The sequence below is a fragment of the Phyllobates terribilis genome, unplaced genomic scaffold (genome assembly GCF_046119375.1).
Source record: "Phyllobates terribilis strain yellow unplaced genomic scaffold, ASM4611937v1 Scaffold_11__3_contigs__length_659146591, whole genome shotgun sequence".
Classification (NCBI taxonomy): Eukaryota; Metazoa; Chordata; class Amphibia; order Anura; family Dendrobatidae; genus Phyllobates; species Phyllobates terribilis.
This window is the reverse complement of record NW_027362771.1, coordinates 293,732,750-293,833,808: the sequence shown is the minus strand read 5'-3', so window position 1 is coordinate 293,833,808 and position 101,059 is coordinate 293,732,750. Positions and strand designations below refer to the sequence as shown.

Below are 101,059 nucleotides of genomic sequence, written 5' to 3'. Positions count from 1 at the left end.
TGGATCTCTTCATACTTAACAGACAGGACATTCAGTGTCTCCCACTCACACACTCATCCTCATCTCGCCCCCTATCTGTTGGTGTCCCCCAAGGTTCAGTCCTAGGACCAGTGCTCTTCTCCATCTACACTTTTGGCCTGGGACAGCTCATAGAGTCCCATGGCTTTTCAGTATCACCTTTATGCTAATGACACACAGATCTACCTCTCTGGACCTGATATCACCTCCTTACTAACCAGAATCCCACAATGTCTGTCCGCTATTTCATCCTTCTTCTCTGACAGATTTCTAAAACTTAACATGGATAAAACTGAAGTCATCATCTTTTCACCGTCTCACTCCACGCCCCCCATCTGACCTATCCATCATTGTCAATGGCTGCTCACTCTCCCCAGTCCCGCAAGATCGCTGCCTCAAGGTAACCCTGGACTCTAATCTCTCCTTCAAAACACATATCCAAGCCCTTTCTACTTCCTGTCGACTCCAACTCAAAATATCTCCCGGATCCACACATTACTCAACCACGAATCTGCAAAAACACTAGTGCATGCTCTCATCTTCTTCCGCCTCGACTACTGCAACCTCCTGCTCTGTGGCCTCCCCTGTAACATTCTTGCACCCCTCCAATCTATCCTAAACTCTGCTGCTCGACTAATCCACCTGTCTCCCTGCTACTCCTCGGCCTCTCCCCTCTGTCAATCCCTTCAGTGGCTCCCCATTACCCCGAGACTCCAGTTCAAAACCCTAACCATAGCATACAAAGCCATCCACAACCTGTCTCCTCCATACATCTGTGACCTAGTCCCCCGATACTTACTTGCACGCAACCTCCGTTCCTAACAAGATCTCCTTCTCTACTCCCCTCTTATCTTCTCATCCCACAATCGCATACAAGATTTCTCGCGTGCATCCCCCCTACTCGGGAACTCTCTACCCAAACACATCAAACTCTCGCCTACCGTGGATACCTTCAAATGGAACCTGAAGACCCACCTCTCCTGACAAGCCTACAACCTGCAGTAACCACCGCTGCACGACCAGCTCTACCCTCACCTACTGTATCCTCACCCATTCCTTGTAGATTGTGAGCCTTTGCGGGCAGGCTCCTCTCTCCTCCTGTACCAGTCGCTGACTTGTATTGTTCAAAATTATTGTAATTGTTTGTTCTATGTATACCCATTTCACCAGTAAAGCGCCGTGCAATAAATGGCGCTATAATAATAAATAATAATAATAATTATAATATGCATGTTTCTCTCAATATCTGACATGAAATCAGAATAAACCTTTCCCCTTTTAGGTCAATTAGGATTACCATAATTTTTAATATTTGCCAAATGCCAGAATAATGAGAGAGAGAATGTTTTAAGGCATTTTTATTACTTTAGACTTTCCCTTGATGCTACACTAAGAAGCAGTGTGTTTCAGGTGTGCATTAAAATACATCCACATGTGTGTCTCTAATGACCTCAGGTGTTGACAATAAAAACTATCAGAAGCTTCAAACACATGACATTATCATATGGGCAGTCCAGAATTGTTTAAAAGCATAGTAATCTTAGTGTATGTAAACTTTTGACTTTGCAGTAAGTAATACAAAAGCCTTAAAACATTCTCTCTCTCACTCTCATTATTCTGGCATTTGGCAAATATTAAAAATTATGGTAATCCTAACCGACCTAAAACGAGAAAGATTTATTCTGATTTCATGTCAAATATTGAGAAAAACATGAATATGTGTCGTTTTATATAGTATATGTAAACTTCTGGTTTCAACTGTAAGTGCATCTCTGCCATTGTGTAACTGAATGCCACAGGACAGGGAGAGGTTAAACTTGAAAGTATTTAATCTCCAATGTAAATAAAGAATCTTCACCTTTATTGATAGCAAAGAGAACAGGTTATCTCTATACATAAGCCAACTGCACGCATTGAGTATTTGGTGAATTTTTTAGCCCAGTGTTTGTAAGCCAAAACCAGGAGTGGGTGTAAAATCCAGAAGTGGTGACTTGTTTCTATTATACTTTTCCTCTGATTGTTCCTCACCTGGTTTTGACTTACTTGAGGTAAAAAAAACTCACCAAATACTCAACGTGTGCACATGGCATAACACAGGGGTAGACACTGACAGTTTAGGGCCCCTGTGCAAGAAATGTGTCTGGGCCCCCCTCCTTTTGTTGCACAAAGCTACAGATCTATATATATATCCACACACATACAGTACAGACCAAAAGTTTGGACACACCTTCTCATTTAAAGATTTTTCTGTATTTTCATGACTATGAAAATTGTACATTCACACTGAAGGCATCAAAACTATGAATTAACACATGTGGAATTATATACTTAACAAAAAAGTGTGAAGCAACTGAAAATACGTCTTATATTCTAGGTTCTTCAAAGTAGCCACCTTTTGCTTTGATGACTGCTTTGCACACTCTTGGCATTCTCTTGATGAGCTTCAAGAGGTAGTCACTGTATTGTAGTACACACACTGCAGCAAAGATTTTGGCCCACTCCTCCATACAGCCTGTCGCTGGGCAACATTGAGTTTCAGATCCCTCCAAAGATTTTCTATTGGGTTTAGGTCTGGAGATTGGCTAGGCCACTCCAGGACCTTGAAATGCTTCTTATGGAGCCACTCCTTAGTTGCCCTGGCTGTGTGTTTCCAGTCATTGTCATGCTGGAAGACCCAGCCGCGACCCATCTTCAATGCTCTTACTGAGGGAAGGAGGTTGTTGGCCAAAATATCACGATATATGACCCCATCCATCATCCCTTCAATACGGTGCAGTCATCCTGTCCCCTTTGCAGAAAAACACCCCCAAAGTATGATGTTTCCCCCACAATGCTTCATGGTTGGGACGGTGTTCTTGGGGTTGTACTCATCTTTCTTCTTCCTCCAAATACGGCAAGTACAGTTGATACCAAAAAGTTCTATTTTGGTCTCATCTGACCACATGACCTTCTCCCATGCCTCCTCTGAATCATCCAGATGGTCATTGGTAAACAGGCCTGGACATGTGCTGGCATGAGCAGGGGGACCTTGCGTGCCCTGCAGGATTTTAATCCATGACGGCGTAGTGTGTTACTAATGGTAATGTTTAAGACTGTAGTCCCAGCTCTCTTCAGGTCATTGACCAGGTCCTCTGATGTAGTTCTGGGCTGATTCCTGACCTTTCTCAGAATCATCCTTACCCCCACGAGGCGAGATCTTGCATGGAGCCCCAGACCGAAGAAGATTGACAGCCATCTTGTGTTTCTTCCATTTTCTAATAATTGTGCAAACAGTTGTTGCCTTCTCACCAAGCTGCTTGCCTATTGTCATATAGCCCATTCCAGGCTTGTGTAGGTCTACAATTTTGCTCCTGGTGTCCTTAGACAGCTGTTTGGTCTTGACCATGGTGTAGAGGTTGGAGTGTGATTGATTGAGTGTGTGGACAGATGTCTTTTATACAGGTAACGAGTTCAAACAAGTGCAATTAATACAGGTAAAGAAAAACTAACAGGTCTGTGAGAGCCAGAATTCTTGCTGGTTGGTAGGTGATCAAATACTTATTTTTCCCATTGTACATAATTCAATGACTGCTGATGGAGCATGGGAAAGCTTCTTTCTGATGGAGGAGCTCATGGACTGGTCTTCTGCTCACCGGTTGCTCCATTAGCAGTCATTTTATATCTAACAAGAGAGGACTATGTAATAAAAGAGGGTGCTGTGAATAACAAAAATAACAAGAATACATTATGTAAGGTACAGCACTGTACAGAACAGCAGAGGAAGATTTATAATATGGGACGGCACCATATATAATTAGAGAGGATCATACGTAATAAGGGATGGTGTTATGCATAATAAAAGAGGAAACTATGCAACTAAGGACGCGCTATACATAATATGTGACTACGCTACATAACCAGGCTACATTCCGGTATCTGTATGCAATGTCGGTGAGCTGCCCGCTTTTACAGACGCATTGAGCATGTCCTATTCTGATCCTCAAAATCGGATCAGAACAGGACATTCTCTGACCCTCATGGATCTCATTCTAAAACTCTATGAGTCCTTGTGCCGTCTGATAAAAAAATCTGGCAGCACAAGGACAAATGACACAAATGTGAGAATACAGCACCAAGGGATTTTACAAAGAAAATGATCACTCCAAGTCATACAGTACAGATACAGAATAATATTTACATCCAGTGACCGCTGACGTTTCGTCTGATTAGAGCCATTTTCTGCTGTTTCTTCTTCATCTGGTCAGACCTTCATGTCGACATCTTCTAGCTACGACTCGTCTTTTCACACTGATCACCGCAGCCCTGAAAATAACAAGGTCATATATATTGGATAGATACATGTCTCCCTCACACTGCGCCCCTGACTACAGTTAGGTACCCCACCATTAATATACTATTAGCCACACACCAATCAAAATATAAAGTGATAAGCAGCACTTGCCCCCCAATTAACTATAATCTCCGCCGCCCAATAAATATAAATTATTCAGTCTCTGTGACTCTCCCCAATTAACTTTAAGGCTATGTGCACACAGAAAATATCCAAAATTTTACAGTACAAGCAAAGTGAATGAGATCCCTGAAGTCTCATGCACACGTTGCTTATTTTTTCCTTGCCGATTTGCAGCAGATTAAAATCTGCAGAATGTCAATTCTTACAGTGTATTTCATCAATATTAATAAGTGGGGGAAATACGTAACAAAAGCATGTCAAAAACGTGGCAAAAAATCTATTTTACACAGTGTTCTTCCTGCCTACACACTTGGACATGCAGCAGAGTTTTCTCCTGCAAATCCTGAAGATGTGCAAAAAGCCTTATACCCTGTCCTGTGCCCCCCATTCATTATAAGTCCTTGATAGCACCATAATGAATTTGGAGGTAAGAGAAGACATTATCAGGTACTGAGCATCCTCCGCCACCTCCCAATTCATTACAAGTCCCTGATAGCATTTTCTCCCACCTTTCAATTCATTAAAAAGTGTCCTATGTACCTTACCCAATCTCTCCCACACCCTAATAAATGTTAAGAACCTGATAGTGTCATAATGAATTGTGAGATGGGGAAGGACGCTATCAGGGACTTAGCATCCTCCTCTACCTTCCAATTCATTTTACACCCATGTCTAACATCCTCCTCCCCCTCCCTTTGTTCATAAGTCCATTATAAGTCCCCCTTACTCCCATCACACACACCCCTCATTGTCCTCTCCTCCACATGCCTCATTGTCATCTCCTCCACCCCCTCATTGTCCTCTCCCCCACATCCCTCATTGTCCTCTCCCCACCCTCCATTCTCATGTCCCCCACCCCATCATTGTTCTTTCCCCTACATCCCATCATTGTTCTGCCCCACCACCAACATCATTGTTCTCCCCCACCTCCATCATTGTCCTCTCCCCCACCTCTATCATTGTTTTCCACCACCTCCATCATTGTTCTTCCCCACCACCTCCATCATTATTCTACCCCACCTCCATCATTTTCCTCTCCACCACCTCTATCATTGTTCTCCACCACCCCATCATTGTTCTCCACCACCACCCCATCATTGTTCTCCCCCACCTCCATCATTGTCCTCTCCCCCACCTCAATCATTGTTTTCCACCACCATCATTTTCCTCTCCACCACCTCCATCATTGCTCTCCCCCACCACTCCCATCATTGTTCTCCCCCACCACCCCCATTATTGTTCACCCCCCACCTCCATCATTGTCCTCTCCACCATCCTCATCATTGTTCTCCCCAACCCCCTTCATTGTCCTTTCCCCAGTATATTGGTTAAAAAAAAAACACACCACAACACTCACCTCTCCATCGGTTAGTCATCGCCGGCAGCTTTCTCTCTGACACAGACACGCGCTGACTGCTAACATTATCAAGCTGCTCGCCTGTGTCAAAGAGAAAGCGTCAGGCAGGAAGCAGTAGAGATCGGGATGCTGCAGTTCCGCTGCCATTTTCTCCGGTAGGCAGCGGAGTTGCAGGGATCGCTCCTTGCCCGCCGCACATGATGAGGGCAATCTGGCCATGGGCTCCGAGAAACAGGCCAGATTGCCCTCATTATTAGCTGCCCTGCAGGGGCCCCCGTCTACCTCCGTGCCCCCCGTGTGTGTGATGCCAGGGGCAGACATACCGCTGATGCAGCTGGTGCAGCTACATCGGCGGTATGTCCGCCCCTGGCCTAACACAAACCACTATACCAAACCACTGAACAAAATTCACTATACCAAGACCAATATGCCACATAACATGCACAAATACAGCCAAACCATGACCAGACCACATATTACCACCAAGATAGTGACAGCATAATACCACCATATTGATTATTTATGAAAACCACAGTGCTAACACAAATATTACCCGTAGTGATAGCTATACACAACTGTGTAGATAGTATACACTGTATAGTGTAAGTGTACAGGTAAATCAAATGATCACCAACAGAAAATTTATGAAGGAACTAAAGCTCAGAGTTCATAGAAGGAGCCCATGGAACCTTCAGGATTTGAAGAGTGTTTGTGTGGAAGAATGGACCAAAATCACACCTGAGCAATGCATGTGACTAGTTTCTCCATAGAGGAGGCATCTTGAAGCTGTCATCACCAACAAAGGCTATTGCATGAAGTATTAAATACATTTCAATAAGTGTGTTCAATACTTTTTCCTGTATCATTTCTCATTATTACACATTAATTAATTTATGGACATCTATGGTTTAATCACTTTGCTTGTGCAGATTGGATTGGTTGTTACTGACATCTGGTTAGAATTTCATGTCAATAGCACCTTTAAAAATATACTGTATTTACTTATTTCACCTGCTGTGCATATATATTTTAGGGATGGTACTCACTCAGGTGCGATGAGAGGCAAACAGGAGGCATGTTCCTTTAGATGTCCATAACGGTTTATTAGCTTCATAAACCAGTCAAAAGCAAAATGCAAACAAACAGCCTTTAGTGCAGGCAAAAACAAAGAAATCAGTCCTTTTAGAAAAGTCTCTGGTTAGCCAGCGCTGTGGTCACACAGGCTGGTAGGCATCCAGTACATGGCCCAGTCTGGAGACAACCAAACACAGGAGGCCTTCTCCCTCCAGACACACAGACCATGTGCCAAACAACAGCCTCCATTATATAAGCTGTTAACTACACCCAGAGGTGAGGTATGTGGGTAGCTAGACCCGTCCATCTCTCTAAACTACTCGTAACCCGGTCCCAGGTGCACCAAACGATCCTCTTAGTGCTTACATGCACTATAGAAACACTCCGGGTTAAATCACAGAGACCAGCCATCTTTGTGACACATACCTCCCATGGACTATGTGACCATTAGCCACCTTACATACCTCCCCGCTATGCCTACAGCTGTGGGGCTTGGCACTTTCTACTACCAGACAGGAGATTCTCAATAGGGCATCGGCATTACCATGTAGCTTCCCTGCTTTATGCTCTACATGGAAGCTGTAATCTTGTAGGGAAAGAACCAGCGGATGACCCTAGCATTTTTACCCTTTGTTTCCCTCAACCATCTGAATGGGGCATGGTCGGATGCCAATCTAAACTTACTGTTATGTTCTGCAACTTAGAACTAAGGAATAGGAGGGAAAAGCTGTCCCTGCACTGAGACTCAGCTTTACCCTATGCTGGGGTGGGTGCCCTATTGCTTGTGAATAGCCCCACCGAAACTCCTGCACTGAACTCAAACGAAGACCTGTAGGAAAGGGAAAGGGGTCCCTAAAAGATCTAAGGACTGGGAGCAAAAGCAGGAGACCTCCTAACAGAAAAGTTAGTTGCAGAAACAAAAATTAAAGGAAACAAAACTGGTGGAACAAGAAGTCCCAAGATAACAATAGTCCAAAGCAAGAACTAAACCAGGCTACTTAGCCAGAACACGAGCTTTACAACACTGATGTCCAACAGGGAATGGGGGCCAGGTGCTGGGTAATAAAGAGTGCAGAGATCACGTGACCAAGAAACCCACTGTGCCCTTATAGTCATTATCACCCCCAAGCGTGTGAAAATCTAAGTTTTTAGCTTGCCATATTCTTTGGCGTCCTGCAAAGCTAAATCATAATACACCTTCTGGAGCTCTCCTGTTAAGTACGGCGCCAGTACCTCTGCCCACTGCTCTGGCAGAAGTTTCTCCCTCTCGGCGACCCTTTCAAACACCATCAGGAAGGCCTCAACATCATCCCCCGGGGTCATTTTCTGCAAGGCCCATCTTACCACCTTCCGGACGTCGGCGTCATCAGCCGGACTTGGGGTTGGAGCGCTCGTCCTGCCCTGGATGGTGGTTGCCAGTAGCTGCATATGCTGCTGTTGTTCCTGCTACTGCTGTGACTGGACCAGGTGTTTCAGCAGGTCCTCCATTTTGTCTGGCGATGCTTGCTGGCTTGCGACAGACTTAACCCAGGACATGCAGTTCTTCCTGTAGCAGTCACACGTCTCTGCTGGGAATGCTGCCCGCATTCTCCACCAATTGTAGTCATCCAGTACACGGCCCAGTCTGGAGACAACCAAACACAGGAGGCCTTCTCCCTCCAGACACACAGACCATGTGCCAAACAACAGCCTCCATTATATAGGCTGTTAACTACACCCAGAGGTGAGATATGTGGGTAGCTAGACCCATCCATATCTCTAAACTACTCATAACCCGGTCCCAGGTGCACCAAACGATCCTCTTAGTGCTTGCATGCACAAGAGAAACACTCCGGATCACATCACAGAGACCAGCCATCTCTGTGACACATACCTCCCATCGACTATGCGACCATTAGTCACCTTACAATATATATATATGTATATAAACTGCTCAAAAAAATAAAGGGAACACTCAAATAACACATCCTAGATCTGAATGAATGAAATATTCTCATTGAATACTTTGTTCTGTACAAAGTTGAATGTGCTGACAACAAAATCACACAAAAATCTTCAATGAAAATCACATTTATTAACCAATGGAGGCCAGGATTTGGAGTCACCCCCAAAATTAAAGTGGAAAAACACACTACAGGCTGATTCAACTTTGATGTAATGTCCTTAAAACAAGTCAAAATGAGGCTCAGTATTGTGTGTGGCCTCCACATGCCTGTATGGCCTCCCTACAATGCCTGGGCATGTTCCTGATGAGGTTGCGGATGGTCTCCTGTGGGATCTCCTCCCAGATCTGGACTAAAGCATCCGCCAACTCCTGGACAGCTCTTGAACTTGTTCTCCATGTCTCCCACAGATTCAGGTCTGGGGAACGGGCGGACCAGTCCATAGTTTCAATGCCTTCATCTTGCAGGAACTACTGACCCACATGAGGTCTGGCATTGTCCTGCATTAGGAGGAACCCAGGGCCAACCGCACCAGCATATGGTCTCACAAGGGGTCTGAGGATCTCATCTCGGTAGCTAATGGCAGTCAGGCTACCTCTGGCGAGCACATGGAGGACTGTGTGGCCCTCCAAAGAAATGCCACCCCACACCATTACTGACCCATTGCCAAACCGGTCATGCTGAAGAATGTTGCAGGCAGCAGATCGCTTTCCACGGCGTCTCCAAACTCTGTCACGTCTGTCACATGTGCTCAATGTGAACATGCTTTCATCTGTGAAGAGCACAGGGCTAAAGTGGCGACTTTGCCAATCCTGGTGTTCTGTGGCAAATGCCAAGCGTCCTGCACAGTGTTGGGCTGAGAGCACAACCCCCATCTGTGTACGTTGGGCCCTCATACCACCCTTATGGAGTCAGTTTCTAACCGTTTGTGCAGACACATGCACATTTGTGGCCAGCTGGAGGTCATTTTGCAGGGCTCTGGCAGTGCTCCTCCTGTTCCTCCTTGCACAAAGGCGGAGGTAGCGGTCCTGCTGCTGGGTTGTTGCCCTCCTACGGTCCCCTCCATGTCTCTTGGTGTACTGGCCTGTCTCCTGGTAGTGCCTCCAGCCCCTGGACACTACGCTGACAGACACAGCAAACCTTCTTGCCACAGCTCGCATTGATGTGCCATCCTGGATGAGCTGCACTACCTGAGCAACTTCTGTGGGTTGTAGAGTCCGCCTCATGCTATCACGAGTGTAAAAGCACAACCAACATTCAAAAGTGACCAAAACATCAGCCAGAAAGCATTGGTACTGAGATGTGGTCTGTGGTCCCCACCTGCAGAACCACTCCTTAGTTGGGTGTGTCTTGATAATTGCCAATAATTTCCATTTATTGTCTATTCCATTTGCACAACAGCATGTGAAATTGATTGTCAATCAGTGTTGCTTCCTAAGTGGACAGTTTGATTTCACAGAAGTTTGATTTGATTTACTTGGAGTTATATTCTGTTGTTTAAGTGTTCCCTTTATTTTTTTGAGCAGTATATATATATATATATATATATGTATATATATATATATATATATATACATAGTGGTGAACACAGACATAAAAAACAGTATATGGGCCATTTTCAATCTAATAACTCTGCCTATGACACAATATGCTTGCTGCTTTAGAGATGGAAGTTGGGCCCTTACCTCTTGGGCCCCTGTTTGGCTGCACAGGTTGCATCAATGGTATGCCTGCCCCTATAAATGTACAATATATACCTGGCTCAACATAAATGAGTACACCCCCTTTGAAAAGTAAGATTTTAATCAGTAGCTCTCTGAACACAAGAATAATTTTACAAATTTTGACACGAATGACTTTAATAGAACATTTTTTAACCCATAACATGAAAGTAAGATTAATAATATAGTCCACCAGAAGAAAAAAGGGCTGGCACTACCATGTCAGATATAAAAGGCAATATCCACAGGTTGCTGCATTAAAAATGGGTGATGCTCTGTGTAAATCAGGCGACAAAAGACTTCATGAGGAGAAGTGTATTCACGGCTCTCACCACATAAATCTTCATCCAAGATTTTCATTTATATACATAAGGTGCATACATTAACCCCTTTACCCTCCAAAGCCGGTTTTCACCTTCATGACCAGGCCAAATTTTCCAATTCTGACCATTGTCACTTTATGAGATAATAACTCTGGTACACTTCAACGGATACCACTGATTCTGAGAATACGTTTTCATGATATATTGTAATTCATGATAGTGGTAACATTTCTTTGATATGACTTTATTTGTCAAAAAAATGGAAATTTGGAGGAAATTTTGAAAATGTTGCAATTTTCAAACTTTGAATTCTTGTGCCCTTAAATCAGAGATATGTCACACAAAATAGTTAATAAATAACATTTCCCACATGTCTACTTTACAGCTCAATATTTTAAACAAAATTAATTTTTGTTAGTAAGTTAGAAGAGTTAAAAGTTGACCAACGATTTGAAGTGACTTTGAGGGGTCTATACGACAAAAAATATCCAAAAGTGGCATCATTCTAAAAACTTCACCCCTCAAGATGTTCAAAACCACATTCAAGAAGTTAATTCACCCTTCAGTTGCTTCACAGGAACTGAAGCAATGTGTAAGGAAAAAATTTACTTTTAACTTTTTTTTTTCACAAAAATTTTACCTTAGAATTTAAAATTTACCTTAAAATTTTATTTTCATAAGGGTAGCAGGAAAACATGGACCACAAAAGTGGTTGTGCAATTTCTTCTGAGTAAGCTGATATCCCATATGTGGGGGAAAACCACTGTTTGGGCGTCCGGCAGGGCTCCAAAGGAAAGGAGCACCATTTGACTTTTTGAATGCAAAATTGTCTGGAATTGAGAGCGGACGCCATGTCGGGTTTGGAGAGCCCCCGATGTGCCTAAACAGTGGAAACTCCCCACAAGCGACACCATTTCGGAAACTAGATCCTCAAGGAATTTATCTAAATGTGTGATGAGCACTTTGAACCCCCAGGTGCTTTGCAGAAATTTATAACATTGAGTTGTGAGAATAAAAAAATTACATTTTTTCCACAAAAATGGTCTTTTAGCCCCAATTTTTTTTATTTTCACAAGGGTAACATGAGGAAATGGACCCAAAAATCTGTTGTGCAATTTCTCATGAGTATGCTGATACCCCATATGTGGAAAACCACTGTTTGGGAGCATGGCAGAGCTCGGAAGGGAAGGAGTGCCATTTTGGAATGCAGACTTTGATGGAATGGTCTGGGGGCATCATGTCGCGTTTGGAGAGCCCCTGATGTGCCTAAACAGTGGAAATGCCCCACAAGTGACCATATTTTGGAACTGATCTACTGTTTCCTGGTATATGAATTTTATAATTTTGTGTCATATGTAAGTGGTGTAGAGTGCATCAGGTTGGTATACGTGAGTAGTGTAGAGTGCATCAGGTTGGCATATGTGAGTTGTGTAGTGTTTGTCAGGTTGGCATACGTTGATTGTGTAGTGTACGTCAGGTTGTGTAAGTCAGAAATGAATTTAGAAGTTCATGGATGTGTGGTATCTTTTGAAGCATTTTTTTATACACAGGCCAGGTTTGTCGGGGCAGGTGTCTCATTGTCATTGATGAGTGGTGTCCTTGCATATCCCCCTTCTGTAACACACTCGGCACCTCTTTTGCGACCTTCCTTTTGAGGGACCTCTCCATGGAAATGTTGGCCTGGTAAGATAAGAACACATTCAGGTAGGGAAGTACTGGGGCCCCCTCCTTCCTGATCTGCATAAATTAGGGCCTTGATTACTACGTCCTGGAACTGAAGGTATGACGTTCCGGTCTGGCATGCACATCGTGATAGCACGAAAGCGATGTGCATTGCCATCTGTACAATGTTCACGGACAGTTTCTTGTACGGTACCACACCTTGGCTTTTCTCATGGCACTGTATGGCTGGAGGACTTGATCAGAGAGATAAACTTCCCCCATGTTCTTGTTGTACCCCAGTACACAGTAGGGTTTGTGGACCTGTATAGAGGTACCTCATACAGTGCAGGGGGTGCTGCCATCACCATGTATGGTGGTCAAGAAAAGGACATCCCTCTTGTCCTTACTTGACCACCAGCATGTTGTCGCTGCATTGGGCTCTGCTCTCACCCTTTCTGAGCAGCTGCCCAATTAGAGTCTTAGGGAGGCCTCTCTGATTTTTGCGAACAGTACCGCAGGCTGTGGTCGCTTGCGCAGAGAGGGACTTGAAGAGTGGAATGCTGGTATAAAAGTTATCTATGTAGAGGTGATAACCTTGATCCAGCAGTGGCTGCACTAAATCCCACACAATTTTCCTACTCTATACTCAGGACAAGGGGGCATTCAGGGGGTTCAATTCGGGTGTCCTTCCCTTCATAAACCCTAAACTTGTGGGTGTACCCTGATATACTCTCACACAGTTTGTAGAGTTTAATTCCGTACCTGGCCCTCTTACTGGGCAGGTATTGCCGGAATTTGAGCCTCCCCTTGTAAAGGATTAGGGACTCATCCATGCAGATGTCCCTTTGAGGCACGTATACCTCAGCAAACTTGTTGCTGAAGAGATCAATGACCGACCGAACTTTGAGAAGTCGGTAAAGGTTGGGGTAATCTCGGGGAGGACACTGTGCATTATCGTTGTAATGCAAACATTTTTGGATGGCCTCAAAATGTTTACGGGTCATGGCCATGCAGAACACTGGAGTGTTGTATAAAACATCAACACTCCAATATTGCCGATGTTCTGGCTTCTTCACTATCCCCATATGAAGGACCAGGCCCTGAAACATCATAATTTGTACTGCGTCTATAGGAGTCCAGTTAGAAAATGATGAAGGGCAGTTTTGTGCCAAAAATTGCTGGGCGTACAAATTTGTTCAGGCCACCATAAGGTTTACAAATTTCTCAGAGAAAAAGACTCTGAAAAAGACAATTGCTGTGAAGCCGGTGGTGTCAAATTTGATTTCTGATTAATCTTAGGGGGGTGAAATCCATATGGGGTCAGTAATGGTGGAGGCTGGTTCAGTTTCTGTCCTGGGGCGTCTGCATGGCAGTTCAGCATCACTTGAGGAATAGGAGGAGGAAGAAAAATAAAGGCAGGTTGGATCTTCTCCCTCACTATCAGTGTCGAATGCAAGGAAGGCGTATGCCTTCTCCGCTGAACACAGTGATTGGGACGAGCGGGACATTTTTTTTTACGTATACAGTGTTTGTGTGAGTACCAAATTTTATTCAGGTGTGTGTGTGTTAGTGGTTGGTGTAAACTTTTTTCTATTTAGAAAAGGAAAAAAAAGGAAGAAAAGAATCTAGAAAGCAAAAGATTTAAAAAAAAGCAACAACAGGAGGTTGATCACTTATGTGCGTCAGTGATCAGTGCTCGACGGCTGTAGGACGGATGCACAGATGTGATTCTTTTTTTCCGAGCGCTCTGACACTAACCCTAACTCAATTCAGTAAAAAATACTTTAGTAAACAACGATCAATATTTTTACTGTCCCTGAAATTATTTTTTCTTTTTCCACAAAAAAAACAACAATAACCGGAGGTTGATCACTGATGTGTGTTAGTGATCAGAGCTCGACGTCTGCAGAATGCACGCACGGCTGTTATTCTTTTTTCGGGCTCTGACACTAACTCAGTTCAGTAAAAAATACTGTAGTAGTTAATGATTACTACGGTATATTTTTACTGTCCCTAATCTAAATTATATTTTTATTCTCTTTTCACAAAATCAAAAAAAACAATCGGAGGTTGGTAACTGATGTGCGTTCGACGGCTGTAGGACGGACACACGGTTGATTCTTTTTTCCACGCTGACACTAATCCTAACTCAATTCAGTAAAAAATACTGAAGTAGACGACGATTACTATGGTATATTTTTACTGTCCCTAATCTAGTCCTATCAACTAATCTAAATGATTTTTTACTCTATTCTTTTTTCACAGAAAAAACAAAAAACCTCCCGTCAGTGATGTTCATCAGCAAGTGCTCGATGGCTGTAGGACAGTGGTCCCCAACCTTTTTTGCACCAGGGACCGGCTTGAAGCAAGATCATTTTTCCATGGCCCAGCAAGGAGGGGGTGGGGTGGGCGGGGCTTTGGTCATATGGGGGCGGGGTAATGGAGGGATTTGGAGTTTAGTGCATACTTATCATATAGTGTAGACCAGGTCCCCACCAGGAGCTATGCCAGGAGCCCCACATAATGTGCTGTGCCAGGAGCCGCATCACTGAGGCCCCATCACGCCCTGCAGCAGGACAGGGCAGCTGTCCTGACAGCTGCTGTTCAGCTGCATTTACTTCATCCCAGGGGCGGACACAGACTGTAGTGGGCCCCTGTGCAAGAAATTTTTGGGGGCCCCCCCCCGCCCTTCATAAGGCAACAAAGTTATGTAAACATAACCCCCCCATGTGCATCTCTCACCCCCCCATGTGCAGCTCACCCCCGTGCATCTCTCATCCCCCTCCGTTCATCTCTCATCCCCCTCCGTGCATCTCTCATCCCCCTCCGTGCATCTCTCATCCCCCTCCGTGCATCTCTCATCCCCCCCCGTGCATCTCTCACCCCCCCGTGCATCTCTCATCTCTCCCCTCCCTCCCATGTGCATCTCTCATCTCTCCCCTCCCCCCATGTGCATCTCTCATCTCTCCCCTCCCCCCCATGTGCATCTCTCATCTCTCCCCTCCCCCCATGTGCATCTCTCATCTCTCCCCTCCCCCCCATGTGGATCTCTCATCTCTCCCCTCCCCCATGTGCATCTCTCATCTCTCCCCTCCCCCCCATGTGGATCTCTCATCTCTCCCCTCCCCCATGTGCATCTCTCATCTCTCCCCTCCCCCCCATGTGGATCTCTCATCTCTCCCCTCCCCCATGTGCATCTCTCATCTCTCCCCTCCCCCCATGTGCATCTCCCATTCCCCCCACTCCTAGTTAATTGTATTTAAAAAAAAATAAAACTTGTTATACTTACCCCCATGCGATCCCTGCAGAATCCTGGCGCTCGTCCAAATCGCTGACACCAGGTTCTCCTGACTTCCGGCCATGTGACGGCGCCGTCACATGACCGGAAGTCAGGGGAATCATGAAGGTGCTGCCGCAGCAGCGCAGCGCTAAGATGTTCCGGACCCGGCGCTTAGCATGCGGCCGGGGGCCCCATGAGGAGAGAGACGCACAAGAGGGGGGCTCCGTGGGGGCCCCTACCGGCCGGGCCCCATACTGGAGTCAGGGCAGTCATGCCCTGATGGCGGCCCTGCTGGAGGCTGGAGGGGCCCCCTCTCCCCGCGGACCGGCTGAAAAACCCCAACGGCCCGGTCCTGGTCCGCGGACCGGCGGTTGGGGACCTCTGCTGTAGGACACATGCATTGATGTGGTGCAAGAAGGGGATAAAAAATATAGACAGGAAAAAAAAGTCTCCTTGCCAAAAGCGAGCACGGGTACTAATCAGAGGTGTGCGTCTGATCAGCAATTCAGTGGCTGTAGGACGCACACAAGGAGTGGTGCAAAGGGGGGGGTGGATGGAGAAAAAATAGTTAGTGCAAATTTTTTTTGTTAAAAACAGCGAGCAAGAGTGCGGATCACTGATTTGTGTCAATGATCAACACTCGGCGGCTATAGGACGCATGCACGGAGGTGGTGGACGGGGGGGGTGGAATGAACAGGGACAAAAGAAAGTCCTGGAAAACAGCGAGAACAGACGTTGATCAGTGATTTACGTCACTGATCAAAGCTCGGCGGCTGTAGGAAGCACGAAAATGAAAAAACTACCAAAAATCGATCGATTATGTAGCAACCAAGTACTGATCAGCGCTCGACGGCAGAACAGGGGGTGAGGTTGGGGTAGGAAGGGGAAAATTGTGGTGTAAGGGGGGAAGGGGGTAGAGGGGGATTAGGGTGGATTAGGAAAGATCAGTCAAGGAACAGGGACTAATCAGGAACTTTTCTTTCTTCTTCTTCAGCAGCAACAGCAGGAGAAGGAGCATGAACACCAGCAGTGATGCACAGGCTTCAAAGGGTATGTGGCAAAACAAGGCCCAGCGTGGCATACAGAACAACAGTGTGTAAATCCGCAGCTAGAATGCGGAAGTACACGGCGGTCACTGCGAGGTCAGATGGCATCTGTGCGCTCTGATTGGTGCGATCAACGTCATCGTCGATCCCACCAAACAGAGCTAGCTCTGGTGACACCATGGTTGCTAGGTTCCAGCCTATAATCGGTGCTTACAGCACCGATCATAAGCTGGACATCAGTGTTTCAGGCTATTTGATTGCCTGAAACATTGAGAAAAGTTGCGATTGGCTGTTCAGAATTGAACAGTCAATCACAGCGATCGTGGTTGCGGGGGTGCGTCGCCACCCCTCGGGGGACGACTCCATTTGCCCTGCTGCAAGATGGCGCTGGCACCTTAATGTGATCACCTCGACAGCAGTTAAAAATATGATGTATCCAAACGTCCCAGTCGGTAAGTAACTGCCAACCTGGACGTTTGAATTAAATAAAGGGGTTAAATATACAGGAGATAAATGTGCAATAGCAGCTAACTTTCATTACAAAATCTCCAGTTTTACTCAAACTAGATGATGCAAAAATGAATACACCCCGTCATAGAATGGTACTATAGTACTATATTTTTGGGAATATCACATCCTCTAAGTGCATAATCAAATTAGGAGCTATACAAATTTAACATGGAAGCAGCATCTCTAAAATTTATGATAATAATTATTAACAACTTCAAAATCTAAACTGAACAAAAAAAGCAAAAGATGTTTTGGCTAAAAAATTTTTTTTTTACTTTCTTGACCAGAGGAGAAAGCATGGTTTGTGGGACTCTGCATGGTGCACCTTATTATAGGTAAGAGTATTATTGTTGTATGCATTGGGTACATACAGTTGTGCGGAAAAGTTTACATACCCCGGCAGAATTTTTCCTTTCTTGGCCATGTTTCAAAGAATATAAATGATAACAAAAAAACTTTTTCTCCACTCATGGTTATTGGTTGAGTGAAGCCATTTATTGTCAAATTACTGTGTTTTCTCTTTTTAATCTTAATGACAACCAAAAACATCCAAATGACCCTGATCAAAAGTTCACATATCCTGGTGATTTTGGCCTGATAACATGCACAGAATTTGACACAAATGGGTTTGAATGGCTACTAAAGGTAACAACCTCACCTGTGACTTGTTTGCTTGTAATCAGTGTGTGTGCATAAAAGCTGAGTGAGTTTCTGGGATCCAGACAAACTGTTGCATCTTTCATCCAGCCACTGACGTTTCTGGATTGTGAGCCATGGAGAAAGCAAAAGAATTGTCAACGAATCTATGGGAAAAGGTAGTTGAACTGTATATCACAGGAAAGGGATACAAAAAAAATATCCAAGGAATTGATAATGCCAGTTAGCAGCGTTCAAACTGTGATTAACAAATGGAAAATCAGGGGCTCTGTAAAAAACAAACCACGGTCAGATAGACCAACAAAAATTTCGGACACAACTGCCAGGAAAATTGTTCGAGATGCAAAGAAAAACCCACAAATAACATCAGCTGAAATTCAGGACTCTGAAAACTAGCATTGTGGCTGTTTCAAGATGCACAATAAGGAAGCAGCTGAAGAAAAATGGGCTGCATGGTCGAGTTGCCAGAAGAAAGCTATTACTGCGCAAATGTCACAAAGTGGCCAACAATACGCCAAACAGCACAGAGACAAGCCTCAAAACTTCTGGAACAAGGTAATTTGGAGTGATGAGACCAAAATTTAACTTTTTAACCACAACCATAAACGTTACATTTGGAGAGAGGTCAACAAGGCCTATGATGAAAGGAACACCATACTTTCTAGTAAAGCACGGAGATGGATCGGAGATGTTTTGGGGATGTGTGAGCTACAAAGGCACAGGAAACTTGGTAAAAGTTGAAGGAAAGATGAATGCAGCACGTTATCAGCAAATACTGGAGGCAAATTTGCACTCATCATCCCGGAAGCTGCACATGGGACGTACTTGGACATTGCAACATGACAACGATCCAAAACACAAGGCCAGGTCGACCTGTTATTGGCTACAGCAGAACAAAGTGAAGGTTCTGGAGTGGCCATCTCAGTCTCCTGACCTCAATATCATTGAGCCACTCTGGGGAGATCTCAAGCGCGCAGTTCATGCTAGACAGCCCAGGAATTTACAGGAACTGGAGGCTTTTTGCCAAGAAGAATGAGCAGCTTTACCATCTGAGAAAATAAAGAACCTCATCCACAACTACCACAAAAGACTTCAAGCTGTCATTGATGTTAGAGGAGGCAATACACTGTATTAAGAACTGGGGTATGTGAACTTTTGATCAGGGTCATTGGAATGTTTTTGGTTGTCATTAAGATTTAAACAGAGAAAACAAAGTAGTTTGACAGTAAATGGCTTCACCTAACCAATAACCATGAGTGTAGAAAAAGTTTTTTTGTTATCATTCATATTCTCTGAAACAAGGCCAAGAAAGGAAAAATTCTGCTGGGGTATGTAAACTTTTGAGCACAACTGTATACTATTAATACACACTTTGTGGATGTTATGATCATTGTGTCTTATATTTATACCTATGTTACAGTGTCATATGCCTCTACATTGTTGCCTATGATCTAATTTTGTCATCTTGTAATTTTGGGCATGAAAGCCGTTTTTATATATTATATATACAATAAAATACACATTTTTTTTAGCCAAAAACTTTTGGCTTTTTTGTTCAGTTTACATCTAGTAATTATATTACCGCCATGATTTTCAAGGACATCACCAAGTCTACCAAGCATGCAATGAACAAGCTGTCGGCATATTGCAATATCTAGCTTTTTCCAAAAGTCAAGAACAACCTATTTTAGAACCTGGATGCTGGATGGAGGATGATGCTCTATTTGTGTTCAAAATTCCCCATAGATGTTTAATTGGGTTCAGATCGGGTGCCATACTTGCTTTCACCCTGTTCTTCTTCAGAAATATAACAGTGACCTTAGATGTGTATTCTGGATCATTGTCATGTTGGAAAAGTGCACAGGCATCAAGGGCACAGAGTGAGAGAAGCATCTTCTCTTTAAATATAGAGCAGTATATCTGTGAATCAATCAATAAATGTAGCTCCCCAACACCAGCATCACTCATGCAGCCCCACATAAAGACACTGCCACTACCTGGGCCGATGAATGTCAGTGTGTATGACTGTGTATATACTTATGTCTGTTTATATGTGTTTTTTGTGAATTTGTCTTCAAATATGTATATGTTCGTATGCCTGTATGTGCACGTATCTGTGTATATGTTTGTTTATGTGTGTGTCTGTGTATTATATGTGTGAATGTCTGCGTACCGTGTGTGCATGTCTGCGTATTGTGTGTATGTGCATGTCTGCATACTGACTGTGTATGCATGTCTGCGTACCGTGTGTGCATGTCTGCGTATTGTGTGTATGTGCATGTCTGCATACTGACTGTGTATGCATGTCTGCGTACCGTGTGTGCATGTCTGCGTATTGTGTGTATGTGCATGTCTGCATACTGACTGTGTATGCATGTCTGCGTACCGTGTGTGCATGTCTGCGTATTGTGTGTATGTGCATGTCTGCGTACTGTGTGTGTGTGCATGTCTGCGTACTGTATGTGTGTGCATGTCTGCGTACTGTATGTGTGTGCGTCCGAAAATTGTATGTATGTATGTCTTCGTACTGTATGTGTGTGCATGCCTGCATATGTGAAGGATGAGGGGGCAGGGTGGGCACTGTGTTGTATACTTGTATTTCTCCGCCGTATCTGTGCATCATGAATCGTGTTATGTGTTAAAGGGGCTCACTGAGACTCTTTCGCCCGGGACAATGAAAACCTGGAGCCGGCTCTGGCCACTACCATGTTTCACTGTAGCCACCATGCATTTTTTCTTTGTTCTTACCTTTGCGATGCTATACAGTTTTGAAGAAATCAGTTCCAAAAACATTTATCTTGGTCTCATCACTCTAGAGCAGAGGTCCCCAACCGCCGGTCCGCGGACCAGGACCGGGCCGTTGGGGTTTTTCAGCCGGTCCGCGGCGCCGCTGACAGCTAGCTCCGCGGCCCTGCGCCTGGTCAGAGCTCACTCTGTGTGGATTTATAATGTTTTCTGCCATAGCCGTGACAGCTCGCAGCTCCCGGCAGAGAACATTATGCAGGACGGGGTGGGGCGTCGGGCGGGTCTTAGTGACGCAGCCCTCCACAGCACAGCATGGTACCTGTTGTACGTCACGGGGTGGGTCTTAGTGACGCGGCCCTCCTGCACAGCATGGCGTGTTCCTGACGGGGTGGGGCGGCAGGCTCTCCTCACTGACACGCCCCCGGCAGAACATGTTATGTGGGGCGTGCTGGGGCAGCAGACTGGCTTCAGTGACGCGGCTCCCGGTACCGGTGTTCAGTGTGTAGCGCTGCTAAGCAGCAGCGCTGTATACACTGACGCTCAATGTACAATGCTGCTACTTAGCAGCGCTGTACACCGAGGTCCCGCCAGCATCCTCCCCATACAGCTCCACCCCTCCATAACCCCACCCCCATATGACCAAAGCCCCGCCCCCACCCCCACCGGGCCATGGAAAACTGGTCTTGCTTAAAGCCGGTCCCTGGTGCAAAAAAGGTTGGGGACCTCTGCTCTAGAGTATAGAGTCCCAGTAGTCTTCAGTAGTAGGCTTTAGGAAAGGCTTCCTTCCTGGACTACACCTATGCATGCTATTGTATTGTGTTACTGGAAACACTCACCCCAGTTTGACTTTCTTCTTCTTTAGCTAATTGCAGTGAACTTGCATGTCAATCTTCTTAAACCATTCTCATCAGAACACGCTCCTGTTTAGGTGTTAACTTCTGTGGTCAGCCTGAACATCTCTGTGAGATAGTTGCAGTTGCACCTTCGTTAAATTTTTGAATCACTTTTGCTACAGTATTCTAACTGATAAGTAAAACCTTGCTGGTCTTCTTGTAGATTTCTTGTGTAAAGAAATTATTTTCTTCCTCAGGTCTTGTGCCATTGCTGACAGCATGAAATGTGAAGGGGTTTTATTTGTTAAAGGGAACCTGACAGCTGATATAGTCCCGCTCAACGTTATTGGCACCCAAGAAGTTTAAGTACTTAATGTGGAATATCTCCTGAAAAAAATGAATCAAGTGAAACAGTTTTTTGTATAGAGCACTCGTGTTAAATACAAAAGAGCAAATGATAAACAATAATTTAAAACAAAAATCAATGGGAGGGAAAAATAGAAAAAACTAAAGCTTTCTGTGTCACTGGTATTGGCACCCTATACATTTATTTAGTATGGAAACACATTTTGACTCACCCGTGGTAAATTACAAAAGAGATTCACCAGTGATTAATTGTCGGTGCCCATGTGACTTGAATTAGCCAATGAATGATGACTTCAGTGTTTTAAAAAGCCACGTTAGGTTCCTTTGTCACAATGGTGTAGACACAGGAGCTGTCTGAGGACATCAGAACTGCTATTGTTAGCAAACACAAGACTTCCAAAGGGTATAAGGCCATCTCCACAGACCTTGGTATCCCAACAGTGCGCAATGCTATTAAGAAGTTTGCCAAGCATGGAACCGTCAAGAACCTCCCTGGACGTGGGGGAAAGAGGAGAATTGACAAGAGATGTCTTCGAAGGTTTGTGTGAATGGTGGAAAAAACACCATGTCAAACATCCAAAGACCTGAAGACCAACCTGGAACAGTCTGGGGTCATGGTTTCAACAAGTACCATATGCCGCACACTAAACCAAGCAGAGATTTTTGGGCAAAGGCCAAGGAAGAAACCATTGCTGAAAAAAGACATGAAAAGGAATGACTGATATTTGCCAAAGAGTAACTTGACAAACCACAATCCTTCTGGGAAAATGTTCTGTGGAGAGATGAAACAAAAATAGAGCTTTTTGGCAATGCAAAGCAACAGTTTGCTTACAGATGGCGCAATGAAGCTTATAAGGAAAAGAACACCTTACCAACAGTTAAGCATGGTGGAGGATCCATAATGGTGTGGGATTGCTTCGCTGCGCCTGGCACTGGAGGCCTTGACCGTATCACAGGAATCATGAAATCAGAGAATTATCAAGAGATTTTAGAGCGAAATGTCCTACCCAGTGTAAGAAAACTTGGTTTGAGTCAAAGATCATGGGTCCTCTAGCAAGACAATGACCCAAAGTACACATCCAAAAGTACACAGGAATTGTTGAAAAAAAATTGACTGTTTTAAAATTTCCGACAATGAGTCCTGACTAGTGTTGATAGAGTATGTATCACTGACCCTTTCCAGCGAGCACGCTCGGGTGCTCGCCGAGTATTTTGGCATGCTCGGCGTTTCATTCACTGTTGCCGCGTCTGAAAGTGTCACAGCTGTTAGACAGCTGTGACACATGCAGAGATAGCCTGTCTGACTGAATCTTTGGGTTGAGCTGAAATCTGCCATTGGGAAAAAGAACCCTCCAAACATTCAAGAGCTTGAACAAACTGCAAAGGAAGAGTGGGAGAAAATTCCAGCTGAGAAGTGCAAGAAGCTTATAGAAGGCTACAAGATAGGAGGCTGTCAGCAATGCCAAAGGGTGAGCAACCAAGTATTAATTATGGGTGCCTTTATTGCTGCACATGCTGTTTATTCTGTTTCTTCTTTGAAATTGCAACATGGAAGATGAAAAACAATGTTTTATTGTTGTACTGTATTACTTTGAACCACTAATTAAATAATCCTGAGGATATCACTTTGGTACATTTCCATTTATTTCTGAAGATATTGTACAGTATATGAAAAAATGAAGGGGTGCCAATAACGGTGAGCAGCACTATACATGTTGCCAGATCTACGGGCAGCATGTATCAGACATTGGCTGTATGATCTTAGCCAGGTATGTTTGACTCTAAAACACTATGGCATTTCAGATAAAAGCACATTTTAAAAGTCGCCAGGGAACAATCCGCACTGGAGACTATTCAGACCAGAGTAATCGGTCTCTCCCTGTGTGTGTGTATAATGCAGGTAAACAGTATGCAACAGCGGAGACACAGGCTGAATAATAGTATATTTCTTTTATTTAACAACTAATATTAATTATAAAACATGCATTTTATGGTAACAATTTCTTTACAATGTTTGACAGTAAAATAAGCATAACAGAATAAATTATCAGAATACACTAGAATTCACTGATTTTACTATATCGTGTACTGGAAAACTGGAAAAAAATTCCAAGTGCGGTGAAATTGCAAAAAAAATGCAATTCCACAGTTGTTTTTTAGTTTTTTTTTAACCATGTTCACTGAAGGCTAAAACTGACCTTCCATTATTATTCTACATGTCATTCTGAGTTTGTAGACACCAAACATGTATAGGTTCTTTTTTATTTAAGTGGTGAAAAAAAATCCAAAGCTTGCTAAAAAATAAAAAATGGCGCCATTTTCCGAGACCCGTAGTGTCTTCATTTTTCGGGATCTGGGGCTGGGTGAGGGCTTATTTTTTGCGCATCGAGTGGATGTTTTAATTGATACTATTTTGGGGTAGATCCTATGTTTCGATCGCCCGTTATTGCATTTTATTGCAATGTTGCGACGACCAAAAAAACGTAATTCTGGCGTTTAGAATTTTTCCAGTTACACTGTTTACCGATTGGATTAATTATTTTTTTATTTTGATAGATCGGGCGACTCTGAACACGGCGATACCAAATATGTGTATGTGTTTTTTTTTTTAATTATTTTATTTTGAATGGTGGGAAAGGGGGGTGATTTAAACTTTTATATATATTTTTTTTAATTAATATTTTTAAAAACTTTTTTTACACTTTTTGCTTGCTTCAATAGCCTCCATAGGAGACTAGAAGCCGCCCTTGTCTGATTGCCTCTGCTGCATACAGGCGATGAGCAGGTCGCCTGTATGCAGCAGAAATGCTCCTGTGCTATGAGCGCCGACCACCGGATGGCGCTCATAGCAACCAGGACATGACAACCACAGGGGTATGCTGCAGACCCCGGATTGTCATGCCAACCCATCGGTGACACCCGATCATGTGACGGGGTCACCGATGGGCGGGGCTAATGTCGCCATTCCGGCGTGGCGATGTTAAATGCCGCTGTCAGAGATTGACAGGAGCATTTAACTAGTTAACAACTGCGGGTGGATCGCGATTCCACCCGCGGCTGTTGCGGGCACAGGTCAGCTGTATAAATCAGCAGACATGTGCCGGGGCCCACGCTGAACCAGGGGTGATGACCTGGGGCATACTAGTACGATTGACTAAAAATGATCTACATCAAATAAAATGATCTACATAAAATGATCTACTGGAGGGGAGGGGAACTATATTACCTATAGTGGGCAAGGGGCAGTCTTTTAAAGCTTTGGCAATACTCTATTCCTATCACAACTCGCTGTCCATTTCCCCCGTAATTCTCTATCCACTTTCGAGATGCCGCTTTGGCGTCTGCTGGTCCCCATCTGACTACTGTGTTTCCCTCTATCTGTGCCCGGTACCATATGTCCCTGTCAGATGTAACGGCCTGTCTCACACATCCTTTTTGGTCACCAACCCTGAATCTCCAATATGACACCTCCGGAGCTTCTGCGATGTCCTGTCTCTGGCGCACACGTCTGAGAACCGTGCTGCTGACGCGCCCCCTGGGGCCGTGGAGTACTCGGTAGCTGGGCTGGTCGGTGCTGGGGATGTCACGGTGGCAGTGACCCAGTCCGTGGCCCAGGGCGGTCAATTAAAGGGAAAGTAAAAGGGGAATAAAGTTTTTAGAGATAATGTTCGTGACGCCACCTGTGGTATGCGGCTATATGAGGCCGCCGCTGCGGTGCAGATCCACTGGATATGATGGTGACGCAGCAGAGTTGGTTCAGCTCTCCACAGGCAGAGCTAATCTCCAGGGCAGTATATGAAGAATTTTGGAGGTAGATGTTGTTGGTGCGGTGTAATGCAGGTGATGGCGCAGATAATGACCAGTCAACAGATTAATGGTGGTTTCCTCTATCTTTACTTGCGGTTTATCAAAGCAGACCGGGGCACGGGTACTAGCTGGTAGTAGAGGTCCTGGCAGCATGGAAGCAAGTTGGGGATCCACCTCGCCAGGTGGAGTTGTAGGCCTTCCCTCTGCGCTATTCTCTTTAGCACTGCTGCTTGAAGCTATGCTGCGGCCCTCGTCCCTGAGTAAAACGTCTGTTCCTCAACCGTATGGCAGGCAGCTCGGGCCTTCCTCAAGTGTCGCTCCCTCGTGGCGGTGCTGGGCCCTATGATGCTGCTGAGCCGCCTGCAGTCTCCAGACCTCCGAATTTTGCTGCTGGGCCTTCAGTGCCCCACAACCACGGACTCCGGTGTTCGGTTCCTTTCGCTTCTCTCTGGGGTGAGCTTATACACAGCTCTCTTCCCCAGGTCCTTCCTCGTCGTTCTCCTGTCTCCAACTCCTCTCAACTCACTCTTACTAACCCCGCCTCCAGATTTCAGTTTGAAGGGGAGGAGCTCCCCTTTCTGGTCTCGACCCAGGAAAGTGTTGTATGCTAGTAAACCTGATTAGGGGACCCCTTCTTGCTTCCAGGCATGGCATCACCCCTTGTGAGGGAGGCAATGCCACTGTGGCAACCGGACCCCTGGGGTGTCACACTGCCGCAACCTGCTCTCGTCCTGTCGACCGACCTCACCCGAGTGAAGAACCTTGATTGGCATCGTTCGGGTCTTCGGGGCTTGACCATCGACTTCTGGGCTGGGCGGATACCTGGCACCTTTCTTCCTGACAGGAGCTCCGGACGCTGCTGTCGCTCCTCCCGTCTCTCTCTCCGGCGTCAGAATCACCTCAGAACTTGCGTACGTGCTGTTTTCTCCTGAGCTCGTTTCCCTGACAACACTGTACCCGAAGTCCTGATCAAACTCTTCCCGTCCAACATGCCTCCTCGCTGTCCTGGTTCCACAGTGTCTGGTCTCCTTACATGTGTATAGTGGACATGGAGGAGCAAATATACTATTGTAATAACGGTTGCAGCTGCACAGGGGCCCAAGAAATAAGGGGACCCATTTCTTCCTTCAAGGCAGCAAGAAGCTTCTATCACAGACACATAAAGGGATGGGTTATGATAAACTATATGACTGCAAAGGGCCCATATGCACCTCTTCGACAAGGGCCCAATTCTGTCTGTGTCCACTCCTGATACATAGAAAACTCACAGAATATGCACAGCCAGCTCTGATACACACAAGTATACAGCTCCAATGTCTACATACAGTTCTGCTATAATCTTACTACACACACACTAACCTCCATGACAACAAAACTATGAGCATGTTTTATACGGTATGCTGAAGATGATTGACATATCTCCCGTTATACTTTGGGGTCGGAGGAAAGGACATTGTGATCTATGTGTTTGAGGAGAGACCAATCAGTCTATCTGAGGTGTGGAGAAGCAGATACTGTTATACCTCCATGACTAGTTACTTTCTCCCGGGCCCCATTCTCAAATATGTTTTTCTCTGAAAAGCTACGTTGTTTCAAAGTAAAACATACAGTACAGACCAAAAGTTTGGACACACCTTCTCATTTAAAGATTTTTCTGTATTTTCATGACTATGAAAATTGTACATTCACACTGAAGACATCAAAACTATGAATTAACACATGTGGAATTATATACTTAACAAAAAAGTGTGAAACAACTGAAAATATGTCTTATATTCTAGGTTCTTCAAAGTAGCCACCTTTTGCTTTGATGACTGCTTTGCACACTCTTGGCATTCTCTTGATGAGCTTCAAGAGGTAGTCACCGGAAATTGTCTTCCAACAATCTTGAAGGAGTTCCCAGAGATGCTTAGCACTTGTTGGCCCTTTTGCCTTCACTCTGCGGTCCAGCTCACCCCAAACCATCTCGATTGGGTTCAGGTCTGTTGACTGTGAGATTGGGTTCAGGTCTGGTGACTGTGGAGGCCAGGTCATCTGGCGTAGCACCCCATCATTCTCCTTCTTGGTCAAATAGCCCTTACACAGCCTGGAGGTGTGTTTGGGGTCATTGTCCTGTTGAAAAATAAATGATGGTCCAACTAAACGCAAACCGAATGGAATAGCATGCCGCTGCAAGACACTGTGGTAGCCATGCTGGTTCAGTATGCCTTCAATTTAGAATAAATCCCCAACAGTGTCACCAGCAAAGCACCCCCACACCATCACACCTCCTCCTCCTTGCTTCACGGTGGGAACCAGGCATGTAGAGTCCATCCGTTCACCTTTTCTGCATCGCACAAAGACACGGTGGTTGGAACCAAAGATCTCAAATTTGGACTCATCAGACCAAAGCACAGATTTCCACTGGTATAATGTCCATTCCTTGTGTTCTTTAGCCCAAACAAGTCTCTTCTGCTTGTTGCCTGTCCTTAGCAGTGGATTCCTAGCAGCTATTTTACCATGAAGGCCTGCCACACAAAGTCTTCTCTTAACAGTTGTTGAAGAGATGTGTCTGCTGCTAGAACTCTGTGTGACATTGACCTCGTCTCTAATCTGAGCTGCTGTTAACCTGTGATTTCTGAGGCTGGTGACTCGGATAAACTTATCCTCAGAAGCAGAGGTGACTCTTGGTCTTCCTTTCCTGGGGCGGTGCTCATGTGAACCAGTTTCTTTGTAGTGCTTGATGGTTTTTGCAACTGCACTTGGGGACACTTTCAAAGTTTTCCCAATTTTTCGGACTGACTGACCTTCATTTCTTAATGTAATGATGGCCACTCATTTTTCTTTACTTAGAATTTGTATTATGGCAAGAAAAAAGCAGCTAACAGTCTATTCAGTAGGACTATCAGCTGTGTATCCACCAGACTTCTGCACAACACAACTGATGGTCCCAACCCCATTTATAAGGCAAGAAACCCCACTTATTAAACCTGACAGGGCACACCTGTGAAGTGAAAACCATTTCCGGTGACTACCTCTTGAAGCTCATCAAGAGAATGCCAAGAGTGTGCAAAGCAGTCATCAAAGCTACTTTGAAGAACCTAGAATATAAGGCATATTTTCAGTTGTTTCACACGTTTTTGCTAAGTATATAATTCCACATGTGTTAATTCATAGTTTTGATGCCTTCAGTGTGAATGTACAATTTTCATAGTCATGAAAATACAGAAAAATCTTTAAATGAGAAGGTGTGTCCAAACTTTGGATCTGTACTGTACATGTTTGTAATAAGGGAGCATGGTCACCGATTCATGCCGCCCATGGTTTCGGTAACATAAATCACATGACAGGCTCCCTCTAATTTGGAAACGGGACCTTTGGGCCTCCTCAGGAAATGGGAACTGGATGTGACAGCTACCTCTGCACTCCATAAAGCTTCAACCCTGATACATTCCACAAGAAAAGCAAACAAAATGATAAAAAATCTGTGTATAATATAAAAGTGGTTTAGATAACATTCAAACAATCTGGTAAATTATGTATATTTATAGTTTTACTACAATCCAAGTAATTATCATTTTTAATGCAAGGTTTGACATATCTCTTCAGGTGTATTCAGGGTCTGGTTCTTTATATTTTTGACCTTCAATCTCAATATTAAGAAGAGAAATCAACTTCAAAGTAAGAGTGAAATTTAGAAAGACAACATCCATCAACCGATGATAACATGAAAACTGTATGTTTGCACAACCTCTCAGTCCCTGTCCTACCTGTGACTTGTACTACCTGGCAAATATTTGCATTGGGCCAGAACAAAGTTTATTATTTTAGATTTTCCAAAAAGAGAAGTTATAAACTCCACAGTGAAGTGGGTTCCACCTCATTGAAGACCAACCAGAGGCCAGAGGATTTCTCTGGCTGCAAATTTGAAATCATGAAGCGTATATTATATTTCCTGTTATTAGTTTTTACTGCTGAAATAAAAGGATTTGATCTATTCATAGAAGAGTTACCTGATTCTGCGGTGAGTATTTTACATGCTTCATAATACAGTTACTATAATTTAATCAGCATAAATCAGATTGACCAGCTTCTCAGTAAAAAAAAAATTTATGCATAACTGTATGATTCCCATGTCCCTCTAAAATAAAAAATGACCTATTACTTGGCATTAAATAATTTTATTTAGTTGGTTATGATTTGTTGTGTCTTTTAAATGTGGAAGAAATACTAGATGGAAAGCAATAATCGCTAATTATAACAGGGATTCATCCAACTTTTTGCACATCCTGAATATGGCACTGCATCGTGGAGGATGGTACCTGCAGCTAAGGCTACATTCACACATCCGTTGTGTACTTCCATGTGCTATGCACTTTTTATGCTGACAGCATACTGATCCTACAGTTTCGTTGCTCGATAAACACATCCATTTTAAAAAATATATGCATGTTTCTAATCTATGAGACTCAGAGAAGGTCCTATTCTCATCCGTTTTGTGGATCAAATTCAGCCATTAAAGTCTATGAGGATCCATTAAAAATGGATGAAAACCTGAAGCTATCCACATTGAATCCATTTTTCACTGATCCATTATTAAGAGTCAATGGATGAATTAAAGCAGAGACGGTGTACCTTCTTCAGTTTTTAAAAATGGATGCGATACAAAATGGATGCAAAATGGAGGCAATAAGGACGACACATGAGAGAAAAACTGTTTGTTTTACACAATTTTAAAAATAGACATGGATGTGTGAATGTAGCCTTACAGTGGGTCTGAAATGTAGTTGACCAATTAATGGATACAATTGTGCTTCTTTATTCACCATAAATGTTGCTCTATAAATGCAAATTTTTAAGCTTGCTAAATTTTTTCACCTGTCAATTAAAGGAATAATGTAGTGCGCACATTAGTAGGTTCCACTCCCGACTCTATCCCTCTGGGCTCCTGTATTTGGCTAGTTTGTCACAATGTATTATGATTTTCATTAATGTACAGTACTTATTTATACTGATTTATCTTAAAGACTAAACATGGCCACAGACATGGAATAGCTGATGGTTGCATAATGATCCGGCTATTATCACTGGTCCCCGATTAGCACAAAAACCCGTTACCTAGACCCAGCATGCATGTTATATCACTAGATTAGAAGAGATCAATGATTGCTGGCACCTTTTAATGCAGCCTTTCAGTACATGCACCCTGCATCCAGCTGTACAATGATGGGCTTTGAGTGGGATTAGGCCCCAACCAAAGTTAAAAATGGCTATATTTTGTAAGTGACTTATGGGAGACAGTTTTGGTAAGTTTTTACAACATTTAAACTTTTATTCTTTGAAATGGGATTTATTAGCATGTATATAAAAAGGTAAAGAAATATTGCAGAAATGCTACTTTATATACTGCCGTAATAAGTAATCCCACCGTAAAAAAAGAACATAGTCTATTAAATATTTTTCTCTAAAGTTGTAATAACAATTCTATTTAGCCTTTATATGTGATTTCTCTAACATTATTTCCTCCTTTAACCGATGTCTGTAAGGTACAACTTGGACATATTTTCCCTTAGTAATGTAACATTCATTTATCGTACAACCCTTTTAAAGGTGACCTGTCACTAGATTCAGGCTGCCAGAACCACGGGCAGCATGAACCCAAGCCGGGCTGTGTGATTGCAGCCAAGTATGACTTTCTCTGAAACCCTGCGGCATTTCAGAGAAAACATAGTTTGAAGAGTTGACCGCAGACTACAGGGAGAGATCTGACTAGCCTGGCACAGCCACCGATGGCTTCTCCGCGCCCCACTCCAGGTGATTGATAGGTCTCTCCCATGTGTGCATATAAGAAGAGACCTGTCAATCACCTGGGATGGGGAGAAGCTGGCTGGGGGCAGAAGATGGACGAGTCACATCTCTTATTATGGATTTTTAAACTATGCTTTCTTGAAAGATAGAACAGCTGGGCTCGTAATAATGCTGCCCGTCATACAGGCAGAATGAATCTAGTGACATGTTCTCTTTATGAAGGTCTTCTTATATGTCTAAACAAATGATTTCCTTGAACACATTTTCAATATACAATTACATGTGAAAGCATACAAACCATAACTAGTGGCCCCTAAGTACTATTGTACAGAGATACTTTCAATTCTGACATGTAGTGTTGAGACACATTAGATGAAGGGCAAAAAGTCTATTAATAGTCAGATGGTGGTAATTTTAGTGCTATTTGTCATATTTATATTAGTTGTATGATATGCCTGGTACCAATGGTACACAGCATTACTTAGAACTGCCACCAGTTAGGGAGTCACATAGAGAAGGTCTCAGAGCCACATTTGGTTCTTCAGCTACTGGTTATGGAATATTTATTTGGAAGGTAATTTATTAAATAATGTAATCAGGTATTTGTCTTTTTAAAGTGTAGCTGCATTGTCACAAAACTTTTGACATAACATAGAGATGTTTAGAAGTATTGATTGGTTGGTTGAAAGATATTAATCTATCCAGGCTATCTGTTATGCCTCATTCAGATGTCCGATGTTCTTCTATGAATGCAATCCATGATTTTCACGGATGGCACTCATACCTGTGATAGTTTATAGGGCCATTCGTATGCCCATGATTTCCATGGTCCACATAAAAAATGGCAGAGACATGTCCAATTTTGATCCGAGCATCGGATCAAAATCAGAAATGCAAGTCTATGGGTCTGTGAAAAAAACAACCACGTACAGTCCGATTTTCATGGACTGCAGGAAGGGGAGGGTGGAGAAACTTTTTTTTCTCCATGTATGAGAAAAATTGATGACACTCTGGTCAAAGTCTCATCAGAGTCTGATCAAAATAATCAGTCCGTTTTTCTCGTACGTGTGAAAATGGGACGTCTGAATGAGGCCTTATGATTTACAAGTGATGCTGATGTTATGCCATTGTTTATATGTACCTTTTACAAAATAAGTAAAAAGTTTTGCATAGAAAAGGGTTTTCTAGCCTTGCGGATGGCTTTTTGCTGACAAGGACATCAAATCCAAACACAACATAGTTAAAAAGAAGCCATACTTATCAACTCCTGGTTATAATACCAATATGCTGCAGGATACAGACAGGCCCTGATGATTTAGAGTGGAGGTACACATATTTTACACTTGTGCCATGTCCAAAGGGCCAATCTGTATCCTGCAGTATATTGGTATTGTAGCCAGGAATGATAAGTATGGCCTCTTTCTCTGTGATGTTAAGGTATTGATGATTTCTTCTTGTGATAGTTCACAATGTCAGATCGGTGTGTCTCAGATACCCGGCTCCCCCACTATCAGCATTTTTCAGCGGTGGCCGGATGTAGACAATGTATGGAGCCAGAACAGCGTATCTTAGTTTACTATTCAGTGGAGATTATCAGGTGCTGCAGCTCAGCTCCAATATAACTGAATAGGAACTTACTTGCCCAATCTGATAATGATGACCTATCCTATATATTGATTCTATCCATTCAGTCATGGTACTCTGTAGGCCAGCTCTATATTGATTCTGATTCATAGAGTTACATGGTGAAGGTTTTTTTGGGCTAGGTCACCAACCTATAGCACTTAGCCACATGACCCCCACAGTAGGTATGTCATGTGTTGCCATCATTCCTGCAGTCTGAGCTGGCAATATGAAACCGGCAATAGGAAGCTGGCTATATATCCTGTCAATAGATCATCAATATTGTAAGTCTGGAAAAAACCCTTTAAGTATGCCTAAATGCCTCCAATAATCTATACTAAAGATTTTGTAAGTGGAAAGCCAGTACTCTTCATATGGCAAGAATCACCTGCTATAAGGCCTGGGGGACCATAGTCCATCCTCATACATAAAATGTGACACCATAAGTAGCCAGTACAGAGTTGTGAAGTCCTGATAACTATAGAGTGTCATTTCATATGATGGCGTGAATCCATTATACAAAGCGATCAATTCATTTTACAGTGTATATAAATCATATCGAGCGATAACTGTGGTATGTGTGTAGTACATGTGAAGTAGGCTATGTGAAGGCCATGTACATAGCAACTTTAAGTTACACTTCTGATTGTGAATTTACTTTTTAGGATCTTGGTGATCTTATTCCAGAGTTTGAAAGTAATCATGGTGAAAGATTTAAGGTATGGACATATTTCCCAAGATACATTGAAAACTTATCGTAACCTTCATAAAAAAAGACACACTGCAAATTGTTCACCTGTCCGTGTATTAAAAGTAACTAATTAAAAATCGCCACAACTCATTCAGTACTGTAACCATACTCAGACCATATGTTATAGCTATAGACATACATGTACTACAAGGGCAGAAAGATTAATTGTAACTTCAGCTTATATATAACATAATGTTCTGATATCTGCATGTCTGTATGTTTGCTGAGTAGATAAAGCAACCTACACAAGGTCATGTAATGCACGACTGTCAGGGTGCACAGTCCAAGGTGTCACTAGGGTCACTCACATGCTGGGTAATGGGTCACAGCAGGGAGAAAGGAGAGAGCTACCATTCACATTGGAAATGGGTGAACTCTACATTATTTAGGCTGATCAATAATTCAATAAAATCAATTGATCATCATCTACCATGTTATCTGCCCTTTTATCACACTGTTATCTTCAAAAACCTTACTAGTAATATAGTCCAAATGCAATGGACTAAGATAGATACATAACAATAAGTTAGGTAAAGATGGTCACTATACATTTCATATATATATATATATATATATATATATATATATATATATATATATATATATATATATACAGTACAGACCAAAAGTTTGGACACACCTTCTCATTTAAAGATTTTTCTGTATTTTCATGACTTTGAAAATTGTACATTCACACTGAAGGCATCAAAACCATGAATTAACACATGTGGAATTATATACTTAACAAAAAAATGTGAAAAACTGAAAATATGTCTTATATTCTAGGTTCTTCAAAGTAGCCACCTTTTGCTTTGATGACTGCTTTGCACACTCTTGGCATTCTCTTGATGAGCTTCAAGATGTAGTCACCGGAAATGGTCTTCCAACAATCTTGAAGGAGTTCCCAGAGATGCTTAGCACTTGTTGGCCCTTTTGCCTTCACTCTGCGGTCCAGCTCACCCCAAACCATCTCGATATGGTTCAGGTCTGGTGACTGTGGAGGCCAGGTCATCTGGCGTAGCACCCCATCACTCTCCTTCTTGGTCAAATAGCCCTTACACAGCCTGGAGGTGTGTTTGGGGTCATTGTCCTGTTGAAAAATAAATGATGGTCCAACTAAACGCAAACCAGATGGAATAGCATGCCGCTGCAAGATGCTGTGGTAGCCATGCTGGTTCAGTATGCCTTCAATTTTGAATAAATCCCCAACAGTGTCACCAGCAAAGCACCCCCACACCATCACACCTCCTCCTCCATGCTTCACGGTGGGAACCAGTCATGTAGAGTCAATCCGTTCACCTTTTCTGCATCGCACAAAGACACGGTGGTTGGAACCAAAGATCTCAAATTTGAACTCATCAGACCAAAGCACAGATTTCCACTGTTCTAATGTCCATTTCTTGTGTTCTTTAGCCCAAACAAGTCTCTTCTGCTTGTTGCCTGTCCTTAGCAGTGGTTTCCTAGCAGCTATTTTACCATGAAGGCCTGCTGCACAAAGTCTCCTCTTAACAGTTGTTGTAGAGATGTGTCTGCTGCTAGAACTCTGTGTGGCATTGACCTGGTCTCTAATCTGAGCTGCTGTTAACCTGCGATTCCTGAGGCTGGTGACTCGGATAAACTTATCCTCAGAAGCAGAGGTGACTCTTGGTCTTCCTTTCCTGGGGCGGTCCTCATGTGAGACAGTTTCTTTGTAGCGCTTGATGGTTTTGGCAACTGCACTTGGGGACACATTCAAAGTTTGCCCAATTTTTCGGACTGACTGACCTTCATTTCTTAAAGTAATGATGACCACTTGTTTTTCTTTACTTAGCTGCTTTTTTCTTGCCATAATACAAATTCTAACAGTCTATTCAGTAGGACTATCAGCTGTGTATCCACCTGACTTCTGCACAACACAACTGATGGTCCCAACCCCATTTATAAGGGAAGAAATCCCACTTATTAAACCTGACAGGGCACACCTGCGAAGTAAAAACTATTTCCGGTGACTACCTCTTGAAGCTCATCAAGAGAATGCCAAGAGTGTGCAAAGCAGTCATCAAAGCAAAAGGTGGCTACTTTGAAGAACCTATAATATAAGACATATTTTCAGTTGTTTCACACTTTTTTGTTAAGTATATAATTCCACATGTGTTAATTCATAGTTTTGATGCCTTCAGTGTGAATTTACAATTTTCAAAGTCATGAAAATACAGAAAAATCTTTAAATGAGAAGGTGTGTCCAAACTTTTGGTCTGTACTATATATATATATATATATATATATGTATATATATATGTATATATATATATATATATATATATATACAGTACAGACCAAAAGTTTGGACACACCTTCTCATTTAAAGATTTCTGTATTTCCCCGGAAATGGTTTTCACTTCACAGGTGTGCCCTGTCAGATTTAATAAGAAGGATTTCTTGCCTTATAAATGGGGTTGGGACCATCAGTTGTGTTGTGCAGAAGTCTGGTGGATACACAGCTGATAGTCATACTGAATAGAGTGTTAGCTGCTTTTTTCTTGCCATAATACAAATTCTAAGTAAAGAAAAACAAGTGACCATCATTACTTTAAGAAATGAAGGTCAGTCAGTGCGAAAAATTGGGCAAACTTTGAAAGTGTCCCCAAGTGCAGTTGCAAAAATCATCAAGCGCTACAAAGAAGAAACTGGCTCACATGAGGACCGCCCCAGGAAAGGAAGACCAAGAGTCACCTCTGCTTCTGAGGATAAGTTTATCCGAGTCACCAGCCTCAGAAATCGCAGGTTAACAGCAGCTCAGATTAGAGACCAGGTCAATGCCACACAGAGTTCTAGCAGCAGACACATCTCTACAACAACTGTTAAGAGGAGACTTTGTGCAGCAGGCCTTCATGGTAAAATAGCTGCTAGGAAACCACTGCTAAGGACAGGCAACAAGCAGAAGAGACTTGTTTGGGCTAAAGAACACAAGAAATGGATATTAGACCAGTGGAAATCTGTGCTTTGGTCTGATGAGTCCAAATTTGAGATCTTTGGTTCCAACCACCGTGTCTTTGTGCGACGCAGAAAAGGTGAACGGATGGACTCTACATGCCTGGTTCCCACCGTGAAGCATGGAGGGGGAGGTGTGATGGTGTGGGGGTGCTTTGCTGGTGACACTGTTGGGGATTTATTCTAAATTGAAGGCATACTGAACCAGCATGGCTACCACAGCATCTTGCAGCGGCATGCTATTCCATCCGGTTTGCGTTTAGTTGGACCATCATTTATTTTTCAACAGGACAATGACCCCAAACACACCTCCAGGCTGTGTAAGGGCTATTTGACCAAGAAGGAGAGTGATGGGGTGCTACGCCAGATGACCTGGCTTCCACAGTCACCAGACCTGAACCCAATCGAGATGGTTTGGAGTGAGCTGGACCGCAGAGTGAAGGCAAAAGGGCCAACAAGTGCTGAGCATCTCTGGGAACTCCTTCAAGTTTGTTGGAAGACCATTTCCGGTGACTACCTCTTGAAGCTCATCAAGAGAATGCCAAGAGTGTGCAAAGCAGTCATCAAAGCAAAAGGTGGCTACTTTGAAGAACCTAGAATATAAGACGTATTTTCAGTTGCTTCACACTTTTTTGCTAAGTATATAATTCCACATGTGTTAATTCATAGTTTTGATGCCTTCAGTGTGAATGTACAATTTTCATAGTCAAATACAGAAAAATCTTTAAATGAGAAGGTGTGTCCAAACTTTTGGTCTGTACTGTATATGTACATATATATATATATATATATATATATATATATATATATACACACTGCTCAAAAAAATAAAGGGAACACTCAAATAACACATCCTAGATCTGAATGAATGAAATATTCTCATTGAATACTTTGTTCTGTACTAAGTTGAATGTGCTGGCAACAAAATCACACAAAAATCATCAATGGAAATCAAATTTATTAACCAATGGAGGCCTGGATTTGGAGTCACCCCCAAAATTGAAGTGGAAAAACACACTACAGGCTGATCCAACTTTGATGGCTCAGTATTGTGGGTGGCCTCCACGTGCCTGTATGACCTCCCTACAACGCCTGGGCATGGTCCTGATCAGGTTGCGGATGGTCTCCTGTGGAATCTCCTCCCAGACCTGGACTAAAGCATCCGTCAACTCCTGGACAGTCTGTGGTGCAACGTGACGTTGGTGGATGGAGCGAGACATGATGTCCGAGATGTGCTCAATCGGATTCAGGTCTGGGGAACGGGCGGGCCATAGCTTCAATACCTTCATCTTGCAGGAAATGCTGACACACTCCAGCCACATGAGGTCTGGCATTGTCCTGCATTAGGAGGAACCCAGGGCCAACCGCACCAGCATATGGTCTCACAAAGGGTCTGAGGATCTCATCTCGGTACCTAATGGCAGTCAGGCTACCTCTGGCGAGCATATGGAGGGCTGTGTGGCCCTCCAAAGAAATGCCACCCCACACCATTACTGACCCACTGCCAAACCGGTCATGCTGAAGAATGTTGCAGGCAGCAGATCGCTCTCCACGGCGTCTCCAGACTCTGTCACGTCTGTCACATGTGCTTAGTGTGAAACTGCTTTCATCTGTGAAGAGCGCAGGGTGCCAGTGGCGACTTTGCCAATCCTGGTGTTCTGTGGCAAATGCCAAGCGTCCTGCACGGTGTTGGGCTGTGAGCACAACCCCTATCTGTGGACGTTGGGCCCTCATACCACCCTCATGGAGTCGGCTTCTAACTGTTTGTGCATAGACATGCACATTTGTGGCCTGCTGGAGGTCATTTTGCAGGGCTCTGGCAGTGCTCCTCCTGTTCGTCCTTGCCACAGCTCGCATTGATGTGCCATCCTGGAGGAGATCCCACAGTAGACCATCCGCAACCTCATCAGGAGCATGCCCAGGTGTTGTAGGGAGGTCATACAGGCACGTGGAGGCCACACAAATTACTGAGCCTCATTTTGACTTGTTTTAAGGACATTACATCAAAGTTGGATCAGCCTGTAGTGTGTTTTTCCACTTTAATTTTGGGGGTGACTCCAAATCCAGGCCTCCATTGGTTAATAAATTTGATTTTCATTGATGATTTTTGTGTGATTTTGTTGTCAGCACATTCAACTTTGTACAGAACAAAGTATTCAATGAGAATATTTCATTCATTCAGGTCTAGGATGTGTTATTTGAGTGTTCCCTTTATTTTTTTGAGCATTGTGTGTATATATATATATATATATATATATATATATATATATATATATTTATATTTATATATACATATATGTAATGGTAAAGGCCACATATCTGAATTGTTTTTACATTCATACTTTGCATGGTAGTGGTAGCCGGCATAGTGTTTTCACAGACAACCTAATACATTCTGTTCTGTGATATTGCGCAGTATTTTTAGATCAAATAAAATACATGGACATTGCCAAAATCAGGCTGAGTAAATAAATAGTGGCTCATTTCCTCATGTGATCTCTGTTACTTATTGAATATGATTATTTCTTCATATAGACAGATGTGACATTGACAAGTTAGAATCCGAAAATATAAAAGGACCTTTTACAAAAGTCATTTCAGAATAATGGCAAACTTTATTCAACACGTAATTTACATAAAATCATTAAAAATGGAGATTATGTCAATACATAGGACAAAAAAAAGAAAACTGAGGAGAGTGTGCCTGGAATTGTAGTATTTCAATAGGGTATCTGTGAAGCACCTAATATAAAAGGAACACTTAATGCCTACAGAACCTACTTTATACCGAAGGGTGTTAAGGTACGTTCATATAGTATGGAATGAGGTAGATACTACAGGGTTAATATGTACTGTAAAGTGCGCAGTGCAAAATTAATTGGTCCCTACAATAAGTAACTACCTCAGTTCACATCAGCATGAGTGCATAACCATGGGTCAGAAAGCAAACAGCAGGGGTACAAGAAAGAAGACACATAGTGTATACAGAATTGCTATATATATAGATAATATGACTACACAATAGGGTGAATAACCAATGACAAAGATAAAATTATATTAAAAAGGTATACATTTTATTGGTACATACAATTTAAAATATGTAAAATTGTGGGGCTCAATGCACAGAAGAAATATAAGAAAGTTTGCGACAAATGTATACATTAAATGTATAAGTAAGAGGGGCTAAAAGCTATATTCTCATTGCATCAGATATATATGAAATGAAAGACAGCCTGTATCTATTAAATCAATCAATAATTGTGTAAATACAAAAAATAGATGAATACGTACACTGCATATACATATTACAAGAACGACATACCATATAGGAGAGAAATAGCATAAAATATAGGACCCCAAGACTCTGACGTACGTTTCGCCCTTGGCTTTCTCAAGGAGTAATTGATGCAGTGAGAATATAGCTTTTAGCCCCTCTTACTTATACATTTAATGTATACATTTGTCGTGAACTTTCTTATATTCCTTCTGTGTATTGCTCCCCACAATTTTACATATATTAAATTGTATGTACCAATAAAATTTATACCTTTCTAATAAAATGTTATCTTTGTCTTTGGTTATTCACCCTATTGTGTAGTCATATATATTTTTTGTGAATATCAATTCATATCAAATAAGACAAATTTTCTTCTATTTGGGTGTGTTTATATATAAATAATAGCTAAATTATGCATATAAGAGCATCGAGAAATGTAAAAACTTAGGTAGAAAATTATGAAAAAATTTTTTGTTTCTTAGTAGGATGCTAAGTGCAAAAAGGGGAAAGGGGCTTACCCAATAGTTATGTTTAGTAAAGTGCTCAGTGCTGATTAATTAGACGTCTAATTGAAAAAAAGCCACCTCAAATCGTATCAGCATTGCTCAATAACCATACGGTGGATGTAAAGACATATGGAGAGGCAAACAAATCATAGCCAGAACATTACTCCAAGCCAGATCAGCGTCAGAAGACCTTTTGAAACGCGTTTCGTCACAGCTTCCTCAAAAGGGGTTGTATAGAAAAGTTAGAGTTACAGTAGATATAAGGTTAGCTCTCTATAGTAGTGGCTGCAGACAATTTCATTTGAATAATCTATTGAATTGTAAGAAAAATGGATTTTAAAAAGATGCTATGAAATTAATAAGCACTTAAAAACATTGATTTGGTAAAACTCTAAGTGATGAGTGCAGCCCTATGTAAATTTTGAGCCGGAGCCCAATAATTTCTGTGTACACCAATGTTATGCAAGTCAAAACTCAATATAAGTTGTAAGCAGATCAATGTAATAGCTTTTAAATATGATGTACAAGCAAAATATATTATTGTAAAAAAGAACAATCATGGGAGAAATTTACCAAGATGTCAGTCTTAAAGAAGCAATGCCAATTAATTTTTTTTAATTAAATCTGTGTATATATGCATGTAATGTAGTGTGAGTGTATTAATATACTCACCTACCACAGCTCTCTGGTGTTCAGTGCTGTTCTGCTCTTCTTCTCAGTGACATCACGCTCTGCAGACTCTCCGGGTCATGCTGCGCTCTGCGTGACTCAGAAGTGGCTTTCGCAATGTAAGTCTGTGGAGCTCAGAACCAGGCTCCATAGGCTTACAATAGAAAAGAGACTTCCGGCTCACACATAGGACATAGAGTGAGCCGGTTGGTCGCAGTTGTGATGACATCACTGAGAAAAGGAGAAGAACGGTGCTGGACACCAGAGAGAGCAGTGGTAGGTGAGTTTATTAATACATTCACACTACATTACATGCATATATACACACATTAAATGAAAAAATATAGATGGGATTGGTTCTTTAATCAATGTACATTCCAAATTTATTTGGGGGCGTATGCATTTTAATAAATCTCCAGAAATACAAATCTATATCTGCTTTGAGGAGGAATAGATTTGTGCTTTAATTTACACATCTAACACCATTACTTTTCTTTTCACTTTACAAATGGCAAGAGATGTAAAACATTTTAAAGCAAATATGACTTGCACCAAAATGTAAAACTATTGCCAATAAATCATTCATTAATTTCCCCATCTATAAGTAAATGTTAACATTATTATTTAAATAATTTAAATTCCAATATAAAAAGTTTCTGGGATAAGGAAGTTATACTAGTGGTGGGAGATATGGTCTACGGTGGTATAATTAATAATCAGATCTGAAAATGAACATTTGATGCTCTGTGCCTACTTTGTGAACTGTTAACCATATAATGACAAATATTTTCTATATTCTTGTTTTATAGAGATCTGAAGATAGTAGTGAAAAGGTAGGTGTTTTTTGCTGAACCCACAAGGTCAGAGATAGATAACTGAATGTTGACTGTTCCTTTAACTGCAAGGTCAATGACATGGACCATGTAAAAGAATACAGGTTAGAGAGGCTAAGGAGGGCTTATTGGATATTTGTGAAAGCCATTTAGTAGAAGAATTGTATTAATGTAAAGATGAAAGAGAAGATATTTATTAGTTTTGATCATCTGTGTTCTCATGTATAAGAGTAGTTGATGGTTGCATAAATGCCACTTAAAATATTGTGGATTTGCGTAAAAATAGTTGGTAACATTTTTTTTATATATATATTTTACTTTACATTAATTTCATGTCATAGGTCTCACTGGAGCACACACTTGGGTATTTTAAAAGGACCCTGACACATTCAGAAGTGCTATTTACCTGCAGATACTGTATAATGTTAAAACTATGCCTGCCTGCCTTACTTGAACAGCGGCTAAAGAGAGAAAATGAACTTATATAATCTCCTGTCAATATACTCTGAGTGCACTATAATCACTCCCAGCAGTTTGATTGACAGCCTGCTGCACATATGCTGCACACATACGCTGCAGAACTGGCTGTCAATGGAAGTACAGAGGATTGATTATAGCCGTCCTATGGAGGTGTAAGGAAATGGACATATTGCCCACATTTCCTCCTTGAAGAACAAGTGCAATGTTAAGTTGTGTAATGTGAACTGTGACATGCATTAATAGTGTTCATATTATGTTTTGCCCGATCGTAGGGAGAGTTAGAGTTAAGTTGGGGACTAGCCCAGAATGGGAGGGATTAAGCTGGAGGGACAGAGACAGTTTCTTGTCAGAACATCAGACGTGGCCCAGTGTGCATACTGTAGAAGGCAGACCTAAGGTCTAATGTGAGCAATGTCACATGACGTGGGTGTTCCGAACATGAGTGAGAGGAGACCAAGACAGATAGAAAAATCTTAACAGAGAGTAGAAGAGAAGTGACCAAAGAAACAGAGTGATTGATCTGAGACGGGTCCTTGGTTGGGATGCCTAGCAGTACGGCCCAGAGTTTATGACTCAGAGAGGCAACGGGCCAAGATGGGACAGAGTACGTAAGATGAAGAGAGTGCTTCTGGCAGGAGTTTCAAGGTGTCAGTGACAGAGAAGTTAAGTACTGGCCATACTGCCAACATAGCTCCCTTGAGGGGAAAAGACGCGGAACCGCGGGTTAAGAATAGGACTCTTGCTAGCTGGACTGTAGTACTGAGCTGGGTTGTGGTGAAGTAGAGAGGAACGGTAAAGATAGAGAATAAGCGAGTAAAGAGAAAAGGAATTGTGTGGATAATGCTATGTATTGTGAAGGAAACATTCATCAAGTTGTGTACCCGCTATCTACTGTACATAATCCCCCTAGTTATCGCTGAGTAAAATGTTTATTTTTGACTGGTGGTCTCCCTTACTGAACTGCCAACCATCTGGTCCTGGCCAATCAAAATCATCGGTATCATGCGGCCTATACAGGCGTAGCCCCCTCACAGCACAAGTCCACACACCCAGCCAGGAACTCCACCTTCATGTAACGTGCCGGGACATAAGAGACGAGGACCTCACCCTCAGGTACCGCCCTGCGCCACGTTATACAGTAACCAATGACTATAACAACTCCATGCATTTCCCTGATGACTGGAAGTGAGCAGCTACAAGGAAAATGAAACTTAATTTTCTCCATGTAGCTGCTGCTATTTAGCTGCAGTTGAACCCCACATCTGAAGGTAAATATTGCTTCTGGACATGATGGTCTCCCTTTAATATTCTTAAAACTCCCTATATATTTCATGATTACTGTTTAATTAAAATGTGTCCATATATATGCAACAATTGAGTGACAATAGTGTGTCCATCATTCTTCCTACCAGGCGCCGTCCCATGACTCAATCTCCCTGTACAGCTACAAGGTGCAATCCTCCATCACTTCACACTTTGTTAATACCATGATACAAAGCAAAGTGGAAAACAATGCCAAACACGCACAGAGTCTCTCATTTGATATCCAGATACCCAAAGGTGCATTGATCAATAACTTCACAATGTAAGCATCATTTCAGTCTGTTTCTCACACTTTGATATGCCTTTTAGATTTTTAAAACATATGTTCTATTATTTAAAGGTTTTATTTTTAATACAGATTTGTGATTCCTAATAACATAATCGTCGTAAATGGTACATTCTCTAAATGGGATATAGTCAGCAGTGGGGTACCGCAGGGATCTGTGCTAGGACCAATTCTCTCTAGAGTAACGTACCTAAGATGGAGTAATCCTATTGTTGCATATACATTAAATGTGAGTATACTCGGGACTACAGAACAGGAGAAGAACTTGTGTATTGTGGTTACAAGTAAGATGAGCAGCAGTACTCAATGTCAAGCAGCAGCCGCAAAAGCAAACAAGATTTTAGGATGTATAAAAAGACATAAAATCCCGCAATCCCAACGTATTGGTACCCCACTATAAATCACTGGAGAGGTCACATCTAGAATATGGGATCCAGTTTTGGGCTCCACACTTTAAAAAGGATATTCAGAAGTTAGAGTCAGTTCAAAGGCAACTAGATTATTACAAGGGATGGAAGTCCTCTCATATGATGAAAGGTCTCAGAGGAAATCTTATTTATATGTATAAATACATGTGTGGTCAGTACAAAGGACTGGTACATGACTTATTCCTTCCAAAGACCATACTAAGGACCAGGGGGCACTCATTACAGGTGGAAGAAAGGCGATTCCGGCAGCTAAATAGGAAAAGGGTTCTTTACAGTCAGAGCAGTCAGACTGTGGAATGCCCGACCACAAGAGGTAGTGACTATAACAGCTTTTAAAAAAGGGCTGGATGATTTCCTCAGTACACATAACATTGTGGGTTATAAATAATTTAGTAATAAAAAATGTATGATTGGTGGAAAAAGGTTGGACCTTGGTCTTTTTTTCAATCTATGTAACTATGTAATATTATAATTATTTTGTATAAAACTTTCTTTCAGGAATGTCAATGGCATCACATTTAGTGGCTCAATAAGAGAAAAGTCGGAGGCTAGAAGCTTGTACTCCAAAGCAAGAGCAAGAGGCAAATCAGCCGGACTCTTAAGGTCAGAGGCACAATGACATTTTTTGTGTAGAATCAATGTCTTATCTATGTAATATTTTCTTAACCATACAATCTAAAAAATATTCAAAACCATCAAAAATGAAGTAAAGCAGCGCTCAGGTACCCAGATATCCCATAGGGTATAGAACATGATGGTTTCTTCATCTATGCAGCCCTTCAACTCCAAAGCTAGTTTAAAAAAGGCTCTGGGTCCATGATGTATACATGAATGATTTACTTTTTAACACAATTTAGATTGCTTCAAATCTCTTTATTCTATTTTTTCAGGGTAAGTTAAAGGGAATGCATTATCCCATTCTTGCTATATAATCTGAGACCGGCATGATGTAAGGGCTGAGAGCATGAGTCTAGCAATGTGTCACTTACTGGGCTGCTTGCAGTCATTTTGATAAAATCCCTGTTATCTCTGCTACAGATCTAGCAGTTCTCTAAATGCTGTAATGTGTATATCCCCGCACACAAGACTGAATGACAACTAGTCCTCTAATGATAATCTCATGCTGATATAACACTGATTTTATTGAAACACCACATGGCATATCACTGGAATCAGGCTCTCTGCCACTACATCATGATGCTCTCAGATTACATAGCAAAACCTGCTGACTAATTCCCTTTATGGCCCCCCTACACATTAGGCTGAGTAAAGCGCTCCTGTGTGTGGTGGAGTTGGGAGACGTAGTGATAGTGAGTGTTACAAATACATGAAAGGTGCATTACACAATATGCCATACATAACAAGTAAGAAGACCATGTCTGTGGTGGAGGGCTGAATCAATAGGCTGAAATTAATGCTGCTTAATATTAATATTATTATTAACATATTTATTAATTTTATGGTTTAATATTGAGGAGAATTAAGTAAACTGACCAGCTGTTACTGCTAATACATGTTACGCTATGGCTTATTGTAGCACATATAATAATCAGTATCAACTAATCAAAAATTATAGAATTCACTCAGTTTTCTAAAGTTTATAGTAAACGTATAACATGCTGCTCTTGGTATTCAGTCCTTGTTCCTTGATCAACATCTCCCCCACAACATGTATTGGCACTTAAAGCTCCCCACACAGTATAATATCCCAACAGCTCTTCCCCAAAAGTATGACATCCCCACAGCCCTCCCACACACAGTATGATGGCCCTCACACTCCCCGCAACAGAGCATGATGCCCCCACAACCCCCACACAGTATGATATCTGCCTGGCCCCATACACAGTATGATGCATCCACAGTTTCACCCCACAAGTACTGACTGCCAATGAAACAACATACAAATACTACTCACTTTGTGCCGTTTCACCTACTCACTGTGCAGTGTAAAGACTGAGGCTCTACACAGTATACAGTATCGAGTGACGTCATTGCACCTGCTGCGCTGAGACGCAGGTGCACAGGCTAAATGGTGGAACAAAAAGCCAATGGCTCCCTATTCCACCATTGCTGAAATCAATATGCCAGATGAAGGGATTGCAGTGTTATTCAGCACCAGGCTCCCCCAACTCACAGGCAGTACGCCGCTGTTTCCAGCTCTTCAGCTGTTCCTGCCTGGCCAACAGGCCACAGTTAACCCAGTTCTGCCATAGTTCAATACTTTACAACATCTCAGACATAAAGCTGTCTCCCAAGCATGCATGATTACTTTTAATTGAGAGAGGGGAATTGGTTGCTGCCAGACCCCTTTAGCAGAGTCTTATCTCCTGTGGGAACAAGGCCATTAGTTAATATCGGAGGTGCTTTAGAAGACCTGCATACATAAGAGATTGTCGATCAATACTACTGGAAATGGCGGGTTTGGCTGACTTTTATCTAATGTGTATGACTTCTTATAGAAATAGATAACTAATAGTGTGAACAAAGATTGTGTCACCAACATCAATTTGTATAGTATCACTTTGGAGGATTTAATTATGGTTTCTGTCAAGGTATCTATGGTTTACAACATTGTACTACTTATACTCTACCACTACTATGTGTGCATCCACTGGCCATTGTAAACTGTAGTCAAGCTATGCAGGTAAGCAACAGAGAAAGGGTGATCACTAGTGATGAGCGAGTATGTTCTGTTAACCCTTTCGCCGAGTATGCTCGGGCGAGCACCGAGTAGTTACAGCTGCTCGGTGTTATGTTTGAATCACTCCCGTGTGCATGATTTGCGACTGACAGTTTTATTACATGTGAGGAATGTCTATTTCTTACACATTCCTCACATGTATTAAAGCTGTCAAACAGTGGCAAATCATGCACACGGGAGTGATTCAAACATAACACCGAGCAGCTGTAAATACTCGATGCTCGCCCGAGCATACTCGTCGAAAGGGTTAATAAAACATGCTCGCTCATCACTAGTGATCACTTTATTGAATTTTCCATATATATGATAAATGACAATATTGCCTATTTTCCGGTGCAGAACTAATTCCCTAGACATGGAAAACTTCAAAGCTGAATTACATGTTCCGGGAGGAACAAAAGTTCAGTTTGAGCTTCATTACCAGGAAGCCCTTCAGAGGAAACTAGGTGCCTATGAACATGTTCTCTATCTCCAGCCAGGCCGGTTGGCTAAACATTTTGAGGTAAGAAGTGTAGAGCATCTAACAAGAAACAGAATATTAAGCATATAAAATAATTACAAACATAATTTACCCTGCTTACCATAATGGTAAATGTATGTTTCCAGGTGGACATCTACGTCTTGGAGCCTGAAGGAATCAGTAGTCTCACTGTGGCTAACCCAGTTGCAAAACAATTTGCTGACCTCATTAATGTTGACTTGGGAGACCAAAAGGTAAAAAGAAAATTAATTTTATGTTACACGTATGTGAAGACAGGTTGCATAAAGAGACCCGAGACAAAAAAATAATAATAATTCTGAAATTGTCATAACCACATTCAAATTTATTAACCCTGAAACTATAGAACCCTAAACATAAGTACTAGGGATGAGTGAATCTTTTGAAATGTCTCAAAAATTTGAATCGAGGCAAGTCAATTCATCGTGAATAGCAAATACTGCAAAGCCCCCAATTGCCCTGAAAAGACGTGTATAACACTTTGAGGTCTCCTAAAATGATATCCAACCCATTTCAAGAAATTTAATGCAAAAATAGCCTAAGTGTTGTCAAAATTATTTTAGTATATATGGCTTTAACCCCTTAACGACTGCCGTATCACATTTTTACGGCGGTCATTAAGGGTACTTATTCCACAGCGCCGTGAAAATGTGACGCTGTGGAATAAGCGTATAGTGCCGGCAGCGATTCCTGCGGGTGTCAGCTGTGTATGTCAGCTGACACCCTGTAGTATCGGCCCCGGCCGGTCACGATGCCGATCGGGGCTGATTAACCCCTTAAATACCGCTGTCAATCGTGACAGCGGTATTTAAGTTGTTACAAGGGAGTCTTGTGACACCCTTAGTAACCATCGGACCCCCGCGATGAGAATCGCAGGTCCCGATGGTTACCATGGTGCCCTGAGATCATGTGATGATCCCAGGGTACGGTGGCCTGTGAGAGCCAGCAGTAAGCTGGCTCTCACAGGCACAGTCAGTGAGTCAGACATGACTCACTGACTGATCTCATGAACTACAGTACAGAGGTACTGCAGAGTATGAGATCAACAATAAAAGTGAAAATCACTCATGTGCCACAGTGGGACTTAGTGAAAAAGTAAAAAAAAAGTTAAATAAAATATGTAAAAGTAAAAAAACACACACAAAAAGTTCACACAAATCACTAAAATCCGTTTCGCAGCTCAAAACGCAGCGTTTGCGATAAAACAAAAACGAAAAAACGTACACATAATTGGTATCGCCACATCCGTAATGACCCGCTCTACAGAACTGTTCCATTATGTAGTCCGTTTAGCAAACGCCGTAAAAAATAAAAATAAAAAACACGCTGAAAATGACACTTTTTCATCATACTGACTCACGAAAAAGTGAATAAAAAGCGATGAAAAAGTCACACGTAAAAAAAAATTCTATAAATAAAAAAGCCAAACCATCCTGAAAAAAACAAGCCATAATATGGCTCATTCAGCAAAAAAATAAAAAAAAGTTACAGCTCTCAGAATGCGACGATGCAAAATCAAATTCTTTTTTGTAAAATACTGTTTTTAGTGTGTAAAAATATCAAAGCATAAAAAAATATATAAATCTGGTATCACTGTAATCGTACTGACCCGACGGACAAATCGGTCTCATCACTTATACTGCACGGCGAACGGCGCAAAAAATAAAAACAATAACTGAATTGTTGGGTTTTGTTCATTCTGTGTCTGAAAAATCTGAATAAACAGTGATCAAAACTTACTATGTGGCCCAAAATGGTTCCAAAAAAATCTGCAACTCGTCCCACAAAAAATAAGCCATCATACAGCGCTGTTCGCCAAAAAATAAAAAAGTTACAGCTCTCAGAATATGGCGACGAAAATAACTACTTTTTATATATAAAAAAAGCATTTTTACTGTGTGATAGCAGTAAAACCTAAAAAAAAAACAACATATAAATCTGCTACCGCTGTATTCGCACCAACCTGAAGAATAAATCCGCCTTATCACTTATACCGCACGGTGAACCGAAAAAAATAAAAATAAGAACTATTCTGGTACTGCTATTTCTTCATTCTGCCTCCAAAAAAATTAAAATAAGGCTCGGCTCACGTTTATCCTGCGCACTCCGCTGAGCGCTTACTTGGGGTTTCCATGTAAATTCACTAAAACCGCAATTCAGACAAAAACCCCAGATGGAGCCACTCACTTATGATGCTGATGGAGTCCCTTTGGACTGGTCTCTGTTCCAGCAGTGTACCATCATTTTAGGCTTTTTTTTTAGCACACAAGTGTGGACGACCACAGATCTGTGTGCGCCTAAAAAGATGGAGACCACCGGAGCAGACGTCAAACGTGCTCCAAAGTCTCTCCATTTGCCTCTTTGTGGTGGGTGGTTCCGTTGGGGGTTTCGGCTGAATCGCATTTTTGTGGGATTTACATGGAAACCCGATTTAAGTGCTCAGTGTAGAACACAAGAATATGATCCAGCCTTATTCTGGAAGCAATCGAAAATTATGTACCCCAAAATGTTACCACTAAAACCCCTAATTTATACCACACAAAACCAGCCCCCTCTCAGGTCCATCATCTGTCACTGGAACTATAGGAAGTCCCACATTACTGGCAGAACAAAGACTCTGGAAAAGTGACATGGCTCCCACCCCCTCAAATAAAATTCAGTGAATTCAGCGCTCCAAAATCCAAATGCCCCCTCCTTCTGAGCCTCACTGTGCCTAAACTGCAGTAAGCGGCCACATGTTTGGCATTATTGTAGTGTGTGTCACCAAGAGAAATGTATAAAGGCGCTACACTTTATGAGGGCACAATGTATGGGCACTAAACTGGCATAAGAATAAAGTCTGGCGTGGATGTTACATAATAATCACTGTAGCAGTAGATTAATTCATTGAGATGTGCAATTTCTACAGTGGTGTCACTTTTGGGGGTTTTCTTCTTTTCTGGCACCTTAGAGGCTCCGCAAATGTCACCCACAAACTATTCTACCAAAATTATATGCTCCAAAAGCCAAATAGTGCTTCTTCCTTCTCAGCCCTGACGTGTGGCCTAACAGTAATTTCTGATGACATATGGGGCATCATCGCATTCGGGAGCAATACCATAAATTATGGGGTCCGTTTTCTTCTATTATCAATTGCAAAAATTACAAATTTGGGGCTAAATCTACATTTTTGTGAAAAAAATGAAAATTTTCAGTATGACCACCTAATGTTATCAAATTCTGTGTAGTACCTGTGGGTTCCAAATGCTCAATATACCCCTGTATAAAATCCTTGAGGGGTATAGTTTCCAAAATGGGGCAATTTGTTGGGGTTTTCCACTGTTTAGGCACATCAGGGGCTCGCCAAACGCGACATGACACCCGCAGACCATTCCATCAAAGTCTGCGTTCCAAACGTCACTTCTTCCTTTCCAAGCCCTGCCGTGCGCCCAAACAATAGTTTTCCCCTATATATAGGTTATGTCAGGAGCATTTGCACAACAAATTTTGGGGTCCATTTTCTCCTGTTACCCTTGTGAAAATAAAAAAATTGGGGTTAAAAGTACATTTTTGTGGAAAAAAGTTTGATTCCTTAATTTCACGGCTCTACGTTATAAACTTCTATGAAGTACCTGGCGGTTCAAGGTGCTCACCACACATCTAGATAAGTTTCCTGAGGGGTCTAGTTTCCAAAATGGGGTCACTTGTGGGGGGTTTCCACGGTTTAGGCACATCAGGGGCTCCCCAAACATGATATGGCGTCCACTAATTATTCAAGCAAATTTTACATTCAAAAAGTCAAATGGCGCTCCTTCCTTTTCGAACCCTGCCTTGCGTCCATACAGTGTTTTTTCCCTACATATGGAGTATCAGCTTACGCAGGAGGAATTGCACAACAAATGGTATGGGGCAATTTCCCCTGTTACCCTTATGAAAATGCAATATTGGGGTTGAAAAACATTTTTGTGGGAAAAATGTGAAAATTTTATCTTTACGGCTCAATGTTATAAACTTCTGTGAAGCCCCTGGGGGTTCAATGTGCTTATCACACATCTAGATAAGTTCCCTAAGGGGTTTAGTTTCCAAAATGGTGTCACTTGTGGGGGGTTTCCACTATTTAGGCATATCAGGGGCTCCCCAAACACGACATGGCGTCCTCTAATTATTTAAGCAAAGTTTACATTCAAAAGGTCAAATGGCGCTTCTTCACTTCCAAACCCTGCTGTGCATCCAAACAGTGGTTTTCCCCCACATACGGGGTATTGGTTTACTCAGGAGAAATTGCACAACAAATCTTGTAGTCCATTTGTGAAAATAAAAAAATTGGGTCTGAAGTAAACATTTTGTGAAAAAAAGTTAAATGTTCATCATTTCCTTCCACATTGCTTCGGTTCTTGTGAAGCACCTGAAGGGTTAATAAACTTCTTGAATGTGGTTTTGAGCACCTTGAGGGGTGCAGTTTTTAGAATGGTGTCACTTTTGGGTATTTTCTGTCATAAAGGCCCCTCAAAGTCACTTCAAATGTGATGTGGTCCCTAAAAAATGGTTTTGTATATTTTGTTGGAAAAATGAGAAATTGCTGGCCAACTTTTAACCCGTATAACTTCCGAACAAAAAAAAATTTGGTTCCAAAATTGTTCTGATGTAAAACAGACATGTGGGAAATGTTGTTTATTAACTATTTTGTGTGACATATCTCCCTGATTTAAGGGCATGAAAATTCTAAGTTTGAAAATTGCAAAATTTTCAAAATTTTCGCCAAATGTCCATTTTTTTCACAAGTAAACGCAAGTCTTATCATAGAAATTTTACCACTATCATGAAGTACAATATGTCACGAAAAAACATTCTCAGAATTAGTGGGATCTGTTGAAGCATTCCAGAGTTCACTACCTCATAAAGTGACACTGGTCAGAATTGTAAAAATTGGCTTGGTCATTAAGTACATAATTGGCTCCGTCCTTAAGGGGTTAAGGAAGGAGATGTTAACTAACAGCTTATTCCTTACACACTAATTGTCTTCACTGCTGGGCTGTCACCCACTATCTGTGCAGTTTATTGAGTGTTTTTATGGCTTTCCCTCCTTATCTCTAAGCTAAACTGGGAACTGTCATGTTCTTTCACTATGTAGATTTATCAGTAAAGGCCACTGCATTTCCTGCCTCTGCTTTTATAAAGCCTATGATAGTTCCACCTGATTGGCTGCATGATACCATGTGATGAGATATCTTCAAGGCATCATGGGTGGGAGAGCTCGACCAGCTGCCACATTCCCTGGTGGATGCAATTCTCTACAATGTGTGTAAAATGATGGAGGTCACTGTTTTAGGTGATTCACACAACGTGAATAGCAACTTGTTTGAATTTGCTGTGTTTTGAGAATTCCTGAAAATTCAACACAAATTCGATAGAATCTTTTTGCTCACCACTGAACTGAAAGTTGCTACCAGTATATGTAATGCAATGATGAACGCAATGAAACTTGTAAGGAAAACAGTTGACAGTAGCCCTGCTCATTATACTGCTGCAAAACAAATGAATAACAATAGACTAGATATATTAGAAAAACGAAGATGGGGAAGAAATGACCTGTTAGGGATATATTTACATTAATAACCAAAAGGGGAGAGCTCCATAATTAAATCCCTTTCTAACAAGCCATAAAACTTTCAAGCTATTGTCCCATCCCCTGATGACGCCGCATCTGCGGTGAAACATGTTGGGGGGACACGTGCTTTAAAATTATATGCCCTATTCTGCCAAATAGGGATGGCGCCCCGAGGTGCCATCATCCGCCAGCTCAGGCAATTGCCTATATACATTATACTACAGGCAGATTAGGGATAGTATTTTTACCTTTATCCCATATATTTTAAACATTGATAGTAATAGCCAAAACAAATTTCTTCTCCTGAATGAAAATGAGAAAGCCATTTTAAGAGCTTTTTCTGCAAAAATAATAATAAATGTAAAATATTCCTTCTATTATTTTACCTTTATTATCGATTTCATGTCATTATACTGATATATCATGCACAGAAGTTTGAACATAAAGGGCTTGATTCATCAAAGCTTTTACGCCAGAATTCCTGCATAAAAAGCTTTGAAAAGATGCTAAATTTTGGTGCACTAAAATGTTGGGAATTTTGGCGTTCTCATGGCACTTTTGCCTAGCTCTGACAAACTGGGCAGAACTGGGGTGAGTCGGAGTGTGGCAACCCCCACTAGTCAAATTCATGACGAGTGACAGAATACCTTATGGCACAAATCTTACTCCAGTCTTTGACTGGAGAAAATTTGTGGAGAGGCGCCTCTTAGTGAATCAGCAGCTTCTGACTCCAGCACACCTTTTTATCAAGACTGATGTGAAAAACACCGGTCTTGATGAATTGGGGCCATAGTATTCAGTAAGGAATGCATAATCTCTAAAAAGAAATATACAAAATAATTAATTTCATTTTTTTTTTTGTATTTCAATATTTAACCTTTTTTCAGGCTCATATATCTTTCAGACCAACTGTGGATCAGCAGCGTGAGTGCCCCTCCTGTGTGACAACTGCAGTGAATGGAAGACTAAGTATAAAATATGATGTCAAGAGGGATAAGTCCAGTCAACTCCAGGTAAAATACCAGACAGAAACGTGACAGACTCATAGGTCATAGGGACCCTTCAGGAACAGTTGAGATACGTTTGAAAATGGATCTGTCATATATATCAAGAACAGAAATGATGACAGAAGTGTGAACGTCATTTTTGGAAAACTATTTAACCTGACTTTTGAATTTATATGACACTAGGATAACCATGAAACTGAATCTCACTATATTCAGCACACATAAAAGGTATATTCTGTGAATTTCAGGTGTTCAATGGATACTTCCTCCATTTCTTTGCTCCAGAAAATCAGCCCCCACTTCCAAAGAATATTTTATTTGTGATTGATGTCAGTGGTTCCATGTGGGGGATTAAAATGAGGCAGGTAAGTGTTAACATGATATAACTATATAGCTCCCCCGATATGGGAATATAGAAGTTTATGACAGATTTTCATTATGACAGATTATCCTTCGCATTCATTGAACACCTGTACTTTTTCGCTTTTTTTATGTAGTTTTTAAAAAGTACATAAAATAATAATCTTAATAACAGTTGCCATAATAATGAAGTCAGATTATTCTAAGAAATTTCACACATTATAATGCTTTTTTTTTTCTTATAGACAATCGAAGCTATGAAATCTATCTTGGATGACCTTCGTCAAGACGATCAGTTTGGCATTGTAGACTTCAACCATAATATTCGATGCTGGAAAGACGAGCTTGTTTATGCATCACCCATTGAAGTACAAAGTGCCAAGAAGTATGTACAGAATATACAGCCTATTGGAGGTAAACTAAAAAATGTGTATAATACAATGAATAATATTTAACTACAAAAAAGTAATTTGCAGATCAATGTAAAATCCATTTCATATCCTTTAATTTAGAACAAAGATTATTTAAAGGGACCCTTTCACTTGAAAAAATGCTATTAATCTGCCCATATAGGGTTAATCTGCAGGTTAGTAGCATTCTAAACCTGTCCTGCGCTGGCACTTAGAACCCCACTGCCAGGACAAAATGAACTTTATTCCTTCCGGCAGCCTTCCAGATATAGTCATGAGGGTTGCATCGGCACAGGTTCAGTCGCTGCTCTGTGTATGAAGAGCGGTGGCTGCAGCCGCGCCCCCGTCACCGACTGACATCTCGCTCAGCATTAGGGCCGGCTGCCAATCAGTGCGGGGGGGGCAGTTGAAGCCAATGCTTTCTATACACAGAACGGTGACTGAATTCCTACTGGCGCCATCCCTATGACTAGAAGCCGAACGCTGCTTTGAGGAATAAAGTTCAATCCCTCCCAGTAGTGGGGGTCTAATTGCTAAAGCCAGGCAGGTTTAGAACGCTATTAGTTGGCAGATTAACCCCATATCTGTAGGTTAATAGTGTTTCTTCACATGACCCCTTACCTTTAAAGGTAACTTTAGGATGAGAAATTCATCATACCTTGTATTATATTGACTTGCTTTCTCTTTCTAGACTTACGAAGTCCATTGGAAGGTCTCACTCAATGATTGACAGCTTTCCCTTGAATTTTGTACATACAGTTAGTTGTCAATCACTAATAGGATCACTTAAGCCCAATATGAGATTATATAAATGAAGTAGGTTGTCTCATGTTTGTTCCTCAGGAGTGCACATCTCCTGAAGATTGACAGTTCACACCACTGGTATGGCAGAGCCGCTGGCCCAAACAGTGCCCTCTCTGCTGTAAACAAAGGCAGCTTCAGAGCAGCACTTACAGGCTGTATAGCAAACATCTAGCAAGTACACGCTCCTTAACTAGGAAACCAGCCACTGCAGATGTGATTGGTAAACTAGGCATCAGCTGTAAACTATAAAATTTAAAATAATTCAATTTTTAAGAACGGAGAGGATTTTTAATACAAAGTAAATTGCAAATTTTTTCGTTTTTACAACACTTTGTAATTTTAACCATTTTGGAACATGAGATAACTCCTTTAACCTTCTCAGCATTCTGCTATATAATCTGCTCACTTTAAACAATGAATTACAATCATAGACGAAAGTGTTGACACCCTTGAAATTGTTCCTGAAAATGAAGTATTTCTCCCAGAAAATTATTGCAATTACACATGTTTTGTTATATATGTTTATTTTCTTTGTGTGTATTGGAGCAGCACAAAAAAAACAGAGAAAAAAAGGCAAATTGGACATAATTTCAGACAAAACCTCAAAAATGGACCAGACAAAATTGTTGGCACCCTCAACTTAATATTTGGTTGCACACTCTTTGGAATAAATAACTGCAATCAATCACTTTCTATAACCATCAGCAAGTTTCTTACACCGCTCAACTGTAATATTGGACCACTCTTCTTTTGCAAACTGCTCCAGTTTTCTCATATTTGAAGGGTGCCTTTTCCCAACAGCAATTTTAAGATGTCTCCACAGGTGCTCAATGGGATTTAGATCAGGACTCATTGCTGGCCATTTCAGAACTCTCCAGCAATTTGCTTCCCTCCATTTCTTGGTGATTCTTGAGGTATGTTTGGGGTCATTGTCCTGCTGAAAGACCCATGATTTAGGGCCAGCTTTCCAACACTGGGTACTACATTGCAACCCAAAATTCTTTGGTAATCTTCAGATTTCATGATGTCTTGCACACAGTTAAGGCACCTGGTGCCAGAGGCAGCAAAACAACCCCAAAACATCTTTGAAGCCCCACCATATTTGACTGTAGGGTGCTGTGTTCTTTTCTTTGTAGGCCTCATTCCATTTTCAGTAAATAGTAGAATGATGTGCTTCACCAAAAGCTCTATCTTGGTCTCATCTGTCCACACGATGCTTTCCCATAAGGATTTTGGCTTATTCACATACATTTTGGCAAACTGCAGTCTAGCTTTTTAGGTCTCTGTGTCAGCAGTGGGGTCCTCCTGGGTCTCTTGCTATAGCGTTAAATTTAACTCAAATGTAGTTCGTGCTGACACTGATGCACCCTGAGCCTACAGGACAGCTTGAATTTCTTTGGAACTTGATTGGAGCTGCTTATCCACCATCCAGACTATCCTGCGTTGCAGCCTTTAATCAATTTTTCTTTGCCATTCACGTCCAGAAAGATTAGCTACAGTGCCATAGGTTGTAAACTTCTTGTTGCACACCATGGACTAAGGAACATTAAGATTTCTGGAAATTGACTTGTAACCTTGAGATTATTGATATTTTTCAATAATTTGGGTTTGTTATGATCTGCTACAGGGACTAAGGAAAGACAGGAGAACTGACCCTACAATAGAACTAAACTAGATCCCTACGATGTAACGGGGAACCTGATCCTGCGATCAGACCCGCTAAAGTCCTCGGCTAGTCTGAACGAAGACCTATAGATGTGAGGGAGGGATCCCTACAAGAACTAGGGACTGGGATAAGTTGGACACCTCCTAGCAGAAATAGTAGCAGTCAAAGACAAACACACAACAAAAAGCATAGAGGTCAGAAGACCTAGCAAAACTAACAGAGAACGGCAACAGAGCACCAAGCTAGCTCAAGAGTAGTAAATACAATGAAGTCCAGCAAGACCAGGAGGGCGGAGCCGGATTAAATAGGCAAAAATGGTCATGTGACCAGCAAACTAAAAAAAAACTAACAGGAGAGTTCTAACAGTACCCCCTCTTCTAAGAGGATCCTCCGGATCCCCTAGGCCCAGGCTTACCAGGAAACCTCTTGTGAAACGCTCTGACAAGTCTGGAAGCAGAAACATCATCCGCCCTCACCCATGAGTTATCCTCAGGTCCGAAACCCTTCCAAGCGACGAGATACTGCAAACTCCCTCTATACCGTCTAGAATTTAGGATGCGGGAAATTTCATATTCCCCGTCCTCCACCACCGGAGGAACAGTGGCAGAGGCGTCACCATCAGACACATCAGCTTTTTTCAACAGAGAAACATAAAACACCGGGTTAATCTTCCAGGACGTAGGAACCTCCAACCTAACAGCAGATTGGTTAACTATCTGAAGCACCTTAAAGGGCCCTACGAACTTGGGACCCAATTTTTTAGAAGGAATCCTCAATCGCAGATTGTTAGAGGACAACCAAACCATGTCACCAACAGCAAACAAAACCTCTTGCCGTTTCCTATCAAAGTACCTCTTAGATTTTTTGTTAGCCTCCTGAAGATTACCATGCACATCCGTCCAAACTCTCTCCAAATCACCGGAAAAACTCTCCTCCTCAGGCACAGCCGAAACCAATTTGGAGAATGACCCAAAAGACGGATGTCTCCCAGAACAACAAAAAAAAGGCGAACACCCAGCAGAAGAGGATGTATGGTTGTTAAGAGCAAATTCAGCAAGTGGCAGAAACTCAGACCACCCCTCTTGATTGTCTGCCACAAAACAACGCAAGAACTGCTCAACATCCTGGTTCTTCCTTTCTGTCTGGCCATTAGACTCAGGATGATATCCAGATGAAAACGACAAATGAACTCCCAACCTGTCACAAAAGGCACGCCAAAAACGAGCCACGAACTGAGGTCCCCTATCAGAAACAATGTCAGTAGGAACACCATGTAGTCTGACAATTTCCTTGACAAAGGCCTTAGCGAGTGTCTTAGCGCAAGGCAGTTTGATGAAGGGAACCAAGTGACACATCTTGCTAAAACGGTCCACGACCACCCAGATGACCGTGAAACCTTCAGAGGGAGGAAGGTCAGTAATAAAGTCCATAGCCAGATGTGTCCAAGGTGCACTAGGAACCTCCAGAGGGCAAAGCAACCCCGCAGCAGGAGCATGCGAAGACTTGGATCTAGCACACACAGTACATTGGCGCACCCACTTAATGACTTCCTTCTGCCATCCAGGCCACCAAAAACTGCGACCCACAAGTCTCTTGGTCTCAGAAATTCCTGGATGACCTGCCAACCGAGACTCATGACACTCAACAAACAAATCTCTCCTAAAGGTCCTAGGCACAAACAACCTCCCATGGGGAGTGTTAGATGGGGCATTCTCCTGAGCTTTAAGAATCTCATCCTCCAAAACGGAGTCCAATGCAGCAATCACAACACCTTCTTGTAAAATGCTCTCCTCTTCCTCCTCAACACCGACCATGGGAGAAAAGCTGCGAGACAAAGCATCCGCTTTAACATTCTTGGTACCCGGGATGTAAGTAACGGAAAAATTAAACCGCGAGAAAAAAAGTGCCCACCTAGCCTGACGGGCATTCAAGCGCTTGGCAGCATCAAGATAGATCAGATTTTTATGATCAGTGAAAACCTGAATGGGAAATTCAGCACCTTCCAAGAGATGACGCCAGTGTTCAAATGCGAGTTTAATCGCCAGCAATTCCCGATTACCAATATCGTAATTAAGTTCAGTCTCAGAAAATTTTTTTGAAAAAAAGGCACAGGGATGTACTCCATCCTTGTTTTCCTGAGACAAGACCGCACCGACCCCCACCGCAGAAGCATCAACCTCAACCAAAAACGGCTTAGTCACATCAGGCTACATAAGGATGGGAGCAGAGGTGAACCTCTCCTTTAGAAACACAAAAGCTTCAATGGCCTCAGAAGTCCACTGAACCGCATTAGCACCTTTCCTGGTGAGATCGGTCAGCGGTTTGACAATAATAGAAAAAATTTTTATGAATTTTCTGTAATAATTGGCGAAACCCAAAAACCTCTTTATCGATTTCAAACCAATAGGCCTAGGCCATTCCTGTACAGCTTGAACTTTAACCGGGTCCATCTCAAAACCTTCACTGGAGATAATGTAGCCCAAAAAACTAATTCTCTGTACAGCGAACTCACATTTCTCCAGCTTAGCAAAAAGCGAATTGTCCATTAATAACTGTAATACCTCACGTACGCTCCGCCAATGAGACTCCAGATCAGGCGAATAAATCAGAATGTCATCCAAATACACAACCACATTTTTGCCGATTAAAGGTCTAAGGATGTCATTAATAAGATTCTGAAAAAATGCTGGAGCATTGGTGAGACCAAAAGGCATAACCAGATTCTCAAAATGACCCACAGGAGTGTTAAAAGCAGTCTTCCATTCATCACCCTCCTTCATGCGCAACAAATTGTATGCCCCCCGGAGATCAATTTTAGAGAACCACTTGGCCCCCACTAACTGGTTAAATAAATCAGGAATCAATGGCAGTGGGTAAGGATTGCGTACAGTAATTTTATTAATCTCACGAAAGTCCAGACAAGGACGTAAACCGCCATCTTTTTTTTTTACAAAAAAAAATCCAACAGCCACAGGAGACTTGGAAGGCCTAATGTGACCGGCGGCCAAGCTTGTCTGTATGTATTCCTCCAAAGCCTTTCTCTCAGGAATAGTAAGATTAAATAAACGACTTTTAGGAAGAGTCGCTCCAGGGACAAATTCAATGGTACAATCATAGTCTCTATGGGGAGGCAAAATTTGTGACTCCTCCTCAGAAAAAACTCTCCAAAAATCCTGAATAGGTACAGGCAATTCCCCTTTATCCACAGCTGCAATACGTCCATTACAACACTTGTCATAACACTTAGGGCTCCAGGACTTAATTTCATTGGTAGACCAATCCAGTACAGGATTGTGCAATTTTAACCAGGGTAACCCCAATATTACTGGAGAAGGCAAATTATCCAATACCACCAAATCCAAATTTTCTTGGTGAATACCATTAATAGTGAGGGGAAATTCACAGACCTTATGAGTAACACTCTTCAAGGGAGAGCCATCAACAGAAACCACAGCAATAGGGGATGACAAAGTTTTAGGTTCTAATCTAAGTTTTTCCAAGAATCCCCCATCAATCACATTCAGAGTAGAACCACAATCCACAAATACCCGAAATTCAATTAATTCATCCTGAGCAGCAGTAGTGGCAGATAGGAATACTCCCTTAGAATTTAAACAGGCAATACGGGCATAACTGACCATTTTTTTTTCTTTCTTCAAACGAAGCACACAGTTCTTAATAAAATGACCAGAATTTCCGCAATAGAAGCACAAGCCTTCAGAAAGCCTGCGATCATTTTCCTGAGAGCGGGGTGCCATCGCCCCAAACTCCATCGGCTCTCCATTGTCAGCACAGACCCTCTCAAGACTCGGAGCTGACATAGCAGAGGATTTGCTCTCATTAACCCTTGCACGCAGTCTCCTTTCCACCCATATAGCTAATTGCATAGCCTCCTGCAAGTTTCCAGGTGTGGGATAAGCAATCAGTAAATCCTTAACCCTTTCACCTAGCCCTGCAAGAAACAAGCTTTTCAAAGCTGAATCGTTCCACCCCACCTGGGCAGACCACCGACGGAAGTGAGAACAATATTTTTCCACATTACCTGATCCCTGCCTCAAACATCTCAATTCAGACTCAGCAGATGAGACACGATCAGGATCATCATACAACAAACCCAAAGCAGAAAAAAAAACTATCCACTGATCTAAAGCACGGATCACTAGGTTGGAGAGAGAAGGCCCATCCCTGAGGATCTTTGCGCAAAAGTGACATTATGAACCCTATGCGCTGTGATTCATCACCAGAGGATCCAGGTCTCAAACGAAAATACAATAAACAAGCATTTTTAAAAGAAAAAAAATCTCGTTGTTTGCCAAAAAATAAATCAGGCAGACGTACCTTTGGTTCCACAAAATGTGCTCCAGAACAGCTACTCACGTGTTGTTGGAGCTTGGCCACCTCCATAGAGAGTCCCTGCAAGCGTTGAGCCAAATCTTGAACCAAGACCATGATGGAAAACTGGAGGTCTTTCCTTAGAGAAAATTTTTTTTTTTTTTCTTTTAGGGCTGGACTTACTGTTATGATCTGCTACAGGGACTAAGGAAAGACAGGAGAACTGACCCTACAATAGAACTAAACTAGATCCCTACGATGTAACGGGGAACCTGATCCTGCGATCAGACCCGCTAAAGTCCTCGGCTAGTCTGAACGAAGACCTATAGATGTGAGGGAGGGATCTCTACAAGAACTAGGGACTGGGATAAGTTGGACACCTCCTAGCAGAAATAGTAGCAGTCAAAGACAAACACACAACAAAAAGCATAGAGGTCAGAAGACCTAGCAAAACTAACAGAGAACGGCAACAGAGCACCAAGCTAGCTCAAGAGTAGTAAATACAATGAAGTCCAGCAAGACCAGGAGGGCGGAGCCGGATTAAATAGGCAAAAATGGTCATGTGACCAGCAAACTAAAAAAAAAACTAACAGGAGAGTTCTAACAGGGTTCTCAAGTCCACAGACTGTTCTCTTCTCTTTCTGTGCTACATGCTTAGTTTAGCACACACAAACACACAATGCAAAGACTGAGTCAACGTATCCCATTTTTATCTGGTTTCAGGTGTGATTTTCATATTGCCCCCCACCTGTTACTTTCCACCAGTGAGTTTGAATGAGCATCACATGTTTGAAACAATGTTGTTTACCCATAATCTTGGAAAGATGCCAACAATTTTGTCCTACCCATATTTGGGGATTTGTGTGAAATTATGTCCAGTTTGCCTTTTTTCTGTTTTTTTTTTTTTGTGTTGTTCCAATAGACACAAAGGAAATAAACATGTGAATAATAAAACGTGTAATTGCAATAATTTTCTTTGAGAAATATTTCATTTTCTGGAACAATTTCAAGGGTGCCAACACTTTTGGCCATGACTGTATTTAAAATAGTCCTCAAGATTGAAGCAGGAAAACTAAGGAGGAAAAGTCATGAAATTATATAAATCACAAGATTGGTAGACATGTGAATGATATGCAAATTAAAAAAAAAATAGAAAATACATTTTCAAAATATCTTGAATTACTCAGTATTGAATATGAGCGACACATGCAGAAATACCCACACTTAGACAACTTAGCATGCTATCAATGAGGTTATTAATGGTTGTCTGAAGAATGTTCTGCCACACTGAATGCATTCCACAGGTTTCATGACCTAATCAATGAAACACCAAGCTTTTAGTGTACCTCGAATGAAGACTAAAGGGTCCCGACTATAGTACATAATGCAACCCTACACCATAATCCCTGGGAGTAAGACCCGTGTGACGTTCCCTTGTGAAGGCCTCTTCATGGTGTTTCCTACTTGATCTTGACTGATTCATAAGAATGGAAAACTGTGATCTATCCTGTACTGAAAGTGAAATTTGACATCACATACCAGGCCTAAAATATTAAACAATGTGTACACAAGCCATCAGAAGTTGTTTGCATAACATTGGGCTACAAGCCAGATGGCCAGCTACAGGTGTTCCATTGACCTAACGTCATCACTCTAAAAAGCTATCATGGTGCAGAACAAGACAGTAATGGAGATTTGCATAGAGGTCTATCCAGCAACAAGCACTACTTTTGTCTTGGATGCAAGGATAGTCAGAGATTTGTCTGCAGACCATATAGGCAATGCCAAGAAGAGGCCTTCATGAAAGAAAGTGAAAGTGTCCCAAGCACCATTTTTCAACATGCCCACATCAAGCCGGATATTGCTTGGGTTACTTCGAGAAGCCTGCATGGCTTAAATATGCTACCATGGCCTGAAGCCTCTCAGGACTTGTTTCTGATTGAGCACATCTGGGACATCATTGATTGACAATTACAAAGGTAGCTGCCAGCAGTGGATTTTGATGATTGCATACCCAAATGCTTTCACCGTGGATGAACATTCCTCAAACAACCATTAATAACCTCATTGATAGCATGTATATCTGTGTGTGATGATCCTGTTATTTCCATAATTCCATAACTTTTTTTTCTTGGTGTTGCAATTTCATTGTTGAGGAGTGTATTAACAAGTAGTGCGTATTCTAGAAATGCTGGCTGTTGTTGTGACATTGTCACCAGCAGTGCCAGAGAGTGAAAGAGGACTGCAAGAATTGGGAAAGGTAAGTACAGTGGTGGCCAAAAGTATTGGCACCCCTGCAATTCTGTCAGATAATACTCAGTTTCTTCCTGAAAATGATTGCAATCACAAATTCTTTGGTATTATTATCTTCATTTAATTTGTCTTCAATGAAAAAACACAAAAAGAATCGTCCTAAAGCCAAATTGGATATAATTCCACACCAAACCTAAAAAAGGGGGTGGACAAAAGTATTGGCACTGTTTGAAAAATCATGTGATGCTTCTCTAATTCGTGTAATTAACAGCACCTGTAACTTACCTGTGGCACCTAACAGGTGTTGGCAATAACTAAATCACACTTGCAGCCAGTTAACATGGATTAAAGTTGACTCAACCTCTGTCCTGTGTCCTTGTGTGTACCACATTGAGCATGGAGAAAAGAAAGAAGACCAAAGAACTGTCTGAGTACTTGAGAAACCAAATTGTGAGGAAGCATGAGCAATCTCAAGGCTACAAGTCCATCTCCAAAGACCTGAATGTTCCTGTGTCTGCCGTGCGCAGTGTCATCAAGAAGTTTAAAGCTCATGGCACTGTGGCTAACCTCCCTAGATGTGGACGGAAAAGAAAAATTGACGAGAGATTTCAATGCGAGATTGTGCGGATGGTGGATAAAGAACCTCGACTAACATCCAAACAAGTTCAAGCTGCCCTGCAGTCCGAGGGTACAACAGTGTCAACGCGTACTATCCGTCGGCGTCTGAATGAAAAGGGACTGTATGGTAGGATACCCAGGAAGACCCCACTTCTTACCCCGAGACATAAAAAAGCCAGGCTGGAGTTTGCCAAAACTTACCTGAGAAAGCCTAAAATGTTTTGGAAGAATGTTCTCTGGTCAGATGAGACAAAAGTAGAGCTTTTTGGGAAAAAGCATCAACATAGAGTGTACAGGAAAAAAAAACAGGCATTCAAAGAAAAGAACACGGTCCCTACAGTCAAACATGGTGGAGGTTCCCTGATGGTTTGGGGTTGCTTTGCTGCCTCTGGCACTGGACTGCTTGACCGTGTGCATGGCATTATGAAGTCTGAAGACTACCAACAAATTTTGCAGCATAATGTAGGGCCCAGTGTGAGAAAGCTGGGTCTCCCTCAGAGGTCATGGGTCTTCCAGCAGGACAATGACCCAAAACACACTTCCAAAAGCACTATAAAATGGTTTGAGAGAAAGCACTGGAGACTTCTAAGTAGTGTTGAGCCACCCCCGTAGTGTTCGAGTTCGGTTCGGTTCGTCGAACACCCGTGTGTTCGCCGAACTGTTCGTCGAACTGTTCGTCGAACACCTTCGAACACCGTTAAAACCAATGGCAGGCAAACAAAAACACATAGAAACACATAGAAAACACCTTCAAAGGTGTCCAAAAGCTGACAAACTGCTCAGAAGACACAACTAACACATGGAAAAGTGACAAGTACATATAGTCATGCGAAAAGAAAAGAGGTGGAGGAGTAAAAGGAGGGGGAGACACAGATATAGGCATGTCATGCCCTTCTAAAATCCAAAAAGTGAGAAGCCGAGACGGCCAGTCCGCTCCTGCCCGTGCCACCTCCGTGTCGCCGGGTTTGTGCCAGAGCCGCGGTGAACCCTGACGGCCAGCCCCCCTCTCCCAATACTGGTGCCTGTCCGCTGGTGGGTCGAGAGAGCCCCCCTGTGGTGGAGGCAGCTCTAAGCTTTTTAATTTAAATTGTCCCTCTAATTTGAATGAATACACTTTAAATCCATTTACAAGGATCTATTGGAGGGCAAGTCTCATGCCAGCAGCCGCGTAATTCCAGCTCCAGTAGCGTCCACTAAAGCTGCTGCAGTTAAAAAGCTTTTATAAGGATCGAGCTCGGCTGTCCACCGCAAGGCATCCTAGTGCCAGTCCCAGCCCCTATGCCTTGGGGTGCCTCCTGATGCTCTTCACTAAGTATCCCGTGGTCCCGAAGCATTTCCTTTGAAAAAATTAAGTGTCCAAACTACAGGTGGTGTAGCTTGCTTAACAGCCGGGATAATCCGCTGACTAGCAGACACTGCTACTAGGCACAAAGTATTTCCTGGGCTAGATGCAGTTAAAAATTTGTAAGTAGATACTCTCGTTGGATGCTGAGAAAGCATTCCATAGAGTCTCCTGGCACGCCATATATGATTCTCTTAAAAAGCTTGGGGTAGGGGTCTAGGGGACCCTTTTATAGCCAAAATCACGGCCCTGTATCACAATACGTCACCTAGGCTGAAGATAAATGGAACTGTAGCACCGAGGGCTCGGTTGCTACAGACGTATTGCACCTCACCCAGAGGTGTGATATCTCACTCTCAGATAAGGATGGAGTGTGGATCAGGACCCGACACCTGCATGCATTACACCACATTGCCGTGGGGCAGGGCGACCAATATGCCCCTGAGATGGGCACGACAGTCCCTGTCCCTGGCTGGAGTGGGGGGAGGGAACACTGAGGAAGGGGAACCCTGCAGTGCAGGAGCAGGGAGGAAGCAGTTCCTGGGTGCATTGAGAAGGGAGTATAAAAGGTGGGCACCATCTTAGTTCAGTGCAGAGAAGTCTGAGCAGAAGTGGCAGGGAGCAGGGGCTCTGCATGAGCTCTGCTCCGGAGGCGGGCCTAGTAACAGAGGCCCAGGCCTGCAAGAGGGAGAAGGAAGGAAGAGGAGCGGAGAAGGCTCCAGGAACGAGGAATGAAGGGATCCCAGGGGTGCGGACGGGCGAGTCGCCACCGCACGCCCGAATCCACCTGCGTGGAGGGGTCAGGCCAAAGGGGGAGACCGGTCCCCGAACTAGTGGAGGCAGGAAACGACCCTCAGCTAGAAACCGGAGGCTCTGACATTTTATGTGGCGCAGCCCCTTGCTCCACCCGCTAGGAAGGCACCACATAGGGTCAGGGAAACTGGCGCCAAGTTTACCAAGAGGAGGCCCGAGGCAGCCGGACAGAAGTGTTGGTAAGAAAGGCCAGACAAAGGACACACAAAGGGGGTCCTGTGAAGCGCTCCAAAGTTATCTGGGAGTTGTCTGAGCCCCTCACCTGGTGAGCACAGTACGACGTGGGCAGCCGTTACCTGCAGACGTGGTCTGGATAATAAGAACTGTGAGTAAAGGCCCTGAACTGCATCACTGACTCCGTGTCGTTACTGCTGCTGCCCTGCACCATCACCCCCATCCTCCGCATACACTGCCCTGAGGCTATACTCCTCCCGTGGGGAGTTATGCTACGCTCTGCTGCACCCACAACACCAGCCTTAGCGGTCTGCCCTGTAGCGGCGGTTCACTCTGACCGCAATCCACGGGTGGCGTAGTCGGACATTTAAACATCAAAACCACATAAATAGTTCCGCCACTGGTTTGACCGCCCTGAGCCACGGAACCGGATCGCCGCCACGAAGACTACAACCACCAGCATCCACCAAAAAGGGTCCGGCTCCGGGTGTCCCAAGGCCCAGGGGGTGCGTCAGAACATTTTCATCACCTTTCACAATCACCAATGGGACAAGGCAGGGATGTCCTCTGTCCCCTCTCTTATACATCCTAGTGACGGAGCACCTGCTCTCATCAATTCGCCATAACCCCAATATTAGGTGGATTGAGGTGGGAGGCACCGAGTACAAGTGCTCTCTATTTGCTGATGATGTCCTAGTATATATCACTCAATCACATATATCCATCCCTGCTGTTATGGCTGAAATAGATCACTTTGTTACATGGTAAAATTTTAAAATCAATGCAGCGAAGTCTGAGGCCCTCGATGTCTCCCTCCCTAAATCCATATAGGATTCCATCCAGTCCAACTTTCCCTTTGCCTGGCCCTCACAGGGTATCAAATACTTAGGAATTCCTATTCATAGAGACCTCTCCCATCTATGTTATCTTAATTTTGGGCCCTTTATTGAACAATTCCATACAGACCACGGTTGGCAAGTTAGAACTGTAAGATTCACTACGTGAACCACTGGTGTTTTGTGGAAAAGCACATGTACACCGCGTTCCAAATTATTATGCAAAAAGTGTTTAGGAGTGATAAGGGAAGAATTTGTTTGTTTGTCAGTTAAACTCATTGATGGTGATGTGTGTCAGGGCTCTTTATATCACTGTAAGCAATTGCAGACACCTGTGCTAATTAGTTTGGCAGGTGTGTCCAATGAAAGGCAAGACTACTTAAGAAGGCTCTCTCACATTATTAAGCAGCCTACATTTTCTGCCAAAATGGGAAAGAAAAAGGATGTGTCGGCTGCTGAGAAGCAACAAATTGTGGAGTGTTTAGGTCAAGGCATGACTACAATCAACATTGTGCGATGATCAGGATGAAGTGTCTTGGCAATCAAGAAGTATGTAGCTGATTCACAGTACACACGTGTGCGTGCTGATAAGGGCAAATTGAGGACTCTTTCCTACAGGCAATTACGTCAGGTTGAAACAGCAGCGGCAAAAAAGCCTTGTCATAGCAGCAGACAAGTTTTTGAAGCTGCTTGTGCCTCCAACGTCCCCCGAACAACAAGATGCAGGGTCCTTCAGAGGTTTGCAGCTGTGCATATGCCATCCTGTCGACCTCCTCTATCCACTTCACACAAGCAGAAACGGCTCCAGTGGGCCAAACATTACATGAAGACTGATTTCAAAACTGTTTTGTTCACGGATGAGTGCCGTGCAGCGCTCGATGGTCCAGATGAATGGAGTGGAGGATGGCTGGTTGATGGACACCCCACGCAAACACGGCTACAGCGCCAACAAGGAGGAGGTGGAGTAATGTTTTGGGCTGGAATCATGGGGAGAGAGATTGTCGGCCCCTTTAGGATCCCTGAAGGCGCTAAAGATGAACTCCATAATGTATGTGGATTTTCTCAAACAGCACTTCCTGCCATGGTTCAAGAAGAAGAACCGTGTATTTCACAGCAAGATCATTTTTCTGCATGATAATGCACCATCTCATGCTGCACATAAAACATCTGCATCTCTGGCTGATATGGGCATAAAAGGGGACAAACTTATGGTGTGACCCCCATGCTCCCCTGACCTCTACCCCATTCAGAACCTTTGGAGCATCATTAAAAGGAGTGTCTATGATGGCGGGAGGCAGTTCACATCTAAGCAACAGCTCTGGGAGGGTATTCTGTCCTCATGCAAAACAATTGAAGCAGAAACCATCCAAAACCTGACAAATTCAATGGACGAGAGAGTTCAGAAGCTCCTTTCGAACAAGGGGTCCTATGTGAAAATGTAACATCACCTAGAATAAAGTTTTGAGTTGAAAACTGTTTGATTTCAGTTTCTAACAACCTGCTAATGCTTATAATTTCAAAAATGACCATTTTTTTGGTCTTTATTAAAATGAAAAGGTTGATCGAAAAGTTTGGGGGATCTAAGAGTGTGGCAACCCAGTAGTCATGATTACTTCGAATTCTGACAATATGAGGGTCATGCTGCAGGTAGTGCAGCAAGAAGGCACTTATGTGTCTTGCGCATCTTGGAGCCCCAAAATTATTTTCCGGGCTAGATGCAGCTAAAAATTATTTTTAATTTTAAATCTGGTGAAGCTTATTATAGATGGCCTAATAGGATCAGTGCTGCACACTGCTACAAAGCCCAAATTATTTTCCAGTCAAGATACAGATAAACATGATTAGTAATTTGAAAGCTTAAAACGGTTGGTAGGGTGATTTTAACCAATCATCAAGCTTTTACTCTCCCCAGGATGACACAGGGGTAGAAAAGTCGTTTCGGATCCATGATTTGTTCATCTTTATGAACGTGAGTCTGTCTACATTATCAGTGGAGAGCCGCGTGCGCTTATCTGTCAGCACACCACCAGCAGCGCTGAACACACGTTCAGACAGAACGCTGGCTGCGTGGCATGACAAGATCTCCAAGGCGTAAGTGGCTAGCTCCGGCCATTTATCCAGATTGGAAGCCCAAAAAGAGCAAGGGTCCAGTGACACAGTCGTGGCTTCAATGTTTACTTGGAGATACTCCTGTACCATCGTCTCTAGGCGTTGACTATGTGTCAGACTTCTTGTCTCCTGTGGCCTTGCAAAGGATGGGCTAAAAAAGTGGTGAAATGATTCCGCAAAATTGATGTTACCAGCAGATACTGTGGTTCTGTTACGGTTTGAGTGCTGAACACTTGACGGTCCCACGGTTGGCAAGTTGGAACTGTGAGATTCACTACGTGCACCACTGGTATTTTGTGGAAAAGCACATGTAAGATTCTGCAACAGTCTCTGCTGATACTCCTGCATGCGTGCATCCCTTTCTATGGCAGGAATAATTTCTGCAAATTTACTTTTGTACCGGGGATCTAACAGTGTGGCAACCCAGTAGTCAGGATTATTTCTAATTCTCACAATTCGAGGGTCATGTTGCAGGTAGTGCAGCAAGAAGGCACTCATGTGTGTTGCGCATCCAGGAGCACCAAGTCCCTGTTGTGTTGGTGGCGAGGTAACAATCATGCTTCCTTCCTCTGTCCTCTCCCCCCAACCTCGCACAACAGAAATGTGATCAAGGTCTCCCTCATCTGATGAGTCTTCCATCAGTTCGTCCTCCACTTCTTCCTGGGCTCCTGCACCTTCCTCACTAGTTTGGCTGCTACCATGCGCCCTGGTAAAATCATCTCCCCCACCCTCACATGCCTGCCGCCCTGGTGCTGCCGACCGTCTGGACCTTGCAGATGTTAGCCCTTCCGCATACAACTCCTCCTCCTCTACTTCCTCCACCTCCTCTTGTGCCACCACCTGACTCCGAATTCTGTTTAACATGTGCTCCAGCATGTAAATCACCGGAATAGTCATGCTGATAATGGCATCGTCAGCACTAAACATCTTCGTCGCCATTTCAAAACTGTGCAGAAGGGTGCATAGGTCCCTGATCTGAGACCACTCCTCCAGCGTGATTTGCCCCACCTCTGAATCTCGTTGGCCCAGGCTATAAGTCAGAACGTATTGCACCAGGGCTTGTCGGTGCTGCCACAGTCGCTGCAACATGTGCAGAGTTGAATTCCACCGGGTAGGCACATCGCATTTTAGCCGGTGAAGTGGCAGGCCCAACGACTTCTGTAGAGATGTAAGTCGCTGAGCTGCGGGATGCGAACGGCGGAAGTGAGCACACAGCGACCGTGCCCTCTGCAGAAGGCCATCTAGTCTGGGATAGTGGGCTAAAAATTGCTGGACAACCAGGTTCAACACGTGAGCCATACAAGGCACGTGTGTGACATTGCCCCGGCGAAGGGCCGCACCCAGGTTTGCAGCATTGTCGCACACGGCCTTCCCTGGTTTCAGGTCCAGTGGAGACAACCATTCATGAAATTGGTTCTCCAGAGCTGACCACAACTCCTCAGCTGTGTGACTCACATTTCCCAGACATTTCAATGTAAAAACCGCCTGATGACGTTGAGCCCTACTGCCAGCATAGTAAGGAGGTGTGCAGGATCCCTTCTGCGCAGTTAGAAAGCTTGTGGCATGACCAGACAGGCTTTGGGTGCAGGTGGAAGACCGAGAGGAGGTTGAGGAGGCAGAAGCAGTGGAGGAAAAATGACATAAAGAGGATTGACGCACAACTCGTGGGGACGGCAAGACTTGGACAGCAGCCCCTTGTCCTGCTGTCACCATAGTTACCCAGTGCCCAGTCAGCGACATGTAACGCCCCTGTCCATGCCTACTCGTCCAAGTGTCTGTGGTGAAATGCACCCTGTCACACACAGAGTTTCTCAAAGAAGCGGTGATGTTGTGTGCGACATGCTGGTGGAGCGCAGGCACACCTTTCTTTGAGAAGTAGTGCCGACTGGGCATCTGGTACTGGGGCACTGCGACGGACATAAGGTCTCGAAAATCCTCTGTGTCCACCAGGCGGAAAGGCAGCATTTCTGTAGCCAAGAGCTTGCAGATGGTGAAATTCAACCTCTTAGCTTTCTCATGGCTAGGAGGAAATGGTCTTTTACTTGTCCACATCTGAGGGACCGAGGGCTGGCTATTGTGCTTAGACGGGGTTGATAAGGGTGTCCCCGGCAAACTGCCGGTCTGTGAGGAAGATGCAGGCGGACATGTTAGGTTGCCTTGATCCAAAGGTGGTGCTATCGATGTCGGACAGCGCTCAAGACCAGCTGGTGTTACCACCTCCAAAGAAAATGATGACCTGCCAATCACGCTGGCTGTTGCGGGTAAAGAGGTGGCAGGTCTGCGCCCCAAAACAGGTGTGACTGCTGTCCCCCCAGTCACAGAGGATGAAGAGGCCGCGGATGCACAAGATATGGCAGACGGTGGTTGGCCCGGCCGGCTAGACCGCATTGTAGCACACTGAGCTTCCCACTGCAACTTATGCTTCATGTCCATGTGCCGGTTCATGCATGAAGTACTCAAACTATGTATTTTTTGGCCTCTACTTAGCTTTTGCTGACAAATGTTACAGATAACACGAGTTGGGTCATCTTTATCGATCTGAAAAAATGCCCAGGCTATGCAAGGCTTAGCACCCATGCGACCTGAAGAGCCACCACGACTTGTGGTGAGAGGCAGAGTTGTGTTTGAGGATGCAGTTGTTGACGTGCTTCCAGTACTACGTCTCTGTCCAGGAAGGCGCAACCTGACCTCGTCGTCACTAGCATCTTCCTCCACCTCCTCTGCTGACCTCATCTCTTGGCTGACTGTGAGTTGACAGTAAGTGGGATCTCCGACCTCATCATCATCACCCTGTGCGTTATCACACCCGTCGTCCTCAGAGCCAACCTGTTCCTGCCCTGACAAAAAACTAAAGTTGTCGCTCCAATCAGGTATTTGAGTCTTATCATCGTCTTCCTCATTGTCTCCACCAACAGGAGTTACAGTTTGGGAATGAGGGTCTACATTATGGTCAGAACCTTCTGCGTCTGGTCCTGGATCCGACTCATAAAGATTCTGGGCATCAGTGCAGATCATTTCCTCGTCTGGATTCACAGAAGCGCTGGAGTCGACCTCTGATTCCCAGGCTATAGTATGAGTAAACAGCTCTGCAGACTCAACCATCTGTTCTACCTCATACTCAGACGGGCAGCTGGAGATTTGGGAGCTGTGAGGAAGCAAGTGCGATTTGGGTGACACCTTTGAGGACTGGAGTATTTGTGATGTTGAAGTTGATGTGGAGGAGAGCCCACTTAAAGGAGCACTTGATATCCGTTGAAGCACCTGCTGTTTTTGTGCCTCATCTGGAATTTGTAGCGATTGGCGTGGCCGTAAGAAAGGGATCTTATCACATTGTCCGCTAAAAGAAGTAGACATTTTAGTTTGGCTGGAAGATGGTCTTTCTTCTGCACCTACCCCACGGACACAACCTTTTTTCCCCTTCCCAACACGCCTATTCCCCTTTCCACCAGCAGCAGGCCTTTTTCCACTCATTTTGGTGGTTAACTAATTCACAACTCTGGAGTTGTTTGCACAAAAAAACAATGGATGGTAACCGAGCAGAGCTGAGTGGCCAAACTGTGGTATTAGGCCAAAACTATTGGCTGGGTTAGATGCAGAAAAAAATTATTTTTAATTTGCAACCTGATGGAGGTCAGTATAGATGGACTAATAGACCAAGTCCCACACACCGCTAGAAGCCCAAATATTTTTTCAGAGCGAGATGCAGAAATTTTTTTTATTCAATTTGCAACCTGATGGAGGTCAGTATAGATGGACTAATAGACCAAGTCCGACACACCGCTAGAAGCCCAAATATTTTTTCAGAGCTAGATGCAGAAAAAAATTATTTTTAATTTGCAACCTGATGGAGGTCAGTATAGATGGACTAATAGACCAAGTCCCACACACCGCTAGAAGCCCAAATATTTTTTCAGAGCTAGATGCAGAAAAAAATTATATTTAATTTGCAACCTGATGGAGGTCAGTATAGATGGACTAATAGACCAAGTCCCACACACTGCTAGAAGCCCAAATATTTTTTCAGAGCTAGATGCAGAAAAAAATTATTTTTAATTTGCAACCTGATGGAGGTCAGTATAGATGGACTAATAGACCAAGTCCCACACACTGCTAGAAGCCCAAATATTTTTTCAGAGCTAGATGCAGAAAAAAATTATTTTTAATTTGCAACCTGATGGAGGTCAGTATAGATGGACTAATAGACCAAGTCCCACACACCGCTAGAAGCCCAAATATTTTTTCAGAGCTAGATGCAGAAAAAAATTATATTCAATTTGCAACCTGCTGGACGTCAGTATAGAAGGACTAATAGAACAAGTCCCACACACTGCTAGAAGCCCAAATATTTTTTCAGAGCTAAATGAAGAAAAAAATTATTTTTAATTTGCAACCTGATGGAGGTCAGTATAGATGGACTAATAGACCAAGTCCCACACACTGCTAGAAGCCCAAATATTTTTTCAGAGCTAGATGCAGAAAAAAATTATTTTTAATTTGCAACCTGATGGAGGTCAGTATAGATGGACTAATAGACCAAGTCCCACACACCGCTAGAAGCCCAAATATTTTTTCAGAGCTAGATGCAGAAAATTTTTTTATTCAATTTGCAACCTGATGGAGGTCAGTATAGATGGACTAATAGACCAAGTCCCACACACTGCTAGAAGCCCAAATATTTTTTCAGAGCTAGATGCAGAAAAAAAATATTTTTAATTTGCAACCTGATGGAGGTCAGTATAGATGGACTAATAGACCAAGTCCCACACACTGCTAGAAGCCCAAATATTTTTTCAGAGCTAGATGCAGAAAAAAAATATTTTTAATTTGCAACCTGATGGAGGTCAGTATAGATGGACTAATAGAACAAGTCCCACACGCTGCTAGAAGCCCAAATATTTTTTCAGAGATAAATGAAGAAAAAAATTATTTTTAATTTGCAACCTGATGGAGGTCAGTATAGATGGACTAATAGACCAAGTCCCACACACTGCTAGAAGCCCAAATATTTTTTCAGAGCTAGATGCAGAAAAAAATTATTTTTAATTTGCAACCTGATGGAGGTCAGTATAGATGGACTAATAGACCAAGTCCCACACACCGCTAGAAGCCCAAATATTTTTTCAGAGCTAGATGCAGAAAAAAATTATATTCAATTTGCAACCTGCTGGAGGTCAGTATAGAAGGACTAATAGAACAAGTCCCACACACTGCTAGAAGCCCAAATATTTTTTCAGAGCTAAATGAAGAAAAAAATTATTTTTAATTTGCAACCTGATGGAGGTCAGTATAGATGGACTAATAGACCAAGTCCCACACACTGCTAGAAGCCCAAATATTTTTTCAGAGCTAGATGCAGAAAAAAATTATATTCAGTTTGCAACCTGATGGAGGTCAGTATAGATGGACTAATAGAATGATGCTATGCCCAAAAGATTTTACTTCACTAGGTGCAGTAAAAAAATTGGTATTCTATACACAGGTGGTATATCTTGCAACACAGATAGGCTACTCCACTGACTAACACACTCTGCAATAGGCCAAAAAGGATTAGCTTTGCTAGATTCAGCCAAATGCTGTGAAAAAAACTTGCACAGCACTGGCACAGACCTGCCTGGCAAAAACTGATAGGAACTGATGTAACCTAGTCCTGAAAAGGACTCCAATTACAATTAGTCTTTACTCCCACAATCTATTTAAGAGCACAGACCTGCCTGATAAAAGTCGTAGGAAATGCTGTAACCTAGTCCTTAAAAGGACTGCAATCACAACTATTCCCTACTCCCAAGCTATCTGTATATTTGTGCGAAAATTGGCTTGAAATTAACAAGGTATAGCGCACACAGCAACAGCGGTGCCGTCTAACACGCAGCTGCAGCAGTGAGAAAATGGTGGCGACGGGGAAAATGGCTTGGTCTTATAGGGCAAGGACATGTGACATACACTGCCAATCACACATGCCCTTGCTTGTGTGAAAAAAAGCACTTCGCTCCGTGTGTGCGCTGCTGATAGGCTGACAGATTGCACCTCCCCACTGCAAATGCGGGAAAGAGAAAAAAAAATGGAGATCTTCATTGTTCCTGCAGAGATCCATCCCCTGCCCCTCCCCCCGCCCCGCTGTACACTCAAACTGCGTATTAACATTAATTTTCATCATTACTGAGAAAAAATCCAGTTATGATTTTGGTGCACGAACAGTTATCGAACATAACCTCGAACAGCCGAATTTTTCTCAAATTGTTCGTGTTCGCCGACCGGCTCGAACACCGCCCAAAACAGCTCGAATTTGAGATTGGCGAACAGTTCGAGTAGAACAACGCTCATCTCTACTTCTAAGGTGGCCAGCAATGAGTCCAGACCTGAATTCCATAGATCACCTGTGGAGAGATCTCAAAATGGCAGTTTGGTGAAGGCACCCTTCAAATATCAGGGACCTGGAGCAGTTTGCCAAAGAAGAATGGTCTACAATTCCAGCAGAGCATTGTAAGAAACTCATTGATGGTTACCGGAAGCGGTTGTTCGCAGTTATTTTGGCTAAAGGTTGTGCAACCAAGTATTAGGCTGAGGGTGCCAATACTTTTGTCTGGCCCACTTTTGGAGTTTTGTGTGAAGGGGATCAATGATTTGATTTTTGCTTCATTCTCTTTTGTGTTTTTTCCTTGCAAGCAAATTAAATGAAGATAATAAGACCAAAGAATTTGTGATTGCAATCATTTTCAGGAAGAAACTGAGTATTATCTGACAGAATTGCAGGGGTGCCAATACTTTTGGCCACCACTGTATATTTAAATCATGTAATGGCACTCGGGGACTTTGCTGCTCTTCCAGTAGTGCAGAATCAATCCCAGAAATTTGAGACAGTTGGTAAATTTGTGCTTAGTATGCTCCCTCCTCAAAGTAGACTCCATTCCAGTGTCGCAGAGCACTCAAAATCTTTTCAGATTGGGGCTATTCACTGCTGTATTTTGAGCTGACTTAAGCTTTATTACATTATTCATATATTTTAAAAAGGTTTTATGCTTTGGTCTCCTATTCCATCACAGAAGTCATAACAAGAAGCGACTAATCCTTTTTCAGGGACCCACCCATTATAGTGAATAACTAATCTATCTTCATATTCCTACTGACTTTGGGTGCTATATATTACAGCTGTCATATTTCCATTTTTTTGCTTATTGTTTCTGTCATCTCTTGTATTTTTGAAAAAAAAACTACATTCAAGTTCAACCTAATGTAAACAATCTAGAGGTCTGGCAGAATATTCTAAATGTTATTGCATATACAGTGCTAAATTAAAATTGAAATCAATAAATGATTACCTTTAGCTCATAGCATACAGTATATGCCTGACGTGTCAGCATTAGTGATGAGGTAGCATACTCGCAAGTACTCGGTACTCGCCTGAGCATCTCAGTACTCGAGATGCTCGGAGCTCGCTGAGTACTTGCGAGATGCTCGGACGGGAGCTCGGGTCCCCTCCCTACATGTTTGGTGCTCCTTACAGAGCCAGTAAACATGCAGGGATTGCCTGTAACTCACTGTAATGCCGCAGCGTTAGTGGCATTACAGTGATTGGCTGGCCGCACAGCGTCACTTTTCTGGTGAGGTGCCCATACTTATGCACCTGTCAAATTTTGTTTGAATGCAGATTGCACATTTTCTGTTAGTACAATAAACCTCATTTCAAGGCAGAAACATTACTGTGTCCAACAGTTATTACATATATCAAACTGAAATAGCTGTTGCAAAAACACCAATTTTTATAAAACATTAAGCTTAAGATTAATAGGGGTGCCCAAACTTTTTCATATAACTGTATATCAGACCTGGCGCCGCTGTGATCGTCAGTCTACTCCCCATTCAGGCAGAAAAGGGAGAGGTGCTGCTGAGTAGGGAGAGATTTGAGAAATTTGGTTGTGTATTAGGTAGTGTAGGGAGAAAACAAGTACATTACACATATCCATCTCAACAAACAGTCCTTCTGAGGACTAATCCATCTGCAGAGATATCAGGCAGGCAGTGTATATAACAGACTGCAGTGCATATAGCACAAGAGGCTCCATTCCAGTTCTGCCTTCTGCAGCTGTTAGATATTTCTATACAAAGGCCCAGGTCTCAGGGACCAGGAATAATTTTTTTAGGATCTTAATCCTCATTATTTGCTTAAAAAGCAATCCAGAGAACACCGTTTTTCTGTGCCATTTGCTTCTTTGCACTGCAGAATACAGCCAGGTCCTTTCCATATTACAGCGCTAAAAATCCAGCTATTTAAAACTGTGGTTTGTCCGTCACACGGATCACATATAATTGCGCCGAAAATACTGCCATTTTTGGCCTCCATTCAAATTTTTTTTCAGTGTGTCAGCGAAGTTTTTGACACCGGTTTGCTGTTCAAAATAGTTACCTACAGGCCAGGTATTTAAAACTGTGGTTTCTCCATCACACGGATTACATATAACTTCGCTCCAAATTCAGCCATTTGTAGTGAGCGTGAAACATATTGTCCTCCATTTAAAATGGGCAAGGTGCGTGGCAAGGGACGGGGAACTGGATGTGATGGTGATGGTGCATGCGAGGCCAAGGCCGTGGGCAAGCTGAAATTGTGCCACAACAAACACCCACATCTTCTCGCCCAACGTTCCTGTCCCAATTCCTAGGGGACCGAAGCACACCACTATTGAACCCAGAGCAGTGTCAAAAGGTTGTTGGTTGGATAGCCGATAATGCTTCCAGTGACTTAGCCACCACCACCACCCTGTCTTTCATACGGTCAAGTCTCAGTAGCCGTGAGTCTGGACCGCATATTCCTCACCCTGATCCTCCTTCCTCCCACCATGCCGAGTGCCCGGAGACAAATGATCCCACACTTGGACACTCTGAAGAGCTGTTCACTTTTCCATTTATAGATTCGGGCCTCTCGCCCGGTCCACTTGAGGAGGGGCAAGAGAAGATCGCATGTAGCGATGCCCAAATATTTGAGCAGCCACGGTCACATGAAGGCGACAGTGGGAAAGTGTCACAAGAGGTGGAAGATGATGAGACAAGTGCCAGAAAGTCAGGAGGAGGACCAGGGTGCGGAAGTGGAAGACGAGGTGTTGGATGATATAGTAACTGACCCAACCTGGCAGGACGACATGTAGAGCAAGGACAGCAGCACACAGGGTGAGGGAGGCAGAGCACCCCAACAGGCAGGAAGAAGCAGTGTGGTGGCCGCAGACGAAAGGCAGGCAACCATTCCTCGTAACACCAACACGAAGGAAGTTGCCAGCACAACTGTTAGGTCTTCCCGAGTCTGGTTGTTTTTTAAAGACTCTACCAATAACCCCAAAAAGGCCATTTGCACCACCTGCCAGACCAGCATCAGCAGGGGTGGCAAAACTAGCAGCCTGACCACCACCAGCACGATCAGGCACATGGCAGCAAAGCACCTGACTTTGTGGGCCGAATCCCAGGGTCCAGGAACAGTGTCTGTGGGTGGCATCATTGCTTCTTCCGCTGTTGTGCATGCAAGCCAATCACCTGTCCATGGTGCATGCGAAGATGCCTCCTGCCCTGCACCTCTCGTTGCACACTCTCAAGTAGCAGCATCAGGAAGCACGTCCACGTCCGTCCCAACGCAGTATTTAGTTGTCCATACCCTAGTCCTTGGAACGCAAGCGCAAATACGCAGCCAACGCCCCACAGGCCACACTACTAAATTCCCATATTTCACGACTGCTTGCGCTCGAAATGTTGCCTTTTAGGCTCGTGGAGATGGAAGAATTCCGCAACCTGATGGTGGCAACCGTCCCTCAGTACTCGGTCCCCAGCTGCCACTATTTCTCCCCGTGTGCCGTCCCTGCATTACGCAAGCACGTGTCCCAAAACATTAGCCGTGGCCTCAACAACGCAGTTACCGGGAAAGTCCACCTAACCACGGACACGTGGACAAGTGCTTGTGGGCAGGGATGGTACATCTCGCTGACGGCACACTGCGTTAACATAGTGAAAGCCGGGACCCAGTCGGACCTTGGGATGGAACACGTCCTCCCGACGCCAAGGATTGCGAGCCCTAGTTCAATCAGGGTTGCCCCCACAGTCTACAGCTTCTGCACCTCATCCTCCGCAGCCTCCTCCTTCTCTTCAGTCTCCATCTCCAAAATGACCACATCAGTCACAAGCTGGAAGCACTGCAGCACAGCCTCGGCCAAGCGGCAACAGGCTGTGCTGAAGCTAATATGCTTAGGTGACAAACCGCACAATGCTGAAGAGTTGTGGACAGCTCTGAAAGAGCAGGCAGATCTGTGGCTCACACCACTGAACCTACAGCCAGGCATGGTCGTGTGTGACAATGGCCCTAACAATGGCCTCACACACGTACCATGCCTGGCCCATGTGCTTAACCTCGTGGTTCAGAGGTTTCTCAAATCCTACCCAGAGCTGTCAGATCTGCTTGTTAAAGTACGCCGCCTGTGTGCCCATTTTAGAAAGTCACCTACAGCTTCGGCCGCCCTTGCCATGTTTCAGCAGCGTTTGCAGCTTCCGGCTCACAGACTGGTGTGTGATGTCCCCACACATTTGAACTCTACACTGCAGATGTTGGGAAGGATTTGTGAGCAGAAGAGGGCAGTTGTTGAGTACCAGCATCAACAAGGCCGTCAGTATTCAGTTCAGACTCCACACATAAGACCTCAGGAGTGGACATGGATGTCAGACATATGTAACATCCTCCAAAACTTTGAGGACTCCACCAAGATGGTGAGCGGCGATGACGCCATAATTAGCGTCACCATCCCGCTTCTCTGTCTTCTAAAACGCTCTCTGCCCACAATCAAAGAGGATGCATTGCAGACGCATGATGAGATGGAGCAAGGAACCATACAGGGTGATTACACACAGCCCAGCCTCATCTCATCCCAACGTGGATTGGGTGACAATGAGGAAGAGGAGGAGGAGGAAGAACAGGAGCTAGTTTCATGCGCTATAGATGGTACTACCTGCACAGCTGTCATATCGTCTGTTCAGCGTGGATGGCCAGAGGACAGAGAGGAGGAGGAGAGCATGGTCAGTCATCCTCTTGGTGAGGACACGCAAGTCTTGCCTGTTAGTAGTCTGACACGCATGGCTGAGTTTATGTTACGCTGCCTTTCCCATCACCCTGGCGTTCTCAAAATTTTGGGTGACAGTCATTACTGGTTGGTGACAATTCTAGACCCACGCTAGGAGAACTTTATATCTCTTATTCCTGAGGCGGATAGGTCTATAAAAATGGGGCTGTACCAGAAGGCCCTTGTTACGGAACTATTAAAAAAATTCCCAACTGAAAACACTGGCGGCAGAGGTCACACTTTGTTGTATGGGCATTATAAGTATAGGAGACCCGCTCCTTTCTAATGGGAAAAATTTTTTTATGAGGCCTTCCTCCACGTCTCTTACAAGGGGCATTGGAGTGCCTCCAAATTTTTGGCAACCCTTGCATTCACTGCATAGGCAAACACAATGGGAGACCTACTTCCTAATAATGGGAGCATTGAAGAGACTTAGAGAAGGGCCTCCTGAAAACAAAGGGGTATTGAGGTGCATCCAAATTTTCAAAGTGGTATTGGGGTGCGTCCAAATTTTGGGCAGCCCTGTCACTCACTACATACGCAATAACAGTATAGGAGACCCACTCTTTAGTAATGGGAACAATAAACATAGCCGGCTGATGGCTCTCTAAGAATAGTGTGGGCCGACTGCTGGCCCTTTAAGAATAGTAAAGGTCACCTGATGGCCCTATAAAAATAGGCTTTGTGACTTTCAGAGACCCTCATTCATAAATGAAACACAATGTGTCTGATGATATCTCACACCACATGGCCAGATAAGGTTGTAAAATGCTAAAATTACATTTCCTGGTGAATGCTTTTGTCACGGTTGAAAGCAATGCAAAAGTGAAAAAACGCATCAAAAACACTACGTGTGATCATAGCCCAAGGTGTGGAGGAGCATTTTTGTTTTTGGTGATTTATTTTGCTTTATATACTAGTCATTACCCTGGAAAAGATGTTCCTTAACATATTTCCCAGGAAAATCCATTTTGGTTTCGTTTTTATATGTTTTATTGTGAGTACGTAAAAAAGTGGCGTAATACCTCTGACAACGTTGTTGACAGCAGTGACCTGGGAGTCAGAAATGCTTCCAGGGGTCTTCCCAATGCTGTCCTCATGTCATTTGAGCACTGTTCCCATCGATTTGGGCAATTTTTAGGCCCTCTGCAGACCACCGGGGGGAGCCGCCTGAAAAATGCTTGAGTTTCCCATAGACATACATTGGGCTCGTTGCTCGGGTCGAGCACCCGAGTATTCCAATGTGCTTGACCCGAGCAACAAGTACCCGAGCATTTTAGTGCTCGCTCATCACTAGTCAGCATCTTATCCTGCTTGGATAAACACTAAGTACGTCTGTCAATCATTTTTGTGAAGGGTGTGGGTAACTGTCCCCAATGATTGATGGACATACACAGCAGTCAGTCATCGGTCACTTTTAAGAGAGAACAGAGGAGTACTCTTCTCATGAATATACCGGACTCATAACTTTGAACCCAGTGCCTTTTTTATGGCTCCTATTAGGTGAAAGGACTTATTTTTCAAACGTGCTTCACTTTTAAATTGGAAATGAAATAACGAGCTGTAACATAGAATATGTAGTCTACGACTGTCCAATATAAAGACAATTTCATTCAATATGCTTTCATTATTAACAGGTACAAACATCAATGAAGCACTCCTGAGAGCAGTCTTCATACTGAAAGAAGCTAGCGAGCAAAAACTGCTGGATCCAAACTCCGTCTCATTGATTGTGCTAGTCTCAGATGGAGACCCCACTGTGGGTAAGTTAGACATCTGCCTCTGATAAAACTAAAATCTCTGGTTTCTGTACTGTACTGATATTATAGTTAGGTCCAGAAATATTTGGACCGTGAAAAGTTTTGGCATTTTAGCTGTTTACCAAAACATATTCAAGATACAGTTAGATAATAAATATGGGCTTAAAGTGCAGACTCGGCTTTAATTTGAGGGTATTCACATCCTAATTGGAGTAAGGGTTTAGGAGTTACAGCTCTTTAACATGTAGCTACTTCTTTTTCAAGGGACCAAAGGTAATTGGATAATTATCTCATAAGCTCTTTAATGGGCTGCTTGGGCGATTCCCTCATTAATCCATCATCAATTAAGCAGGTAAAAGGTCTGGAGCTAATTCCAGGTATGGCATTTGCATTTGGAAGCTATTGCTGTGAACCCAAAACATATGGTCAAAGAAGCTCTCAATAGAAGAGAAACAGACCATCATTAGGCTGGAAAAAAAAGAACTCCATCAAAGAGATAGCAGAAATGTTAATAGTGGCCAACTCAACAGTTTCGTACATTCTGCAAAAAAAAAACGCACTGGTGAGCTGGGGAACTCAAAAAGGCCTGTACATCTACAGAAGACAACAGTGGTGGATGATCGCAGAATGCTTTCCATGGTGAATAAAAACCAATATCCACGTAAGTGAAGAACACTCTCCAGGAAGTATGTTTCAGTATGTAAGTCTACCATAAAGAGAAGACTTCATATGAGCAAATGCAGAGGGTTCACTGTAAGGTGCAAACCATTAATCAGCCATAAAAATAGAAAGGCCAGATTAGACTTTGCCAAAAAATATCTAAAGAAGCCAGCCCATTTCTGGTAAAGCATTCTTTGGACAGATGAAACTAAGATCAACCTGTACCATAAAGATAGGAAGAAGAAAGTATGGAGCAGACTTGGAACGGCTCATAATCCAAAGCACACCACATCCTCTGTAAAACCTGGTGGAGGCAGTGTGATGGCATGGGCATGCATGGCTTCCAATGGCACTGGGTCACTAGTGTTTATTGTGACTGAAAACAGAAGCAGCCGGATGAATTCTGAAGTGTACTGGGATATGCCTTCTGCTCAAATTCAACCAAATGCAGCAAGGTTGATTGGTCAGCGCCTCACAGTACAAATGGACAATGACCCAAAACTGAAAAAAGCAATCGAGGAGTTTTTTAAAGCAAAAAAGTGAAATATTCTGCAATGACCAAGTCAATTACCATATCTCAACCCCATCGAGCAAGTATTTCACATGTTTAAGACAAAACGTAAGGCAGAAAGACCCACAAACAAGTAACAACTGAAGTCAGCTGCTATAAAGGCCGAGCAAACCATCACAAACGAGAAAACCCAGCGTTTGGTGACGTGCATTGCTTCCAGACTTCAGGCAGTTATTGCCTGCAAAAGATTCTCTACAAAGTATTAAAAATGAACATTTTATTTATGGTAAAGTTAATTTGTTCAAATACTTTTGGGCCCCTGAAATAAGGAGGCTTTGTAGAAAAATGGTTGCAATTCTTACATTTTTCACAGGATTTTTTTGTTCAACCTCTCTAATTAAACATGAAAGTCTAAACTTCAACTGTATCTCAGTTGTTTTATTTTAATTTAAAAAAAAAAGTGGCGTTCAGACCCCAAATAACAAAGATTCAGTCACTGTCCAAATATTTCTGGACCTAACTGTTTCAGCTTTTCCTATAGCTAAGTAGAAATGCAAGCAATGGCTCAATATCTTAACTTGAGATAGGCTCCATATGATACGCCATATTTGATATGGGTGAATAAAGTACTGCACTTTTTTTTTTTTTTACAAAAAAGCTGCTGACGTTTTTTGTATCTACTATTTAAAAGGAGACGAGGCTTGGGATCTGTATCTAATCTCAAAGGAATGCTTTTTTTTAAGATACAAAAGGTAGTTATTTTCAAATAATTTGATTTTATTTATTGCCCTGTTCTTCCAGGTGAATTAAAACTGTCCAAAATTCTTAAGAACGTTAAAGCAAATAACCGCGATGAGTTCTCCGTTCATTCCCTTGGTATTGGTTTTGATGTGGACTATGACTTCTTAGAAAGACTGGCCCAGGAGAACCATGGGCTGGCTCAGAGGATTTTTGGAAACCAGGATACTGCTGCTCAACTCAAGGTTTTTTATCTTTAACTAATTATTTACTTTTCTAGCTGTTCTATGGAGTCTTGTGTGGTGAGCGTGCATACAGGCCATGGAGGTTGAGTGCATTACTTAAAGCTTTCTTTGAAACAATTTGTATCTGTTGATTCCAGGTCTTTCTGTAGCTCTCCATAGGTGGTCCTCGGCTTTTGGACAACTCTTCTGATAATTCTTTTCACTCCTCTGGTCGTGGCTGGTTTATGATGAAATTATGTTCTTTCCACTTCTGGATAATGGCCCCAACAATGCTCACTGGAACCTTCAGTAGTTTAGAAATTCTTCTATAGCCAATGCCATCAGTATGTTTTGCAACAATAAGGTTGCAAAGGTCTTGAGACAGCTCACTTATTTTACCCATCAGATGTTTCATCTGTGGCTTCTAGGTAATGAAACACCTTTTTATAGGCCATCAGTTGAACCAACTGATATCCTGCCACTTAGTGAACAATAATAACTTTCTATCTGCTGATAGATTTCAGCTGGTGTCATGACTTTCCATGGCTTTTTGCCTCTTTCTTCATGTGTTTAATACTTTCTCCCTGTGTCATTTCTCATTATTACACAGAACTTAATTTATGGAAATCTATGATTTGATTTCTTTGCCTGTGGATTGGATGGGTTGGTACTGACATCTGGTGAGAATTTCATGTCAATAGCACCTTTAGAAATATATTTACTTAGAAAATACATATTTCACCAGCTATGTGTAAATGTACTGCATATGTATATATATCTATACCAGCAAGAGTTACCCTAACTTATCTTGTTTTCCAGGAATTTTATAAGAAGGTCTCCACACCTCTTCTCAAAGACATCGTGTTTGAGTACCCATCAAATGGAGTCTCTGATATGACGAATAACCGTTTCCACCATTATTTTGGAGGTGATGAAATTGTTGTAGCTGGTAAAGTTGACCCTGAAAAGAAAACACCCATAGAAAGCTTCATCACTGGAACATCAGCTGTAAGTCTGCTAATAACTTTTTCGGGATTTCTTGCAAAATACAGATTGATAATATGATAAAACGAATATATCTGAAATAAATAAAGTTTTAGTCACCGCTCTGTATATAGAGAGCGGCGGCTGTCACATCACCCCCGGCACTGACTGACATGTCACTCTGCATCACTCGGCTGTGAGTCAGTGCTGGGGTGACCATCAACATAAACAATGGTTCTTGCACAATATACGGAAGCCTTTGTAATGGAAAGTGACTGAAACAAGTCTGTTGGCATATACTGTATCTGTTCCATAGAAGTTTATCGATATCTCAGTCAAACATTCAGAGATTTCATTGCGGTAGCCATCACGTGCACACGCCAACCAGTTCTTTATTACTTATTTAGTTTTTTTGGGAAGATATCAAAAAAGCTTTAACAATAAGGAAATGCAATGAACATTTTTTTTCAACCTTATGTTTAAAAATATTTTTATTCAGGAAGACGTTCACTTCCTACTGGAAACTGTTGCAGAAATTGAAGCATTGAATGAATTCTTTGCCCAGAGTAAACACGCCTTTCCTGATTTCGCCAAGCAATACTGGGCCCAGCTAACCATTAACCAGCTGCTCGCTGAGAGGTGAGGACAATATCAATATCCCATACTTTATGGATGAATCGTTTTTCGGTTTAATTCAGTCATATACAGATGGAAAAGCATATAAAAGTAAGTGCCCCAGTCACAGAGTTGTATATGATGTCAGGCCTTTACATTGAATTGAAAATTGCTGTACTCTACAGTATAATATACAAAACCCCTTTATTCACATCCTCAGAGCTCCATCTTGAATATAGTGGAGGTTCTCATGCTCAGCCTCCATTCCATTCATTGTCTATGGGAATGTCAGAAGTAGCAGCATCCTCTGCTTGGCTATTTCCCTCAGTCCCAAACACAATAAATGAAGAGGAGGTTGAGCATGCACACTTCAGATCTATTTACAGGGATTGTCCCGCGAACAAAGTTCATTTTAATCAACAGATCTTGGAATAAAAATAATTTCCACAATTGGATGTGTTTTAAATAAAAAATGCTCCTGTGCTGAGATAATCTTATAAATGTGCCCCTGCTGTGTACTGTGTAATGGCTGTGTCTGACCGTACAGGGACATAGTCTGATCATACCACATCTCCTGGGCAGGAGAGGAAGCAAAAGAGAGTATATAGACTGGACAATGTTTTACCTACAAGAAAGAATCAGTTGTGATTCCCTGCTGTAATGTCTGTATACTCTTTTGCGTCTTTCCCTGTCCATGATCAGACCATGTTCTTGCACGGTCAGACACAGAAATTACACAGTACACAGCAGGAGCACATTTACAAGATTATCTCAGCACAGGAACATTTTATTTAAACACATCCAATTGTGGAACTTATTACTATTCCAAGATCTATTGATTAAAATGAACTCGTTTTATTCTTGGAATTGCTAGGGGTCCCAACAGTCAGGCAGTCAAACTTGCAGTTCTAGGAATAACTCTTTAAAGGGTTATCTCAACTTCTTGAATGGATAGAATTGCAAAGTGGGTGTAAAAACCAGCAATTTACTTATTAAATTCCTCTTTTTTTCTCAAGAAAGGCAAGTGTAAGTACACAGAGCTATGTAATATAAAGATTTCAATATGTCAAGAGGATGAAAACTTAACTGGGAGCACTTCCTTAAATAACACAATTAAACACTTAGGAGCGGCCTCGACTCCTTGGAAGCATATTACGTACAAAGGGACTGTTAATGAACATGCTTATAGTAGTTTTCATAGTAGTTTTTATAGTAGGTGTCGATTTAGAATTGTTCTTTAATTTCTTCCCCTCCCCACGCCCTCCCCTTCCTTCTGTGTCATTGTCTTATCTTGTTTTGTCAGTGGTCATGTTCAAATGTAGTCATATAAGATGTGAAGTCTTCAGCGCTGAGTTCATTCATTGTTGCTGATAAATTAAGTTAACCTATGTAGTATTGTTTGCTAAGATTTTTACTTTTATGTCGTAACTCTGTAATTTTATTTACGAAAAATTCAGTTAAATAAAAAAATATAGGCTTGAGGGTGATTTATAACATATATAGTAGACACAATCTAGATCTGAAATCCCAGAAAATAATATTTTCGGGTTCTCAAATTGTGTGTGACCTTGGAAAAAAAAGCGTATTTTTACCAATGCTGATTTCTTGTGCAGGAACTTGGCGACCACAGCTGAAGCAAAACGCAACCTAACCAAGAGAATTATGCAGTTGTCCATAACCCACCATTTTGTGACCCCTTTTACATCCTTGTTGATTGAGAGTGAAGATGGAAAGGAGAAGATGTTGGCAGACTCCCCAAATTCCCTCAAAGGAGCTTGCTGTCAAAGTCAGTATAATGACTTTACATTAATTTTCTTTGCAACAGGATAATATTGCAGTAATTGTTAAAGACTTTCAGACCATGTATGACTGTTTAACCACATTTCAGACCCCACCCGTAGTATTGTTCGGGGAAGCTTGCCTAATCAACAGGGACACCAACTTTGGGGCATGGTTTTGCTAAACCCTGCCCGCTTGCATTCCAGTTTGCAGGGCTGTCCCCAAAAAAATCAGGACGAAATACTTAAATTAACAATTGTGATGTAAAGTAAAATGACGGTTTTATATACATCTCTGCATCGCCTATAACACTTAATACCAGCAAATGGCAGTGATAGCATCAGGATGGCAGGCTGCAAAGTTGGATTATAGAAAGGGCACATGGGAAACCAGCACCACTCAGATCCTCCACCACTCACACTTCATGCCTAGATCATTCCTTTCATAATCTAGTTGTTTAAAGAAGAACCACATCTGAAAAAAATATATACGGTATATTTTAAGGGGAGTGCAATAGAGTCTCAACAAGTAAGCATTAACTTGGAGCCTATGAGTCATCCACTTGAACGAATTTGAATTTCTCGATTGAAGTCTAAGGACATCGCTTCAGAGTGGAAATATCCATGTGCAGGAGTGGACACTGTTAGTGCCACGCTGGATCCCCGCTCTGGCAGGTAGGGTCTCAGGCATGTCACTTCACTCACCAGCGCAGCGGCCAGCACTTCCCTCCCCCGTGCTCTGCCTGCTTCCAGCAGGGCCCTCTTAAAGGGCTAGCGTGCACTTGCTATTACGTCCCTAGACAATGGGGAGGTGCCTGAGCAACCTTCCTGTTCTACAGTCTATGTTGTGAAGGTTGTGTACTAGTTCATGCTACCAAGCCTGCTGCACTCTGGTGCAAACCCAGCTTTCTGCACTCCGATGAAAACTCCGTCTGCTGCTCTCCAGTGCGAACTCCGCCTGCTGCACTTCGCTACTAACCCAGCCCGTTGCACTCCGATGCAAGCCCAGACATCCTGTCTTATTGGGTCCAGCTGCTGCGTGTCCGTTGGTCTGTTTTGGAGTAGAATCTGGGATACCTCCCTCGTCCCTCCTCGGATCACGGAGTCGTAAAGCTGCCATGCGTCCGGGGTTGGATTGGGCGAGGCCCCTAGTCACGCCCCTCCAGGCACTTCTTGGTCCGTGGCACAGTGGTTCCACAAACCACATTTGTGACATACACGTGTTCCACATGTGTGAGGCATAGTGGACTGGGTAGGATTCAGAACCTAGAGGTAGAATAAGGGTCACTATAAAGTATAATCCAGACCTGACAGACTATAGTCAGCACAGACTTCATTTTTGGTGTACAAAATATATTCTTTCTTGTTACTTAATCTTTGTCACCTAAACAATGAAAAAAACTCTGTCTAATGCTAGAGAAAGGCAAGGAAACAGTAATATGTGAGCCTATACCATGTATAGGTACAGACAAGCGCTTACTACAGCATGGACGCTACATTACACTGACACCCAAGCAAAAAGATGGAAATGTTGTTAGTCGTTTTCCACTACAGACCAGTATGGTAATGTTATAACTTTTCCCTTAAATCAGCATTGGCTGTATCTACGAAGACTACTCCTGCACCTCCTCCACCAACAACGGGGACAAAGCAGATTCAGTGTATTCCAACTGATCCTCCTAATTTAGAGCTAAGATCAGACACAACTGAGTCAATAACTATTATTCCAACCTCAAACTGCAAAAACAATCCAAATGCTCCTCCAAACTGTGGTACGTATTCCTGCTTATATATAGAAATATGTAAGGTATTTAATATATAACTCTGTCCTGAAGTTCTAGAAGGGATTCTCTCATGAGGACCACCCCATTCCATATACTGCACTATTATAAACTAGAATACATAGCCGCTAGTAGTAGATGGCTGCTATTTTTCCTCTACAGCAGCACATCTTTCCATAGTGATTACTAACCCGTTTAAAGAGAACCTGTCAAGTTGAAATTGTATCTGATCTGCAGGCAGGATGTTAAAGAGCAAGAGGAGCTGATCAGAGTAATGTGGGAAAAGACTCAGTAAGGCTATGTGCCCACGATGCAGAAATGTTCCGGATGTTTTCCTGAGCGTTTCTGCATCTCCCTGGCAGAAAAAAACGCATGCTGATTGTACATGTGGATTGTACATGCGGATTGTACATGCGGATTGTACATGCGTTTTTCCTGCCAGGGACATGCGGATGTGAAGCGTTCTTCACATGTATTTCCGCATGCGGGTTGACAAGCGCTTTCCATGCGATTTTAGCATCACTTGGAAAGTGCTTGATCACTTGGTCACACTATATAAATCCATGCAAACGGCATGGATTTATATAGTGTGACCTTAAAGAATGGTAAAAAATAAAAAAATAAATCTATACTTACCTTCCGATGGCCCCCGGTGTCTTGCTTCGCTCCGTCCTGGCTTGCCGGCAGCTCGCGGTGCACTACACTGAAGGACCTGCCGTCACATGACTATGACGTCAGCGCAGGTCCTTCAGTCCACCACGATCTGCCGGAAACCGAAGACAAGCACACCGGGGGCCATCAGAAGGTAAATATAATATTTATTTTTTATTTTATTCTTTTTTTTTTTTACAGGTTGTATGGTACTTGGGTCCAGAGGAGAGTCTCCTCTTCTCCAGACCTGGGTACCATCCGCACATTGAAACGCTTGGATTCTGCATGTACATATACAGTGATGCGGAATCCATGCGCGCCAATGCAATGACTGCAAAAACGCAGCGCTTCCGCATAATAATTGGTAGTGCTGCGTTTCTTTCCGCAATGATAACCCGCAGCGGAAATTTCTGCAGCATGTGCACAGCACATGCGAATTATCATTGGGGAACATGGCAGTCCTTCTACCAAGCATTTTTTAAACGTTTCTGCAGCGTTTTTGCCGCTGCGGAAACGCTTAAAAAACCCATCGTGGGCACACAACCTAAAACTTGTATTTTATTCTAGTGTTTGCATGCATGCGAGTGCAAAGATCGGTGCTATTCAGTGATTTACAGTCTTCCCTGTATGACTGTGCATGTAGAGATAGCTGTCAATCACTAGTAGGACCTGCCCCTGGACTCATACATACAGACTTTAGGGATTTCAATTAATAAAATACAATTCATGCTGAATCTTTTCCTACAAACCTATATTTCCTTCTCTATGCCATGCTGTCCGCAGATCTGACCCTATGCACGTTGACATATAAGTAGCCCTTATGTAACCTAAGCTGTCATTCAACGCTTATGAATTTTTTTTTTTTTTTTTATAATCTTGCAAGCTTTGCTAGCCTTTATTCAGTATCATCTCTAATTTTAGTCTTGCCGTGCCCAGATTGATAGGACTATGTATAATACATTGCTAATGCTTATGTATTTCCAGTTGATAACGATCCACATTTCATTATAAACTTGCCAAAGAGCAAGACAGATGTCTGCTTCAACATTGATGAACAGGCTGGAAGTATCCTGAACATGATGTCAGATCCAAAATTAGGTAAGGCGCTTGTACACTAGTAATAGGCGTGTGCACATGAGAGTTACTTTACGCCTGTACAGCTAGGTTCACACTAGACGTAAGCTTTATGGTTTTCTGTTCTTTTGTAGAAACAGAAAAATGCAACTCTTGCAAAAATTGCATCCATTCTATGATGAATAAAGATGGCTCCAGGTTGACCCCATTTATAATAATGGTGTCCATTTGGTTTGCGTTTGGGGGGCATCATTTTATTTAAAAAACAAAAGCGGAATGTTGCACTTTTTCTTTTAGAACACAAGTGTGATCCTAGCCTTATGCAGCAGTTAAACTGGTCGACCGCTACAGTACATGGAAGCTGATCGGCGGTTGTTTAATACCCTGTTTCGACAAATGGACAGGCCAACCAAAGTTACATGTGCACAGATTCTTGGTTATATGATCGTTTTATCTGCATACAATATCATTGTTCTTTGAAGGACTTATTTAAAGAGGATGATGCGCAACCAAGAACCATGATTTTTCAGCAATCTTAAAAATCATTTCACCCACTAATTGAGTGTATAGCTTCCAAGGGCTATTCTCAAGTTTGGAAGTTAATCCCTATCCATGGGCTAGAACTTCCCAATTGCTGGGACCCCACTGATCCAGAGAACTCTGAAGAGCCCTGTGTGAATGGACCAGAGGTTGATTATATGTACACTGCCGCTCCATTCATTTTTAAAGGGACTGCTGGAGATAGCCAGATGGAGCGGCAGTGTACATTCACATTCAGCATTAGTAGGGGTCCCAGCAATCCAGAATATCTCCTAACCTGCAACTAGAGGATACAGTAACTTTCAAAATTGACTCACATCCATCAGTAGTCCTGATGGTTGTTTTGGGCTTGAACTGGACACAAGTGATAATGTATTGAGCACTGTGGATGCCATGTTTGCCCCCTATGATGTAATCTGACTGAGGTCTCACCTGCATTTTACCTTCAAGTGTATGTAACAGAAACAATGCAAGAGATCCTGGTAAACTGTCATCTCTCCATGAACTCAGTGACTATATCAGCTTCCTTTTACTGTAGGTATTACAATTAACGGGAAAATTGTGACAGCTAAGAAAGCCAAGGATGGAAAGCTTAACACCTACTTTGGTACCTTTGGCTTCTATTTCCAGCAGCTGAACACAAAGATAGAAATAAGCACTGAGAAAATAACAGTGAAAGATCCGTCTCACACAAGAGTAATGAAGTGGTCGGAGTCCAGTACTCTGACATATAAGAGGTGGGTGAATCAATACATTTCCTATGTGGACTGAAAACGGCAAACATTTCCTAAATGCTTTTCTTGCAAGTGATTGATTTACTAATAGTTAAAATGATGAATGATGGCATAAGACAACTTGATGGACTTAGGTCTTTATCAACCTACGTAACTATGTAACAAGAGGACCCTCAGCTTTGAAGAGCACAATAGTATGTATACAAGTGCAAAATGTTCTGGGTCTGTCACACCTGGATATATATACATATATAGATATGGACACTTGTATTTTTGAATTTCAAAGGGGTGTCCACTGGATAGGTGAGAATAACTTCTAGATTTGTGGGGTCCGTCTACCGGGATCCCCAAAGATTGCCAATGAGCATACTAGACAATCACACCATGAAAAAATAATTTCAAGAAGCATTTCAGCATTAAGAATTGTAAAAACATCACCACATAGCATCCTTAGCAATAAGTAAAGGCGACAATTGCTCATACTGGATTTTTTGCTATTACAGGCTTGTTGTATCAATGAAGAAGGAAAGCAATATCACCATCACGGTGGATAATGACTTGTCATTCCTTATTATTCTGCATCGTGTGTGGAAGGATCATCCTGTCAACGTGGACTTTCTTGGTTTATACTTTCCTTCTAGTGACACATTCACCGATGCAGCACACGGTCTGATAGGTAGTACATTATTTGGAGTTTTGATAACTTACTGGTAAAACTGCCCAAATATTCTCGTTATTTTCTGTTTGGTGACTATTACTGTCTATTGACTTGAGACGTGTTAAGAAATTATGGACGGCTGTAGGTTACAAGTAGTTAAAGCTGAATTCTGCTGCTTCCATATAGACTAACTTTTACATGAAGCAACATCATAACTGATTTTTGCCATCTCGGGTTATGTTTGCAGGCCGATAGATTAGAGGAAACAGTGTATTCAAAACCGTTCAATAGCAGAAATAATGTAAGGATATCAGTACATATAAAACGTGTGCTCTACCCCTTTATCTAGGCCAGTTTATGAAGGATCCTGATGTCAGCGTCTATGATCTGCGACCTGGAACCGATTCTGAGAAACCAATTGCTACAATGAATGTTAAAGGAAAGCAGCTGGCTGTAACAAGGTTTGTATAAGAACATGTAAGCAACATACACAGCACACTTAATCCAAGACTATACCTATTTAGTCCGCGTAGATCACCCGATTAATCTAGGAGAGCCTTGTCCTCCTTCCCTTCTATGTTTTGCTGGGATCATCTATCCCTTGGGCTACAGTATAGGGACGCTTTGCATGGTATATAGCAATTCTGCACTACGGGATTTGACCCAGCTTCAGTGATTTGCTTCTCAATATTCTGTCCTATTCTAGACATTTGGAACATCTTAAAGTGAACCTGACAGTAGATTCCTCCTACGTTTTAGATTCAGGTCTTAAATATACATCAGGAAAAGCATCTGACAAGCACCTCAAACATCCCTATAGGCTCAATTTAGCTTTGTCTTTTTGGCCTCAGATGGGATACTATGCGTTAGTGTGCCATTTTTTAACTGTATAAAAGAAGTTAAGCAAATCTGCATTTTCCTATAGTGAAGGTCACAGCAAAAAAAGTTTTTTTTTATGCAATGTAACCTATAAGTGATTTATATTTTGTACTTACAGTGGCGCAAGTCAGGGAATCTTCCTGACTGTGTATAGGTGATAAAAGTTGGTGGTGGGACCATTAAATCCTTCTTTAACTCTGGTCCTCAAGTACCCCCAAAAGGGTCATGATTTGATGTTCTCGTATAATAAAAAATAGAATAATATAATAGTAATACTAGCAAGCCCATAAAATATATACCGAACTTATATAATTCCAACAGTAAAGGAATCCTAAACCCATTTGGTACTGTTGGGGTACTGGAGTGGAGAAACACTGTTGACATAGACCTTTCTGAGAGACTATTTGTTAGAAGGGCTTGCGCCAGGTTTGAAAGTTATTCTCTTCCAGATCGCAAGCATTTGATCGCTGGGACCACTGCACATCATTGATCCTGAGATCTCAAGCATGCGACCAACACTCCACTCATTCTAAAGGGGAGTGGCAAAGACCAGCCGAGCACAGCGCTCTCCTATTTCTGGAGGTCCAATTGGGATTGAATTGAGTGGAGGTTTGCATGCTCCACTACATTCAAACAGGGCTCTTCAGAACCACATTCCCAGGATGAGTCTCAGCAGCCTGACTCCCAGTGATCAGGAAATTACCCCCCCTATCCTTTTAGTAAAGGATAACTTCCAAACTTGGTACAACCTCTTTAAAGGGGTTGTCCACTACTTTATATGATCCCCCAATGTATTCCCCTAGGGCTCATAAGGGTTTCTCTAAATACCTTGTGGTGCCTTTTCTGCCTGTGAGCGGCGCTATCACTGGCCGCTCACAGGCATCACGAGAAGTCCAGGCTGCAGCCGAGGGTCCCTCTTCCATGTTCCACCGATGGCTGCTGGGTTGTGGGTGGGGTTACCCCGCATCACACCTGGCATCCAAAGCGTGCTCTCCCTCTCCTCATTCACTGGGAAAAAGCACAGTGGATGCTGGGTGTGACGAACGGGGTAACCCTGCCACAGCCCAGCAGCCACCGGGGAAGTGAGTCACTGATGTCACGCCTCACTTGACGTGACATCAGTGACGGGTCACGTGATGCCTCTGAGCGGCCCAGCGATAGCGCCGCTCAGAGGCAGAAAAGGAACCGCAAAGAATTTACAAAAACACTTCTGGGCTCTGGGGGGATACATTAGGGGGGGGGGGGGTTTCATATAAAGTAGTGGAAAACTTCTTTAACAATATTGGGTTATAATCACATGGGTTGTCCTTTATTATGGTCGTAGCCAGGCAACAAAGTTTTAGAGGCAATCTCAAATAATTTATCTAAAATACAAAAAAAACAAATACTCCTAGAAGACACAAAAATTAATATCTTGTGCCATGGAGTATGATCTGACTACTTTTCTCTATGCAGGGGTGTACAGAAGGAGTACCACCACAACAGAATCAACGGAACAAAAGTGACCTGCTGGTTTGTGCACAACAGCGGAAAGGGTTTCATTGATGGACACTATAAAGACTACATAGTGCCTCAGCTCTACAGCTTCCTAAAACTACATTAAGGAATGTTATGAAAAAAAGAGACAAATTGTGCTAAGAAAAATGCGACAAAATATAAAGTTTTTCATTGTGTTGCACTTTTTCTATTTTCTCAGGAAGCACAGAAAAAATGTCAAAAGTGGAGTGACAATATGTGATATTATATTCTTATCTCTTTGTCAGATGGCACCATCACAAAGCATGAGATGGATGTAAAATAAAGGCCAAAATTATAGGGGATTTGTTGTACTGTTCATGCATGTTTTTTGCTAGTGAAGCTCAATATATAATCTTTGGGTTGGCAAATAAGGTTAATAATTTGGCAATTGAAATCCATTTAAGCAACCAAATAGAAAATATAATTTTATGTTTTATTAATTTCTTTAGTTGTCATACTTTTACTATGTAGAAATTATTAAATATAAAAGTAAATCTAAGACTGTATATACAATACTTCCCTGATCACTTGTCACTATTGCCTTGTGAAGCCTTAAAAAGGAATGTATCACTATATTATTTAATAATTAAAACCAGATGCTGACAAACATTCTCAGCCTATTCTACGTTTTGTACATTATGGAGCTACAGTCTAATATTCTAAACGAGCCACAGAAAACAATAGTCTAAAGATCTTCATTGATTTCTATGGCAGAGTTTGTTTTTTCATATTATGTAACCTGAGTAGATGTTATTATGAAATGAGGGGGAGGAGGTGAGCTGTGACCATCAAATGGTGGATCCTGTGATATCTAAAGGTGTTAACTTTCATTTTAATCCTGTTTATGTGGTCAATAAAATTACTACAAAAAAAATCTCTACAAAACAAGTATTACAAGTATTAGCCTAATATGTATGTAAGTACACTGCTCAAAAAAATAAAGGGAACACTCAAATAACACATCCTAGATCTGAATGAATGAAATATTCTCATTGAATACTTTGTTCTGTGCTGTTGAATGTGCTGACAACAAAATCACACAAAAATCAATGGAAATCAAATTTATTAACCAATGGAGGCCTGGATTTGGAGTCACCCCCAAAATTAAAGTGGAAAAACACACTACAGGCTGAATCAAACTTTGATGTAATGTCCTTAAAACAAGTCAAAATGAGGCTCAGTATTGTGTGTGGCCTCCACGTGCCTGTATGACCTCCCTACAACGCCTGAGCATGCTCCTGATGAGGTTGCGGATGGTCTCCAGTGGGATCTCCTCCCAGCCTGGACAGTCTGTGGTGCAACGTGACGTTGGTGGATGGAGCGAGACATGATGTCCCAGATGTGCTCAATCAGATTCAGGTCTGGGGAACGGGCGGGCCAGTCCATAGCTTCAATGCTTTCACCTTGCAGGAACTGCTGACACACTCAAGCCACATGAGGTCTGGCATTGTCCTGCATTAGGAGGAACCCAGGGCCAACCGCACCAGCATATGGTCTCATAAGGGGTCTGAGGATCTCATCTCGGTACCTAATGGCAGTCAGGCTACCTCTGGCGAGCACATGGAGGGCTGTGTGGCCCTCCAAAGAAATGCTACCCCACACCATTACTCACCCACTGCCAAACCGGTCATGCTGAAGGATGTTGCAGGCAGCAGATCACTCTCCACGGCGTCTCCAGACTCTGTCACGTCTGTCACATGTGCTCAGTGTGAACCTGCTTTCATCTGGGAAGAGCACAGGGCGCCAGTGGTGACTTTGCCAATCCTGGTGTTCTGTGGCAAATGCCAAGCGTCCTGCACCGTGTTGGGCTGTGAGCACAACCCCCATCTGTGGACTTCGGGCCCTCATACCACCCTCATGGAGTCGGTTTCTAACTGTTTGTGCAGACACATGCACATTTGTGGCCTGCTGGAGGTCATTTTGCAGGGCTCTGGCAGTGCTCCTCCTGTTCCTCCTTGCACAAAGGCGTAGGTAGCGGTCCAGCTGCTGGGTTGTTTCCCTCCTACAGCCCCCTCCAAGTCTCCTGGTGTACTGACCTGTCTCCTGGTAGCGCCTTCAGCGTCTGGACACTACACTGACAGACACAGCAAACCTTCTTGCCACAGCTCGCATTGATGTGCCATCCTGGATGAGCTGCACTAACTGAGCAACTTCTGTGGGTTGTAGAGTCCGTCTCATGCTACCACGAGTGTGAAAGCACACCCAACACTCAAAAGTGACCAAAACATCAGCCAGAAAGCATTGGTACTGAGATGTGGTCTGTGGTCCCCACCTGCAGAACCACTCCTTTATTGAGTGTGTCTTGATAATTGCCAATAATTTACATCTATTGTCTATTCCATTTGCACAACAGCATGTGAAATTGATTGTCAATCAGTGTTGCTTCCTAAGTGGACAGTTTGATTTCACAGAAGTTTGATTTACTTGGAGTTATATTCTGTTGTTTAAGTGTTCCCTTTATTTTTTTGAGCAGTGTATATTAAATATACACTACTCACAAAAAGTGAAGGCAATTTAGCTTTAGGGTAAAATTTATGGATAACATTCTTACTACAGTGAAATTTTATCATGAAAGTTGGGCATTTATGTAGAAGCAAGCAGTGGTGATTTCCTCATCTCAAACAATTTATTCAAACAAAAGCCAACAATAGTGGTTGTATACTTACCCCAAAAAATAGCAATACCTCAATAACTTGTCATGTGGCCTTGGGCATCAATTACAGGTTGACGAAGACATCTCATGCTGTTCACAAGTAGAGTTATTGTCGGCTGAGGCATGGCATCCCTCTCTTCTTGAATGGCGGCCCTAAGGTCATTAAGGTTCAGGCTTGTGTTGTTCATGCAGAGGCACAATGACTGGATTAATGATATTATTCAAGTAGTAGGGGCTGGTGACTGTACCGTTCACATAGTGTAGGGCAGTTCTGTATTAACACCACCACCACAGTCTCGTCTAGTGACAATAGCGGCTGATGCATAGAGCTCTCCTTGATGTCTCCAACATCGTTGGCGGCCATCATTTCTGCTCAGCGTGAATCGACCTTCATCAGTCAACAGCACAGAGGCCCACTGGTCTCATCCAGCGTGGATGCTCCCTGGCCCAAGAAAGACAGTCAGGAACAATTTTAGGTCATTTAGCCCCCAGACCATGCTGATGTAAATGGTTTCGAATGGTCTGACATGACACTTAGATGCCTCTCACCTCCCTTAAATGTGCCTGCAGTTGTGTGGCATTCAGCATCCCGTTCCAAAGGGAATTGTTCACAACGAAGCAGTCATCAGAGTGGGATGTGGTCAAAGGACGTCCACTTCTCTGCCTCTTCCAGTCTCTCTGTATGTGTGTTGCAACCTGCTAATGACACTCTGTGACACTCTAAACTCAGTGGCCATTTCCGGCTGAGATCATCCTGCTTGAAGGCTTGCAAAGGTGAGGTACTGTTGATCAATTGTTAGGTGTCGTCTTGGTCTCATGATGTCAACATATGAACAGCATGATGAGGAGGACTTTTTAATACCAATTCTAATTGAACCCCAAAATTTATTGGGCGATTCATGGATCAAACACTTGTTGTGAATTTTGCCATTAAGATCCTCCTTGTAAAGGAACAGCAAGTTGTGCAAAAAGTACTGAAACATTGAACAGTTGGACATGTACATTCAAAGATACTGATACCACCTTTTGTGTTCTATTTGTTGACTCCATTCAGGAGATACTGAAGTTTTATCTAAAAAAAAAATGCTAGTTAGGGTGCTCACTTGGTGTGGCCAAGAGTCTCAGTGTACAGTTCCGCCTGATTTTGCATACCCCACCTCCCTCACTGGTGTCTGAGAAATGTTGATAATGTAGCAATTTTCAAACTTTCAATTTTTATATCCTTAAACTAGTTACTCATGCAAAACAAAATAACTTATAAATAACATTTCACTTATGTCTACTTTACATCTGCATCATTTTTAAACATTTTTTTATTTTATTAGGAAGTTAGAAAAGTTAAAAGTTGATCAGAAATTTCTAATTTTTCCAACAAAATTTACAAATTGGCTGGAATCAAGAGCAGACGCCATATTGCGTTTGGAGAGCCCCTGATGTTTTTTTTTTTTTTTTTACTGTTTTGGCACAAGTAACCCCATTTTGGAAACTAGACTGCTCAAGAAATTTATCTAAATGTGTGGTGAGCATCTTGAACCCACAGGTGCTTCCCAGAATTTTACAACATTGAACTGTGAAAATGAAAAAATATGATTTTCCCACAAAAATGTTTCAGCACCAAATTAAATTTTCACAAGTATAGAAAGAGAAAGTGGACACCAGCATTTTTTGTGCAACTTCTGAGTAAGCTAATACCTCATATATGCGTAGAAAACTACTGTTTTGGAGAATGGCAGGGCTCGGAAAGGAAGGAGTGAAGTTTTGGAACGCAAACTTTGATGGAATGGTCTCTGCAGGTGTCATGTTGCATTTGGAAAGAAGCCTCTGATGTGCCTAAACAATGGAAACTCCCTACAAGTGTCCCCATCTTGGAATTGATCTAGTGTTCTCCCGGTACGTGAATTTTATAATGTAGTGGCATAAGTTAGTTGTGTAGAGTGCATCAAGTTGGAATTTTTCATATATGTGGTGTGTGTATACC

At 42.6% G+C, this 101,059-nt stretch overlaps 1 protein-coding gene across 1 annotated transcript; it reads left to right on the top strand.

The window, feature by feature from the left end:
- The first annotated feature begins 29,610 nt into the window (after positions 1-29,610).
- Positions 29,611-97,037, top strand: ITIH2 (inter-alpha-trypsin inhibitor heavy chain 2). Its single transcript, XM_073652446.1, has 21 exons — positions 29,611-29,798; positions 33,871-33,924; positions 42,188-42,211; positions 44,104-44,276; positions 45,227-45,331; positions 47,769-47,931; positions 48,036-48,143; positions 54,403-54,528; positions 54,771-54,887; positions 55,128-55,296; positions 82,961-83,086; positions 85,056-85,237; positions 86,036-86,224; positions 86,700-86,839; positions 88,429-88,601; positions 90,186-90,365; positions 92,010-92,123; positions 93,178-93,376; positions 93,877-94,049; positions 94,381-94,492; positions 96,366-97,037. The coding sequence occupies exons 1-21, from the start codon at positions 29,709-29,711 to the stop codon at positions 96,511-96,513; spliced, it is 2,865 nt and encodes a 954-aa protein (XP_073508547.1). The 5' UTR covers positions 29,611-29,708; the 3' UTR covers positions 96,514-97,037.
- Positions 97,038-101,059: the final 4,022 nt, after the last annotated feature.

Coding starts and splice junctions, on each gene's coding strand:
- ITIH2 (XM_073652446.1), top strand. CDS start 29,709: ATGAAGCGTATATTATATTTCCTGTTATTAGTTTTTACTGCTGAAATA. Junction 48,144..54,402: donor TTGACTTGGGAGACCAAAAG/GTAAAAAGAAAA, acceptor ACCTTTTTTCAG/GCTCATATATCTTTCAGACC. Junction 85,238..86,035: donor ATACTGCTGCTCAACTCAAG/GTTTTTTATCTT, acceptor CTTGTTTTCCAG/GAATTTTATAAGAAGGTCTC.